The 144,179-nt window shown below is 45.5% G+C and overlaps 1 protein-coding gene across 2 annotated transcripts; it reads right to left on the reverse strand.

The window, feature by feature from the left end:
• Window positions 1-14,207: 14,207 nt before the first annotated feature.
• Window positions 14,208-118,724, reverse strand: FAM167A (family with sequence similarity 167 member A). 2 transcript variants are annotated; one of them, XM_040348336.1, is made up of 3 exons: window positions 118,501-118,724; window positions 45,355-45,862; window positions 14,208-14,766 (listed from the first exon to the last, which is right to left on the reverse strand). In XM_040348336.1, the coding sequence occupies exons 2-3, from the start codon at window positions 45,718-45,720 to the stop codon at window positions 14,503-14,505; spliced, it is 630 nt and encodes a 209-aa protein (XP_040204270.1). In that variant the 5' UTR covers window positions 45,721-45,862; window positions 118,501-118,724; the 3' UTR covers window positions 14,208-14,502. The 2 variants fall into 2 exon arrangements, with proteins under 2 accessions (XP_040204270.1, XP_040204269.1); XM_040348335.1 differs by lacking the exon at window positions 118,501-118,724 and adding an exon at window positions 87,750-87,954.
• Between the last annotated feature and the right edge of the window lie 25,455 nt (window positions 118,725-144,179).

Here is a 144,179-nt window from a genome sequence, read left to right on the forward strand (position 1 = left end):
TATAACAGACAGAGGGGAGACATTTGACAGGTAAGGATACATGCAGGAGGCATCTATATCCTTATAGATCAGCACTATGGCAGTAGTTTAGAAAGGATGAGAGTGGCTTTACATCCACTTTAAGACCTCATTCCTGCTGGACAGGGTTCAGAGAGTAAGGCTGGGACTGCACTCCTCTTCTGATAGTCCCCTGTCCTGTGGAGTCCCTCAAGGATCGGCCTTATCGCCGCTCCTGTTTAACATTTACATGAGGCCTCTGCTGTATATCATCCGCCACCACAACCTATCCTTTCATGTCTATGCTGACGACACCCAGCTCTACCTTCCTCTGCCCAGGGATGGGGGGGCACAGATAACTCTGGCCACCTGCCTGAAGGAAATTCAAGCCTGGATGGGGGCCAATTATCTTATGCTCAATGGCTCCAAAACTAAGTGCATGGTTTTATGCAATCAGTCATGGGCGGGCGGTTTCCCTACTTGGCCAGACTCGTTTTCATCGGTCCCAGTACCAGTCACCCAGGTCAGGGATTTGGGTATCATCTTGGACGAGAGATTAAGGCTACGACCACAGGTAAACCAGGTGGTGAGTTCTTGTCACTTCCACATGAAACTCCTGAGGTCGACTTTTCGCTTCATTGAAGAATCGCACAAGATCTCTATGGTTAATGCCATTATCGGAAGTCGATTAGATTACTGTAAAGCTTTGTACCTGGGTTTACCTAATAACATCATGCACAAACTACAGCTTATTCAGAATGCCGCTGCGAGGCTACTCACGGGTGTTGGTCGTCGTGACCACATCACGCCATCGCTGAGAGCCCTGCATTGGCTACCCGTGAAGGAACGGGTTCTGTTTAAGACTGGATGCATGGTGCACAGGGCTACCCATGGCAAGGGGCCAGTGTACCTGCAGGAAAAATTCACCAAGTATGTGCCCAACCGTACCTTAAGGTCGGCTAATTCGGAAACTTTGGTGATCCCTAAATTTCGAAAGAAAAAATGCGGAGGGAGGACAAGTGCGGTCCAGGGAGCACAGTTTTGGAACTCCCTGCCTCTAAAATTAAGGCTTGAGAATGATCTTTTTAAGTTCAGGAAGCTTCTAAAAACGGAGCTTTTCAGTCAAGCCTATGGAATTACATAGGTTTTTATAGTTCTTTGATCTGCTAACCATTTTTAATTTTGATCTGTTCCGCTGCCTGTGTGTTTTTTTTGGTTGTTGCTGTATTGTTGTTCTCGGCGCATCGAGGCCTACGGGTAACTGACTGCGTTTTGTACCATTTTTGTACTTTTAAGAATAAAAAAAAAACCTAAAAAACTAATAAGATTATTTAACCCCTTAACGCCCGCCGCACAACTATATACGCAAAATGGCAGTTGCAGTTTGGGAGTTAACCACAGGGGGCACTGTAGGAGTTAGTGTTCACTTTGTGTGTGTTTACAACTGTAGGGGGGTGTGGCTGTAGGACTGACGTCATCGATCGAATCTCCCTTATATAAGGGATCACTCGATCGATACGCCGCCATAGTGAAGCACGGGGAAGCCGTGTTTACATACGGCTCTCCCCGTTCTTCAGCTCCGGGGCGGCTATAAACGAATAGCCGCGCCGTCGTCCCGGATCGCTCCCCGAGGCTTACCGACCGCCGCATGTAGCGGGGGGGGGTCCCGATCGGACCCCCCACCCACGTCAAGCAGAGCACGTACAGGTACGTTGATGTGCCTGTCCGTGCCATTCTGCTGACGTATATCTACATGAGGAGGTCGGCAAGTGGTTAATCATAAAGTACAGGACACAGGCAAAGTAATCATAGAGCCTGGGATGTCCCCAAATAATGAGACTAGATTTCTACTGGCACTTCTTTTGCAGATGCAGATTTTGATCGCAGTGGCAAGGATTGGCCGTCCACCTAGTAAAACTTACCTCTCACACATACCTTGGAGGGGAAGGAGGGGGACGAGCGCCCGCCTGGAAATCACCGAGCCGTCATCTCCTCTCCACTCGGCTCTCACTCAGCTGTCACGTCACACACGCACAGTCCCGCCTCCGCCATCGGCATTGGACCATCTCCTGTAATAGACAGAACACTGGTCCAATGCTGGTGGCGGAGGCAGGACTGTGCGTGTGTGACGTGACAGCCGAGTGAGAGCCGAGAGGAGATGACGGCTCGGTGATTTCCGGCGGGCGCTCATCCCCCTCCTTCCCCTCCGAGGTATGCTATCGGCATATAACACGCACCCACGATTTCCCCCTGATTTTATGGGGAAAAAAGTGCGTGTTATACGCCGATAAATACGGTAATTCTTGCAAGTCATAAAACTACAACCATTCACTTTCTTATCAGTACAGTCTCATCAAACTTGAAAATGTTAATTTATATTTAATATGATTTTGTGGACCCAATGGGGCAGATCCACATAGAAATAGATGGGTGTAGCGTATGTGAGATACGCTACGCCGCTGTTACTTACTTTTGTCCGGTTCGAATCCCCAAAGAATTTGCGCCGTAAGTTACGGCGGCGTAGTCTATCTCTGGCGGCGGAAATTCAAATTGGCGATTAGGGGGCGTGTTTCATTTAAATGAAGCGCGTCCCCGCGCCGAATGAACTGCGCATGCTCCGTTTCTAAATTTCCCGCCGTGCATTGCACTAAATGACGTTGCATCGTCATCATTTTTTTTAACTTAGACGTGAATTACGTCCATCCCGATTCACGGACGACTTACGTAAAAAAAAAAATTCAAAATAAACGCGAGAACGACGGCCATACTTAACATGGCAGGTCTAACTATACGCGCCGAAATACCAGCTTTAACTATACGCCGGAAAAAGCCGACTGGAGACACCATAAAAAAATGCGCCGGCCGCTCGTACGTTCGTGGATCGTCGGAAATAGCTAATTTGCATACCCGACGCGGAAAACGACGTGAACGCCACCCAGCGGACGTCGAAGTATTGCATCTTAGATCCGAAGGCGTACGAGGACGTATACCTGTCGGATCTAACCCAGATGCCGTCGTATCTTGGTTTGAGGATTCAAACTAAAGATACGGCGCGGGTAATTTGAAAGTACGCCGGCGTATCAGTAGATACGCCGGCGTACTCTGTCTGTGGATCTGCCCCAATGTGTCTATTCAATGTATCTTTATTTTCCAAATGGCGTTTACCTAGTTTACTGTAGCCGACTGCCAGGCTAAGTTTACCTTTATTTGCAGGTAAAAAAATGTTTATTATTTGGCAAATAATAGGATAAGGTTGGCGCCATTTACACTCTATTATTATATGCATTTATTTCTCTTTTTTTTTAAGGAAACTGTAAAGCAGTGCACCCCGTGATCAGCAGATCCCGGGTACAATCTCAGGCTTCTGCAGACTGTCTGTGTAGCTAATTGCCCGTTCATCCTTACTGAATGACAGGAAGAATCAATAAACTACTAGAGTGCTCACCAGCTACCTGGTAGTTCAATTAGAACTACAAGCCATCAGCCGCAATGGCTGTCGGAACTTAGACCCCTTTCACACTGAGGAGTTTTTCAGTTGTTACAGCACTAAAAATAGCGCTGCTATACCGCCTGAAAAACTCCTGCTCACCCTACTCAATGTGAAAGCCAGAGGGCTTTCACACTGAGGCGATGCGCTGGCGGGAGAGAAAAAAATCTCCTGCAAGCAGCATCTTTGGAGCGGTGAGAGGAGCGGTATGTACAGTTGTATTCAAAATTATTCAACCCCCACTGAAATTGATTGTTTTGCCCAGTTTGACATTGATTTTGATCATTCAGTCATCCTGCTTACAATTAAATCAAAGAGGCACGTGTAGGTCAGACAAATATAACATAACATTTATAATGAAATAACCACAAATGTCTTTTCTGTGCAAACATCATTATCGGTTTAATTCAACCCCCAAGTGACATTCAATCTTAGTACTTAGTACAACATCCTTTTACAGTTATAACAGCTTTTAAACTTGAAGCATAGCTTGACACAAGTGTCTTGCAGCGATCTACGGGTATCTTCGCCCATTCGTCATGGGCAAAAGCCTCCAGCTCAGTCACATTCTTAGGCTTGCGCACTGCAACTGCTTTCTTTAATTCCCACCAGAGGTTCTCAATCGGATTTAAGTCTGGTGACTGCGATGGCCACTCCAAAATGTTCCAGCCTTTAATCTGCAACCATGCTCTAGTGGACTTGGAGGTATGCTTGGGATCATTGTCCTGTTGAAAGGTCCAACGTCTCCCAAGCCTCAGGTTTGTGACGGACTGCATCACATTGTCATCCAATATCTCCTGGTACTGAAGAGAATTCATGGTACCTTGCACACACTGAAGCTTCCCTGTACCTGCAGAAGCAAAACAGCCCCAAAGCATGATTGACCCCCCGCCATGCTTCACAGTAGGCAAGGTGTTCTTTTCATCATAGGCCTTGTTCTTCCTCCTCCAAACATAGCGTTAATCCATGGGCCCAAACACTTCTAATTTTGTTTCATCAGTCCACAGAACACAATCCCAAAACTTCTGTGGTTTGTCCACATGATTTTTGGCATACTGCAGTCGACTCTTCTTATTCTTTGGAGACAGCAAGGGGGTGCGCCTGGGAGTTCTGGCATGGAGGCCTTCATTACGCAGTGTGCGCCGTATTGTCTGAGCAGAAACTTCAGTACCCACATCTGACAAATCTTTTGTCAGTTCCTCAGCAGTCACAAGGGGACTTTTCTCCACTCTACGCTTCAGATAGCGCACAGCAGTCTAAGTCAGCATCTTCTTTCTGCCACGACCAGGTAGCGTTTCAACAGTGCCCTTTGCCTTGAATTTGCGAATGATGCTTCCTATGGTGTCTCTTGGTATGTTTAACATCTTTGCAATCTTTCTATAGCCATTGCCCTTCCTGTGAAGAGTAATCACCTCTTCTCTTGTCTTCCCGGACCATTCTCTTGACTTCACCATGTTTGTAACCACACCAGTAAATGTCTAGAAGGAGCTGTGTATCACAGTCATTTTAAAGCTGCCTGATTGGTGCTTATTAGGCTTTATTGCTGCTCCCTGACATCCACAGGTGTTTTCAATACCCGATTGAAAACACTTCAATGAACCTCTGTTCTTCAGAGTGGTAGTCTTTAAGGGGTTGAATAATTGTGTAAATTAATAATTCACAAAATAAACATTTACTACTGTATTACAAAACCAATTGATGTCATTTTAGTTGCATATGGTTCTTTAAGAAGTCCTTGTAGAAATTCATTCTGAATACAATTACAAATGTACACTAAATTCCCTAAAACCCTTTACAGCATTGGGGGGTTGAATCATTTTGAACAAAACTGTATACCGCTCCTTCACCGCTCCTTCCCATTTAAAACAATGGGAAACCGCGGCAATAACGCAGAGGCGCATTGCGGGCGGTATTAACACTTTATCGGCCGTTAGCGGGGGTTAATATTGCACCGATGGCGACAAATCCACGGCAAATCCGACGGTATAGCACGGCGACTCCCGCCCCAGTGTGAAAGGGGCCTTAAAGTTCATTCATTCACAGCACTCTGTGAATCATTAATGAGGCTGCTTCCCTATTGAGATGAATGGAAAACGCAGTTGCATTTTTGGCGCGTTTTTTTTTTCTTAGTGTCCTTTTTTGACAGGTGCAAAATGCATTGGAAATGAGGCATAAACGCATGTGTTTTTACCACGTTTTTGCAACAGAGCAGTGGAAAAGCAGCCTTAGTAACATGTTGCTATGAGGCACCTCCTCCCCTCACTCCCGACAGTGTGTAGGGGATCCTCTCGCCTCACCCACTGTCACATAAAAATAATAAATGCACATTTTTTCACCTGCTAAAACATGTATTATTAGTATTATTATTATTATTTTTTTTAAGGCAAACTCATCCTTTAAAGGATAACTAAAGGTTTTTTTGTTTTTTTAAAACAAACATGTCATACTTACCACCTCTGTGCAGATGGTTTTGCACAGAGTGGCCCCAAACTTCCTCTTCTCGGGTCCCCCAGCGGCGCTCCTGGCTCCTCTTCTCGAGTGCCCCGTTGGAGAGCTGCTTCCCCTCGGGGCACTCATGCGGGAGCGCTCCCATGTCCTGCTGCTACGTCTATTGATACAAACAGCAGGACTCGGACCCGCCCCACGACTCCTACGTCATTGGATTTGATTGCCAGCAGCGGGAGCCAATGGTTGAGCTGCTATCAATCTATCCAATCAGGACCCGGGACACCGGCTAGAGCTGGTGTGCTTGTCCCCGTTGCTGGAAAGACCAAAAGGGGGGCTCTGGGGGGCTGCTGCAGAAAGTTAGTTGGATTTCTGGGAGGATCCACAAGTATCTTTTCTGCACTTGCAGCATTTTTAAACAGATACGCATAGAGAAATGTGTATGTATTGCTGTTTTATTTGTGAGGGGGGTGGGGGTTTATAGTTAGTCATTTCAAAAGACCCTATTGGTGATATCCCAATATCTTCTAGTAATGGATGCTTTTAATTCACAGGTTCCGTCATAGGTCGGCTCGCTGCAATACTTTATATGGTTGTCACTTCAGATTTACAATACAAAGCAATGAGTCAGGAGAAGTCAAGGTATTTTTAAATGCTTCCATTGTGCCCCCGGCAATAAAGCTCAGTACTTCCCCTAATGTTCCAGCTCTGCAGTAAGTAACAATGGCACAGCTTCTGTTTATTGAGAAAGATTTTTTCTAAAGGAATTCTAAACCTAAAAAAAAAAAAAAAATGATTGCGGTTTACCAATCCTTAAATTTGATGTCTGTATTGTTTTTTTTCTTTTATCAGGCTAAGAAAATTTCCTGCAAGTATGGATAGATATCCTGACAAAGTTCCAGTGTCCTTACAAGGCCCCTTACACACAGCGTGGGCTCCATTGGAGTCCTTCTGCTCAGCGGGGAATCTGTCTGCTGATCTCTATGGCCCCATACACACGAGAGGATTTTTCCGCGAATACGGTCCAGCGGACCGTTTCCGCGGATAAATCCTCTCGAGGATTTCAGCGGATTTCCATGCGATGGAGTGTACTCACCATCGCATTGAAATCCGCGCCGAAATCCTCTGGCGATGACGTGTCGCGCCGTCGCCACGATTATGACACGGCGATGTGCGCGACGCTGTCATATAAGGAATTCCACGCATGCGTCGAATCATTACGACGCATGCGGGGGATCCCTTCGGACGGATGGATCCGGTGAGTCTATACAGACCAGCGGATCCATCCGTTGGGATGGATTCCAGCAGATAGATTTGTTTAGCATGTCAGCGAATATTCGATCTGCTGGAATCCATCCCAGGGGAGATATATCCGCGGAAACAGATCCGCTGGAGTGTACACACCATAGGATCTATCCGCTGAAACCCATTCGCTGGGATTTTTCAGCGGATGGATTCTATCGTGTGTATGGGGCCTAAGAGTGGTCGGATTTAAATGGACCATTTACACCCAACGGCCATCTATTCTGATCCACCAGTTGGATAGGGAACAGATCCCTATCTGTCTGCTTTTAGCAGATAGGATGGGTTTGATGGTTGGCGGGTGTCAACGGACACATGTCCATTGACACCCGCCACTCCATAGAGGAGACTAGAGGGTCTGTTGGGGTCCACCTGAAAAACTGACAGGCGGACCTGGTAGGTCTGCTAGTGTAAAAGGAGCCTAACCAGGGCTTTTTTTCCTCAAACAATAGGTGCTGAAACTTAACCACGGCCCCACAAAACCCCTCCCCCTACATACACCCTCCAAATCACATCAAATAGTGGGTGTGGTCAGTCAAATTGCACAAAAACAGTAGGAGGGTCTTAAAGGGGAATTAAATACCAGAATTGCATTTCATAAAGAGTGCAGAGCTGTCACTTGTAAACACAGAAACCGGACTTATGTGTTTACAAGTGATTGGGGTGAGCAGGCACCAAGGGGTCTGAGCCAGAGGTGGGGGAACTGAGTTCCGCCAAATTCCCCCTGAAAAAAAGCCCTGAGCCTAACTGTCTGTATACTGAACTGAGATCTTAAAGTGATACCAAGTCCTCGTTCACATTGGAACGATTTGTCCAGTGGTGACTGCTCTATTAGGGGCACAGGGGTGCCGACCCCCTAATCCATGCGCCCGGCCTCTAACCTACATGCAGGGCGCCAGTCGCATGGATTTCAATGGGATTTTTTTTTTTTAAGCCTGAAGCTCTAATTGGCTTCAAAAAAGGGTGGGGTCAGGGCACAGGGTACTGCGCCCTGAGCCCACCCAGTTGTGTGACAATAGCAAATAAATAATCACTACTGTCTTCCTGCTTCTCCACCTGGCCAATCAGGAAGCGGGTCTTAAGACCCGATTGGCTGAGAGGAGAAGCGACCATATTGGCTGCCAAGGAGGAGATGCAGGGGAAAGCCGCCGAAGCTGCCCACGACCTAGAAGGGGTAAGTGCAGGGCTGGTGGGCGGACGGACGAGCGGACAGGTCAAATTGCATTACAAGTCACATCCTATTGCCTGCAATGGCACCGTTCCAATCTGTGCGACGCCAACTTTGCGGCGCCGCAATGATTTGCAAAAGTAGTTGCTGCACTACTTTTGCTGATTTCGGGCGCGACTTCAATAGACATTTGTGCATGAAGCCGCACAGAAGTAGTGCCTGTAATCAATGTAATAAACATGATCTATAGTCCAAAAACAGGAGAGTGGCCTAGAGTGGCAATGCTGCTCCTCCATTGATACAGTGAAGTGAGCGTTGTCACCCTAGGACAGCAAGTGTGTTACTGCGGCATCATCACACAAAAATTAAAGGAATAAATGCCTGAAAAAAAGGAAAGCAGGGGGGCAGGCAGGGAAAACCAGATATTTTACACAAATGAGGCAACACAAAGAATACAGGATACTTTTGGAATACAAGTACATAGTACAGCAGACACATATTAGGAATATGAAATGTTGGGGTAACATATTATTTAAGCGTTGTTTCTTAAAAAATGGTTTCTTATCACTGTAATCACTCCCTCCATTCTACATACTATTGCAAGCCCAAGTCTGTGGCAGTCCGCCAGTTGGCATCCCTGCCATTATGGGAGACAGTTGTATTTGACTTTTCATAATTATAAGCTTTACCTATTTCAGCTAGGGGGCTGCCAGTTGTACACCCTTCTGATTTTGGAGCATTGCTGACCAGGGCTGGACTGGGACAAAAATTTGGCCCTGGACTTCACCCAGACTGGCCCACTTTGACAGGTCTCTCCCATGGCGGCCGGACAACTCCCGCACCCCCCGGCCACCCAAGCCCCCTCTCCCCCTTCACTAGCCACTAGCTGTTCTACTTTATTAGAGTAGAACGGCTGGTACTCTTATAGGCAGTACCCGTGGGGAAGCTAGACATTATTTCACCCGGGGCAAAGAATCAGTTTGGTGCCCCCCCTTATGGGACTAGATTAGGCAGAAGTGAGAAACTCCCAGGCCATAGCTGTTGAGTCAGCTGTCTGTCCCCTCCCCCATGCTCCTCTGTCGTCCCCCCTGTTCCTCTGGTCCTCTCCCTGCTTCTTTGTTCCCCCCCAGGTGAGCGATGCGGGGAGGGAGAGGAGGTGAGCGCTGCAGGAAGGGTGACACAGAGGAGCGGAGGAGGGCGGCGGTCCGCTGTCACTGAAGCCGGCCCACTGAGCCATCGGCCCACCGGGAAACTCCCTGTAGTCCCAATGGCCAGTACATCCCTGCTGTTGACCATTGCATTGATATTCCATTGACTGTACATGACTATTTTGAAGTATGGATATACAGCAGCTTATAAATAATATTTATTGTACCGAATTTAAGTTTCACTTAGAGCAGTGGAGACATTTTTTATTATATTACTTGGTTATGGGCTGTTTATATCTTTCTGGTATTAAAGTGTATGTTTAGTCATTTGTTTTCATTTTGGATAAAGAAGGCAAGGATTGGATTGGAACCCCGGCCCAGTTTTTATTGCCTTCTGTGTCCACACTCACTAGGTGGCATCAACCTATCTGACATGCTGCCTATTATCAGATAAACAGATAGTGATAGCAAATCCGAATCCAAAATGTTACTTGCTGTCACCATAACATACAGTAGGGGGTAAATGTTCTAATGGGGACACATACACCTGTCTAAGGGCTCCCAGACACTTAGACCCCTTTTACACAAGGTCATTTTGCAGGTTCTATAATACTAAAAATAGCGCCTGCAAAGCGCCCTGAAACAGCCGCTGCTGTCTCTCCAGTGTGAAAGCCCTCAAGGAGCGGTGCGCTGGCAGGACGGTGTGCTAGCAGCATCTTTGGAGCGGTGAAGGAGCGGTATATACTGCTCCTCCACTTCTCCTGCCCATTGAAATGAATGGAGCACCACGGCTATACCGCCGGCTATACCGCCGGCAAAGCACCTCTGCAGAGGCCCTTTGCGGTGGTTTTAACCCTTTTTTTCGGCCGCTAGCGGGGGTAAAAGCTCCCCGCTAGCGGCCGAATAGTGCAGTGAAGTTGACGGTAAAGCACCGCCCCAGTGTGAAAGGGGCCTTACGGTTGGGGGGCAATTGCATTTTTACAAAGGCAGCGGCTGGGGGTGTACACATGTTGGGGCTGCAATCTTTGGTTCACTGACAAAATTTTACCTTTTTGGACTACCATCTGCCAAACTTCTACTAGTGAATCGGGCTGTGCTGCACCACCAACGTTGTAGTGTGGCATTTAGGGGATTAAAACAGGCAATGAGGAGGTGACATCACTTCCACACCGCCTGTCAAATGCCTCTAAAAAAAACAACTGAGCATAGATCGCTTTTCAGAGGAGTGGCAGTCCTTGCTGATTGTGTAGATGAGCCCTAAGGCCCCGTACACACGTCCGAGGAACTCGACGTGCCAAACACATCGAGTTCCTCGTCGAGTTCAGTGTGGAAGCCGCCGAGGAGCTTGGCGGGCCGACTTTCCTCATTGAACAACGAGGAAATAGAAAACATGTTCTCTTTTCGGCCCGACGAGTTCCTCGCTGAAAACTGTACACACGACCGAGTTCCTCGGCAGAATCCAGCTCCGATCGAGTTTCTGGCTGAATTCTGCCGAGAAACTCGGTCGTGTGTACGGGGCCTAAGAGAGGAATTCCTCTTACTTAGTATAGATTTCCTTTGGCTGCTTGTCACTTTTCAAGAAAAGGAAGTGAAGGGAAATCTTCCCAAAGGGACACAGACACCATAAAATAAACTGACCAAAGTTTAACCTATTCTTGCTCCGAAGTTACATTTGTTTATAAAAAATTACTTATGCATATACTTTAACAATATATGGAACCGTTATTTTCAAAGTTACAGAACCATTATTTTATTTTTATTTTAATTAGAGAACAAATTATGATCACCCAACGGAACCAGACTGCACATTTTTGCAGTCAAATCAATTAAAGGGTTAGTAAAGGTACAATTATTTTCCCAAAAAAGGTTCCTTTACCTTAATGCAGTCCTCCTTCACTTACCTCATCCTTCCATTTTGCTTTTAAATGTCCTTATGTCTTCTGAGAAATCGGTTCGGTTATTTAACTGATAGTGTGTAGGCGCGACGGACCATCAGTCAGCTTCATCGGTTAACTGATGACAACGGTCCATCAGACCGTTCTCATTGAATGGACTGATCGTGTGTACGAGGCTTTACTCTATATCAGGGGTCTCCTAACCATGGCCCGCAGGCCACTTCCGGCTCTCTACAAGTTTTTTTCCGGCCCACAGCTACAATCAGTGGAGCCTCTTCAATGTGGAGTAGACTGAGGATTCAGGTCAGCAGATGTTGCCTATGGTCTCTATTTCAATCCCTGCCCAGACTCTGTAAGGCCCCGTACACACGACCGAGTTTCTCGGCAGAATTCAGCCAGAAACTCGGTCGGAGCTGGATTCTGGCGAGAAACTCGGTCGTGTGTACACTTTTCAGCGAGGAAGCCGACGAGGAACTCGTCGGGCCGAAAAGAGAACATGTTCTCTATTTTCTCGTTAGTCAATGGGAAAAGTCGGCCCGCCGAGTTCCTCGGCGGCTTCCACACTGAACTCGACGAGTAACTCGATGTGTTTGGCACGTCGAGTTCCTCGGTCGTGTGTACGGGGCCTTAAGGGAGGACTCTGATGTAGGGGGCTTTGATGGGGATCCTGATGTAAGACATACATCAGATGTAAGGGGACACTCGGATGGGAACCCTGATGTAAGGGGGGCTTCAATAGAGACCTTGACATAAAGGGGGATGCTAATGGGTACCCTAATGTATGGAGGAACTCTATGTGACCTTAAAGTGGTTGTAAACCCTCACATACACCCAGTGAAGTGAACAGCCTCAGATGATACACAAAGATTAAACAAATCTCCCTACATAAGTTTTACATGCATATCTGCTGTCTTCAACTTGCTATATTCTTTAGAAAGTTAACATCGTGTTAGAGATTTTCTCTTCCTGTTCAGCACTGAGTGTGAAGTCTAAAGCCAAGACAGCTGATTGGAAGAAAGGCACACACCCCCACTCCACATAGGCAGAGACGAGATAGTTTATCTGTCTGCAAATCTATTTATAGCAACCTCCCTGACACAAATTTCAGCCTGATTTTATCTCAGTTGATGGAGAGCTTGTCAGAAGTTATCATGCTGATAACAGAAGAACTGAGCAGGAGAAAGCCACAGGACTTAGTGCTTTGGAGAGAGATAAGAAAACACTGCAGATATATGTGTCCATCTCAAATTTCATGAATCGGGTTTACATCCACATTAATGTAAGAGGGAACTCTAATGGGTACCCTGATGTAAGGGGGAACTCTACTGGAAACATTGATGTAAGGAGGGAATCTAAGGGGGATTGCAATTTGAAGGGGACTCCGATGGGGATTCTGAAGTAAAGGTGGGCTAAAATGGGGTCTGTGTCAATGGGCTTTTGTTTGCATCAAAACCTGTAGCAAGTTAAATGTAGGTAAGAAGGAGCTCAACTGCTGGTAAAATGTACCTGCAATGAATTCTGAAGGATCTCAGAAGTGTTTCAAACTGACGCAAAAGCAAGCCGAATTTGGCCATCAAAGTCCATTGACACGGGCCCTTCAGAAGCATAAAAATACATGTTAGAGAGGGCAGAGCCAGAAAAGTTTCGGGATGATTTAATCCACCAATATCCACCCAAAACAAACATATCACTTCCAGTTGGACTGACCCTTGACAACTGAGCTTATGTGTAATGGAACTAAATTTTAAATTCAAATTGCCTTCATTTCAAATTGATGCTCTTTTACTTTTAGAGATATAGCTGATATGCTCTCCTATCCTCCAATCCTTTTAGCCATTAGGCTTCATTTCCACTGGCGTTTTTACAGCCACTTTTCTGAGCGTTTTTTACAGCTTAAAAACGCCTGTCCATGTTATTCTATGGCATCATGCCCACATAGGCGTTTTTGAGCTGCAAATGGCATAGGCGTTTTAGAGCTGTAAAAAAAAACGCGGGACCAGGGCGTTCTGTGGCTCCAGCAATAGAGGTGTAGAAATGCCAGGCATTAAAAAACGCTCAAAAACGCTACCGCTGCGTTTTTGAGCTCCAGCTCGCAAATTTTTTTTTTTACAAAATAAACATGGACAGGCGTTTTTAAGCTGTAAAAAAGGCTAAAAAAAGTGGCTGTAAAAACACTTTTCTGAGCGTTTTTTACAGCTTAAAAACGCCTGTCCATGTTATTCTATGGCATCATGCCCACATAGGCGTTTTTGAGCTGCAAATGGCATAGGCGTTTTTGAGCTGTAAAAAAAACGCAGGACCAGGGCGTTCTGTGGCTCCAGCAATAGAGGTGTAGAAATGCCAGGCATTAAAAAACGCTCAAAAACGCTACCGCTGCGTTTTTGAGCTCCAGCTCACAAATTTTTTTTTATTTATTTTTTTACGAAATAAACATGGACAGGCGTTTTTAAGCTGTAAAAAAGGCTAAAAAAAGTGGCTGTAAAAACGCCTGTCCATGTTATTCTATGGCATCATGCCCACATAGGCGTTTTTGAGCTGCAAATGGCATAGGCGTTTTAGAGCTGTAAAAAAAAACGCGGGACCAGGGCGTTCTGTGGCTCCAGCAATAGAGCTGTAAAAACGCCAGACTTTAAAAAACGCTCAAAAACGCGTAAAAACGCTCAAAAACGCGTAAAAACGCTCAAAATACAAAATAAACATGGACAGGCGTTTTTAAGCTGTAAAAAAGGCTAAAAAAAGTGGCTGTAAAAACGCCAGTGGAAATGAAGCCTTAAGGTTACATTCCATATCCACCACCGTGCTACGGAACTCCATCCATGTATGTGTCCTATCTTGATATTTATAACAGTAGATATGCACATGAAAGGTCCTCTTGAATAATGATGAACAAACTGATTGTCCAGGTTGGTCCGTTTGGACTAGGGTTCACTGCCAGGCATTGCTACATACCATGTGTCACTGGACACAGTGTCAAGATATGTGATTGGCTGGTGTTTATATAAGGCAGCAAAATCTAATGTCTGTGTTAATGGAGGAGCCACTGGAGAGCTTTCCAAGGTTCTAGCAGAGGGAGAACCTCCGAGAATTGATGTTCATTTTGGTAACTCCAATAAGTTTCAGAGGAGTAGAGAGGCCAAAAGAGGACATCATGGGGAAGTCACAGAGCAGATCCGATAGCTCATCCCTCTCTTCCAGTTCATAGGTGGCATCATTCAACATTCTCCGATGAAGGTGACACGTCTGCTCGATCTTTAGCTTGTTGATGTCGCTTCGCAGCCTCATGAGCTGTCTGGCCAACTGCTGGTCCTGGAGACGCATTTCTGTCTAAAGTACAAAACAACAAAATGAATCTTGATTAAAAGCAAGCAGAAGACTCTAAGGACTGACACAAAAATATGATCAAGGTATTCTAAGTACTTGCAGTGAGAGACAAACGCATGTATTGAGGAGATATACAAAATATATTTTTTCTATACAGATGCTTTAAAGCGGTTGTATACCTCCTGACACTTTTTTTTTTGTACACCTGTACAGTGGCGTAGCGTGGGCAGGGCAGGGCAAGATATTTGCGCCCTTAACCTGCGGACTTTTAGCACTCTCTGAGCCCCTTCTGCTAGTACAGTAGTACTGATCAACCTGATTCCTACACCGACCTACCTGACCACTATATTAACCTACCGGATTCCTATGCTGATCTGCCTGATTCCTACACTCACCACTAAACTGACCTATCTGATTTATATACTAACCACTAAACTGACCTATCTGATTTATATACTAACCACTAAACTGACCTACCTGATTCCTATACTGATCACTGAACTGACCTACCTGATTCCTATACTGATCACTACACTGACCCACCTGATTCCTACACTGTCCACTACACACATTATTATTGCTTACTGATTAGTTGCTAGACGATACTGCACATAATTACTGCCTACCCATTGTTTGCTAGAGGTTACTGCACATCATTCCATCAAACTGATTGGTTGCTAGAGGTTACTGTAACAAATAATTGCTCACTGATTGCTTGCTAGAGATTACAGCAGATCATTACTGTTCACCGATTGGTCGCTGAAGGTTACTGCATATTATTAATGCTGCCTAATTGGTTGATAGACATTGCAGCACATCATTACAGCTCATTGATTGGTTGCTAGAGGTCACAGCACATCATCTCACTGCCTGCACACCACAGACTGCAGAAATGACGGACCCACCAATAGACAGAAAAGAAGAAATAGAACTAATTATTAGCAAAGAGGGTTGAGGGGTGCGCTGTGTATGGAGTGCAAGGCTGAGGGATGCGCTTTGTACGAAATGCAGGGTTCAGAGGTGCACTGTGTGTGGCTTGCAGGGATGAGGGGGTGCACTGTGTGTGGCTTGCAGGGATGAGGGGGTGCACTGTGTGTGGCTTGCAGGGATGAGAGGGTGCACTGTGTACATCTCCCCCCTCAAAATCAAAGCTCTCTTTCCCACAGATTCCAGTTCAGAGCTCTGCCCCAGCCCCCCTCCGGCTGCCATCATCTGTACAGAGCTTTCCTCTGTAGAGGCGTACTCACAATGTTCGTGCAGCTGTCTGTAAGGAGGGGCTTCTGTCTGTGTGGATGATGCCTCATCCTCTTCCTTCTGCACCCGGTTTTCTCTAGTTCTAGGTGGTCAGTGCAGGGTCAGAGTGCCGGGAAGGCATAGCAGCACACTGACAGGCACATGCAGGACTCAGAAGAATCGACGGTGGTCGGAAGTCCGGGCTGTGGGGTGGGCTAAGTGAACGGACAGCATGTCGTACGTGGACCTTGTGTGTGGGGAGTGGTGTGTAATGGAGAGGATGCCTCTTGAGTCGCCTGCCCTCCTCCTTCCCCCCATTCTCCGCACAGTCATAATTCCTGGGACCATCATGGGTGGTCTTCGGTGTTCATTTACTCACTGCTGTGTCGCCTTGAAGCGATTCAGTTCGCAAATGTAGCGCAATACAAGTTTTTCACTCACTCACTCACCGCTGGAGCCTAAGCCAGGACTGCACCGCAACTTATTCCTCATAGCGAAGCAGAGGAGCTCACAGTCTCCTAGACTGCACAGCACAGAAGAAGAGCTGCAGGTAACCTGCTGCTGCGCCCCTCTAAATTTTGCGCCCGGGGCGACCTCCCATTGGCCCCCCCCCACGCTACGCCACTGCACCTGCATGGCAAAAGCATAATGAACTAGGCATACTAGCTCATTATGAAATACTTACCTTAGAACGAGGCGTCGGTATCTCACCCGGTCCACGCCGAGGGAGATTACATTTCGCCTCTGCGTGTCTTCCGGATATCGCGGCTCCGGCACTGTGAGTGGCCGGAGCCGCAATGTCGTCACTCCCACTCATGCGTGCTGGAGACTTCTTTCTGGCAAGGTCCAGTGTCTGCCAGGCTTTCAGCTGAGAACCCCCGATGCGCATGCGCCGTTGAAGTCAGCGGCTCATTGCAAGGGGAATAGCTTCTAAACCGTACAGGTTTAGGAGATATTCTTTTTACCTACAGGTAAGCCTTATTATAGGCTTACCTGTAGGTAAAAGTTCAAAAAATAACTGTACAACCAATTTAAAGGAGATTTTTTTTTTGCCTAAAATTAATGTCTGCAAGGTAGACAGACAGAATAGTGTAATGATTCTGTTAAAAAAACGAGTAAATACCTATTAAATTCCTTCATCTATATCACCTCCGGCATTCTAGTTTCTGTTCTCTCATTCACTTCCTGGTTTGCATCGCTCGTTCATGTAAGAACTACATTTCCCAGTATGCATTGCGGCACGCCCAGTAATTCACACCTCCTTGAAGTCTCTAACACGTAGAGAGCGTCCTGCCACACAGATGTAGTTCCCAGGAGGGGGTGAGCACGTTACTGACCACCGCAGTAAAGCCTCCCTTCACGGTGGTGAGTAACAATCAGACAAGCAGGAAGTGAACAGAACAGAGAAGAAATAGAGCAACTTCTGAGCAAAAACGAACAATGAGGAAGTGAAAAGAGTAATGTCTGCAGGTAAAGGATGCTTTTTATAAAAAAAAATCCTTTACAACCCCTTTAACAGTGAGTTGTCACCGTAGACTGGTGATCAAACTTTACCGCCCAACTGCAGTGAAGAAATAAAGAAAAGAGTGGTCAGGGAGCTGGAAATGTTGATATGTTGGCAGGCACAACCACATATACTGTACACACATTTATACTGTGTGTGTATATATATATATATATATATATATATATATATATATATATATATATATATAGTAGTTTTAGGCAGGTGTGAAAAAATGCTGTAAAGTAAGAATGCTTTTAAAAATATATAGTCTAATGGTTTATTTTTATCAACTAAAATCAAATAAAGTTTTTTATACAATTTGCAAAGTGAGCGAACAGGGAAAATCGAAATCAGCTTAATATTTGGTGTGACTACCCTTTTGCTTTAAAGCGGGGGTTCACCCTAAAAAAAAATTCTAACATTGCATGGAGCCGACCTATGAGACCGACAGTATGCTGTTGTTTTTATTTATTTTTTGCGTACATACCATTTTAGGGCTATTTTCACCCCCCGGCTTTGCCGAAAGAAGCCCAACGTCGGTGCGGCTCTATACGGCGCCCGTGCACCGACGTTCGGCTTCTTTCAGCAACTTGTGACACGCAGTATGCGCCGGTCGGAAGCACGTCAATCACAGCCTGTGATTAGGAACGCCCACTCCCGCGGGAAAGCCGGGGGTGAAAATAGCCCTAAAATGGTACGTACGCAAGAAAAAAAAAAAAACAACAGCATACTGTCGGTCTCATAGGTCGGCTCCATGCAATGTTAGAATTTTTTTTTAGGGTGAACCCCCGCTTTAACTACTTCCCGATCTGCCGCCGGCAGTTCTACAGCGGCAGGTTGGCTCCCCTGCGCGAGAGCCCGTACAATAACGTCGGCTCTCTCTGCGGCCACTAGGGGAGCGTGCGCGCTGCCGGAGACGCGCGTGCGCCCCCCCGCTCGTCCGTGACTCCCGTGCGGTGCCTGGTGGGCGCGATCGCCGCCGGGCACCTGCGATTGCTCGTTACAGAGCTGGAGCCGGGAGCTGTGTGTGTAAAGACACAGTTCCCGGTCATGTCAGGGGGAAAAATGCCTGACCGTCTGTTCATACAATGTATGAACAGCGATCAGTCATTTCCCCTAGTGAGGCCACTCCCCCTACAGTTAGAACACACCCAGGTAACATACTTAACCCCTTCCCCGCCCCCTAGTGTTAACCCCTTCCCTGCCAGTGGCATTTTTATAGTAATCCAATGCATTTTTATAGCACTGATCGCTATAAAAATGCCACTGGTCCCAAAAAAGTGTCCGAAGTGTCCGCCATAATGTCGCAGTACCGAAAAAAAAAAACGCTGATCGCCGCCATTACTAGTAAAAAAAAATATTAATAAAAATGCCATAAAACTACCCCCTATTTTGTAAACGCTATAACGTTTGCGCAAACCAATCAATAAACGTTTATTGCAATTTTTTTTTACGAAAAATATGTAGAAGAATACGTATCGGCCTAAAAAAAATGTTTTTTTATATATTTTTTGGGGGATATTTGTTATGGTAAAAAGTAAAAAAATTGTCGCTCTATTTTTGTTTATAGCGCAAAAAATAAAAATCGCAGAGGTGATCAAATACCACCAAAAAAAAGCTCTATTTGTGGGAAAAAAAGGACGCCAATTTTGTTTGGGAGCCACGTCGCACGACCACGCAATTGTCAGTTAAAGCGATGCAGTGCCGAATCGCAAAAAGTGCTCTGGTCTTTAAACAAGCAATATGGTCCGGGGGTTAAGTGGTTAAACCAGCATCAATTCTTACACTTGCACACTTGTAGGGGTTTTGTAGGATGATGCCTCGTACGTACGATCGGTTTTCCCGGCAGTCAAAAGTCCGCCGGGAAAACCGACAGGAAAACTGCCATGACAGCTTTGGTTGGGAAAACCGGCGGCGTGTATGCTCCACTGCAGTGTTTCCCATAGGAAAACTGCCAAGCAAAAAAATGCTGAGAATTGTGGCGGGAAAAAAAAGAACAAGTTCTCATTTTTTTGATTGCAGTTTTTCTGTCGGGAAAACTGCTATGGAGCATACACACGGCCAGTTTTCCCGACCAAAACCAAACATGACAGTTTTCCCGTCGGGAAAACCGATCGTGTGTACGAGGCATGAGAGTCAGGTGTATGATTAATCAATAACACAAAGCAAGTGCTAACGATCATCAATTTCATATGTAGGATGAAGCACAGTCATTAAATTAATCAGAAAGTGCTGTGTAGGAGGCTTAAAACTGGGTGAGAAACAGCCAAACTCTGTGACTAAGGTGAGGTTGTGGAAGACAGTAGCATGTCACAGGTCATACACCATGGCATGAATGAACACAGCAACAACACACAAGGTAGTTACACTGCATCAGCAAGGTCTCTCCCAGGCAAAGACTTCAAAACAAGCTGGGGTTTCAAGATGTGCTGTTTTGACAAAGAAACAAGCAAATGTTGAGGACTGCAGACACAGTGGCCAAGGAAACTTAATGCAGCAGAAGAAAGACACATCATGCTTTCTTTCCGTCAACATCTGCTGTACAGATGTATAGCAGGGCCATCACCACAGAACTGGGGGAAACCAGTGGGACCCAGGTACACCTATCTACTGTCTGGACAAATCTGGTCAGAAGTGGTCTTCATGGAAGAATTGCAGGCAAAAATCCATACCGCCAACGTGGAATCAAGGCTAAGCAACTCAACTATTCACGAAAACATAGGAACTGGGGTGCAGAAAAATGTCAGCAGGTGGTCTGGACAGATGAGTTAAAATGTGAAATATGTGGCTTTAGCAGGAGACAGTGTGTTAGCGAAGGGCAGGAGAGCGGTACAATAATGAGTGTCTGCAGCCAACAGTGAAGCATGGTGGAGGTTCCATGAAAGTTTGGGGCTGCAAAGGGAGTTGGAGATTTGGTCAGAATCAATGGTGTCAATGTTAAGAAATACAGGCAGATACTTATCAATCATGCCATACCATAAGGGAGGAGTGTCATTGGCTTCAAATTTATTCTGCAGCAGGACATTGACAAAATATGCCCTGGTATCATTAAGAACTATCTTCATTGTATATAAAAACAAGGGGCCGGATTCATAAAAGAGATACGACGGCGTATCTCCTGATACGCCGTCGTATCTCTGAGTGCGGTCCGTCGTATCTATGCGCCTGATTCAGAGAATCAGTTACGCATAGATATCCCTAAGATCCGACAGGTGTAAGTGTCTTACACCGTCGTATCTTAGGCTGCATTTTCTGGCTGGCCGCTAGGTGGCACTTCCGTATTTTTACGCAAGGAATATGCAAATTAGTATTTACGCAGATTCTGAAAGGAACGACCGCCCGGCGCTTTTTTTTTACATCGTTTGCGTTTGTCTTTTTCCGGCGTAAAGTTACCCCTGCTATATGAGTGGTATGTGCGGCGTATCCTATGTTAAGTATGGCCGTCGTTCCCACGCTGAGTTTTGAAATTTTTACGTAGTTTGCGTAATTCGTTCGCGAATAGGGCTGGACGCAATTTACGTTCACGTCGGAAGCATGACGATTTGCCGACGTCATTTGGAGCATGCGCACTGGTATACATCCACGGACGGCGCATGCGCCGTTCGTTAAAAACTGCAAAAACGTGGGGTCACTACTATTTTACATAGTATACGCCCCCAACCAGCCTATTTTGAATTAGGCGGGCTTACGCTGGCCCAGTTAAACTGCGCCGCCGTAAGTTTCAGCGCAAGTTCTATGTGAATACACAACTTGCTGCTCACACTTACGGCGGTGTAGTGTATCTGAGATACGCTATGCCCGCCTAAGGATAGGCAAAGCTCTCTGAATCTGGCCCAAGGAGTCCTGGAAGTGATGGTTTGGCCCCCACAGAGCCCTGATCTCATAATCATAATCATAGAGTCTGTCTGGGATTACATGAAGAGACAGAAGGATTTGAGGCAGCCTACATCTACAGAAGATCTGTGGTTAGTTCTCCAAGATGTTTGGAACAACCTTCCTGACAGGTTCCTTCAAAAACTGTGTGCAAGTGTACCTAGAATAATTGATGCTGTTTTAAAGGCAAAGGATGGTCACACCAAATATTGATTTGATTTGGATTTACCTTCTGTTCATTTATTTTCCTTTTTATTAGATAATTTTTTTATCAACACTTCTATTTCTGAAAGCATTCTTAATTTACAGCATTTTTTCACGCGTGTCTTAAAACTTTTGCACAGTAGTTCATACTGTATACAATAAAACAACTTTGTCTGAAGATTTTCTCGAAACAAACAATTTTCTCATGCCTTAAGTTGAATTGCAATTTTTAGGGTGGTGGAAGATAATCCTCTCCTTGGCCTGTACCCAGACATTCCCCATTTGAACAGAAGATGTGACATTTCCATCCTTTGTGGGAAGGTCTGACTTGTGTTGCAAAGACCTCTCTTGGATAATCTAGACTCTGACATCAGATGCTGTTTCTTCTAAGGCCCCGTACACACGATAGAATCCATCCGCAGATAAATCTCAGCAAATGGGTTTCTGCGGATAGATCCTATGGTGTGTACACGCCAGCGGATCTGTTTCCGCGGAGAAATCTCCTCTGGGATGGATTCCAGCAGATCGGATATTTGCTGTGCTGCACAACAAATCCATCTGCTGGAATCCATTCCAACGGATGGATCCGCTCGTCTGTACAGACTTACCGGATCCATTCCTCCAAAGGGATTCCCCGCACGCGTCGTAATGATTTGACGCATGCGTGGAATTCCTTATATGACAGCGTCGCGCCCGTCGCCGCGTCATAATCGCGGCGACGGCGCGACACGTCATCGGCAGAGGATTTCCGCGCGGATTTCAATGCGATGGTGTGTACACTCCATCCCATCGAAATCAGCGGAAATCTTTGAGAGGATTTATCCGTGGAAACGGTCCGCTGGACCGTATCTGCAGATAAATCCTCTCGTGTGTACGGGGCCTACGAGATAGCAGAGAGCAGATTGCTGGATCCCCATCAATACAACAAACGTCTGGAAAGCCTTGCCAAGAAACCAGACCAAGGGAGGCAGCTGCACATAGGGCGCTCTGTTCACAAACTGACAGTGCAATTCATTAAAGGAGGAAAATACAGCCCCGACTTTGCTAAAAAATAATAATGGGGCACCTGTATCATGAGTGCCTTTGTCTGCTGTAACTCCAGAGCAAAAGTAAAACCATTCACTACACAACTAAAGCAGCTCGAGAATCAAGGACGGTGCCAAAGTTAGGAGGTTTATTTACTTCCAAATTAAAGTGCTGTAGCAAAATTGGATCATACTCTGCTGTAGGGATGAGCTTCGAGTTCGAGTTGAACTCATGTTTGACTCGAACATTGCCTGTTCGCCTGTTCGGCGAACAACAAACAATTTGGGGTGTTCGCAGCAAATTCGAAAAGCCGCGGAACACCCTGTTAAAGTCTATGGAAGAAATCTAAAGTGCTAATTTTAAAGGCTAATATGCAATTTATTGTCCTAAAAAGTGTTTGGGGACCCGGGTCCTGCCCCAGGGGACATGTATCAATGCAAAAAAAAGTTTTAAAAAAGGCAGTTTTTTCGGGAGCAGTGAATTTAATAATGCTAAAAGTGAAACAATAAAAGTGAAATATTCTTTAAATTTCGTACCTAGGGGGGGGGGTGTAAAGTTAGCATGTGAAATAGCGCATGTTTCCAGTACTTAGAACTGTCCCTGCACAAAGTGTCATTTCTGAAAGGGAAAAAAAGTAATTTAAAACCGGACTTGCGGCTATAATGAATTGTCAGCTGCGGCAATTCAGAGAGAATTCATTCATAAAAAAAATAGCGTGGGGGTCCCCCCAAATTCAATTACCAGGCCCTTCAGGTCTGGTATGGATATTAAGGGGAACCCCGCCGTCAATTTAAAAAAAAATGATGTGTTCTAAGTACTGGAAACATGCGCTATTTCACATGCTAACTTTACACCCCCCCCCCCCCTAGGTACGAAATTTAAAGTAATATTTCACTTTTATTGTTTTACTTTTAGCATTATTAAATTCACTGCTCCCGAAAAAACAGCCTTTTTAAAACTTTTTTTTGCATTGATACATGTCCCCTGGGACAGGACCCAGGTCCCCAAACACTTTTTAGGACAATAACTTGCAAATAAGCCTTTAAAATTAGCACTTTCGATTTCAAATGTTCGAGTCCCATAGACTTTAACGGGGCTCTAAAGTTCACACGAACATTTGGTGTGTTCGCAAGTTCTGGTGCGAACCGAACAGGGGGGTGTTCGGCTCATCCCTACTCTGCTAGGGGGTTTTCGCCTTCCTCTAGATCAACTGTAGGTATAGAATTGGGTATATGGGATTGTATGATATTATTTTATTATTATTATTTTTTTTATGGTTGAACTGGATGGACTTGTGTCTTTTTTCAACCTGACTAACTATGGTTTGATGGGTTTTCTTTTTTTCAGACTTTTTTTTATTGCTTTATTTTCATTTGGTAATCCTGACAGTGACATACTTTCTGTGCCAACATGACAAAGTTCACTCACTGCTCTCTACCTAGCGAAAAAGCACCAGTGTCACCCCAGGACAGGATTACACAAACCTTCACATCTGATTTATATAAATGTAGCGCCTGTGTACTTTACAGTACCGGTGCTAGTTAAATTTAGAGGTAGATCAGAGTGTAGTTAAACTCTGATCCAAATTCTTATGTGCTAAACAGGGTCTCTGTCTCAGCTTGGCTGTGCTGTAGGCTTATTCTGTTGTACTGGGGTGTTCTTCCAACCCCGGTGCTGCAGGTGGCAGCAGTGGAGTCAAGGTCTGGGTGCTCTTTCCCAGCAGCCAATAAGGAGGGTTTGGCCTCGCTGTGCATGCTGGGGAGGAGTATTTATGAGGCAGATGCCATTGGTTCTGAGTCATTTTCTTCTTGGAGTGTGGCACCCACCTTTAGGGTGACCACATCACGGCGCCCTGGCGTTATGGCCTACCTGGCCGGGGCGTGCATGCTACGAGCATCTGAACAGCGACGGGGACCCAGTGATCGACTGGGCTCCCACCTTTGAGGATCCCAAGCTGTATTTGCTGTTCGGTGGGGAGTCAGTCTGAGGAGCGCCATTGAGAGGCTGGCGATCCAAAAGGGCCAGGACAAACCACCAGAGATCAAGGTAGCCGGTCACTGAAGGATTGATCACCTGTCAGTCGGTACCTGGGCGACAAGTTGAAGGAGATCCAGGCGTAATTCACCTAAGGAGGATTGCCTCCGTAACTACAAATCAGAGAGGGCCTGTGGCAGAGGTGTCTCCCTGACATTCACCAAGGAGGGTCTGTGGCAGAGACTTTTCCTCAAGTTCAAGTTCATCGGACCGTTTTCATCGGACGAACCGATCGTGTGTGGGCCCCATCGTTTTTTTTCCCATCAGTGAAAAAACTTAGAACCTGTTTTAAAATTATCTGACGGTTAAATAACCGATAGAAAAAAACGATCGTATTAAAAATCGGTTAAAAATCCACGCATGCTCAGAATCAAGTCGACACATGCTCAGAAGCATTGAACTTCATTTTTCTCAGCACGTCGTAGTGTTTTACGTCACCGCGTTCTGACACAAACTGATTTTTAATTGATGGTGTGTAGGCAAGACTGATGAAAGTCAGCTTCATCGGATATCTGATGAAAAAATCCATCAGACCGTTTTCATCGGATGAACCGATCGTGTGTACGTGGCATTACTGTACTTATGACAGTGGCAGGGAAGGGGTTAACATCAAGGGCGATCAAAGGGTTAAGTGTATCCCTAGGGGGTGCTTTCTAACTGTGTGGGGGATGGTTTAACAGAAACACATCTCCATCCTCCTCTCTGACAGAACGGCGGTCTGCCTTGTTTGATCCTGTTAATGATCGGCGGGTCCTCATGGACATTGCATGTGATTGGCTCCCGCTGTGTCCAAACAGCCCTAGACCTGGAAGAAGAGACAACGTACAGGTACATTTTTTCGGGGAACCGGGCTTCCCTGCTGCAGTAAATGTGCAGTGGGCGGTCTGAAAGCAGTTAACATTTCTTAGCTTAAAGCGGAGGTTCACCCGTACAATATACTTTTTCCCCTTAGCTTCATGCTCGTTTTGTCTAGGGGAATCGGCTAGTTGTTTTAAAATATGAGCAGTACTTACCCGTTTACGCGATGCATCTTCTCCGTCGCTTCCGGGTATGGGCTGCGGGACTGGGCGTTCCTATTTTGATTGACAGTCTTCCGAGAGGCTTCCGACGGTCGCATCCATCGCGTCACGATTTTCCGAAAGAAGCCGAACATGGGTGCGCAGGCGCAGTATAGAGCCGCACCGACGTTCGGCTTCTTTCGGCTACTAGTGACGCGATGGATGCGACTGTCGGAAGCCTCTCGGAAGACTGTCAATCAAGAAGGAACGCCCGCTCCCGAAGACCCATACCCGGAAGCTACGGAGAAGATGCATCTCGAAAACGGTAAGTACAGCTCATATTTTAAAACAACTAGCCGATTCCCCTAGACAAAACGAGCATCCATCTAAGGGGAAAAATTGTTTTATGGGTGAACTCCCGCTTTAACGCATTCTCTGTATTAAGGTCAAAAAAATTTCCAACAGCAGTATCGCCCCCTCACCTTCCCCCTATGGTACAGAAGGCCCGAATATCAGCTGGTATCAGCCTGTTCAATATAAACACCAGCCTGTATGTACACCAGCCTGCCTGACAGAAGCTGGCCAAACAGGCAGCTTCTATAGAATGGGCATGCTGGAAAACCAGCATTGAACTGGCATTTGAACAGTGCTGGCATCCAATGGCTGCGAGCACCAACCGGTGTGTTCTGGTGGTGGTCTATGGATGCAGGAAGCGCAGCTCAGCCTCGGGCACCCCCAAAGATCTTTTAATGAAATGACCAGGGCCAGGACAACAGGTGGGCAGGAGGAACGGCTGCCCTGGGCGCAATTGTATGTGGGCAGGGATGGGGGTGCCCTGTGCCAGTTGCTTCTGTTACAAGGGTGACAGGAGTAGTAATGTGATAGATTTCTGTAATAATGCCTATTTGATAAGCTGAGCTAATTTTTTATTAGAACTATTAATAATGTTTAGTATTATTTTTCATGTATTCTTTTTGCTACTTTTTTATATATAAATATATATGCATGAATGAAATCATATTAGTACCTATTTTCCTTGATGATATATATAAGATATGTTTAATGCAATGAATTGTGTTCAAATAGTGTTTTCCACTCCATTTTCTTCTTGTCTGCTACCTCACATCAAAGGAATCCTGGTTCTGGACTGTTTATGCCCTTAAAAGGCAATAACCTTGTTTCCTGTGTATGAATATCTAAAAGGACTGTTTTCTGGACTATTTCGAACAAAGGACTGCCTTTTCCCTGCCCCTGTTCTTGGACAAGCCCCTCTTTCCAGCCCACCTCATTATATTCCTTGTAGGTTTCAGTAGGAGACCCCTATGATCTAGGGTTGAACAAAAAGAACTTTGCCATGTGCTTACAAGAGGGGAGGGTAAATGGGTGGGGTCCAGGGTGATTGGGAGGGATCGATGGGTGTGTACTTATTGTGAACCAATGAAAATGTATGTATCTGTGATGTCATGAGCATTATAAAGGCAATGGGAGGGAGCTACTCGGCCTTCTGTTCTGCTCTGCTCTCCTCCTTCACTCTCCACAAGAAGCTGTGTCTGTGTGTGTGTTTGTTTGTCTCTGCTTATCTCAACAGATTATACCAGTGGGTCACTGCAAGTCTCTCCTGTATTGAGACAGGAAACTAGTCTTTATCAGTAACAGCGACATCACTGCTAACCCTAAGGGAAGGTGGGGGGGGGGGCGCATTTTGGCATCTCTGCCCTGGGTGCTGCATGACCTTGTCCCGGGACTGGTAGTGCCAAACCCCCCTATAGGGGCATTCAGAGGCAGAATCCATGCAAATGGGAATTTTGCTTCTAGGTTTTTCTGTCTGTATCTACTGATCCATGGGATGTTTTCCCTGAAGGAAAGCCCTGATTGTGTATTTGGGTCTCTTGTGCTTTGTATGAGTTGCCTACATTTGTGACAGGTTCACTTTAGCGTTCCTAGTTCAGAGAAGACAACTCGGCCTCTGTCGGGTGGTTTTTATAGGTTTGGCTCAATACATTTCACAAGAAGTGGCATTTATTGTGTTGTGTCTGCAGTTTATACGAGCCGTTCCTAAGTAACAACTGGAATTATGTCCAGCTAGACATCTTCCAACTTACGCTCAGCAAGAATTTCTAAACTAGAAACAACTAGACAGTAAAAATAACCTCAATGTTATTTTTTTAGGTTTAAAACTGAACTCCAGACAAACAGCTAAATACACTCATGAAATACATATAATAGAGCTGTTTTTACCCACCTAAAGATTTGTATTTGTCCATGAAGTCCTGGGATGTAAAGCATGCTTGTTATACTCACTGTGGAACCTAAGGGGTTAATCCTCTGCATTGGAGGGAGGAGTCTGAAGATGGCGCGGTCAGTGTGAAGGAGTAGCTAGACGGAGGTGCTCTCTCTCCAGCCCGCTCTGAGGACCGGGGATGTCCAGGATGTCTAGGAGCCAGATTCTCTGTTCCTCCCGCTAGCTCGTCCCCCTCCACCCCCCCCCCGGGCTGAAGTCTCGGACCCCTGGAGCGGATTGGATCGGATCCTCACCCCCCTCGATCGGGTTAGCCTGACGTGCTGCGTGTGAACACGCAGGCAGTGCGGCTTCCCCGGCTTCCTGGATCGCGCCGGCTGATTGGGTGGCGGCGGTGGTTTGCAGCGGCGTGCAGAGACGAGAGGAAGGAGCGCCGGGTCAGTGCGTGAAGTAAGGGGGGGGATTCCCAGAGGTGAGCGGGGGCCGGAGCCCCCCCTGAGGCAACAGGCTGATAAGTCTCCCTCCAACGGAGTGTACGGGTGGCTGAGCTATTGAGGTGAGCCGCACCTCCCCACCGCACCCCCCCTCCAGGCAGTAATATAGAAGAGGAGGCTGAGGGAAGGGGAGACACGGCGCCAGGCAACCCGGCAGTAAAAATCCCATGGGAAAGGATCCAGCCCACCGCCAATGTCAGCAAAAGTAGGTCCAGGGACACAGGGAAACATATTACAGCAGTCTCTATCCTTTCCTCTCCCTGCGTGAAAACTACCAGATTGGTGAGTACATGTTTGAGCTCATTGCAAGTGGCAGAGTGGTGAGTACAAACGTCCTCTTTATGAGTTAAAGAACGAGTTAAAGAACTAAGGAAAAAAAAATAAGTATACATATACATAAATCTCAATGGGACATTTTTACAGAAGAACTGGTAACTGGAAGGGACTGATATGAAGACAGGCAATGAGGAGATACAAGGGACATGAGTGCTTTTCTGTCATTTCCTGTGCTTGTCGAGATGTGATTATAAGGATGCTGGTAATTCTAAAGCTTTGGTGACGGCCCCCCCCGCGACATCCCCCCTTTGCCCATTGGGAGTGATGAGAGAGACGGGGAGAATTTCCTTTTTTTTTTTTCCCTCTCTCCGTGTTCCCTAATTTTTTTTTTTCTCTCTCCCTTCTATTAGATAACATAGATGTAACACATCTTGGACCCTTTTTATATTATACTGCAATATTTATAATATATAAGTACACGCAGGCCTGGCAGAGAACGTAATTATAAACTGACGGATATAATGGTTAAAGCACAGCAAACAGTATAATTAACCATACTAAAAAGCCCTGAAAACCTGTAAAAGGAGGTCATTGAGTGCGACGCGCACTGGTGACCGACAGAAGAAGGGGGTTAATATACGTGCTGGGTGCTCCGAAGGTCTTCAATTTAAAACCAAAGCCAAAAAGTAGAAATACCAAATCAACTTTAAAACGTGATACCAAAGGGCATTGTTCCGTGCAGCATACACCTCCCATAAGTGCAAAGGGGTCTTACTATAGAATTTGCTGTAAAGCGGTGTAGTTTAATCACAAGCGCAGCAAGAAGCACGGGTAAGCAATCAGGACTACAGCAGGACTGAAAGGGAGTGAAGGATGACCACAAGGGGAAAAGGAGTAAAAGGCGGGGCAATCCCAAAGGTCCCCCGCTTAAGTCAAAGTCCAGGCCCAATGTGCAAATTTGTGACCCATGGGACAAATGGAGATAATCAGCAGATAGAAAAACCATCAATAACCCGAGGAGGCCAGGTAGAAAAGGAAAAGAAGAAAGAGAAGAAAAAAGGGACTGTTAATATCTTGACAGACTCAGAAACTCTCTCAGAGTCACTATTAGAGAAAAAAACAGATCAAGATAGAGAAACAGATAAAGAGATGGACCTGGGACAGGGAGACAGAGAAGAAACGCAGGACATTACACTTTTGCCAACAAAAAAGGAAATGGAAGGAATGTTTGCCGCTCTAGAAAGATCACTTAAAACGCAAATGGAAAAAATGGAGAGAAATATGGGGCACATATTGGAAAGAGTGGAAGAAGTTGAGAAAAAAGTCGATCACAACATAACCTCAGTTAAAAAATTAGAAGATGAAATAAAAGCATTAAAAATAAATCAACGTGAACAGGCGTATAAATTAGAAGATCAAGAAAATAGGGAAAGAAGGAAGAATATAAGAATACGCGGAGTTCCAGAAACGACAGAGGCTGAGGATCTCTCAGAAACAATAAGAAAAATTTGCAATCCAATATTGGAGAGAGAAATAACTTCCCCACTAAAAATAGAACGTGCGCATAGGATAAGACGAGCTAGAGAGAGAGCACAGGAATACCCTAGAGATATTATAGTGCGATTTGAAAGTTGGGAAGAGAAGAACCAACTATGGAGAAAACTGAGAGGGAAGTCGCCATTAGAATTCGATCAGCATAATATTCAAATATACCAAGATCTATCACAAGAGACGTTAAAAAGAAGAAGAAACTTAAAACCATTGTTAAGAGTCTTGCAGGAACATGATATACAATATAATTGGGGTTTCCCAGCCTGCCTGATAGGCAGGAAAAACGGTATCTCGGCAAGACTGAGGTTTTTAGAGGAAGTGCCAGAATTTTGTCAGAGATTAGATATCCCAACACCAAAAAAGGACTGAAAACGTTAGATGGCGGAGTGGGGGGGGGGAAAGGGGGGGGGGAGGAGGGATGGGGAGGTTCTAAACAGTAAGCTACAGGAGCGGGACTGGAGAGGGGGCGGATCCGGAGGGCACTCCTTCCCCAATTCCCCAGTATAGGGGGGTAGGAGACCGGGCTAAAATAGAACTCCACCTTAGCCCAAGGAGCAAAAGAGCGCCTGGAGCGCCAAATAGAAAAAGCTCTAAAAGACCATAGGGTCAGGGATCGATTGGGGGGAATGGAGGGAGGGGGGAGGCGATGAGAAAGCCCCACATGAAGAACAGGGGGGCAAGATATGACGGGAGGGGAGGGTGGGGGGGGGAGACAGGAGAAGGGGAGGGGGGGGAGGGGGGAGGGGGAAAATAGAAGGGCCTGGTGGGGGGTCTTAGATCTGTGTGTCTTGCAACGGAAAAAAATATACTTATCAGAGAAAGGTAAAAAAAAAAAAAAAAAGAGAAAGAAATGACAAATATAAATTTTATAACATATAATGTAAGAGGTCTCAGTTGCCCGGAAAAAAGGCATATGGTATTAAGAGAGGTCGAAAGGTACTCCGCTGAAATAGTTTTTTTGCAAGAGACACACATAACTTTGGACTCAAATGTTAGACTGTATTCTCGGGCAGTCCCCACTTGGTACTACGGGGACTCTCCAAAGAAAAGATCTAAGGGGGTTGCTATAGGAATAGGGAAGAACATCACTTTTACAATAGAAGATAGGAAAGTTGACCCAGAAGGACGTTATTTGTTTCTGAGAGGGGTACTCCAAGGGAAAAAATATACGCTCGCAAACATATACTGTCCAAATAGACAACCTCATAAATATCTGAGGGGGCTCTTGAACGTTTTAATGGACTTCAAGCAAGGTCAAGTAATTTTAGCAGGAGACCTCAATCTTTCAATGGACTATCATCTAGATAATATGTCTGGAGCACAGAGACGAAATATTAAACAGCTAAGAATATTGGGAAAAAAAATGCATAGTCACTGTTTAATAGATCCTTGGAGGATTACATATCCAAACAAAAAGGACTATACATATTACTCTTCTGTGCACGGAACATATTCAAGATTGGATTATATAATGGTAGACCATGAGTCGTTGGAAGACGTAGTTAAAACATCAATAGGGGTAACCACAATCTCAGATCATGCTCCGGTAATAGTGAAAATAAGATTCAAAGAGATAGAGCAAAGAAAAGGAACGTGGAACTTAAACGAAGAACTCATAGAGGATACAGAGGTAAACAATATAGTAAAAATCGACTTGGAACAATATTTCACTCTTAATAATACACCAGAAGTAAAGATGGCAACTGTTTGGGAGGCCCATAAGGCATACATTAGAGGGAAATTAATTGCAATTGGAGCAGGGAAAAAAAAGATAAGAAAATTAAACATGGAAAAATTAACATCTGAATTATTTGAACTGGAACAAACGCATAAAGAGCGAGGAGAAAATGAGGTATATCAAGAAATTGTGATAAAGAGGGCCCAGCTCAGAGACTTGATGAAGGTAGAAACAAGGAAAATATTCAAAAATGTCAGAAAAGAGAGGTATAAATGGGGGAACAAACCAGGGAAATATCTAGCCAGAATATCAAGGGAAAAAAAAATAAAAAATTACATAGAAAAAATAAAAAACCAAGACGGTCTTATGAAATATAAGACATCGGAAATTGCGGAAGCTTTTCAGACTTATTATAGTACATTATATTCAATAAGAATTAACGAAACTCAAGAGCAGCAAAATATTAGAATAAGGAAAATCAAGGAATACCTAAAAGAAGTGAACTTACCTAAAATAACTCAAAACGACAGGGAATCCCTGGAAGCCTCTATAACTCAAGAGGAGATTTATAGGGCCCTCCAGGAAACACCGAGTGGTAAGAGTCCAGGCCCCGACGGTTTGCCGATTAAATATTATAAAAAATTTAGAGAACTTTTGGTCCCTGAGATGTGTAATTATTTCAATAAAATAGGAGAGGAAGAGGAAATAAGAAAAGAATCGCTGCTAGCAAGTATTTCTATAATCCCTAAAACAGGAAAAGATGGAACGTTGTGTTCAAACTATCGACCAATAGCATTGTTAAATGCAGACCTAAAGGTTTATGCGAAAATACTAGCAACTAGGATAAAAAGTTTAATGCCGGAATTAATAAATATAGATCAGGCAGGCTTTGTAGCGGGCAGAGAGGGGAGAGATAATAGCATAAGGACCCTGCTGCTACTACAACAGGATCCAAAAAAGAAACCCCCAGTCGTACTCATGTCTTTAGATGCTGAAAAAGCATTCGACAGAGTCGACTGGGGGTTTATGATGGAAACTCTACAAAATATAGGTCTGGGACCAAGATTTTTGAAATGGGTAAAAAACCTATATAGCCACCCGACGGCAAGGGTAAAGGTCAATGGGAGTATGTCGTCTGCGTTCGAAATGAAAAATGGTACCAGACAGGGGTGCCCGCTCTCACCCCTCCTATATGTAATAGCACTGGAACCACTGTTAGCAAAAATCCGGGAAAACCCGGACATAGGAGGGGTGAGAGTGGGAGATGACGAACACAAGGTGGCGGCATACGCAGACGACATACTCCTATACCTGACTAAACCTAGAGTTTCCCTCCCTAACGTTATAAAGGAAATAAAAAGATACGGTGAACTTTCCAACTTCAAAATAAACCCGATAAAAACAGTAATTCTAAATGTGGGGATAGAAAAAAAAGAAGCAGAAGAGCTGCAGAAGGATTTCCCATTTACATGGGAAAAGGAAGCTATTACATATTTAGGAATAAAGATCACACCAACAGTTGAAAAACTCTACATAGCCAACTTCGTCCCCTTAATTAATGACATTAACCAAGACTTGAAAAATCTCGCAAGAAAACACATCTCCTGGATAGGAAAGATAAATGCGTTTAAAATGATGATACTACCGAAGATAACATATAAACTCCAAATGCTCCCAATAAAGATACCGCAAAGCTTCTTTAAGGTAATTAAAACAATAATCTCGAAATATATATGGGCAGGTAAAAAGGCCAGAATAAGCTACACACAACTGAGCCTGAAAAAAAAAGGAGGCGGGTTGGGACTCCCCGACATAAAAAGATATTATTTTGCCGTTAATTTAGCTAGGTTAGTAGAATGGACAAATATACATACCAAAAAAAAATGGGCACGTATGGAAGAGAAAATAAGTAATGCACAATTAAACAGAAACATTTGGATACCACCTAAGACGAGGAAATTGGGCACAAACACACATAGTATAACAAAAAATGTTTTTAAAATATGGGACACTTTATTTAGACGGGAAAAATGGGAGTACAACTCTCCATTAATCCCATTAGCAGGCACAAAGCTCTTCCCACCAGGTAATGGAACACGTTTCGGCAAGCAATTGGGTGAGAAAAAATTAAAAGATATTGTCACACGGGGAAAAATAAAAGCAAGACAGGATATAATAGTGGGAGAAGGGGAGCAACGGATGAGTGAATGGGAGTATTTACAGTTAAAACACATTGTGAGCACACTACCACAACCGATTCGTGAAGAAAAAACATTAAACCCAATAGAAAAAATATGCAGTATAGATGGGCCACTGACACATGGTATATCAAAAGCATATGGAATATTAACGGAGCTCGAGACCCAGGAAACACTGCCCTGCCTAGAAAAATGGGAAAGCGATTTGGGTAAAAAGATTGACAAATCACAAATGATAGGTGCAGTTTATAATTATGCCTCAGATATAACTTCCATAGAAGCAAATTATAAGTGTATGGTTCGATGGCACTTGACCCCATCAAGAATGAATAAAATCCATCCAAAAAACTCAGAGCTTTGTTGGAGGAATTGTAAGCAAAAAGGGACAACTATGCACATATGGTGGGACTGCCCGGGAATACAGGAATATTGGAAAGAAGCCCTGGAATATATCGAAAAAATAACAGGGGAGAGGATCCCGTGTAGCCCACTGCCCTGTCTATTTCATGGAACCGAAAAAACAAAAAAACAATACGCAATAACCCTGGTTCCAGTGCTGCTAAATGCAGCAAAGGCCCTGATTCCAAAAAACTGGCTACACCCAAAAAGGCCATCAATTAAAGAATTGATGGAAAGGGTGGAATACATAGAAGAGATGGAGTACCTGGCCTGTGGAGAGACAGGAGGAGTGGATAGATATAATGAGGTGTGGGAAAAATGGAAAGTTTTTAAATTATCGGAAAAGTTTGTTCAAGGAATGACAGAAGTGGATAAGTGAGAAAACAAAAAAAAAAAAAAAGAAGAAGATTGCAAGGCACACAGACAGGGGGGGGGGGGGGGGGGGGGGGGGGGAAAGAAAAGAAAAAAGTAGGAAAAGAGGGGAGGGAAAAGGGAAAAAAAAAAAAAAAAGGACAAATCTGCAACTGTTAAAAAAAAAAAAAAAAAAAAAAAAAAAAAAAAGGACAAATTTGCAATGGTTAAAAAAAAAAAAAAAAAAAGGACAAATTTGCAACTGTTAAAAAAAAAAAAAAAAAAAAAAAACCCACGCATGATGCGAAGCCACTAGAGAGACGTTAAGGGCGGTCTAACCGTGAGCAAGTCTCGTTGTCAAGTATGAGCGGAGTCTGAAGTGGGGAAAAAAAAAAAAAAAAAAAAAGTCGGGCCTGGTTAGTACCTGGATGGGAGACCGCCTGGGAATACCAGGTGCAAAAAAAAAAAAAAAAAAAAAAAAAAAAATCCTCTGCATTGTGTAAAAAGGCTGTTTGATCCTGTCTTCTCTAATTCTCCCCTTCTTCCACAGTCCCCAATTAGTGTGACCACATTTTCAAACTACCATTCAGGGACACCCCCCCCCTTCCCAAAAATCAGCTTGTGGTGTAACGAATCACAGGACAGTGATTGGACACAAGAGGCGGGATTTAGGATTGTCCGGCCAGGACAAGTACTGTCAGTGAGTAAAGCGGTGATGTGGCAGCCTTTTTTGGGGGCATCAGATTGGCCCGGGGGGGGGGAGGGGTGGATGTGTCAGTTTCATACACTGTATTGCCCTGGAATTAATGTGCCCGGGACAGACCTGCAAAATGCGGGACTGTCCCCGGCAATCCGGGACACATGGTCACCCTATCCCTAATACATCTCCTTATAGAACAGAGCATTGGGGGACAAGCTGCACATGCTCAGTTTGGGGTGTATTGCTAAAGAGTCTTTTTTCTTGGGAGGGGGTATGTGATCAGCACAGGGCCAAAAAGAACTATCCAGACAGAGTGTCAGGGGTCCTGCAGCCTCATAGGACAGTCAGAGGAGAATGAAAACCCCTCCTACAAGCTTTAAGCAGACACTGATATAAGTCACAAGACTGACATATACTGCTGATGAGAAAGGGTATTTATTTAGCTGTTTATTTTTACTAAAATAATTTCATTTTCATGTTCTGTGTACAGTGGGAGACCAGATATAATGAATGCAGGGTGCTGGGTTTAGTAACACTTTAAATATAAATTCCAGGTATGGCAACCTTTACAAAGTTATAGTCCAGCTAGCACCCTTGTATAAATATGTATATTCATATATATGTGTCTATATATATATATATATATTTATGCCACCATACCTGTGGGATCCCCATGGAAGCTGGGAATCACTATAGTAGGCACCACTACTCCAGTGATCTCCATTTGCTTCTTGGCCCTGTTCTGAACAGCTGCATTGTAAACACAGGAGGTCACTCGCTTGGCATGGGCGCCATTTAGGGAACACTTTGCATTTTCTGCATTGCATTTTGATTAAGTCGGGGGTGGGGGTGGGGGGGCTCTCTACATGGACCAATTGATAAACACTTTGCATTCACTGAAAAAATACAAAGTATTCTCTGAATGGTGCGCATTGGGGACTAAATATAGACAATTAAACTTTTTACGTTGCCATGGCGGTAGAAGGACATCTGAAAATTTGAAGTTACTGAATTAGTATAAGAGCCAGCCTGTGTCCCAGTTGGAGAAATTTGCCTTGACTTCCTGTCCAGACAGGAAGTGATGGGAAGTCTCTCTAATTTCCGACGGATGTTGGCTCAAACTTGTCTTCCATACACACGGTCGCACAAATGTTGTCAGCAAATGTCCGATGGGGCCTACACACGGTCAGAATTTCCGACCAAAAGCTCCTATCGAACATTTGTTGTCGGAAATTCCGAGCGTGTGTACGCGGCATAACAGGGACACAACAAATATACATTTTTAGTAAAGTGAGGGAGGGTTTGAACATCCAACAATGTTTTTATTGTAGTCTGTGCCTTCCTGTCCCAGCGACAATTACTCCTCTCCATTTCTTCTGCGGATGTCACAAGGACAGGGAGTATAGGAATATCCCTCCTCCATACAGAAATACAAACCTCGCCATTCAAACCGAATAAAATGTGCCTGGAGTCATCCTTTAACCACTTAAGACCCGGACCATTATGCAGGTTAAGGACCTGGCCCCTTTTTGCGATTCGGCACTGCGCCGTTTTAACTGACAATTGCGTGGTCGTGGGATGTGGCTCCCAAACAAAATTGGCGTCCTTTTTTTCCCGTAAATAGAGCTTTCTTTTGGTGGTATTTTTTTGCACTATAAACAAAAATAGAGCGACAATTTTGAATTTTTTTTATATTTTTTACTTTTTGCTATAATAAATATCCCTAAAAAATATATAAAAAAATATATTTTTTCCTCAGTTTAGGCCGATATGTATTCTTCTACCTATTTTTGGAAAAAAAAAACTGCAATAAGCGTTTATCGATTGGTTTGCGCAAAATTTATAGGGCTAGATTCAGGTAGGGCGGCGCATTGTTACGGAGGCGTAGCGTATCGTATTTACGCTACGCCGCCGTAAATCAGAGAGGCAAGTGCTGTATTCACAAAGCACTTGCCTCCTAAGTTACGGCGGCGTAGCGTAAATGGGGCCGGCGTAAGCGCGTCTAATTCAAATGAGTACGAGGGGGCGTGTTTTATGTAAATGGGTGGTGACCCGACGTGATTGACGTTTTTTAAAAACGGCGCATGCGCCGTCCGTGTACATATCCCAGTGTGCATTGCTCCAAAGTACGCCGCAAGGATGTATTGGTTTCGACGTGAACGTAAATTACGTCCAGCCCTATTCGCGAACGACTTACGCAAACGACGTAGAAAATATTAAAATTTGACGCGGGAACGACGTCCATGCTTAACATTACGTGTGCCTCATAGAAGCAGCAGCAACGTTACGCCGGGAAAGCCTTACGCAAATGACGTAAAAAAATTCCGCCGGGCGCACGTACGTTTGTGAATCGGCATATCTAGGTCATTTGCATATTCTACGCCGAATACGACGGAAGCGCCACCTAGCGGCCAGCGTAAGTATGCACCCTAAGATACGACGGTGTAAGAGACTTACGCCAGTCGGATCTTAGCCTAATTCCGGCGTATCTTGCTTTCTGAATAAAGAAAGAAGATACGCCGGCGCAGCTTTGAATTTACACGCCGTATCTATAGATACGCCGGCGTAATTCAATGCTGAATGTAGCCCATAGCGTTTACAAAATAGGGGATAGTTTTATGGCATTTTTTATTAATATTTTTTTTCTACTAGTAATCAGCGATTTTTTTTCGTGACTGCGACATTATGGCGGACACATTGGACACTTTTGACACATTTTTGGGACCATTGTCATTTTCACAGCAAAAAGTGCTACAAAAATGCACTTTTTACTGTGAAAATTACAATGGCAGTGAAGGGGTTAACCACTAGGGGGCGCTAAGGGGTTAAATGTGCCCTAAGGGAGTGATTCTTACTTAAAGGCAATGTACCGATACGTGCCTGTGCCCAGCCGTGCCCTTCTGCCAACGTATATCGGCATGAAGGGGTCCTTAAGTGGTTAACATGGGCCCATCGAATTAGTCGTTTTTTTTATGTTAATCACCTTTTCAGCCTGTTAAGCGATCTTTCTCTTTTCTACATTATTAATAGAACCTCATAACCATTAACAGCAGGAATAGAACAGTAGGGAATATTGGCTTGATTTAGTCTAATTGAAAATATATAATTCATAAACGGAAATGATGTATAGTGGTATAATGATGACCTGGTATGGCTCGGTATTTACTGGACTGGCTGGTAAAAATAAAACTTATAACCAATGTGTTAACCACTTCAGCCCCGGAGGATTTGGCTGCCCAATGACCGGGCCATTTTATGCGATTGGGCACTGTGTCACTTTAACTGGGAATTGCGCAGTCATGCGACGTGGCTTCCAAACAAAATTGACGTCCTTTTTTCCCCACAAATAGAGCTTTCTTTTGGTGGTATTTGATCACCTCTGTGGTTTTTATTTTTTGCGCTATAAACAAAAAAAGAGCGACAATTTTGAAAAAAAAGCTATATTTTTAACGTTTTGCTATAATAAATAATAAAAAAAAATGTCCTCAGTTTAGGCTGATACGTCATCTTCTACATATTTTTGGTAATAAAAAAATCGCAATAAGCGTTTATTGATTGGTTTGTGCAAAAGTTATAGCGTCTACAAAATAGGGGTTATTTTTATGGCATTTTTATTAACAACTTGACAATCGGGCCTATTTTGGCACTTCTCTCCTTAATGTAAAAATCTAAAATTTTTTGCTAGAAAATTAATCAGAACCCCCAAACATTATATATATATATTTTTTAGCAGACACCCTAGGGAATAAAATGGCAGTCATTGCAACTTTTTTTCTCGCACAGTATTTGCGCAATAATTTTTCAAACGCCTTTTTTAGGGGAAAAAAAACGGGTTCATGAATTAAAAAATAACAAAACAGTAAAGTTAGCCCATTTTTTTTGTATAATGTGAAAGAGGATGTTACACCGAGTAAATAGATACCTAACATGTCACGCTTTAAAATTGCGCACACTCATGGAATGGCGCCTAACTTAGGTACTTAAAAATCTCCATAGGCGACGCTTTAACATTTTTTACAGGTTACTATTTTCGAGTTACAGAGGAGGTCTAGTGCTAAAATTGTTGCACACGCTCTAACGCACGCAGGGCCGGCGCAACCACCAGGCGGACCAAGCGGCCGCTTGGGGCGGGCAGGTCCGCAGCCTGGGATGGGGCGTTAAGATGACCTTTTTTTTTATTTACTGTCCGGAGTTGCCGCCGCCCTCCGGCGCCCGGTGTCCCGCTCCAGGGCTCGAGTTGCGGGAACGGCGTCTGTAGAGGAGAAGGGAGGGAGAAAAAGTTTCACTGGCACCGCACTGCCCCGCCCCCTCCCCCGGTGAGCTGTTGCAGAAGAACAATAACATCATTAGCATGTGACAAACCGAGTCTCTGCTGCCTGACTAGTAACTCCCCCAGCAGGAGATCGTGGCCAGCACTAGCTAAACTTCTCTTCTCTTCTCTCCTGGTGAAGGGAGCATGCTGGCTGCTTGTAATTTTTTTTTGTGATGGACGCTGATGAGCTGACCAGCCAATCTGCATGCACCTAGCCCTATCAAGTGCCTGCAGATTGGCTGGTCAGCTCATCAGCGTCCATCACAAAAAAAAATTACAAGCAGCCAGCATGCTCCCTTCAGCAGGAGAGAAGAGAAGAGAAGTTTAGCTAGTGCTGGCCACGGTCGGGTTTGTCACATGCTAATGATGTTATTGATGTTAGGAAGCAGCATGGATGGAGGGTAAGTCACAGAAATTGTGTGTGTTACTGGGCCCCCCCCCCCCCCTGCAGACTTTAATTAAACTCCTGTTTAAAGGGAAACCTGGCTGAGGTTGACAGGCTGGCATTGTGAAGATGGATGAGGATGACTCTGGGTGGATATGAGAGTTACATTGTGGAGATCCTCTTCACAATGTAACTCTCATCCCCACAGAGTCATCCTCATCCATCTTCACAATGCAACACAATCATCTTCATCCCCACCCAGCACCATCCATCCCTCTCTAACGCATTCCCCTGCACCATCTATCCCTTTCCACAACACATCCCCACCCAGCACCATCCATCCCTCTCTAACGCATCCCCTGCACCATCCATCCCTTTCCACAACGCATCCCCACCCAGCACCATCCATCCCTCTCCACAACGCATCACCACAACGCATCACCACCCACGCCAAGCACCATCCATCCCACTCCACAATGCATCCCCACCCACCCCTCTCCACAACGCATCCCCACCCACCCCTCTCCACAACGCATCCCCACCCACGCCTAGCACCATCCACCCTCTCCACAACACATGGCTGTGGAGGAGGCGGGTACAGAGAGAGGTGGCTGTGGAGGAGTCGGGTACCACCCACCCCTCTCCACAACGCATCACCACAACGCATCACCACCCACGCCAAGCACCATCCATCCCACTCCACAATGCATCCCCACCCACCCCTCTCCACAACGCATCCCCACCCACCCCTCTCCACAACGCATCCCCACCCACGCCTAGCACCATCCACCCTCTCCACAACACATGGCTGTGGAGGAGGCGGGTACAGAGAGAGGTGGCTGTGGAGGAGTCGGGTACCACCCACCCCTCTCCACAACGCATCACCACAACGCATCACCACCCACGCCAAGCACCATCCATCCCACTCCACAATGCATCCCCACCCACCCCTCTCCACAACGCATCCCCACCCACCCCTCTCCACAACGCATCCCCACCCACGCCTAGCACCATCCACCCTCTCCACAACACATGGCTGTGGAGGAGGCGGGTACAGAGAGAGGTGGCTGTGGAGGAGGGGGGTACAGAGAGGTGGCTGTGGAGGAGGGGGGTACAGAGAGGTGGCTGTGGAGGAGGGGGGGTACAGAGAGGTGGCTGTGGAGGAGGGGGGGTACAGAGAGGTGGCTGTGGAGGAGGGGGGGTACAGAGAGGTGGCTGTAGAGGAGGGGGGTACAGAGAGGTGGCTGTAGAGGAGGGGGGAGCAGAGAGGTGGCTGTAGAGGAGGGGGGTACAGAGAGGTGGCTGTAGAGGAGGGGGTACAGAGAGGTGGCGGTAGAGGAGGGGGCACAGAGAAGTAGCTTTATAGCCCTCTCTGTACCCCCCCTCCTCCACAACCACCTCTCTGTACCCCCCTCCTCCACAACCACCTCTCTGTACCCCCCTCCTTAAAATGACTAAGATTGTATTTTTTTTCTTTTTTAATAATTATGAGGTGGCACTGGTGGGCAGTAATGAGGTGGCACTGATGGACACTAACGGGCTGAACTGGTAGGCAGTGATGAGGTTGCACTGACAGGCTGAACTGGTGGACACTAATGAGGTGGCACTGTTGGACACTGATAGGCTGCACTTTACCTCTCCACCCTAAACAATAACCTCCTCCCCAACCTAGATTTTCTGAGATAATGAAAAAAAAAAAAAAAAATATCGGCCATCGGCCGCCCCAATTTTGAAATATCGGCATCGGTATCGGCCAGAGAAAAACCCATATCGGTCTACCTCTAGTCTGCACTGTAGGGGTGTCTGCATTGTAGGGGTGTCTGTACTGTGGGGGTCTGCACTGTAGGGGTGTCTGTACTGTGGGAGTCTGCACTATAGGGGGGTCTGTACTGTAGGGGTGTCTGTACTGTGGGGGTCTGCACTATAGGGGTGGGGGTCTGCACTGTAGGGGTGTCTGTACTGTCGGGTTGGGGTCTGCACTGTAAGGGTTTCTGTACTGTGGGGGGCTGCACTATAGGGGTGTCTGTACTGTGGGGTATGGGGGTCTGCACTGTAGGGGTGTCTGTACTGTGGGGGTCTGCACTGTAGGGGTGTCTGTATGTCGGGTGGGGGTCTGCACTGTAAGGGTGTCTGTACTGTGGGGGTCTGCACTATAGGGGTGTCAGTACTGTGGGGGTCTGCACTGTTGGGGGGTCTGCACTGTTGGGGGTGTCTGTGTAATGGGGTCCAGAGGTGCAGGGTGCTATGTAATGTAAAGTGGTCCAGTGGTGTATGGTGCTGTGTAATGTAAAGGGGTCCAGTATGTTTTACATTTAGTAGTATGGTATATATTATACTAAGAATTTCTGGTGTGGCGTGGTTACAAAAGCACAAATTAGTGTGTTTTTTTTATATAAAAAAATTATTGAAAGAAACATTTTTGCAAGAGAGGTGGGTGGCCGTTGGGGGGGGGGCGCCAAAATGGAGCTTCGCTTGTGTAGGCAGAAATCCTTGCACCGGCCCTGAACGCACGCGACGATACCTCAAATGTGGGGTTTGAACGGCGTTTACATATGTGGGCGGGACTTGCATGCGTGTTCGCTTCTGCGAAGATAACGGGGACAGGGGCGTTTTAAAAAATATATATATATATTTTTATTTTTATTTTACTTAATTTTTTTTATTTTTACACTTTTTTTTTTTTGATCACTTTTATTCCTATTACAAGGAATGTAAACATCCCGTGTAATAGGAATCAGTGTGACAGGTCCTCTTTATGGAGAGATGTGGGGTCAATAAGACCCCACATCTCTCCTCCAGGCTTACACACACAGTCCCCTCATCACATCAGTGTCCTGCCTTTAGCTAACGGCAGGAGAAGAAGATCTGGAGGAGGTGGTCGTCCATCCTCTCCTGAATGCTGGGGATGGCCCTGCATGCTACCTGCCCTGGTTAAGTGTAATGAGCTGCTATTGGGCAGGTGGGTCGGCCACAATACTATAGCAATGAATGACTGTGCATCATGGCCCTGGAGCATCATTAGTTGTTAAGGTGCTGGTGGCCTGCCCACCCATGCCATGGCAACTTACAATGCAGATCCAGGGCAAACTACTCAAGTCTCTGTGTCCCTGTGTAATGCAGTCAGATGGCATCCAGTGTAACCCCACCCTGCCTCCTCCTCGTCCTCATCCGTGATAGGCAGAACACTAAAGACTGACTCACTGCTGGGAAACTGAGTGTTCCCTCTATCAGAGACGAGGACAAGGAGGAGGCGGGCGGGGTTACACTGGACGGATGTCGACTGCATGACACAGAGATCAGGTATGCAGTTCAGCACAGTGAAGTTTGCAGTGGGCACAGTGAGACTTGCAGTGGGCACAGTGAGGCTTGCAGTGGGCACAGTGAGGCTTGCAGTGGGCACAGTGAGGCATGCAGATCGGCACAGTGAAGCTTGAAATGGGCACAGTGAGGCTTGCAGTGGGCACAGTGAGGCTTGCAATGGGCACAATGAGGCTTGCAGTGGGCACAGTAAGGCATGCAAGGGGCACAGTGAGGCATGCAAGTGGCACAGTGAGGCATGCAATGGGCACAGCGAGGCATGCAATGGGCACAGTAAGGCTTGCAGTGGGCACAGTGAGGCTTGCAATGGGCACAGTGAGGCATGCAGATCGGCACAGTGAAGCTTGCAATTGGCACAGTGAGGCTTGCAGTGGGCACAGTGAGGCTTGCAGTGGGCACAGTGAGGCTTGCAATGGGCACAATGAGGCATGCAGATCGGCACAGTAAGGCATGCAATGGGCACAGTGAGGCATGCAAGGGGCACAGTGAGGTATGCAATGGGCACAGTGAGGCATGCAATGGGCACAGTGAGGCATGCAGTGGGCACAGTGAGGCTGCAAATGGGCACAGTGAGGCATGTAATGGGCACAGTGAGGCATGCAATGGGCACAGTGAGGCTTGCAGTGGGCACAGTGAGTCTTGCAATGGGCACAGTGAGGCATGCAGATCGGCACAGTGAAGCTTGCAATGGGCACAGTGAGGCTTGCAGTGGGCACATTGAGGCTTGCAATGGGCACAGTGAGGCTTGCAGTGGGCACAGTAAGGCATGCAATGGGCACAGTGAGGCATGCAATGGGCACAGTGAGGCATGCAATGGGCACAGTGAGGCTTGCAGTGGGCACAGTGAGGCTTGCAATGGGCACAGTGAGGCTTGCAGTGGGCACAGCAAGGCATGCAAGGGGCACAGTGAGGCATGCAATGGGCACAGTGAGGCATGCAATGGGCACAGTGAGGCATGCAAATGGGCACAGTGAGGCATGCAAATGGGCACAGTGAGGCATGCAAGGGGCACAGTGAGGCATGCAAGGGGCACAGTGAGGCTGCAAATGGGCACAGTGAGGCATGCAATGGGCACAGTGAGGCTGCAAATGGGTACAGTGAAGCTACAAATGGGAATTGTTGACCCTCTTTCCCACTTACAGTAGCTTCTGCATTTCCTACCCTAGGCTTATACTCGAGTTAATATGTTTTCCCAGTTTTTCATGGTAAAATTAGGTGCATCGGCAATTATGGCCGGCTTATACTCGAGTATATACGGTATATTGGATGATCGTATTGTTATTTGCATGGCCAGCATAACAAGAGCAAAGCCTTCTCGTATTACTTTGGAAGATTGCAGACAATCACACATATACAACCCACTGGAATGGCGCAATACGTAGCACAAACACCTTCAGCGCACACAGACATGTCATTAATAAAAAGATAAATGCTGGCTTATGCAAGGCTTAATAAGCTTTGTGCTAACAAACTGGTTTTATTTGTAATACAGTATCATAAATGTTTATGTCGGCTGCTGAGTTGCTGGCTTATTTTCAAAAGACGTGGGAAAAAAAATTGACAAGCCATTTTTAGTAACCGCTATTTACACAACTTAGAATCGTAATTTGAGAATAATTTTTTGATGCAAAATGTAAACAGGGGTGTAAGATTCCTTGTTCTGATCAATATTATGGATTATTCCTATGAAATCCAACCAAAGTATGTGACACAATGCCCTTCATATCGAATGTTAGCTTCTCATTTCCAGCAACAGACAATTGATTTCTTCATTCCATTTCCTATTGTGGTTTCATTAATAAGAAAAACACTTACCAGCTCCTTCCTTAGCCAGTTAAGGGCTTCATCAATACTGTCAAAGCCGTGTATTTTCTTTGACTCCGTAGAGTTCTGCTTTGGGGGGCCCAAGCTTTTCTGAATCTGTTTAATCTCTAGTGGTTGGAATGTCCCATCATCACCTTGGCTGGTTTCTTGGACTTCTTGTTCCACGGGAGCTTCTGGGTTCTTCCATGGCTGATCCTCAAGCTTTGCCCTCCATTCGAGGTAAGATGGCCTGCGGGTTTCTAACCTCAGCTTCTCTGTCAGGGCCTTCAAGTTCCTCAGATGGTCGTCACCTGGTGGGATGGAGCTGCTACCTGCTTCCTCGTCAGCTTCCTCCACCTGGATCTTTGGTAATGACATGATAATAATTCTCACGTAGCTCAATGGTGATAATAATTCGTTATACGGTCCTCATGGTGCGTCTGGCTGGTCTCATCAACCGTCTGTTTCTCCCATTTTGGAATAAATATCTACTGATGACTCATGAATTTGACTGTAACACCTAAAATAACAAAACATCAAGTGATTTAATTAAAGCATAACTCATTCAGAAAAGAAAATGACACACATGACAGAACAATAATCATACAGTGATTAGAGAAAGACAATTAATGCTACACTATTTCTCATTTTAAGATAAACAGAATTATATGAAATAAATACAAGCCAGTCAGCGTGCAATGACTTGTTTGATATGTTACAGACACAACCTGGAAAGAGATAGAGTTGCTGGAGTATTCTGATGAGCAATGGGTCCTTTTTTTATTTTTTATATGTTTCCACAGTAATTAATATATATAGCTAGATTCAGAGACGTTTACGCCGGCGTATCAGTAGATACGCCGTCGTAACTCTGAATCTAAGCCGTCATACATTTAAGTGTATTCTCAAATTGAGATACACTTAAATGTAGCTAAGATACGACGGCCTGCGCCGTCGTATCTTAGCTGTCTAGTTCCGCCGGCCGCTAGGGGCGTGAACACTGATTTACGCCTAGAATGCGTAAATCAGCGAGATACGCCTATTCACGAACGTACGCTTGCCCGTCGCAGTAAAGATACGCCGTTTACGTAAGGCGTTTTCCGGCGTAAAGTTAGTCGAACAAAAAGCTGGCCTAGCCAATGTTAGGTATGGACGTCGTTCCCGCGTCAAATTTTGAAATTTTTACGTTGTGAATGGGGCTGGACGTAATTTACGTTCACGTCGAAACCAATACGTCCTTGCGGCGTACTTTGGGCTGTGTGGGAGGACCCCCTCACACACCCGCCATTGCCACCTGGGGCATGGAGAAAGGTGGCAGATTGCCTCTGGGGGAGGCCTGCCTACTCCCAACTCCTGCAGTCCGGCTCCTCTCTCGAGTACACGCACAAAATACACTTAAAAAAAATATATATATATAAAAAAAAAAAAAAAAATGTCAATCACGTCGGGTCACGAGTCATTACCATAAAACACGTCCCCCTGTTCCTCATTTGAATTAGGCGCGCTTACGCCGGCCCATTTACGCTACACCGCCTTAAATTAGGAGGCAAGTGCTTTGTGAATACAGCACTTGCCTCTCTGACTTACGGCGGCGTGGCGTATATGCGATACGCTACGCCGCCTCAAAGTTAAGCCAGTCTTTCTGAATCTGGCTAAAAGTATACTGTTGAGGTTCCACTCTCTGGTGGGGCAAAATGTTAATGTTAATAAATCTGAAATAAATTGTAGGCGAAGGTATGAGTATCAAGTTTCTAAAAAGACATACAAAGCGCTAATAGTCCTCATGATACCAAAAGTATTGGGACACCTGCCTTTACATGCACATGAACTTTAATGGCCTCCCAGTCTTCGTAGGGTTCAATTTTGAGTCGGCCCACCCTTTGCATCTATAACAGCTTCAACTCTTCTGGTAAGGTACAAGCAAGGTCCATAAAGACATGGATAAGTGAGTTTGGGGTGAAGGAACTTGACTGGCCTGAATAAAGTCTTGACCTCAACCCGATATAACACCAGGCCTTCATGTCCACATCAGTGCCTGACCTCACAAATGCGCTTCTGGGAAAAATGGTAAAACATTCTCATAGACACACTCCTAAACCTTGTGGAAAGGGTGGGCCAACTCAATATTGAACCCTACAGACTAAGACTGGGATGCCATTAAAGTTCATGTGCCTGTAAAGGCACGTATCCCAATACCTTTGGTAATATAGTGTATATATATTTAGTATGAAAATTGTGAAATTGTGTGTTGGCAGGCACCAAAGATGCTTGCACAAACCTTTTATTAATTTAAAATACAAGTCATAAAACTGGATACAGTGCCAACATGAATGAAAATGCACTCTAAGGTGTCTGAACCTATCTTTCAACAGCTTGCTGAGTTTCTCAGAAGACCTGAAAACCCTTGATGCTCTAATAAGTAAATGTCAACTTTGAGTGCTGGCATGCCCCCCCAGCTTCCGCCACCACTCCCTCTGCTGCATCCGCCAGGAAAAATACCTTCTGGGTGTAGATGAGCGTGTAGCGCTTGAGTGTTGTAACAAGGCCCTGAGCACTGTCACATGTCTGAGGGAGTGATGTCACTGCTCCTCCTCATGGCCAGCATTACCCAACACTGGAGATGTTAGTGCCCGTGCCATGGAGGATTGTCCCCGAGTGTAGTTGCGGCTGGGGGCCGTGGTATGGAACTGGTGCTTGATGCAGCCGATTCGGTAGACCATACTTGCCTCCAAAATACCTAGACTTAAGAGAGTCAGTCATTGTACATTAGCGGGGTAAAATATTTATTTTCATAGAATGTGATAAAAGATGTATTGGTTTAAAACAGGGGTGCCCAACCTTTTGAAGGTTGAGGGCCACTTAAGCGACTTAGTAGCCAGTTGTGGGCCACAATGAGCAGAGTGGGCAGATGACAGGTCTGTGTCCAGTCTGTATATGCAAAACAGACACAGCCCTATCTACTATATGGGCCCTCTGATCCAATCAGTTGGAAGGGGGGGTTCCACTTCTTTTTTTTTAACAGATCGGATTGGAGGTAGGCGGGTATAAACGGATAAAAGTCTGTTTACATCTGCCGCTTCATATAGGTAAATGGGAGGGTCCTATAGGGTTGGACCGATTGTTTGAAAGGGGCCTAAGACTGCTTTTATACTGATGGTCTGCAGTCTACCCACACTGTGGGTGCGACGCAGTCTACCTGAGGTTTTCCTGGCGGTTAGCTGCACTTTGCCATAGACGTCTATTATATCCTGCAGGTGTGGTGCAATTTCTGCAAAGGCTGCTTGCAACACTGATGCTCTGGGATGGAAGGTCGGCAACCTGCAATCTGGGCTTGCCAACCAGTCATCCCAGAGTCATGGGCCACATCAGAGGGCTCTGCGGGCCACATGTGGCCCCCGGGCCACTGGTTGGGCACCCCTGGTTTAAAATGTGTTTGTTAATAAAAGGCTGCTATGGCCATATAAATCCATTCTAAAGTGGTTGTGTCTTATTTATAAGGTTGGAGTCAGGTACGGTTATGGCAGACGGTAAGTCAGCAATACATCAGTCAAGTCATTGCTTGCTATCTGGGTCAGTATAGTTACAAATACACTACATTACGTCCGAATCTTCATTCTGTCATACGAGAATTTTCAGTAAACTCATTTTCGACATGAGATTAGCGTTCAAAAAAAAAAACATGATCATTCACCTGATAATCTCAATGGCCCGGATTCACATACATTGGCGCATATTTATGCCGGCGTAGCGTATCTAATATACGCTACGCCGACGTAGCGCAGAGAGGCAAGCACCGAATTCACAAAGCACTTGCCTCCCAAACTGCGCTGGTTCCCTCGGCGTAAGCCGTCGTAGGTGGAAGTGGGCATGAGCCATGCTAATGAGGCATGCAAATGATGGGCCGAGTGCCATCCAAGTACTTAAAACGAACGGCGCATACGACGGATCACTGCCTATGACGTGAACGTAACCTACGCCCAGCCCTATTCACGTACTACATAAACTACGACGGCTGGTCCATACCTTTGCATGGGATGCGCCTCATATATGGGGAATAACTTTACGCTGGATGTACGACTTACGCAAACCGCGTATATTATGCGCCAGGCGCAAGTACGTTCGTGAATCGGCGTATCTCCCTCATTTGCATATGTGCATAAAAAATCAATGGGAGTGGCAAATGCGCCCAGCGTAAATATGCGCCCACGATACGACGGCGTAGGCAAGTTACGTCGGTCGTAGGAAGCCTATTTTTAGGCGTGTCTCAGTTTGTGGGCACGGCGCATGGATACGATGGCGCATATTTACACTTACGCGGCGTATCTCGAGATACGTCGGCGTAAGTGCTTTGTGAATCCGGGCCATTATGTATACCAGGCATTAGCGTGTATGCATTTAACATAGATAAATATGCCAGCTTTGAAGAGTGACAACAAATGGACGCACTATCAGTACTGTACTTGAGATAAACTGGTTCACACAAGGAGGATTTAGTAATCATGAGGTGTTTTAGAAAACACGAAGAATGTGGAGAACACCAATTCTATACGGTGTGCTTTCATCCTGGAACACACCTACATACAGTTTATTTTCCATATGACATTGGGTAAACATGACAATGTGTGAAGAAAGACTTGACTAAGTTAATCATTATAGCACAGTACATTTGCTTACATATATTATTTTCCATCAGTGCCGCTTCATACCAAACACACCAAAACACATAAATAACAGTCAAAGTTCAATAAAAGAATTTAGAAGGCATTTTGTAATCATAACCAAGGAGGAGATAACTGAGATTCAGCCTGGCTCAAAAGGAAAAAAAGAGAGCTGGTTCTCTTTTTTTTGCCAGCGGGTTTGGCAGTTTTCCCGTCTGAAAAACTGCGAGGGAGCATACACATGGCCGGGATTCCCGGCCAAAATCTTTCCTCGCAGTTTTCCCATCAGAAAACCCGGTCGTGTGTACAGGCCATTAAAGCGGTTCTCCACCCTAAAGTGGAGTCCCGCTGATCGGAACCCTCCCCCCCTCCGGTGTCACATTTGACACCTTTCAGGGGGGAGGGGGGTGCAGATACCTGTCTAAAGACAGGTATTTGCACCCACTTCCGGCCCGGCATTCACGGGCAAAAGACGGGCATTCCGTCACATCCCGTCGCCCCCCCCGTTGTGTGCTGGGAACACTCGGCTCCCAGCACACAGCGGGAGCCAATCGGTGGGCGTGGCGCGACTCGCGCATGCGCCGTAGGGAACCGGGCAGTGAAGCCGCAGCGCTTCACTTCCTGGTTCGCTCAGCGTGGATGGCGGGGGGAGCAGCAGGGTGACGAGCGATCGCTCGTGCTCTGCTGCGATCGGCGCTGGACTCCAGGACAGGTAAGTGTCCTAATATTAAAAGTCAGCAGCTGCAGTATTTGTAGCTGCTGGCTTTTAATATTATTTTCCCGTGGCACATCCGCTTTAAAGATGAATTCCAGGTATGGCCATTATATATATGAGTGTCATCATTTCTCAGAAGGCAATGGGGTCTTAGGACAGGAAGTTGAACCACCTAGGCAGAAGGGCACGGCTGGGCACAGGCACCTACAGGTATGTCGCCTTTAAGAGCCCAGCCGTGGGTCGCACGCGTGCTGCCGGCAGCACGCTCACGACCTAATCTTGAGCTCCGTGACCACGCCCGCGTTCCCTGTCATAGGGAACGATGATCAGTGACGTCACACGTCCAGCCAAGCCCCCCCCCCCCTACAGTAAGAAACACACAATAGGACACACTTAACCCCTTTAGCGCCCCCTTCACTGCCATTGTCATTTTCACAGTAATCAGTGCATTTTTATAGCACTTTTCGCTGTGAAAATGACAATGGTCCCAAAAATGTGTCAAAAGTGTCCGTCATAATGTCGCAGTCACGAAAAAAAACGCTGTTCGCCGCCATTACTAGTAACAAAAAAATGATTAATGGAAATGCCATAAAACTATCCCCTATTTTGTAAACGCTATAACTTTTGCGCAAACCAATCAATAAACGCTTATTGCGATTTTTTTAACCAAAAATATGTAGAAGAATACGTATCGGCCTAAACTGAGTGAAAATATTTTTTTTATATATTTTTTGAGGATATTTATTATAGCAAAAAGTAAAAAATATTGCATTTTTTTTTAATTGTCGCTCTATTTTTGTTTATATGGCAAAAAATAAAAACCGCAGAGGTGATAAAATACCACCAAAATAAAACTCTGTTTGTAGGAAAAAAAGGACGCCAATTTTGTTTGGGAGCCACTTCGCACGACCGCGCAATTGTCAGTTAAAGCGACGCAGTGCCGAATCGCAAAAAGGGGCCAAGTCCCCTTAGCTGCATAATGGTCTGGGGCTTACGTGGTTAAAGGCAAGCTGTTAATAGAAAGTTAATTTTTAGGGTGGAACTCCGCTTTAACATGCAACATAATGCGTAATATTGCACCTGCATCAACGCACCGCACAAATGTAAATGGGCCCTCAGGGGCCTCATTGCTCCCTCGGGGATGATTTATCTCGGTTCTTGTTCATTTTGGTGGAACAGTCTAGAAAATCTGCTTTGCCTGACTGCGATGGGTTAACATGATAAAAATCGATTGTAAAAAGAGCCCCTTCTCTAAGTCCCATTTGTCCTTTACTAAAAGCTCTGCGCTGTGCGATCAGCTTTCAGCGGTACAATAACAATGTGTGCTGAGAAGACCCCGCGTTCTCCCTTTTTTCCCTGTACAGAATGAAGCGCTCAATCTTTTATCTGCTCCACAGTGAGGAGAGGACAGTCTGTCTCGTCTCCGCTCACCACCGCTGTGGGAATTATCTCCGCACAATGGCGGCAAAATGTTGGGGAGGTTCACAGATCCTTTGAATTAGAACAGATAAAAATAGACGGGACAGGTAAAGGCACTTCATACACTAGTCACTTTGTAGTCATTCTCCTATAGAATGAAGGACCTTGTCACGTCTGGGCGGCACACCCAAACCTATTGTTCTCATCTGGAATTCAAACTCGCCATAGAACTTTTATAACCACTTCAATACAGGGCTTTTATACCCACCTCAATACAGGGCTTTTATACCCACCTCAATACATGGCTTTTATACCCACCTCAATACAGGGCTTTTATACCCACCTCAATACAGGGCTTTTATACCCACCTCAATACGGGGCTTTTATACCCACCTCAATACGGGGCTTTTATACCCACCTCAATACAGGGCTTTTATACCCACCTCAATACGGGGCTTTTATACCCACCTCAATACAGGGCTTTTATACCCACCTCAATACCGGGCTTTTATACCCACCTCAATATGTGGCTTTTATACCCACCTCAATACAGGGCTTTTATACCCACCTCAATACAGGGCTTTTATACCCACCTCAATACGGGGCTTTTATACCCACCTCAATACAGGGCTTTTATACCCACCTCAATACGTGGCTTTTATACCCACCTCAATACGGGGCTTTTATACCCACCTCAATACGGGGCTTTTATACCCACCTCAATAGGGGGCTTTTATACCCACCTCAATACGGGGCTTTTATACCCACCTCAATACGGGGCTTTTATACCCACCTCAATACATGGCTTTTATACCCACCTCAATACAGGGCTTTTATACCCACCTCAATACAGGGCTTTTATACCCACCTCAATACGGGGCTTTTATACCCACCTCAATACAGGGCTTTTATACCCACCTCAATACCGGGCTTTTATACCCACCTCAATATGTGGCTTTTATACCCACCTCAATACAGGGCTTTTATACCCACCTCAATACAGGGCTTTTATACCCACCTCAATACGGGGCTTTTATACCCACCTCAATACAGGGCTTTTATACCCACCTCAATACGTGGCTTTTATACCCACCTCAATACGGGGCTTTTATACCCACCTCAATACGGGGCTTTTATACCCACCTCAATAGGGGGCTTTTATACCCACCTCAATACGGGGCTTTTATACCCACCTCAATATGTGGCTTTTATACCCACCTCAATACGGGGCTTTTATACCCACCTCAATACGTGGCTTTTATACCCACCTCAATACGGGGCTTTTATACCCACCTCAATACGGGGCTTTTATACCCACCTCAATACGGGGCTTTTATACCCACCTCAATACGGGGCTTTTTACTTTCAAAGATTTTTTATTTTCAAAAGATAAAAGGGAGTAACGATACATATAGCAACCAATCCTGCAGACATCAAAAACAAATGAGAGAACAGGATAGATACGGACACATGGTTGACTACTGGGTCAGTCTCAAGTAATAAACAAGGACATACTGAATACAAAAATTAAAGGGTTGCATAAACAATACGAACAGTAAAATTACAAAAGCCCCCAAGATCAACCCCTAAGATTCAAAGAAGAGGGGGACATCCGGCCACCCCCTATGACCAAGACTGCCTCATAAGAGACCCTAACCCCATCACAATAAGCCCGGGATAGCAGGACGACCAGAGGATCCCCAACCACCAGCACCCCAAAGGGAACTCAAATACGGGGCTTTTATACCCACCTCAATACGGGGCTTTTATACCCACCTCAATACCGGGCTTTTATACCCACCTCCATAGCGGGCCTATTCTGGCACTTCTCTCCTACATGTACAAATCATCATTCTTTTGCTAGAAAATTACGCAGAACCCCCAAACATTATATATGTTTTTTTTAGCAGACACCCTAGGGAATAAAACGACGGTCATTGCAACGTTTTATCTTGCACGGTATTTGCGCAATTATTTTTCAAACGTCTTTTTTTGGGGGAAAAAAATAGTTTCACGAATTAAAAAAATAACAAAACAGTAAAGTTAGCCCAATTTTTTTGTAAAATATGAAAGATTATGTTACACCGAGTAAATAGATACCTAACATGTCACGGTTTAAAATTTCGCACACTCATGGAATGGCGCCAAACTTCCATACTTAAAAATCTCCATAGGCAACGCTTTGAAATTTTTTACAGGTTACCAGTTTAGATTTACAGGAGATCTAGTGCTAGAATTGTTGCTGGCACTCTAACGCACGCGGCGATACCTCACATATGTGGTTTAAACGGCGTTTACATATGGCGGCGGGACTTGTGCGATCGTTTCTGCGCGCGAGCTACCGGGGACAGGGGCGTTTTAATTTTTAATTTTTATCTTTACTTATTTATTTTACACGTTTTTAAAAAAAATATTTTTTATCACTTTTATTCCTATTACAAGGAATGTAAACATCCCTTGTAATAGTAATGTGTGTGACAGGTCCTCTTTATGGAGAGATGCGGGGTCAATAAGACCCCGCATCTCTCCTCCGGGCTGGAAAGCATGAGATCGGTGAAAAAAAATTCACCGATCTCATGATCAGTGTTGCTCACTAGCCGCTATCGCGGCTTTGTTTACTTACAGGTACCTGGGCGTGACGTCATCACATCGCGCCCGGGTCCTCCGACGGTCATAGAGATGACTGGTGACCATCTGGTCACCAGTCATCTCTATGCTTCCTGCCTGCGCCGGACGATTCCTTCTCCGGGCCCCCGATGGCACGGGAGAGCCTGGAGAAGCACCGGATGGCGGCGGGAGGGGGAGGTGTCCCCTCCCGCCACCTATAAGAACGATCAAGCGATGGAACCGCCGCTATGATCGTTCTTATGGTGCGCAGGATCGCCAGGCTGAAGACATGGATATCTGAATGATGCCTCTAGCTGCAGGCATCATTCAGATATTCCCCCGCAAACACAGGACGTCATATGACGTCCACCCAGGATGGAACATCCCATCTGTGGACGTCATATGACGATAGGCCGGTATTGAAGCGGTTGAAGTGGTACGTATGATGATTGCAAATATGTATCAATGTGTGACGCTTTGTAAATCTTTATATTTGTTAGACATACATTTGAAAAAATCAACTTAACCACTTGCTGACCGGCCTATAGTAGTCTAATACTCTAGCTAATCACTAGCAACAGCATTGCGTGGGTGCGCCCCCTACCCGGAAGTGCAGAATCACTTATATAAACTATATTGTCAAAAGTATTGGGACGCCGGCCTTTACATGCCCATGAACTTTAATGGCATCCCAGTCTAATGCCCCGTACACACAGACGGATTCTCCGACAGCAAATGTTCGATGTGAGCTTTTGGTTGGAAATTCTGACCGTGTGTATGCTCCATCGGACTTTTGATGTCGGAATTTCCGCCAACAAAAATTTGAGAGCTGGTTCTCAAATTTTCTGACGGAAAAAATTCTGATCGGATATTCCGATCGTCTGTAGCAATTCCGATGCGCAAAATTTCCGACGCATGCACGGAAGCAATTCAGCACATGCTCGGAAGCATTGAACTTAAAGGGGTTGGAAAGGATTTTTTTCCCCTAAATAGCTTCCTTTACCTTAGTGCAGTCCTCCTTCACTTACCTCATCCTACACAGGTTGAAATGGATGGACTATTGTCTTTATTCAACCTTACCTATGTAACTCAATATTGAACCCTATGGACTAATGCTGCGTACACACGATCGGATTTTCCGTCAGGAAAAACCTTGGCTTGCATACACACGGTCACACCAACGTTCTCTGAACTTTAGACCGTCAAGAACGTGTAACATACAACACTAAGACGAGCTGAGAAAATTAAAGGGGTTGTAAAGGAAAATTTTTTTTTCCCTAAATAGCTTCCTTTACCTTAGTGCAGTCCTCCTTCACTTACCTCATCCTTCCATTTTGCTTTTAAATGTCCTTATTTCTTCTGAGAAAACCTCACTTCCTGTTCTTCTGTCTGTAACTCCACACAGTAATGCAAGGCTTTCTTCCTGGTGTGGAGAAAGCCTCTTGAGGGGGAAGGGGGCGAGCAGGCAAGTCAGGACACTTTCTACTTTGCATATAGAGAAAGGAGCTGTGTGTTAGTGGGCGTCCTGACACTCCTGCTCGCCCCCTCCCCACTCAAGAGGCTTTCTCCAGTAAGAATTATCATGCTGGCTGTGCGGAGATCTGTTGTTGCTGGCGGGGACATTTTGTTGTGGGTGGTCCATTGTTGTTAGGGGGATCTATTGTTGCTGGCTGCAGGGGATCTATTTAACTGCTTTTCTTGATATCATTACCAAATTCCATACAAATTACTTAGCACCACAAAATGATACTTGGTTCTATATTGTCTAAAAGGGACGGTACTGGGAGGTGGGTGGGGGTGGAGAAAAGGGGTGACTCGGAAAGGGGGAGTTCCTGCACCTATTATCTGAGAAAAAAAGCCCTGCATTTTTGACAATTTCATGCTCCCAGCTTTGTGGGAACAGTTTGGGGATGTCCCCTTCATGTTCCAACATGACTGCTCACCACTCACCAGTGCACAAAGCAAGGTCCATAAAGACATGGGGGCAGAGGCGTCCCTAGGGGGGGGGGGCAGAGGGGGCCCTGACCCCCCCAACATCATGCTGTGCCCCACCATGTGCCCCCCAAAAAAAAAAAAAAAAAAATATTTTTTTGCAATTTTTGTATTTTGCTCCCCGAGAGGGAGAGCGTCCCCAATCAGCTCTGCGGGGGATTCCTCCCCCTCCCTCTGCTCGCCGACACTGCATAATGCGAGCGCTCACACAGCCAGATATTCTAGCCTGGACCGTGTTTAAGTGTGTGCACTGCAGACTGCAGTACACTGTAATCACTGAACTACATTATCTCCATCCCTTCTCTCCCCCCCATCTGTCTCCCACCCCCTCTCCTGTTCTTTCAAAACATTCACAATTTACTTTCACTTTCAGTTAGGCAGATAATATACGGTGCAAATTTCTTTCCTGCATCCACAGATTGCAGGAAAGAAACTTGCATGATTCCCCCATCAACACAGACACTGCTGACGGGAATATCCCTCCTGCCCAGCAATTATATTCTCCCGACAAACAGTGATTACCACCAGTGACTATACAGCAACCACTAGTGATAATTATAAGAGAATCTGCTCATTAATGGTTCAAATCTCAGCCAGTTTCTGCTGAACCAGCTGAGATTTAAACTGTCTATGGCTGGTCTTAGCTCTTAGGCAGCCCATACATTGATTAGCACTGTGGAGTGTCGGCTTCATGGCGGGATCGGGCATGTGGGATTTCAAACACACCCGAGCCCATCTCTATTGGTTGTAGACAGTTGAGCTCCCTGCAGGTTGCTTAGCAGCAGTGGACCCTTCTCTGACAAGCTGATCCGGATGCAATCCAGGTGATGCTCTTAGTCAAATCCTAGTCATAAATATCAGAGATTTTATTGATCAAAGCCCACACTTTACAGGCATAGAGCCCACACTTTACAGGCATAGAGCCCACACTTTACAGGCACAGAGCCCACACTTTACAGGCATAGAGCCCACACTTTACAGGCATAGAGCCCACACTTTACAGGCATAGAGCCCACATGGCTGCTGATCATACGGTTGATTATATTTATGTGGTTGTACTCTTGATGCTAATAAATACTGTGTTTATTAGATCTGACTGGGAGCATCACCTGGATCACATGCCGATCAGCATGTCAACAGAGAAGGTTATACAGCATTACTGCTGCTAGGTGACCAGCTGGGGGCTCGGCTCTCTATAACCAATAGTGCCAGCCTTCCCCTGCATGCACCCATAATCTCACCAGCACTAGGTCCTAATAGACTGCCGCCGCTGCCAAGGAGACAGATGCCAGACCAGCGCTGTAAATAGCAGGGACAGGACAGCTGGGGATCCCCACTGTGGCAGAACACCAGGGCCCGGTGGCAAGACAACCTTTGCAACCCTGATAGTTCTCCCACTGCTTTGGACCCTTATATTTTCTTGGTGTGCTGGTGACATATCTCTTGTTTTCTGCCACCCTGGGGGGCCCCAGTATAGTAGGAAGGGAGCTCACTGCAGAACATGTGAAAGGGCCCATAGTGGGATTGTAGTAAAGGGCCCCAGGATATATATATATATATATATATATATTTAATTGCATTTTATAGTTGGCCCCCCTACTTTTGGCCCTGTCCCCCCATGTGCCCCCCCTAAATATGAAAGCTGGAGACGCCACTGCATGGGGGTAGATCCACAAAGAAATTACGCCGGCGTATCTACTGATACGCCGGTGTAATTTCAAAATTCCCACGTCGTATCTTTGTTTTGAATCCTCAAAACAAGATACGACGGCATCTCGGCTCTTGGATGCAATTTTTCGGCGTCCGCTAGGTGGCGTTCCCGTCGTAATCCGCGCGGAGTATGCACATTTTTTTACGCCGTTTCCGTTCGGCTTTTCCCGGCGTATAGTTAAAGCTGCTATATGGTGGCGTACTCAATGTTAAGTATGGCCGTCGTTCCCGCGTATAATTTTGAAAATTTTACGTCGTTTGCGTAAGTCGTCCGTGAATGGGGCTGGACGCCATTTACGTTCACGTTGAAAACAATGACGTCCTTGCGACGTCATTTGGAGCAATGCACCCTGGGAGTTTTTACGGATGGCGCATGCGCAGTTCGTTCGGCGCGGGGACGCGCTTCATTTAAATGAAACACGCCCCCTACCCGCCGAACTTGAATTCCGCGCCCTTACGCCGCGAGAGATACGCTACGCCGCCGTAACTTATGGTGCGGATTCGTTGAGGATTTAAACCAACTAAAAGTAAGTTACAGCGGCGTAGCGTATCTTAGATACGCTGCGTCCAGCGCAGATGTATGTGGATCTGCCCCATGGATGAGAGAGTTTGGGGTGGAGGAACTTGACTGACCTGCAGTCCTGACCTCAATTCCATAGAACACCGTTGGGATGAATTAGAGTGGAGACTGAGGGCCAGGCCTTCTCTTCCAACTGACAGGAGAGAGTTCTGTATTGTTTACGTAGGCAGAGCTCCGTCATGTCCTTTTACTTGCCGGTCAGTGGGTGTGGGTGGTCATCCATTGGCTAACCACAGCACAGCCCGTCCTCAGGCGCCGCGCACACCCCCTACGTAGAAGTGCCATATCAAGTACCAGGTATGTGATCCAGCACAGGAGAGACACTTTGCTGAATTATTACTGTCTCCTATTATTGTGTGTGCTTAATCCGCCTAACAGTCAAAAGTTAATAAATCCCAATAGTCATCTATATTACAAACATTCCTTAATTACATGATCCACATTGTCCTGGTAAGTGGCCATTGGCAATGCAGATCATATAACTGAGCTAAGGAATGTTTGTGATATGCAGTATATATGACTGTTGGGATTTATTAACTTTTGCATGCTATATGGTGAGTAAACACGCACAATAATAGGGGACAGTAAATATTTAACACATCTATTTACAACTATTTGTTAAGGCAAGGTATTTAATTAGTATTACATCCTCAGTGTTTTTTAGTTTAACACATTGAGCACCCTAAAATAAAAAAATCCAGTAAATTTGTTAATATTCTCACCCCAGCACTTGCAGTTTAGAACTTTCAATGCCACTGACTCCTGCTCTCTCAGAGCTGCTTCCCTGAACTTCCAGTCTTCGCAGGAAAGAGTTAAAATTAGAGAGTGCAGTCTTTAGTCAGTCTGTTAGATTGGAGAAGGTAGGGGGGAGGAGGAGGGAGAGGCAGGGGAGTACCTTGCCATGCTAGGCTGTGGGGTTGTGTGTTTCTATTGATGCACACAGTGTTAGGAGACACCTTTCTGGTCCCTGCATGCAAGGGTGATTCCATAGGATGCTACAAGAGAAAGAAGGCACCTTGATACAGGAAACCTTGAGCCAGTGTTAATTGCATCAGCTTAAACTGGAACATATATATAACCCCTCTCCCTTTTTACTTGGCTGCATTGGAGGCCAGAGAAGAGACGTGAGGTTTAATGGACCCCAGAATTTTCCATAACGAGGACCTGTCATGGCCCATGCTATTACACAGGATGTTGTTCATCCCTTGTAATAGCAATAAAGTTGATCCAAAAAAGGTTAAAGGAACAGTGTTAAAAAAAAAAATAATGATAATTTTTCTATTCAAGTGACACCACTGAGGGATATGTCTCCCCTTCTAGTGACACCATCGACACCCCCCCCCCCCCCCCGGTTCTCAGCTCCAGGGGGGCCTGCCTAAAGCTGTGCAAGGGGGGCCCCAAAATCTGTGATGGCTGCCCTGGGCAAATGTTTTCCTTCCAGTGACGACACTACTGCAGGGACATTTTTCCTTCCAGTGACACCACCATCGTAGGGACATTTTTCCTTTCACTGACTCCACAGACACAGAGACATTTTTTCCTTCTAGTGACATCACCACCATAGGGACATTTTTCCTTTTCACCGACTCCACAGACACAGGGACATTTTTTCCTTACAGTGACACCACTGATGCAGTGATTTTCTTTTCTTCCACTGACACCACCATTGCAGGGACATCTTTCCTTCCAGTGACATCATTGTTGCAGGTACATTTTTTCCTTCCAGAGATACCACCATCGCAGTGGCATTTTTTCCCCCATTAAAACTGGTGTACTGGCATTTTTCCTGTTAACAACACCACTGTCACCATGACTTATTCAGAGGCATTTCTTCTTTCCGGTGTCAGGACCGTTGCAGGGATATTTTTCTCATCCAGTGACACCACTCTTTTATGCGTTTGTTTTTTTTTCCGATGGAATTCCACTCAAGCTTGGCTTGCATACACGCGGTCACACAAAAGTTCTCTGAACGTTCGACCGCCAAGAACACAGTGACGCGGCTGACAAAATTAAGTTCAATGCTTCCGAGCATGCGGCTAATTGTTTCCGAGCTTGCGTCGGAATTTTGCGCGTCAGAATTGCTACAGACGATTGGAATTTCTGATCTGAATTTTTCCCGTCTGAAAAATTGAGAACCAGCTCTCAATCTTTTGCTGGCGGAAATTCGGACAGCAAGAGTCCAATGGAGCATACACACGGTCAGAATTTCCGACCAAAAGCTCACATCGGACTTTTGCTGTTGGAAAATCCGACCGTGTGTACGGGGCATTAGGGGCACTTTTTTACCTCCAGAGACGCCACTGGCCCAGGGAAATGTTTTTCCTTGCAGTGACACCGCCCATGCAGGGAATTTTTTTGCCTTCACCACGGTTAGCCCCATATCTGTGCAATGATATTCACAAAGGTGGGGTTGAGCAGTTGGCCATCTTCACCCTTGGCAGTGGAAGTAGGGTGACCACATTTCCATGTATCAATGCATTTTTTTTTTTTTTTACAGTTTTTCAGGAACAGTGATTCTATTAAGTGCAACAATAAAAATGAACATATCCTCTAAATATAGTGGCTGGGGGGTCCCCTTAGTCTGCCTATAAAGTGGTACCACGTATAGAACCTGCTGCAGCAAAAATTTAATTTCTAAAGAGTCAAATCACATTTAAATTGACTCACGGTTGCTATTGAAAAAAAAAGCACAAAAAAACATAGTGCCCCCTCCCCCTAGTCCCCTCGGGCTCTGCCCCCACCCAAAAGCACCTTGTCCCTATCCTACCCTGGCTGGTGGTTGTGGTGGCATGCAGGCAGGGGGATTATCAGAATCTGGAATCCCCCAAAGGACCCAAAGGGTCTGGAATGGACTAGGGGAGGGGGACCCTACGCTGTTTGTTTTTTATTTGCAGCTTTTTTTTATTCAGCTGTCAGCGGGGAAGCCCATTGACAGCTGATGACTCATCAGTTGTTAAGGATTCCGGCTTCCCAGCCCCGCTCCTTAACAATCCGCTTTTACTGCACCCTGGTTGGGCGCAGTGCATTGCAGGGCATTTGGCGGGTTGAACACCCTGGGCTGGGAAACAGACAGTTTCCATTGTCGGCTCATCGGGTGGCTGTGTCAGCTTCATTCCGGGACACTGTATTGTCCCAGGACAGAACTGCAAAATGCGGGACTGTCCTGGGCCATCCGGGACATGTGGTCGCCCTAAGTGGAAGACCTTGTCCCGGAACTGTTCACACTGTATGGGCATGAGGCCCAATTAAGAGCATTATCACCATGACCATCATGCTATCATAGTACCAGTAGACCGTCAAACTTTTTCTGGAAACTTTATATCTGAAGTGAAGGATCCGTGTGATATGGTCAGTGTAGCTATGAGCCGTGCCTAGAGGAGTCTGCAGTGATGCATGACATGCATTCATAGAAACAAACATTGCACAAAGCAATGTGCACAAAGGGTCCCGGGTTTGCATTGTTCTGGCTGTCATGCACAGTAAAGCAGGGCATACACATTCAGTTTTTTTTTTTTTTTTTTCGTTCAACCATCGGATTGAACATTGCAGACAGTTTTCTAATAATGAGCAGGGCAGAAAATCATTAAGTCGGCTTCACTGAAAGATTTAAGAATGTTCACACAATAAATTGTACGCATATTAACTTTAATTATCCAATTATGTGGAAAAAATGTCCTGCTTACCTATTTCCTCTGCACATGATTGAGGGGGAAATTCACACAATTTATTGCGTGAACATTCTTTAATTCTTTGATAAATCAGCCCTATTGTGTCTTAGAGGGAAATGAGGAGGAGTAGGAGGTATGGGAGTCTAGTAATGCTACCTGCAGCTGAGATCATCTGTCAAAAAACACCTTTAAGATTTACAGCAGAGCGACATGTCTGCACCTGTACAGCCCAGACACCGGCTGCACCGACTAGGTGTGTTCATGGAAGCAGATGTCTTCAAGGGAAAGTATCATTTTTGACTATATACATGTGTATATATACTGTATATTCATTCCTTAACCACTTGCTTACTGGGCACATATACCCCCCTCCTGCCCAGGTGAAATTTCAGCTTCGGCACTGCGTCGCTTTAACTGACAATTGCGCGGTCATGCGACGTGGCTCCCAAACAAAATTGACGCCCTTTTTTTCCCCACAAATAGAGCTTTCTTTTGGTGGTATTTGATCACCTCTGCGTTTTTTTTTTTTTTTTTTGCGCTATAAACAAAAAAAAGCAACAATTTTGAAAAAAAATTCAATATTTTTTACTTGTTGCTATAATAAATAGCCCAATTTTTTTTTCTCAGTCTAGGTCGATATGTATTCTTCTACATATTTTTGGTAAAAAAAAAAAAAAAAATATGACAGAATTATTATTGTTATTATTTTTTTTTTTACATTTTTTTACTAGTAATGGCGGCGATCTGCGATTTTTTTATTGGGACTGCGACATTATGGCGGACACATCAGACACTTTTGACACATTTTTGGCGCCATTCACATTTATACAGCGATCAGTGCTATAAATATGCACTAATTACTGTATAAATGTGACTGGCATTGAAGGGGTTAACACTAGGGGGTGAGGAAGGGGTTAAATGTGTACCTGTATTGTGTTCTAACTGTGGGGGGAGGGGGGTGACTGGGGGAGGTGACCGATGCTGTGTCCCTATGTACAAGGGACACAGATCGATCTCCTCTCTCCCCTGACAGGACGTGCTCTGTCATTACCGATCGCACGTACCTGGCGGACATCGCGACCGCCAGGCACGCGCATCGGCATCTCGGGGGCGCGCGCCCCCCGGTGGCCGGAGGAATCCAGGACGTCATATGACGTCCTGTTAGATTTTCAGAGCCACCGCGAAGCCGTCATTTTACAATGACCCGGGGCTCAAGTGGTTAAAGAGATATGACACCTTAAAGTTTTTTTCTTTATAACAAATATGTCATACTTACCTCCACTGTGCAGTTTATTTTGCACAGAGTGGCCACGGTCCTCCTCTATTGGGGTCCCCTGGCGGCACTGGTAGCTCCTCCCCGCATCGAGTGCCCACATTGGAGAAGCGCTCCTAAGGTGGACACCCATGCGGGCGCATTCTCGAGTCCTGCTTCTGTGTCCATTCACAGAGAATGCAGGACTCAGCCCCGCCCCCCGGCACCCGCATCATTGGATTTAATTGAAAAAGAAAGTCCAAGGGCTGATGCTGCGCTAAATATTGATAAAAAAAAAAATACGTGATAAAACGTGTAAAAGAGCAGCTAGCACTAAAGTTCAGTACAAAAAAACTTTAAAGCAAATAAAAAGTAAAAAAAGAGTGCAGTGCTGATTAATTGATAACAAACTTAGTGACACAATTCAAGTGATCAGAACAATCCTTAAACCTTTAAATTCAAAAAGAAATAATTATCCATAAAAAAGAAAAAATGTAAAAAAAAAGGGGAAAACTAAAGCCTCGTTGTGTATAGCGTGATGATGTCACCGGCATCCTACGCGTTTCGTCACCAATGGACTTCAACTGAGCTGAAGTCCATTAGTCACCAAACGCGTAGGGCACCGGTGATGTCATCACACTATACACAACGAGACGGTGGTGTTAAGAACTTTACAGGAACTAAGGAGAGGCAACAATTGAAACGCCACGGCTCTCATTTGAATTTACCGCTGAACATATATCTTCAATCTTGTAAGTGTATTTTATTCATCTATTAAATCATTTGAATATACATATTACACTATGGAAGCTTCCATTTTTTATCTTTGAGCAACATCGGATTACCAGCCATCGCTCCGGATATCTATAGGTTTTGGGGAGACCTCATTCCCTGGGCTAGGTGAGGCTGTCTATTACAGTCACGGCTTTCTGGTAAGCAGGATATCATACACCTGGGTGTTTCTTCTAAAAATCACGTTGTATACGGGAAGATTTGTGTCACTTACTATTTTCCAGCAATCACTTTGGGAATCAACTTCTCACCGACTCTTTTCTAATCAGAACCCGAATCACCACCATCTTGTTGTGTACAGCGTGATGACGTCACCTGCATTATACGCGTTTCTTTACTAATGGACTTCAACTGGGGAGTCCATTAGAGACGAAACGCGTAGGGTGCCGGTGACGTCATCATGCTATACAAAACAAGGCTTTCGTTTTCCCCTTTTTTTTTTTTTCATGTAAAATTATTTGTTTAGAATTTAAAGGTTTAAGGATTGTTCTGATCTCTTGAATTGTGTCACTGAGTTTGTTATCAATTAATCAGCGCTGCACTCTTTTATTTTTATTGGATTTAATTGACAGCAACGGGAACCAATGGGTGCGCTTCTATCAATCTATCCAATCAAAAGCCGAGACAATGGGCAGAGAGGTAGAACAAGAGGTGGGAACAAACGGGCTCAGGTGAGTAATACGGGGGGGCTGGTCAGACAGTGTCAGAAGTTTTTTCATCCTAATGCATAGGATGCATTAAGGTGAAAAAACACGAGAGTTTACAACCCCTTTAAAATGTATCTATACTCAAAACTTTATTTTTATGGTGGTTGGATAGAGTGGGGAAGGATTAGAAGGATAGGATTAGATTGTCATATTTTCAGCGGATGCTCCATTGGAGAAATTCCTTTACCTTCTTTCTGGTATAAAAGGTTGTCTCCAGGACAAGTAGTAAGGCTCCATTCACACGTGTGCAATAAAAGATATTTATGTTTTTGGTTGTAACATGACATGTCAAAATACACCATGTTGTACACCATACACAATGTTTCCAACCAACAAAATGGCCACTACATCCTGCTACTAAATTACGTCACATGCCGTGACTCCACCCTGCACATTTCGTCATCAATGACGTCATCATCAATGAGTAGTAGTAGAAGCAGCGGTACTTACAATAATAGCAGCAGTAGTAGTAGTAGTAGAAGTATAATTAGTAGTAACAGTAGTAGAAGTATTATTTGAAGAAATAGCAGTAGTGTTAATTGCAGAAGAATTATTAGTGGTAATGGCAGTAGTACAAGAAGCAGTAGTAGTAGAAGTACTATTAAAAGCAATAGTAGTATTAGTAGAAGTGGCAGTACTTATAATAATAGCAGTGGTAGTATCAGTATGAAAAGATTCATGGAATAGGCTGCGCTCTTTCCTATGTATATATTTAGCAAATGGGCCGCCGATTGTATGTCCTGGTGATGTCACACTGCCCATTGTATTCTTCTCTGGATACTCCTGTGCCAGGTTGTGTACGATATGGTTGTCATTTAAAATTCACCATCTCTGACACAACTCTTCAGGAGAGATGTTCTTCCCTTGATCTCTCCGGTAATTTAATTATTTGAGTAATTAGAGAACCGACTCAGTTTAAGGCTTGTGAAATTGTGCTGAGTGACAGTTTGCTAAACACATAAAGATTAGATTATGACTATTCATAGTACAATGGCGGCTTAATTATGTTCAGCATGTACTTACAGGTAACCACACCCAGGCAGATCCCCCTGCTTATCAGGGTATAGAGGGTATAGAGGCAGAATGTCACTGCAATGTCGGGGGGATCCCATTAAAATATTTCACAACAGGATAAAAGAAAAAACATACTTTCTTTATCGTACATCACGGGACACAGAGCGGCATTCATTACTATATGGGTTATATGGAGTACCTTCAGGTGTAGACACTGGCAATCTCAAACAGGAAATGCCCCTCCCTATATAACCCCCTCCCATAGGAGGAGTACCTCAGTTTTTACGCCAGTGTCTTAGGTGTTAGTCATGGTTTAGCTTGCCTCCGCATCCTTGGGATTAGGTGAGCTACCGGTTCTGTCCAAAAAAGCCTCAGCGCTAAAGTGGTCAGTAACCGGACCCCAAACCCTTGGGGTATAGCCCATAATGCTTTTCTTTTTAGAGAGCTGGACCCTGGGCCCAGAACTTAGAAACCTTTGGGTACCTAAAGTTTTCTGTTGCCAGGGTGCTATATGGGCCCAGGACAGTGGATCCTTCATAGGAACCCAGGGCCTGAAGGTCTAGACATCCCCACGGAGATGGGGGAAGATTGGGCCTCTTGCTTGGCAAAGTCCTGCGGCATGGAGCAGGTAAGTGAGGGGAAAACTTGCGGAACTTGGTTCTTAGCAGGTTTTTTTCTGGGGGGTCACAGGGGACATGCCTAAAGTTATGCACTGCATCTGGCAAACTAGTCACATATCATAAAGATAGGATGGCTCTCTATGTATTATTCCCCATAAGATGTGACCTCCCTTGTAGTGTTGGAAAAGCATTGAGTGGGGCCTGTGTTATATAAAAATATATGTGTGTGTCAGAGAGCTTTGCTTACCTGCAGGCCTCCAGGCGATGCTCCATTCAGTCTTCCTCCTCAGAGCCTGCAAGCAGGCAAAACGCTGACCTCCTCATGGTTCCAGGCTGCAGGCTGCAGTTTGCTGGAACAGAGAGGTCCCTTCCTCCCAAAATCCCCCCCCCTCCCCCTGTCGGGAGGGGCATTTCCTGTTTGAGGTTGCTGGGGGGGAAGGGCGGGTCAGTGGCTTAAAGGAAGGGGCGGCCCTTCCTTGTTTGTTCCATCAATACTTTGGAACTGAGGAGAAAGACCAGAGCGGCAGCACGGGGCGCCGAGGACACACAGTGGCCAGAAAGGATATTGCAGTCTTCAGAGGACTGTTTTGTCAAGCCTAGAAATAGGCTGTTTCTTTTCCATCTCATAGTTTTTCTTTGCAATACTACTCAGGGGGACAGAATGTTTTTTCTTTCCTGGATTTGAAACAAAAACGAAAAAAAAAAAAAAAAAAAAAAAAAAAAGTCATCTAGGGGAGAGGAAGCATTTTTTTATCCCCCAAACAGGTGTTTGGACAATTAACTTTTATAGTTCCAAATACCAATAGGTAGCAGGTGTACCTCGGTATTGTACCATGGTATGCCGCTGTTTTCCCTACAGGGAGCCTTGGGGCCATCGGGATCTGGGGCTGGAGCTGACGCGGGTCAGTCCAACCCTAAGATGGTCACGGAGGAGGTATTACTCACCTCTTTAAAAGAGATGCAGAAAAGCATGGGAAAAATGATATCCGCAGCTATGCGGGGCAGTAAGCGGAATAGATCTCCGTCGCCCGAGCGCGGACCCTCAGAAGAGGAGGTCCTTTCCTCAGGGGAATTGGACGACCTCTTGGACACGGACCAAGTAGGTTCAGGGATCGAAGACCCGGATACAGAGGAGTCTGGGGCAGTCTCCCTGAGGGAGAGCTGGTGGATTCAAGGATTGTCGGACTTGGTCCATAGGACATTCAACTTGCCAGTACCAGATCTCCAGGTATCGACGGTTTCAGCTTTGGGCTCACTGAGGGCGCCTCAAAGCAATGCTGTGTTTCCGATCCATCCTCTATTAGAGGGAATTTTGTTCCAAGATTGGAACAAGCCAGATAAGATCTTCTTACCACCTAAAAGGTTCTCTGTCCTATATCCTATGGAAGAAAAATTTTCCAAAAGATGGGCTACTCCTGCAGTGGACGCAGCCATCTCATGTGTTAACAGATCGTTAACATGCCCTGTAGAAAACATACAGGTGTTCAAGGATCCAGTTGATAAGCGCTTGGAAGCACTACTTAAGAACTCCTTCACTACTGCAGGGGCAGTAGTACAGCCAGCTGTGGCTGCGATTGGGGTCGCTCAAGCATTATCGGATCAATTTAAGCAGATGCTTAAACTTATTCCGGCCCAGCAGGCAGAAAAATTTTCGGATGTCCCTAAGGCCATATGTTTTACGGTAGACGCAATCAAGGATTCTATCCAGCAAGCGTCACGTTTATCGTTATCCCTTATCCATATGAGAAGACTCTTATGGTTAAAAAGCTGGGAGGCTGAGCCCCCATGCAAGAAGCTCCTGGTAGGGCCCTTCCATGGAGGACGACTCTTCGGAGAAGACCTAGATAAATACATTCAGACCATTTCAAACGGCAAGAGTACTCTCTTGCCAACTAAGAAGAAGGTTCAGGGACCTGCGTTTAAACGACAGTATTCCCCTGGGCAGGGGCCCTCTAATGCCAAGCAGTATCGACGGCCTCCTGCAAAAGCAAACTTCGGCCTCAACAGCAGATCACAAGGACAGGCTGTTAGAGGCAAAAGGCAGTGGTTTCGCAAACCAGCAAAACCAGCCCCCAAGCCAACCTTATGAAGGGGCGCCCCCACCCACGAAGGTGGGGGGAAGGCTGCGACTCTTTTCAGAGATTTGGGAAGCCAGCATTCCCGACGAGTGGGTACGGTCTTCCGTGGCCACAGGCTACAAATTAGATTTCCTAAGGTTTCCTCCTCCTCATTTCCAGAAGTCGAGGATTCCAAACGATCCGGAAAAGGGAGCCGCATTAAGATCAGCATTAGATCATCTACTTTCCCAGGAAGTAATAGTAGAGGTACCAGTCCTGGAACAGGGGCTGGGTTTCTACTCCAACCTATTCATCATCCCAAAATCCAATGGAGATGTCAGGCCAATTTTGGACCTAAAGATGGTAAATGCATATCTAAAGATCCGCTCATTTCGGATGGAATCCGTGCGGTCAGCAGCTGCCACACTCCAGAAGGACGACTTCATGGCGTCCATAGACATAAAGGATGCCTACCTTCATGTTCCAATTTATCAGCCACATCAAAGATATCTACGCTTCATGGTGGCTTCGCGTCACTTCCAATTCGTGGCGCTTCCCTTCGGGTTGGCTACGGCCCCCCGGGTGTTCACGAAGGTCCTAGCTCCAATCCTAGCCAAACTAAGGATCCAAGGGGTCACGATCCTAGCATACCTGGACGACCTCCTAGTCATAGATCACTCGTCTCCCGGCTTGGAGCGAGCAGTGGCCCTCACGGTCCAATACCTCGAGAGGTTCGGCTGGGTCCTAAATCGAGAAAAGTCAGCTTTCCAGCCCACAAAGCAGTTGGAATATCTCGGCATGAGATTAGACACAGAACAACAAGGAGTGTTCCTACCTCTGAGGAAGGTAAAAGCCATCAAGGAATTAATCCTACTGGTTCTAAGCAAGAAAGAACCGACTATTCGCCTATGTATGAGGTTACTAGGCAAGATGGTGGCCACATTCGAGGCGGTACCATACGCCCAGAGCCACACTCGCATCCTACAGGCAGCCATCCTGTCAGCATGGAGCAGAAGGCCACAGGCCTTGGATATCCCGTTGCCGCTCTCATCAAGAGTCCGACAAAGTCTGTGTTGGTGGTTAGACCCTCAGAATCTACTGAAGGGGAGGTCTTTCAGCCCAGTGGCTTGGAAGATAGTGACCACAGACGCCAGCCTGACGGGCTGGGGAGCAATTTTGGATGGTTGCACTCGCCAAGGTACTTGGGCAAAGCCAGAGAAGCAGTTGCCCATCAACATCTTGGAGCTCAGAGCTGCTCGACTAGCCCTCAGGGCTTGGACGTCAAAATTGCAGGGGTTCCCGGTGAAAATTCAATCAGACAATGCCACGGCCGTGGCATACATAAATCACCAAGGGGGAACCAGGAGTCAAGCCGCTCAGAGAGAGGTGAGCTTGATTCTTCTATGGGCAGAGGCTCATGTGCCCTGCATATCGGCAATATTCATTCCAGGAGTGGACAACTTTCAGGCGGACTTCTTAAGCCGCCAGACTCTATGGCCGGGGGAATGGTCTCTGCATCCACTAGTCTTTCAAGCACTCTGCCAAAGATGGGGAGTGCCGGACGTGGATATCATGGCATCGAGACTCAACAAGAAACTAGACAGGTTCATGTCCCGCTCAAGGGATCCGATGGCCTGCGGAACCGATGCGTTGGTTTGCCCTTGGCATCAGTTCAAACTTCTTTATGCGTTTCCCCCGCTCCAGTTACTACCCCGCCTGCTGCGCAGGATCCGGGTGGAGCACATACCAGTCATCCTGGTAGCTCCAGCATGGCCCAGAAGGGCATGGTACTCACTAATCTTAAAGATGGTAGTGGGAGACTCTTCCTCTACGGCCAGACCTGCTATCGCAAGGTCCGATCCTCCACCCTGCCTTACGGCATCTAAATTTGACGGCCTGGAAGCTGAATCCCTGATTCTCAGGGGTAGAGGTCTGTCTCAGAAAGTAATCTCTACCCTAATCAGAGCCAGGAAACCGGTCTCTAGGGTGATTTATTACAGGGTCTGGAAGGCCTATGTAGGCTGGTGTGAGTCCAAGCGATGGCTTTCTCGCAAATTTACCATCGATAGAGTATTAAGTTTTCTCCAGCTAGGAGTGGATAAAGGATTGGCATTAAGCACAATCAAAGGACAGATTTCTGCTCTGTCAGTGTGGTTTCAGCGGCCGCTGGCCACCCACTCGCTGGTTAAGACCTTCCTTCAAGGGGTCTTACGTATTAGACCTCCAGTTAAATCCCCGCTTTGTCCGTGGGATTTAAATCTTGTTCTGTCAAGTTTACAGAAACAACCGTTTGAGCCGTTGGCTGATATTCCTTTGGTTCTACTGACAAGGAAGTTAGTATTTTTGGTTGCCATAGTTTCCGCAAGAAGAGTTTCGGAGCTGGCAGCCTTATCCTGTAAGGAACCATATCTTGTTTTTCATAAGGACAGGGTCGTTCTCCGCCCTCATCCTTCCTTCCTTCCGAAGGTCATATCCAGTTTTCATTTGAACCAGGATTTGGTATTACCATCCTTCTTCCCTAAACCTACTTCCAGAAAGGAAGGGTTGCTGCATACCTTGGATATTGTCAGGGCCATGAAGGCCTATCTTAAAGCTACAAAGAAGATCCGGAAGACAGATGTGCTGTTCATTCTACCGGATGGGCCCAAGAAGGGGCAGGCAGCTGCAAAGTCCACCATTTCTAGGTGGATTAAGCAATTAATCACTCAGGCCTACGGCTTGAAAGGGTTGCCTCCTCCAGTATCATTAAAGGCTCATTCTACTAGAGCCATGGGCGCCTCCTGGGCAGCACACCACCAGATCTCTATGGCTCAAGTTTGCAAGGCGGCAACCTGGTCTTCTGTCCACACGTTTACAAAATTCTACAAGTTGGACGTAAGAAGGAATACTGATACTGCCTTCGGGCAGGCAGTGCTGCAGGCTGCAGTTTGAGACCCTCGGATTCCGGGGGCTCCTCTTGTTCGAGTTAAATTTAAAAATTTTATTTTTCTCAACTAAGTTGGATTTATTATGATTTGAGTATATCTCTAAATTAAATCCTTTTGTCTTGGAGATGTTCTCCCTCCCCTCATTGTAAGCATTGCTTTGGGACATCCCATATAGTAATGAATGCCGCTCTGTGTCCCGTGATGTACGATAAAGAAAAAGAGATTTTTAATACAGCTTACCTGTAAAATCTTTTTCTTGGAGTACATCACGGGACACAGAGCTCCCACCCCTCTTTTTTGAGGACCATTTTGGGAGGCATACTGCTTGCTACAAAACTGAGGTACTCCTCCTATGGGAGGGGGTTATATAGGGAGGGGCATTTCCTGTTTGAGATTGCCAGTGTCTACACCTGAAGGTACTCCATATAACCCATATAGTAATGAATGCCGCTCTGTGTCCCGTGATGTACTCCAAGAAAAAGATTTTACAGGTAAGCTGTATTAAAAATCTCTTTATTACTGTATATTAAGGATTATATGACACCTCCAATAAGAAGAACTTTCACTCCACTGTTTAAATGACCCTTTCGGTGGTAGAGAGTACCAAGAGGACCTCATGTGATGGTCTACATTGAAAAAGCAGTGACAAGACTGGTGGCAGTAAGATAGATGACTTTCAGATTCTGAATAATGGTGTCGCTGTAGTGGCATGGGTATGTTTATCATCACTTTGGCAAAGCAGAATATGACATACTTTAGCATCTAAATGCCACCTCTGGACGCATCAACACTCAATTAGCTGCAGTCAGTTTATGTGCGGCCAGAATTCCACAAGAACACAAACCCTGGACGCACATTGTCCAAGGTCATTTAGAGGCTCTATTATTATGTAACTTGTGTTTTATTTATATATATATATATATATATATATATATATCTACTTGGTAACCGCCCTATAGCCGAAATACGGCTACAAGGCGGTTCCCTAACTCTAGGAGGGCGTCAATATACGTCCTCCCAGAGAGTCACAATTGCGCGCCCGAGCGGGCGCGCACACGCGATCACCGGCGCTCGGCGGGTCCACGGGACCCGCAGCAACACGGATCGCGGTAAGGAGCCAATGGAAGCGGCTCCTTACCACGTGATCGCGCCGTCCAATGACGGCGCGATCACTTGTAAACAAATGACGCCGGTTCCTCCCTCTCCTCTCTGTACCGTTCGGTACAGTGTGAGAGGAGAGGGAGGGGGGGGGGGGGGGATCGGGCGGCAGCAGCAGCTGCCGCACTGTGGGCTGGATCTGTGACAATTGCAGTCACAGATCCAGCCATCCCTGCGCAATACTCTGCAAAATAAAAATAATGATGAGTGCAATACTCTGCAATACCCCACCCCATACTCTGCAATACCCCACCCCATACTCTGCAATACCCCACCCCCCCATACTCTGCACTACCCACCCCCCCATACTCTGCAATACCCACCCCCCCATACTCTGCAATACCCACCCCCCCATACTCTGCAATACCCCCCCCCATACTCTGCAATACCCCCCCCCATACTCTGCAATACCCCCCCCATACTCTGCAATACCCCCCCATACTCTGCAATACCCCCCCCCATACTCTGCAATACCCCCCCCATACTCTGCAATACCCCCCCCCATACTCTGCAATACCCCCCCCCCATACTCTGCAATACCCCCCCCATACTCTGCAATACCCCCCCCCATACTCTGCAATACCCCCCCCCATACTCTGCAATACCCCCCCCCATACTCTGCAATACCCCCCCCATACTCTGCAATACCCCCCCAATACTCCGCAATACCCTCAATACTCCAATACCTTGCAATACGTCGCCTATGGGGATTTTTAAGTAGCAACGTTTGGCGCAATTTCACGAGCGTGTGCAATTTTGAAGGGTGACATGTTGGGTATCTATTTACTCGGCGTAACTTCATCTTTCATATTATGCAAAAACATTGGGCTAACTTTACTGTTTTGTTTTTTTTTTAAGCACAAAACTGTTTTTTTTTTAAAAACACGCGTTCAAAAAATTGCTGCGAAAATACCGTGCAAGATAAAAAGTTGCAACAACCGCCATTGTATTCTCTAGGGTCTTTGAAAAAAAAGCATATATAATGTTTTGGGTTTCTATGTAATTTTTTTAGCAAATAAATGATGATTTTTACATGTAGGAGAGAAATTTCAAAATTGGCCTGGGTGCTTCAGAACGCCTGATGGTGCTCCCTGCATGTTGGGCCTCTCTATGAGTCGCACACATGTGGTATCGCTATACTCGGGAGGAATAGCAGAATGTGTTTTGGGGTGTAATTTGTAGTATGCATATGCTGTGTGTGAGAAATAACCTGCTAATATGACAGAAACTAGATTTTTTTTTTTTTTTTTACAGAATTTTCAGTCTTTTTTCTTTTATAGCGCAAAAAATAAAAACCGCAGAGGTGATCAAATACCACCAAAAGAAAGCTCTATTTGTGGGAAAAAAAGGACAAAAATTTCAGATGGGTACAATGTTGTATGACTGAGTAATTGTCATTCAAATTGTGAGAGCACCGAAAGCTGAAAATTGGTCTGGTGATTAAGGGGGTTTTCGTGCCCAGTGGTCAAGTGGTTAAATATATATATATATATATATATATATACATACCGTGTATGTATATATATGTGTATATATATATATATATATATATATATATATATATATATATATTTTTATATATATTTTTTTTTTATTATTATTATTATTATTATTATTATTAATAATAATATTATTTCATTTTATTTTATTTTGTATTTTTTAATGTTTAACCACTTGCTTACTGGGCACATAAACCCCCTTCGTGCCCAGGCGAAATTTCAGCTTCCGGGACACTGCTTCGCTTTAACTGATATTTGCGCGGTCGTGCGACATGGCTCCCAAACAAAATTGACGTCCTTTTTTCCCCACAAATAGAGCTTTATTTTGGTGGTATTTGATCACCTCTGCGTTTTTTATTTTTTGCGCTATAAACAAAAAAAGAGCGACAATTTAAAAAAAATATATATATTTTTTACTTGTTGCTATAATAAATATCCCACTTTTTTTTAAAAAAAACTATTTTTTTTCTCAGTTAAGGCCGATACGTATTCTTCGACGTATTTTTGTAATAAAAAAAAAATCGCAATAAGCGACTGGTTTGCGCAAAAGTTATAGCGCCTACAAAATGGGGAACAGAATTATGATTTTTTTTTCTTTACTAGTAATGGCGGCGATCTGCGATTTTTATTGGGACTGCGATATTGCGGCGAACGTATCGGACACTTGGCACAAATTTGGGACCATTCACATTTATATAGCAATCAGTGCTATAAAAATGCACTAATTACTGTATAAATGTGACTGGCAGGGAAGGGGTTAACACTAGGGGGTAAGGAAGGGGTTAAATGTGTATCCTGGGTGTGTTCTAACTGTGTGGGGGAAGGGGGGTGACTGGGGGAGGTGACCGATGCTGTGTCCCTATGTACAAGAGACACAGATCGGTCTCCTCTCCTCTGACAGCACGTGGAGCTCTGTGTTTACACACAGAGCTCCACGTCCCTGCTGTGTTACCGACGATCGCTTGTACCCGGCGGACATCGCGGCCGCCAGGTACACGCACCCGCTTTTCAGCGGGTAATGCACTTTAAAAGACGTCCACTTGGCACTTGAGAGCCGCGCTGTTGACGTCTTTTGTCAATAGCGCGGGTCTCAAGTGGTTAATATTATTTTATTTGCATTTTAAAATTGATATTGTATTGTATTGGTTGATTTGTACAGAGCCATTGATTTGTTCTGATGTGTACACTTGCTTGGGTGGAACTTTAATTTGTTACACTTTTTAATCTTTTCACTAAACTTTATATATTTTTTTTCATCACAAAGTCATTTTTTGGGTGACAAATTGTCTTTAACGAAACATCAGGCATCTAAAAAAAAAACGGATATCTCACCTGTCCTCCAGTGAAGTGACTGGATGGTAAGGCTCTGAGCAAATGGAATAAAATGGGGGATAGAGAAAGGCCGGCATGACAGGGTGATAAGGGTTGGCGACCATCGGGTTAGGGAAGTGTAAGTGGAAAAGGTGGAGAACTGGTATTGACCAGGAGCAACAGGATGGGAAGCATAGGCGTGCGCACAGGGTGTGCCAGGTGTGGTGCACATTGTACCAAAAAATACTACATTAAACTGGCACTAACACACAGAAAAATACAGCATTAAACGGCACATAACACACCAAATTATACTACTTTAAACGTGCACTAATGCACAGAAATATGCTGCATTAACTGTGCAGTAACACACTGGAATATAGTGCGTTAAACATGCAGTAATGCACACAAATATACCCCCAATATTTCACCAAAGCTCCCTAATGGGGCTCCTAAAAAAAAAAAAAAAAAACACTACGGACACTGTCCTCTGCCCTACTGACACCGTCGACCGCTCTGCTGACACCATCAGTATACTGTATATACACATGCAAATATGTTTGAGATTTGGGGTGCACACCCTAATGCAATAGGCTGCGCACACCTATGATGGGATTTATTTAAGGGGGAAGTGGGGTCTAGCAGGCATCAGTGTAGGAACAGGTGACAAGGCAGGCAGTTTGTGTGTTGTTTGTCTGTTTTCTTTCATTGTAGGTGCAGGATGTGCGGGGGAAGTCATGGCAGCTTATCGGTTGATCGAGTGGCGATGGTTGGTCTTTTGACGGTGTAAGAAAATACTTTAGGGATGGAAGTGTGGGGGACTCAACGGTGGTATGTGCCCCTCTGGTGTATTCCAGTTAAATAGGTTAACTGGACTATGGTAATGGTTGCACTGCGGGTAGTGGCAGTTGTCTCCAAGCTGGTGTTGGCGGCTGGAGGCCTATTATGGTAAAAGGGCCCGCATTGCAGAAGTGGAATAGTACTGGATTTCTTGGCTTGAGTGCAATCAAAAGACCAATTAGGCTGAAAATTGTTATGTTGTTTCAGATGTGTATGTGAAAATAATGTTAATTTTAATAAGTGTTTTGTCAATAAAGAAGGCTGCTATGGCCATGGTGTGGTCTCATTAATTGGAGGTAATATTAAGGGGTAGGCTGAGTACGATGGTCGGGCAGACATTGAAGGTTGGCAACATCTGATCTACACTGGTCATGCATTCATTAGCTTCTTCCACAGCCAGTATGGCAGCAAGACCCGGAAGTGATGTTTTACACATTGTTTCTGGCTCATTAGCAGTAAATGGATGTTCACTGATCTCTCTCCCCTCTACTAGGGATGAGCTCGATGTTCGAGTCGAACATAGGTTCGACTCGAACATCGGGTGTTCGCCTGTTCCGAATAGTGAACAATTTGGGGTGTTCGCGGCAAATTCGAAAGCCGCGGAACACCCTTTAAAAGTCTATGGGAGAAATCAAAAGTGCTAATTTTAAAGGCTTATATGCATGGTATTGTCATAAAAAGTGTTTGAGGACCCGGGTCCTGCCACAGGGAACATGTATCAATGCAAAAAAAAAAAAATTTAAACTGATGTTTTTTCAGGAGCAGTGACTTTAAAAATGTTTAGGCCTCGTACACACGACCGAGTTTCTCGGCAAAAACCAGCAAGAAACTTGCTGGGAGATATTTTTTTGCAGTGTCGTGTGTACATTTTCGTCGAGGAAACTGTCAAGAAAATCAACGAGCCAAAAAGAGAGCAAGTTCTCTATTTCCTCGACGGGAATGGAGAAACGTGCCTTGTCGAGTTCCTCGACAGCCTGACAAGGAACTCGACGAGGAAAACGATGTGTTTTGCCCGTCGAGTTCCTCGGTCATGTGTACGAGGCTTCAAAGTGAAACAATAAAAGTGAAAAATTCCTTAAAATTTCGTATCTGTCTATAGTATGCCTGTAAAGTGGCGCATTTTTCCCGTGTTTAGAACAGTCCCTGCACAAAATGAAATTTCTAAAGGTTAAAAAAGCCATTAAAAACTACTCGCAGCTATAATGAATTGACGGGTCCTGGCAATACAGATAACAGTCATTGATAAAAACGGTATGCCCCCCCCCCCCCCCAGTCCATTACTTTGGGTCTGGTATGAATATTAAGGGGAACCCAGATCCAAAATTTAAAAAAAATGGGTCCCCCCAAATTCCATACCAGGCCCTTCCATACCAGGCCCTTCAGGGATGAGCTGAACACACCGGGGGGTGTTCGGCTCATCCCTACCCTACCTGCCAGCTGATGGGCAGGCAGAGGGCAGGAAATATGGCGGGAACGCATGCAGGGACAAGACCTGAAAGTGTAACTTAACTGCAGCAGGGAAAAATCTTCTGTCCTTCCAGAGAGGGCTGTGTAAATCTCACGACTGGATTGACCTTTGTCAGGTAAAACAGATGCCTAATATGTATTTCGTCTTTGTATCCAGCCGTTGACATGGAGTCAAGTTTTCGCCTAGATTTTCCTCAATAGGCAATCAAGTAGACACATACAACATCACACAGAGGATGCAATTGTCAAAAAAGTCTCCCTGCACAGCTGGGACTTCCTCACTCCCTCCACCATCGCTCTGGGAGAAACATATTTATACTCTAGTGGGGTCTTCTAGGGCTATAGATACAAAAGGCGTCCTGGGCCATCCGGAATGCTGTATGTATTCATAGCACCATTAAATGTTTCAGCCCGGTGGAAGATGAATCTGATTATGATTGGTCTTATTATTGTCCGTACCCCCAGGGCTAAACACTAAGCCCTCTTCTACAATTCAGTCCTATAGAGAACGCACCATGCCCATTAACATTTCAATACCCTTCCAAGAACACAGGGGCCTGTTGTAAAATTGACTATTATCCCAGGCTTGGTGAGAAATCGGCTCATAAATGGAGAGCCCGTCCCACCTCCAGGGTGGAAAAAAAAATCCTGAATTCCTTTGGGGGATGTTTAAAGACAAGCCTCAAATTTGGATCGTTACAATTTAACAGAGTCATTGAGGTTCATTTCAATATGTTACATTGGAAACAAAAATGCCCGCAAACAGCGATTAGTTGACTAGTAAAAAAAATATATATTCCCATTGTATTTAAAGTTAAACTCCAAGATTCTCAGTTTTAACCTGGAAGTTCGAGAAAAAAATAATTTCCATATCTTGTAACCTGTGCAAGGAAATTGTTTTTAGATGTAGCTGTTACATCATCGTTTCTCCCCCTTATACTGCCTCTAGCCCGGATTCACAGACATCGGCGCATTTTTAGGCGGGCGTATCGCATCTCATATGCGCTACGCCGACGTAAAGCAGAGAGCCAAGCACCGAATTCACAATGCAAATGCTCCCAACGTTGCGCCGGCGTAACGTAAATTTATTTGGCGTAAGCCCGTCTAATTCAAAGTAGGTGGAAGGTGGGCGTGATCCATTTAAATGAAGCGTGACCCCATGCAAATGATGGGCCGGAGGAACGCAGTGCGCATGCTCAGAATCACGTCGGAAATACTCCTTAAGATACGAATCACTGCCTTCGACGTGAACTTAACCTACGCCCATCCCTATTCACGTACTACTACGCAAACAACGTAAAATACAACGGCTGTTCCCTGGTCCATACCTTAACATGACTTACCCCTGCTTTATGAGGCTTAACTTTACGCCGGACGTACGACTAACTTAAACCGCGTATATGAATGCGCCGGCCGCAAGTACGTTCGTGAATCGGCGTATCTCCCTCATTTGCATATTTGATTCGTAAATCAATGGAAGTGCACCTTGCGGCCAGCGTAAATATGCGCCCACGTTGCGACGGCGTAGGAAACTTACGTCGGTCATAGGAAACCTATTTTCAGGCGTATCTAGTTCTGTGGGCACGGCGCACAGATACGACGGCGCACATTTACACTTACGCGGCGTATCTCTGGTAACCTCTGGTTGCCAGAGGTTACAGCATATCATTACCACTTACTGACTGGTTGCTAGAGGTTACAGCACACATTGTGGCTCACTGATTAGTTGCTAGAAGTTACAGCACATGATTTCCTCTTGTTGATTGGTTGCTAGAGATTACTGTACAGTAATACTGCTCACTGATTGGTTCTAGAGGTTACAGCACTTCATCTCTTCACTGCAGAGGGGCATGATATACATATGAATGCCGCCTTTATTTACATATGAATGCTGCCGGCCTCAGCTATTTACATATGAATGCTGCCACTATTTACATATAAATGCTCCTAATATTTACATATGGATGACAGTTATTTACATGTAAACACAGGGGCCCGGATTCAGAGAGATCTGCCTATTTTTAGGCGGGCGTTGCGTATCTCAGATACACTACGCCACCTTCACTTACAGCGGCAGATCCCGTATTCAGAAAGAACTTGCGTTGTAAGTTACGGCGGCGTAGTGTAACTGTGCCGGCGTAAGCCCGCCTAATTCAAATCTGGAAGAGGTGGGTGTGTTTTATGCTAATTACTCGTGACCCCACGTAAATGACGCTTTTTACGAACGGCGCATGCGCCGTCCGTGAACGTATCCCAGTGCGCATGCTCCAAATTACGCCGCAAATAGTCAATGCTATCGACGTGAACGTAACTTACGCCCAGCCCTATTCGCAAACGACTTACGCAAACGTAAAAGATAAAAAATTTGACGCTGGCCCGACGTCCATACTTAACATTGGCTACGCCTCATAGAGCAGGGGTAACTTAACGCCGAAAAAAGCCTTACATAAACGACGTAAAAAAAATGCGCCGGGCGGACGTATGTTTCTGAATCGGCGTATCTACCTAATTTGCATATTCGACGCAGAAGTCTAAGGAAGCGCCCCTGGCGGTCAGTGTAAATATTGCACTCTAAGATACGAAGGCGTGGGAGACTTACGCCGCTCATATCTAGGCAACATTGAGGCGTATCTGATTCTATGAATCAGACGCCGAGATGCCACGGCACGCATTCGGAGTTACGACGGCGTATCTGGAGATACGCCGTCGTAAGTCTTTGTGAATCTGGGCCCCGGTCTGCAGGTGAGTCATTTGTACACAACAATAGGGCAGAGCTGGGCAGCATTAGTAGCAGCACTTCACACTGAGATATCAGGACACAGCACAGGACTAAAACAAGGGAATTTAAACTGGGATAGTTGGTAAGTGTGAGGCAGCTGCTTTGGGCCCCACAACAATAACAGGGCCTAGGGCAGCTTCCCCTTTTGCCCTGCCTTAAAGACGGCCTTTGTTGCGTGAACAGAAAACATGCATTTGAAACACACACTAAAAAGCACAGAGCTGGAGTGTAAGGGCAAGAAGAAGGCAATCAGTTCATGTTGATTGGAGGAGAGAGCAGAGTGACAGAAATGTGAGTTTATCCTGAGCTGTTTCTCCTTTTACTATCCAATCACCAGTTGAGGGTGGGCTCAGGATGACCTGACCAGAAGAAATTGAATAGTGCTGGCCATCAGACTGAAGACTTCTAGCCTGTGAAACCAGGGTTGTCGGGAAGAGGCCCTTGTCCTCATTAACATGGGGGCAAGGTGCTTTGAGGTTGGGGCGCGCAAAGCCCCCCTGCCCCAAAGCACCCACCCCCTCATGTTGAGGGCATGGGGCCTAGTATGGTTCGGGGGGCGCACGCTCTTCCCCTCCCTTTCCTGACCCACCGGGTGGCATGCTCGGATAAGGGTCTGGTATGGATTTTGGGGGAACCCCACCCCATTTATTTTGCTGTGGGTTGTCCCCTCTAAATCAATACTAGACCCGAAGGGTCGGGTATGGATCTGGGGGGGGACCCCACGCCATTTTTTTGTGAATTTTTTTGCTTGCAAGTTTCTATTTTTTTTACATTTAGCTTTCAGTGGGGAAGCCCGCTGACAGCTGTTGACTCATTAGTTGTTAAGGACGCGGTGGGCGGCTTTCGGACCCTTGCTTAGCAACCAACTAGATACAGTGTTGAAATAAAAATTGCAAAACACATCAAAAATCTTTAAAGAAGCAGTGAGGTGTCACATGGCTTCGGTGAGTAGCCCCTGGAGCGTGATCTGAGTGCAGATCGGGCTGCAGGGAAATAGGAAATTCAGAGGCATATGTAAGTCTACCCTTATAGAAAATGATTGACCATCATAGTAGTATTGTAGAGCTATAAAGTCTTTCAGATCAATAAACTCTGGAGATCATTTACCTAGATAAGTAGTATCATTATATCTGTGTGGGGTTGGTTCACACCCTCTGATCATATACCAATAAACAGCTACATATAAACTTTACCCTGAGGAGTCACTTTACAGTCTCAATGTTTTCTTTTTTTAAAGGACAGAAAACCTAAATCACCAGGTCTTCATATAAACAACGTATAACACAGAGATAGTCCCCCCTTACATCGAGGTCCCCATCAGAGTCCTCCCCTTACATCGAGGTCCCCATCAATACCCCACCTTTCATCAGGGTCCCCTTTAGAGTCCCCCTTACATCAGGGTCCCCTTTAGAGTCCCCCTTACATCAGGGTCCCTATCAGAGTCCCCCCTTACCTCAAGGTCCCCATCAAAGTCCCCCCTTACATCAGGGTCCCCATCAGTACCCCACCTTTCATCAGGGTCCCCTTTAGAGTCCCCCTTACATCAGGGTCCCCTTTAGAGTGCCCCTTACATTAGGGTCCCTATCAGAGTCCCCCCTTACATCAGGGTGCCCATCAGAGTCCCCCCTTACATCAGGGTCCCCATCAGAGTCCCCCCTTACATCAGGGTCCTCATCAGAGTCCCCCCCTTACCTCAAGGTTCCCATCAAAGTCCCCCCTTACACCAGGATCCCCATCGGAGTACCCCCTTACATCAGGGTCCCAATCAGAGTCCCCCCTTACATCAGGGTCCCCATCAGAGTCCCCCCTTACATCAGGGTCCCCATCAGAGTCCCCCCTTACATCAGGGTCCTCATCAGAGTCCCCCCTTACCTCAAGGTTCCCATCAAAGTCCCCCCCTTACATCAGGATCCCCATCAGAGTACCCCCTTACATCAGGGTCCCAATCAGAGTCCCCCCTTACATCAGGGTCCCCATCAGAGTCCCCCCTTACAGCAGGGTCCCCATCAGAGTCCCCCCTTACATCAGGGTCCCCATCAGAGTCCCCCCCTTACCTAAGGTTCCCATCAAAGCCCCCCCTTACATCAGGATCCCCATCAGAGTCCCCCTTACATCAGGGTCCCAATCAGAGTCCCCCCTTACATCAGGGTCCCCATCAGAGTCCCCCTTACATCAGGGTCTCCATCAAAGTCCCCCCCTTACATCAGGGTCCCCATCAGAGTCCCCCTTACATCAGGGTCCCCATCGGAGTACCCCCTTACATCAGGGTCCCCATCAAAGTCCCCCCCCTTACATAAGGGTCCCCATCAGAGTACCCCCTTACATCAGGGTCCCCATCAGAGTCCCCCCTTACATCAGGGTCCCCATCAGAGTCTCCCCTTACATCAGGGTCCCCATCAGAGTCCCCCCTTACCTCAAGGTTCCCATCAAAGTTCCCCCTCTTACATCAGGATCCTCATCAGAGTCCCCCTTACATCAGGGTCCCCATCGGAGTCCCCCCTTACATCAGGGTCCCAATCAGAGTCCCCCTTACATCAGGGTCCCCATCAAAGTCCCCCCCCTTACATAAGGGTCCCCATCAGAGTCCCCCCTCACATCAGGGTCTCCATCAGAGTCCCCCCTTATCTCAAGGTCCCCATCAAAGTCCCCCTTACATCAGGATCCCCACCAGAGTCCCTCTTACATCAGGGTCCCCATCGGAGTACCCCCTTACATCAGGGTCCCAATCAGAGCCCCCCCTTACATCAAGGTCCCCATCAGAGTCCCCCCTTACATCAGGGTCCCCATCAGAGTCCCCCCTTACATCAGGGTCCCCATCAGAGTCCCCCTTACATTAGGGCTGTAATCTGGAGACCCCGGACCTAGACCAATAGTACACTGCACATAGCTACACTGCAAATACAGACAAAATGCCAAATACTGTATCTCAGCGTTTAGTAAGCTTTACATACTATACAAGAAACGTATGATTCATAGAGGAAATACAAGTGACATAAGATGCCGGTGTCTATAGAGGTTACACCGTGTGTTTTGGTTTTCCTCCCTCTTTCACCTCTTATGAACGGTGCTAATGCTAGTGACATAATGCATCATATCTGTTATTTAGCCCATAATTCCACTATGAGGGACCCCCGCACAATGTAAGTATGGGACTTCCTACTGACGAGCTCTGGGCTGTCACCCTGCCAGTGATCGGAAACAAGCATGCTGGCAGTGAAGTCACAACTCCCGAGTCCCTACTTGCATGCTTGCTACAAATCAGTAAATAACCAAGTAATGTGTTAAAGATGAAAATGGCAGAAAAAGGGGCACCTTCAACTCTTCTGTTTTCAAATATTTGTTTAAAAATTGTACCTAGAGCTCAAGAAATCTCAGCCAATCAGGGTGTCCCATTTTTATTCTTCAATGAAGATTTAAGATCAGGTTAGCACTGTTCATGGGAAAACACACGAGTCCTGAATACAGAGCAACTACTAGGAAATAATGACTTTAGAGGGGAGATTTACTAAGACTGGAGAGTGCAAAACCTGGACAGCTTCTAACTTCTGCATGTTCAATTAAGCCTTGACAATAAATCCTGGAAGCTGATTGGTTACTACGCAGAGCTGCACCAGATTTTGAACACTCCGGTTTTAGTAAATACAAGTATCTATCTATCTATCTATCCTTTTCCCTATATTTTTTTCTCTCTCTTCTCTCTCTCTCTTCTCTCTCTCTCTCTCTCCCCCCCTTCTCTCTCTCTCTCTCTCTCTTCTCTCTCTCTCTCTCTCTCTTCTCTCTCTCTCTCTCTCTCTCTCTATTTCGCTTCTCTCTCTCTCTCTTCTCTCTCTCTCTTCTCTCTTCTTTCTCTCTTTCTCTTCTCTCTCTCTATTCTCTCTTCTCTCTCCCCCCCCCTCTCTCTCTCTCTCTCTCTCTTTCTCTTCTCTCTCTTCTCTCTCTTCTCTCTCTCTCTCTCTCTCTCTCTCTCCCTCTCTCTCTCTCCCTCTCTCTTCTCTCTCTTCTCTCTCTATTATCTCTTCTCTCTCTCTCTCTCTCCCCCCCCCCCCCCCTCTCTCTCTCTCTCTCTCTCTCTCTCTCCTCTCTCTATTCTCTCTTCTCTCTCTCTCTCTCTCCCCCCCCCCCTCTCTCTCTCTCTCTCTCTATCTCTCTCTCTCTTTATAAACCTATCTATCTATCTCTTTTACTCTCTCTATTAATATATCTATTTGTCTATTTATCTATCCATTTATCTCTATCTTTATTTCTCTCTTTTCCCCCCTCTCTCTATAAATCTCTCTCTCTCTTCTCATCCATCCATCCATCCATCTATCTATCCTTTTCCCTATATTTTTTCTCTCTCTTCTCTCTCTCTTTCTCTCTCTCTTCTCTCTCTCTCTCTTCCGCTTCTCTCTCTCTTCTCTCTCTCTCTCTTTCTCTCTCTCTCTCTTCTCTCTCTATTCTCTCTCTCTCTCTCTCTCTCTCTCTCTCTTTATAAATCTATCTATCTATCTCTTTTACTCTCTCTATTAATATATCTATTTGTCTATCCATCTATCTCTATCTTTATTTCTCTCTTTTCCCCCTCTCTCTCTCTCTCTCTCTCTCTCTCTCTCTCTCTTCTCATCCATCCATCTATCTATCCTTTTCCCTATATTTTTTTCTCTCTCTTCTCTCTCTCTTCTCTCACTCTCTTCTCTCTCTCTTCTCTCTCTTCTCTCTCTCTCTATTCTCTCTATCTTCTCTATCTTCTCTCTCTCTTCTCTTTCTCTTCTCTCTCTCTCTTTTTCTCTTCTCTCTCTCTCTCTCTTTCTCTCTTCTCTCTCTCTCTATTCTCTCTCTTCTCTCCCCCTCTCTCTCTCTTCTCTCTCTTCTCTCTCTCTCTTCTCTCTCTCCCTCTCTCCCTCTCTCTCCCTCTCTCTCTCTCTCTTTATAAATCTATCTATCGCTTTTACTCTCTCTATTAATCTATCTATTTGTCTATCTATCTATCTATCCATCTATCTCTATCTTTATTTCTCTCCCCCCCCCTCTCTCTCTCCTCATCTATCTATCTATCTATCTATCTATCTATCTATCTATCTATCTATCTATCTATCTATCTATCTATCTATCTCTAGCCATCCCTGTCTCCCTTTCTCTCTCCCCATCTCTCTCACTTTGCGCTAATTTTTAAAATATCTTTAGAAATAAAATAAAATATGATTTAAAAATATTTAAATGCATTCATTTACAATAGTTTTTTTTTTTACAAAACAAAACCCTTTGTTTAGTAAATATGATGTATACAAGGTTCAGCATAGGCAAATCCTTGCCGTACATACCGTTTTATATATATATATATGTTCACCACGGCTTCCGGGTATAATCTGCGGGACTGGGCGTTCCTAATTGATTGACATGCTTCAGCGCGTCACGAGTTGCCGAAAGAAGCCGGACTGCGAGTCGGCTCTATACGGCACCTGCGCACCGACGTTCGGCATCTTTCGGCAACTCGTGACGCGCTGTATGCGCCGGTCGGAAGCATGTCAATCAATTAGGAACGCCCAGTCCCACAGATTATACCCGGAAGCCGCGGTGAACATATATATATATAAAACGGTATGTACGGCAAGGATTTAAAAAAAAAACAGCCGATTGTCATTCTAACAACTCGCCTGAATGTAATGTTAAAACATTTTTTTTTGGGTGAACCCCCGCTTTAATGACTCCCAATTATAAGTGGGTTACATTACAGTAAAGTAGAACAATGTTTGACTGTAATAAAGTTTCCTTGTACACAAATGCGATGTGTTCATGTCCGGTAGATGTTTGTCGGGGGGTCACCTAATGATTTTGCTCATCTCTCATGTTTTCCATTAGTGAGGTCCCTACACCATTAAAGTAGATCTCACCCCAATAGCCAACACTTTAACATACTGTATGTATATCTCATCTTTATGGATCGTCAGGTTTCATTAAAATAAAACCTGGTGATCCTGCCATAAAGAAGCTTGTCTCAGGCACTTTCTGGTAATGGGGTGACAAGTGTCTTTTAGTTGTGCTCTGGGGTTGTCACCCTGTCATATACACCCCTGATGACGACTACAGTGCTGACACACATCGGACAGACACGGTGTGTCATTGTCACCATCAATGATGTGCAGCCAACACTTGAGTTAATCAATGCAGACAGGCAGTGGCTGAACAGTCTGCAGGAGATCAGCAGCACTGAGATAAAAAAAAAAAAGGAATAAATGATAAAAAAAAAAATTGATTTTTTTTTTTTTTTTTTTAACTAAAGTAAGAAAATGACAATTATTTATCATATATAGTGGTTAGCTAACTAAATGTTATACAGGTTTGGCTCTACTGCTCTGGCCTCTGCATGTGAATATTTTACAGAAGGCAACATAAAGTTATACAGAGATACATAAATCTCTATATTGAAAATTCACAAATATATATATATATATATATATATATATATATATATATATATATAAATATATATTTTATTTATTTATTTATTAAAATGCTTGTAAAACAACAGCACAGTCTTACACATGTGCCTCGATGCGCTGGCGGGATAAAAACATATAAAAAAGATACATAGATACAATGACAGCATGCATGCTACAGGTTGCTCATGCTTCCAGAGACTTGATAAATAGAAGTACCTGGTAGGTGATTCCAGTCTCCAGCATCTGCACAGATAATAATTGTGTTGGGTGGACAGATCCTTGAAGGGGAACTGCCGTTCAGTCAATCAGAGAACACAATAGGTAATAGTTGCGGAGTTACGTCCATAGAATACAGAATTGCATTAAAGGAAGCGAGCCTGCTACCTCTCTGTGTCTCGCTGGCTTTCATCGCCACAGTACGAGCAGCCAGTCCTTTAAGTGTCAGATAGCCCCTCCCACTCTGACTGTCAGGACACGCCCACTCTTAAGTAAATAAGAGCAGCTAATCGCCTCTGTGCCATTCTGAATAGAGACGTTGCTGCACTCAACATCTCCGGCAGAAATGATTATGTAGAGACATAGTAGCCGGAGAAGCCTGATTTACCATCAATGAAGAGGAAAAAATACATTTTACATAATTAGGTTGAAAAAAGACACAAGTCCATCTAGTTCAACCATAAAAAAAATAAAAATAAGAGGAGCTGTCGCCTAACCAGTTAAAGGGCAACTCTGCCAAAACAAAAGAATTTTACCAAATTTTTCTCCTTGTCATCTCTACGGCCGTGGCCAAAAGTTTTGAGAATGACACAACGTCTGCTGCTTCTGCGTTTTTAGATCTTTTTGTCGGATGTTACTATGGTATACTGAAGTATAATTACAAGCATTTAACCACTTAAGGACCGGACCAATATGCTGCTAAATGACCCAAGGGGTTTTCACAATTCGGCACTGCGTCGCTTTAACAGACAATTGCGCGTTCGTGCGACGTGGCTCCCAAACAAAATTGGCGTCCTTTTTTCCCCACAAATAGAGCTTTATTTTGGTGGTATTTGATCACCTCTGCGGTTTTTATTTTTTGCGCTATAAACAAAAATAGAGCGACAATTTAGAAAAAAACGCAATATTTTTTACTTTTTGCTATAATAAATATCCCCCAAAAACATATATAAAACATTTTTTTTCCTCAGTTTAGGCCGATACGTATTCTTCTACCTATTTTTGGTAAAAAAAAATCGCAAAAAGCGTTTATCGATTGGTTTGCGCAAAATTTATAGCGTTTACAAAATAGGGGATAGTTTTATTATTATTTTTTTTTTACTACTAATGGCGGCGATCAGCGTTTTTTTTCATGACTGCGACATTATGGCGGACACTTCGGACAATTTTGACACATTTTTGGGACCATTGTCATTTTCACAGCAAAAAATGCATTTAAATTGCATTGTTTATTGTGAAAATGACAGTTGCAGTTTGGGAGTTAACCACAGGGGGCGCTGTAGGAGTTAGGGTTCACCTAGTGTGTGTTTACAACTGTAGGGGGGTGTGGCTGTAGGAGTGACGTCATCGATGGTGTCTCCCTATAAAAGGGATCACTCAATCGATGCAGCCGCCACAGTGAAGCACGGGGAAGCCGTGTTTACATACGGCTCTCCCCGTTCTTCAGCTCCGGGGAGCGATCGCGATGGAGCGGCTATAAACGAATAGCCGCGCCGTCGTCCTGGATCGCTCCCCGCGGGTATCCGACCGCCGCATGTAGCAGGGGGGGTCCCGATCGGACCCCCGACCCACGTCTAGGCAGGGACGTACAGGTACGCCAATGTGCCTGTACGTTCCATTCTGCCGACGTATATTTACATGCGGCGGTCGGGAAGTGGTTAATAAGTGTCAAAGACTTTTATTGACAATTCCATTAAGTTTATGCAAAGAGTCAAGCCCCGTACACATGACCAGTTTCCTCGGCAGAATTCAGCTTCCGACCGAGTTTCTGGCTGAATTCTGCCGAGAAACCCGGCCGTGTGTACAATTTCGCCGAGGAAGCCGACGAGGAGCTCGACGAGGAAATAGAGAACATGTTCTCTATTTCCTCGTTGTTCTATGGGAGCTCTCGGCCCGCCGAGCTCCTCGGCGGCTTCAGGGCTGAACTGGCCGAGGAACTCGATGTGTTTGGCACGTCGAGTTCCTCGGCCGTGTGTACGGGGCCTCAGTCTTTGCAGTGTTGACCTTTCTTTTTCAAGACCTCTCCAATTCTCCCTGGCATGCTATCAATCAACTTCTGGGCCACATCCTGACTGATGGAAGCCCATTCTTGTATAATCAATGCTTGGAGTTAGTCAGAATTTGTGGGAGGTTTTTGGTCACCTCTTGAGTTCTCAATGGGATTAAGGTCTGGGGAGTTTCCTGGCCATGGACCCAAAATTTCCATGTTTTGTTCCTCAAGATACTTAATTATCACTTTTGCCTTATGGCACTCCATCATGCTAAGAAAGGCATTGTTCATCACCAAACTGTTCTTGGATGGTTGGGAGAAGTTGCTCTCAGAGGATGTTTTTGTACCATTCTTTCTTCATGGCGGTGTTCTTAGGCAAAATTGGGAATGAGCCCACTCCCTTGGCTGAGAAGACACCCCACACAAGAATAGTCTCAGGCAGGGGCGTCTGGAGGGGGTGGCTAGGGGGGGCTGAAGCCCCGAATGTGACCCTAAAAAGCCCAGAGTCTATGGAATTTTGCATTCCATTGTTAGTCCCAAGCGTCGGCCGCTGGGACCAATCTGGTTGCGAATGCGGCTAAAAGTTTCCGAGTGCAGCCTAAAGTGGCCGAGTGCCATAGCGGCCAAAAGTGGGTGAAAGTGGCAGAGTGCGGTCGAAAGTGGCCGAGTGCCATAGCGGTCGAAAGTGGGTGAGTGCACCCCAAAATTGGCCAAATGTGACCGAGTGCCGCAGCCCCCGCCTTCTGGAGCCTGCAGAGTCAATGCGAGGACCGCGGGACGTGTGACGTGACGACTGTGACGTCCATCTTAGCCTGCAGGCTCCAGAAGGTGGGAACGCTACATTCCCGCTTGGCTCCTCTCCGCTGACTGACTGACTGCCTGCTGTGCCTGCACACCATGGCTGAGGTAGGTGAGACACACAGTGTGTGTAATATGTATCCCATTGTCAGTAGGTCACAGTGTGTGTAGGTCAGACAGGTCACTGGTCAGTGTGTGTAGGTCTGTCAGGTCACTGGTCAGTGTGTGTAGGTCAGGCAGGTCACTGGTCAGTGTGTGTAGGTCAGGCAGGACACTGGTCAGTGTGTGTGTAGGTCTGTCAGGTCACTGGTCAGTGTGTGTAGGTCAGGCAGGTCACTGGTCAGTGTGTGTAGGTCAGGCAGGTCACTGGTCAGTGTGTGTAGGTCAGACAGGTCACTGGTCAGTGTGTGTAGGTCTGTCAGGTCACTGGTCAGTGTGTGTTGGTCTGTCAGGTCACTGGTCAGTGTGTGTAGGTCAGGCAGGACACTGGTCAGTGTGTGTGTAGGTCTGTCAGGTCACTGGTCAGTGTGTGTAGATCAGGCAGGACACTGGTCAGTGTGTGTAGGTCAGGCAGGACACTGGTCAGTGTGTGTGTAGGTCTGTCAGGTCACTGGTCAGTGTGTGTAGGTCAGGCAGGACACTGGTCAGTGTGTGTAGGTCAGGCAGGTCACTGGTCAGTGTGTGTATTTCAGGCAGGTCACTGGTCAGTGTGTGTAGGTCTGTCAGGTCACTGGTCAGTGTGTGTAGGTCAGGCAGGTCACTGGTCAGTGTGTGTGTAGGTCTGTCAGGTCACTGGTCAGTGTGTGTAGGTCAGGCAGGTCACTGGTCAGTGTGTGTAGGTCTGTCAGGTCACTGGTCAGTGTGTGTAGGTCAGGCAGGTCACTGGTCAGTGTGTGTGTAGGTCTGTCAGGTCACTGGTCAGTGTGTGTAGGTCAGGCAGGTCACTGGTCAGTGTGTGTAGGTCTGTCAGGTCACTGGTCAGTTTGTGTAGGTCAGGCAGGTCACTGGTCAGTGTGTGTGTAGGTCTGTCAGGTCACTGGTCAGTGTGTGTAGGTCAGGCAGGTCACTGGTCAGTGTGTGTAGGTCAGGCAGGTCACTGGTCAGTGTGTGTAGGTCAGGCAGGTCACTGGTCAGTGTGTGTAGGTCTGGCAGGTCAGTGGTCAGTGTATGTAAGTCAGGCAGGACACTGGTCAGTGTGTGTAGGTCAGGCAGGTCAGTGGTCAGTGTATGTAAGTCAGGCAATTCACTGGTCAGTGTGTGTAGGTCAGGCAGGTCACTGGTCAGTGTGTGTAGGTCTCTCAGGTCACTGGTCAGTGTGTGTAGGTCAGGCAGGTCACTGGTCAGTGTGTGTAGGTCAGGCAGGTCACTGGTCAGTGTGTGTAGGTCTGGCAGGTCAGTGGTCAGTGTATGTAAGTCAGGCAATTCACTGGTCAGTGTGTGTAGGTCAGGCAGGTCACTGGTCAGTGTGTGTAGGTCAGGCAGGTCACTGGTCAGTGTGTGTAGGTCAGGCAGGTCAGTGGTCAGTGTATGTAAGTCAGGCAATTCACTGGTCAGTGTGTGTAGGTCAGGCAGGTCACTGGTCAGTGTGTGTAGGTCAGGCAGGTCACTGGTCAGTGTGTGTAGATCATTGAGGTCACTGGTCATTGTGTGTAGATCATTGAGGTCACTGGTCAGTGTGTGTAGGTCAGGCAGGTCACTGGTCAGTGTGTGTAGATCATTGAGGTCACTGGTCAGTGTGTGTAGGTCAGGCAGGTCAGTGTAATGGTCAGTGTCAGGCAGGTGTGTTTACTGGTTAGCATTGATGGGCACTGGTAAGTCACACAACCCCACTGCCCAGCCCAAAAAAAAGCTGCTTCACCCCCAATCCCCCCCCCCCCCCCGGTTCGTGGACTTTGGGCTGAAGTAACAACATCCCTGGTCTCAGGATACTTTATTGTTGGCATGACACAGGACTGATGGTAGTGATCACCTTTTCTTCTCCGGACAAGGTTTTTTCAGGATGCCCCAAAGAATTGGAAAAGGGGATTCATCAGAGAAAATGACTTTACCCCGGTCCTCATCGGTCCAATTTCTGTACCTTTTGCAGAATATCAGTCTGTCCCTAAATATCAGTCTGTCCCTGATGTTTTTCGTGGAGAGAAGTGGCTTCTTTGCTGCCCTTCTTGACACCAGGCCATCTTCCAAAATTCTTCTCCTCACTGTGTGTGCAAATATACTCACACCTGCCTTCTGCCATTCCTGAGCAAGCTCTGCACTGGTGGTGCCCTGAACTCACAGCTCAATCAACTGTAGGAGACAGTCCTGGCACTTGCTGGACTTGGGTGCCCTGAAGCCTTCTTCACAAATGCAGTTTTTTATGGGATTAAGTTAATTTTCATGTAAAAAGAGCATTGCTTTACTGTTGGCATGACACAGGACTGATGGTAGTGATCACCTTTTCTTCCCTGGACAAGGTTTTTTCCGGATGCCACAAGAAATCGGAAAGGGGATTTATCAGAGAAAATTACTTTACCCCAGTCATTAGTAGTGTTGCTCACGAATATTCGCATTGCGAATATTCGGCTCGAATATAGCATATTCGAGAAATCGCGCTATATTTCGAATTTCGCGGTGAATATTCGCAATTCCGAATATTCGCATTTTTTCAATTTGATTTTTAAAACAGATCACATCCTATCGACGTCTAAAAGCATTGCTGGTATGATTAGAGACCCTGGGCAGAGTAGCTAAGCTGAGGCGATCCTTTTATGTTGCCAAATTGAAAAAAAAAATATTGCGATTTTTCGCTATTGCGAATGCGAAAATAATTGCGAATTTTCGATAACTGTGGTAGGAGAACTCTGATTGTCTCTGATGCAAAAGGGGGGGGCTTTGTGTATGTGTATGTTATGAATATTTGTATGTTTGATATTATTATTTTTTGTAAGAAGGAAAAAATTGCGCATACCTTAAAAAAGGGGAGAATACAGCAGCAACTCAAAAATGTTATACAACATAAATTAATACAAGACAGAAAATGGAGTCGCTCTACAAGAATAAAAAATATGTCTAGTGACAAGACATGTGGGCAAATTATAAAATAAGCAAGCGCAAATAACTTGTGAAATACACAGTGAAACAAATATATAAAGAAATATAGTCCCAATAATAGAAAAATAATCTTTCATAAAAATGTCTTTGATATGTGAAGTGAAAAAAAGTCCAAAGCATGCAGCATGAACGTGTTCAATCTTTAAGGTGTTTGATTGACAAACGGCTGTGACAGATGGATAGAGTAAAGAATCACCACCAATGCAAAACACTTTTTATTTTCTATTGTAAAATATCAAGAATATTCTGAGCCAATCAGAGTGCTCCTTCTGCATTTGCCGAATATTCGCAATTATTTTGTATTGTAAAATATCAAGAATATTCTGAGCCAATCAGAGTGCTCCTTCTGCATTTGCCGAATATTCGCAATTATTTTGTATTGTAAAATATCAAGAATATTCTGAGCCAATCAGAGTGCTCCTTCTGCATTTGCCGAATATTCGCAATTATTTTGTATTGTAAAATATCACGAATATTCTGAGCCAATCAGAGTGCTCCTACAGCATTTGTCGAAATTGCGCAATAAATATCGCATTCGCATGTTGCGATATTTCGATAAAATATCACGAATATTCTGAGCCAATCAGAGCGCTCCTCCAGCATTTCTCGAAATTGCGCAATAAATATCGCATTCGCATGTTGCGATATTTCGATAAAATATCACGAATATTCTGAGCCAATCAGAGTGCTCCTACCGCAGTTATCAAAAAATCGCAATTATTTTCGCATTCGCAATAGCGAAAAATCGCAATAATTTCATTTCGATAAAATATCACGAATATTCGAATTTAGCGAATATATCTCGAATATTCGAATATATATTCGAGATATATCGCGAAATCGAATATGGCATATTCTGCTCAACACTAGTCATTAGTGGTCCAATCACTGAACCTTCTCCTCACTGTGTGCCGATGTACTCACACCTGTCTGCTGCCATTCCTGAGCAAGCTCTGCACTGGTTGTGCCCCGATCCCGCAGATGAATCAACTGTAGGAGACGATCCTGATGCTTGCCAGACTTTTTTGGGGTGCCCTGCAGTTTTCTTTACAAATGCTGAGGAAATTATTTTTTTTATGGGATTAAGAGAGGCAAGAGTGACTTCCCTCTGCTGCCGGAAACAAAAGAGTGTTGGCGCTCCCGTCCCTCCACCACGTAGGAACCACCTTCTATATTTGTCAATGAGCACTAGGTGGGCTCTAATGACATCGCAGCCTCCACCTCATCCAATCAGACCCAAGTAGTTATTGCCAAAAATACAAGGTGGTTCCTACATGGCAGCAAGATGGGGGTGCCAACGCTCTTTTGTTTCAAGCAGCAGAGGAAAGTCACTCTCACTCCTCCAGAAGATGACAATACCAGTGGACCATACAGTTATTGCATGTGGAACATCGGAACTGAACCAGAATAGTCCATGCTGGATCACTGATGTGTATATATTTCTGGGGTTCGACCTTTACCCCGTCTCACCCAGCCCCTTTAATAGGGTCTGTACACTCAGAAAGGGGGGAAGATCGGCGATCATGTGACCTCTGTGATTGGGAGATAATCCTGCCATTGGAGTTGTCTTTGACAGCTTGGTCTCTGTGTTGGGAGTGCACAGTGAGCACGCCCTCAGCATAGAAACATTGGCTGCCCAGTGCTGCATATGTGTGAAGCCTCGTACACACGACCGAGTTTCTCGGCAAAAACCAGCAAGAAACTTGCTGCGAGAAATTTTTTTGCAGAGGAAACCGGTCGTGTGTACATTTTCGTCGAGGAAACTGTCGAGAAACTCGACGAGCCAAAAAGAGAGCATGTTCTCTATTTCCTTGACTGGAATGGAGAAAATTGGCTTGTCGAGTTCCTCGACAGCCTAACAAGGAACTCGACGAGCAAAACGATGTATTTCGCCCGTCGAGTTCCTCAGTCGTGTGTACGAGGCCTGACGTGCAGACGTCAAACATATGGGTTAGGCAGGCGCCCACAGAAAACTTCTGGCCGCCCACTGTATATATAGGTCATTACTTTGATGTTATATACCGTGGCTATGGCAGCAGCTAGCAGCCATAACACCAGTATATTTTTAAACATCAGCAATCTTCTTTCACATAAAATTGGTCTCGGCGTCGGATTCGCCACAGGATCACTTTTATGGTTGTTTCCTCACTTACTGGAGCAGTCAGTAGCGGCAAAAATTACTTGATCCTGTGGAGCGATGGGCAGGAACTCGAGTGAGATCAAGATGGCCCCTTACTCGACTATATGCCCCTGCAGGACCAGAGCAACGGCCTTAACCACTTAAGCCCCGGACCATATTGCTGCCTAAAGACCCAAGGTGTTTTTACAGTTCGGGACTGCGTCGCTTTAACAGACAATTGCGCGGTCGTGCGACGTGGCTCCCAAACAAAATTGGCGTCCTTTTTTCCCCACAAATAGAGCTTTCTTTTGGTGGTATTTGATCACCTCGGCGGTTTTTATTTTTTGCGCTATAAACAAAAATAGAGCGACAATTTTGAAAAAATGCAATATTTTTTACTTTTTGCTATAATAAATATCCCCCAAAAACATATATATAAAAAAAAAATTTCCTCAGTTTAGGGCGATACGTATTCTTGTACCTATTTTTGGTAAAAAAAATCGCAATAAGCGTTTATCGATTGGTTTGCGCAAAATTTATAGTGTTTACAAAATAGGGGATCGTTTTATTGCATTTTTATTAATTTTTATTTTTTTTACTACTAATGGCGGCGATCAGCGATTTTTTTCGTGACTGCGACATTATGGCGGACACTTCGGACAATTTTGACACATTTTTGGGACCATTGTCATTTTCACAGCAAAAAATGCATTTAAATTGCATTCTTTATTGTGAAAATGACAGTTGCAGTTTGGGAGTTAACCACAGGTGGCGCTGTAGGATTTGGTGTACACTGTGTGTGTGTTTACAACTGTAGGGGGGTGTGGCTGTAGGAATGACGTCATCGATCGAGTCTCCCTATAAAGGGGATCACTCGATCGATGCAGCGCCATAGTGAAGCACGGGGAAGCCGTGTTTACACACGGCTCTCCCTGTTCTTCAGCTCCGGGGAGCGATCGCGACGGAGCGGCTATAAACAAATAGCCGTGCCGTCGTCCCGGATCGCTCCCCGAGGGGACCCGACCGCCGCAAGTCGCGGGGGGGGGTCCCGATCGGACCCACGTCTAGGCAGGGACATACAGGTACGCCAATGTGCCTGTACGTGCCATTCTGCCGACGTATATGTACATGCGGCGGTCGGGAAGGGGTTAAAGGGACAATTTTTTTTATTAGAAAATGTAAAATATTTATTTTTTATTTTTTTGCTTTTAAGTGTAAATGTGAAAACGGAGGTATTCTTGGCCCCAGATCTCGCAAAGAGGACCTTAAAAGAAATGCGGTACTGCACACCCCAGCAGCTTGAATCCTGCTTGTCTTGTAAGACAATGCTGGTAATACGAGTCAGGGTTTTTTTTTTTTTAAATACCTCCCATTGCGAAATGCTTTTAAAATGCGCTGCTCGCAATCCGAGGGTCCACTGTACATAGATCACCCAGAGGGGAATATTTTTTTCTCAACAAAAGTGGAGTTTCTCTTTAAGGGCTTTTTACATATATGAGTATCTAGCAATGCATGTTTATGATATTATGGTTCCGTGTTAGTAATTTGAAGCATTTTATTCTTCTTTTACAACTTTTTTTAATGACATGTAGCGGCCTGCTACTTTTATAGCTGATGCTGCCTTAAATTTAGAGGGTGGTCAGAGACTTAATTACCTCTGACTGTATTGTTTTACCAAATTTGGGCCTCTGTTCCAGCCATGGCTGTACTGTGAGTGACCACTATTGCTGTCTGGGGTGTTGGTACCACCCCAGGCCAAGGGTGGCAGCAGTCAAGTCAGGGTGTATTGGGTGTTTTTCCTCGGCAGCCAATCAGTGGGGGTTGCATGCTGGGGGAGAGTACTTAAGGGACAGACGTCATTAGTTTGCGGTCGTCGATCACTGGTCTATCGTCCCACCACCCCCGTGTGTCACCCTCATGGCTGGGGGTGTGTGTTCAAGTGTTCCTGGCTCCGGGACCATGTTGGCCCGGGGTTGTGATCTACCAAGTAGGCCTGGTAGTCAGACTGGGTCTACAATCGCAGAGTGGTCCTGTGCTGTCCATCCTGAGGGAGGAAGCCACCCGATGAAGAACCTGTCTTGGAGAGCACCGAGCACGAGGCTGGTATCTCAGGAGAGGCCTAGAACTTCATCAAAGGACGCACCATTACTGAAAGGCTGGATGATGGTTGCCTGTCAGTTCTGAGTTGACCAAAAGTTTTTTTCAAGAGAGATCCGGTGCTTAATCCTGTGTTGAGAAGGATTCTGGACCGAATACATCTCCACCTTTGGGAAGGTCTGTGGCAGAGACTTTGCTAAAGTTCCATGTGACATCCTGGCTGCTAGGCTGGTGAGAGAGGCCTATCCAGGTGCACAAAACCCACTCTGGCTAGTGTGGCGACGAAAGTTACATTGCTGGAAGCAGGAGTGTTTTCGAACAAAGTTATACACCTGAACCTACTACCTATTACCCTTTCACCTCTTCAACTACTTTTATTCTTGTACCCCGTTGGGTAATAAAGCACAGAAAAAGACACCTAAAGTGTGGACATTGCAGTTCTTCTCAGCTCTCATCGTGTACCCTAGACGGCGAAGGAATAGAGGTAACATGCCACCCAAAACTAACCAGCCGCTCCTTCGGGGGTAGTGCTACAGACACGAAAAGAAAACCTTCTGCTCCCCCATGTGAATTGGTAAAGGGGTCATCTGAACAAATTGTGATCCTGTGGGGTTCCTCCATTCCCCATCTGGCTATTCTCATACACACACTTCCTATATATAAAACTGCATAGATAGAAAATAAAATAAAGGATCACATTTGTATTTTCTGCCAGCTATACTAACTGTGAATGATGGCTCTTCAGAGTTCTGATAGCTCTTCAGATGTACTCTGTTTTCTGTTTAGCTCAGTCCTTCACCTTGGGACCCGTTCACACTTATGTGCTGAGATAACATGCAATGTGTTACTGCAGTGAATGGTAAAGCACAACACTCCTTTATTAAGAATGGCATTCCAAGGCTCGGTACAGAAGGTGCTGAAGGACCTAGAGAGCACCACAATGCATATTTTGTGTGTTGCTGCGTTAAAAAAAGGGTGCAGGTCTCAGTGGCGGTTCGTCCATAGAGGGCACTGGAGCGCTGCCCCCTCTGGCTCTCACCGCCACTGAGTCAAATAACATAGATTCATGCATTGCATGAATCTATGTTATTTTCGCTGCTGCCGCTGTTATTCAGATGGTCGGCGCTCAATGTCCGGCCATCTGAATAACGCCAGCTGGTTGGCTGTACGGAAATGTCTATCAAAGCCAACAGCTCTGATAGGCTTTCCCAATACAGCCCCCGGGTCCCGGAAGCTTATTCTCGGAGCGCACAGACTGTACGCCCCTTGAATAAGATGACAGGCGTCTCAGCCAATTAGGTTGGCCGGTTCTGGCTACCGGTAACCTGATTGGCTGAGACGCCTGTCAGTCATCGAGGGCGGGAGAAGACATCGTGGGACGTGGATGCCTAAAACCAGTAAAGGTAAGTACCGGGCGGGGGGGGGGAAGAAAGCAATTTACAGGGCACAGTGGGGACAATTGGCACAGCGGCGACCATTAAAGGGCACAGTGGTTGCGTTTAATGGCATGGCACAGTGGTGACAATGGATGGCACAGTGGTGACAATGGATGGCACAGTGGCTGCGTTTAATGGCATGGCACAGTGGTGACAATGGATGGCACAGTGGTGACAATGGATGGCACAGTGCCTGCGTTTAATGGCATGGCACAGTGGTGACAATGGATGGCACAGTGGTGACAATGGATGGCACAGTGGCTGCGTTTAATGGCATGGCACAGTGGTGACAATGTATGGCACAGTGGTGACAATGGATGGCACAGTGGCTGCATTAAATGGCATGGCACAGTGGTGCAAATTGATGGCACAGTGACTGCATTTGATGGCATGGCACAGTGACTGCGTTTAATGGCATGGCACAGTGGTGCGAATTGATGGCACAGTGACTGCATTTGATGGCATGGCACAGTGACTGCGTTTAATGGCATGGCACAGTGGTGCGAATTGATGGCACAGTGGCTGCATTTGATGGCATGGCACAGTGGTGCAAATTGATGGCACAGTGGCTGCGTTTGATGGCATGTAACAGTGGCTGTGTTTGATGGCATGTAACAGTGGCTGCGTTTGGGCACAGTGAGACTGCAATTTTTTTTTCCTTTGCGCCCCCCCAAAAATTTTGAGCACCAGCCGCCACTGGCAGGTCTGTTCTATCACCACACATTGGCAGCCCATTCAAAATGCCTGGACTGCTGTAACACAACACACGTTATGATGAAAAACATCACATAATATTACAAGTTGAATTCCCTAATAGAATGAGACTGATGACTTCTTTTTACTTGAAGACCCTAAATGTGGTTAGTACCCCACGATATTCTGGTATGGGGGGGAGGGGGTGCAGGCCAACACAACCCCCACACAAGCTGGGGTCTTCATGTTACTCCCAACTCCCCTTCCAAGACCCCAACTTTACTCTTAAAGGGGTTGTAAAGGTTTGTTTTCTGTTTTCTAAATAGGTTCCTTTAACCACTTGACACCCGCCCGCCGGCGGGCGGAATGCTCTATTGTTCTGACAGGATGTCATATGACGTCCTGTCATTTAAAGCCTCTAGGGCGCGCGCGCTCACCTGTCACGTCACTGGGAACACAGTGCGCGTGCCCGGCGGCCGCGATGGCCGCCGGGCACCCGAGATTGCCCAGTAACTGAGCAGGGACGTGGAGCTCTGTGTGTAAACACAGAGCTCCACGTCCTGTCAGTGGGAGAGGAGACCGATCTGTGTCTCTGTACATAGGGACACAGATCGGTCACCTCCCCCAGTCACCCCCCTCCACACACAGTTAGAACACACCCAGGATACACATTTAACCCCTTCCCCACCCCCAAGTGGTTAACCCCTTCCCTGCCAGTCACATTTATACAGTAATCAATGCATATTTATAGCACTGTTCACTGTGTAAATGTGAATGGTCCCAAAAATGTGTCAAAAGTGTCCGATGTGTCCGCTATAATGTCGCAGTCCCGAAAAAAACGTGTCAAAAGTGTCCGATGTGTCCGCTATAATGTCGCAGTCCCGAAAAAAACGCAGATCGCCGACATTCCTAGTAAAAAAAAATAAAAAAAAAAATCATTATGTCCCCTATTTTGTAGGCAATATAACTTTTGCGCAAACCAGGTTATTGCAATTTTTTTTTTGTTTACCAAAAATATGTAGAATAATACGTATCGGCCTAAACTGAGAAAAAAAATGGGATATTTATTATAGCAAAAAGTAAAAAATATTGTGTTTTTTTCAAAATTGTCGCTCTTTTTTTGTTTATAGCCCAAAAAATAAAAACTGCACAGGCGATCAAATACCACCAAAAGAAAGCTCTATTTGTGGGGAAAAAAGGACGCCAATTTTGTTTGGGAGCCACGTCGCACGACCGCGCAATTGTCAGTTAAATCGACGCAGTGCCGGAAGCTAAAATCTCGTCTGGGCAGGAAGGGGGTGTATGTGCACAGTAGGCAAGTGGTTAAGCTAGTGCATTGTTGGTTCACTTACCTTTTCCTTCGATTTCCCTTCTAAATGTTTTTTTTTCTGAATTTCTCACTTCCTGTTCCTCCTTAGTAAACTTGCCACCATCATCCATGGGGGTTAGTCAGCCAGAACAGCTTACTGAGGAGGAACAGGAAGTGAGAAATTCAGACAAAGAAAAAAAAACATTTAGAAGGGAAATCGAAGGAAAAAGTAAGTGAACCAACAATGCACTAGCTTAAAGGAACCTAGTTAGAAAAAAAAAAATGAACCTTTACAACCCCTTTAAACCTCTCCACTCTCCTTACCGCTCTCTACCCTTGCTCACTCCCCCCCCTGGCCCAATGTTGCTTTTCTTCCTTTCTACCTTCTACAGTGGCAGACCTCCATGGGTACAGAGAGACATGGCAAGACCACTTTATGGTGGATACCTACATAGGAACTATGGGCCAGATTCACAGAAGAAATACGCCGGAGTATCTACTGATACTCCGGCGTATTTTCAAATTTGCCGTGTCGTATCTTAATTTGTGATTCACAAACAAGATACGACGGCTTTTGGCTAAGATCCGACAGGCTTACGGCTTGGTACGCTTTTGGATCTTAGGCTGCAATACTTCGGCCGCCGCTGGGTGGAGTTCGCGTCGTTTTCCTGCGTCGGGTATGCTAATGAGCTTTTACGGCGATCCACAAAGGTTTTCACGTTCGTTACGTCGTCGCTAGTAATTTTTTCCCATCGCAAAGTTACACCTACTTTTACATGGCTTAACTTTAGTCGAGCCATGTTAAAGTATGGCCGTCGTTCCTGCTTCGAATTTCAATTTTTTTTTTTTTTGCGTAAGACGTCCGGGAATACGGAATTCAAAAAAATGACGTCACATCGCGCAAAGCACGGCGGGAATTTCAAAACTGAGCATGCGCAGGACGTCCGGCGCGGGAGCGCGCCTTATTTAAATGGTACACTCCCCATTTGAATTGGGTGGGCTTGCGCCGGACGTCTTTACGTTACACCGCCGCAAGTTTACAGGTAAGTGCTTTGACAATCAGGCACTTACGCTGAAAACTTGCGGCGGTGTAACGTAAATGACATACGTTACGCCGCCGCACTTCTATGTGAATCTGGCCCTATATTTTAGAGGGAAATACACTATATTGTCAAAAGTATTGGAACACCAGCCTTTACACGCACATGAACTTTAATGGAATCCCAGTCTTGAATATTGAATTGGCCCACCCTATCATCTTCAACTAGACAGGCCCTGTCCAGTAGCCAGCAAAGGTACAGCTTGCAATCAAAATCGGCATACAAGATCAGCATTCTCTCATATACATCCATCATTACAAACTATCACTATAAACTGTTTCCCATCCAATGCACACCAACTGTAGTTTGAAATCAGGCTAATGTTGGGATTGACAGCAATGGCTGATACAAACAGAAAGAAGCCAGAGCTCAGAGAACTGTAGTGAGTGGCCTTTTATTTTAGAATAAGGTTAACCCAAACACATACCAAACCTTGGCAGTCCCATCCCATGTATCACATACCTGTTATGTATCTGAGATAGGAAAGAGACATGTCTCAGCTAAAGGCACACCCTTGTCACAGTCCCATCATATGATTCCTAAAAAAGGTTGTGGAGCTATGGCGTCAGAAACTCGATGAATTCTTTAATAGGAAAATATACTGTATTATCAGTAAACACACATTGTGAGTTATTATCCACTTGAGTGCCCAGCTTTTTTTCCCTATAACACATTTCAGTCCTGCTGTTTTTTTTCTGGCGATGTCTCAGTTTCACGCTTTAGTTTTGTAGTCTACCCTAACATATCAAACATCATTTTTCTTGGGACAGGTAGAGCTTTAATTTTATGGTAGATTTTGCTACATATATTTTTATTTTCTAGGTTTTAATTAGAAAAAAATAGGGAAAAATGTGTAAAATCTTTATTTTCCTTTAATTTTATTTTTTACATTTTTTACAGGCAGCCCCAGATATACATATACCCTGTTTCACCACTTGCAGACTATCCCATGCACATATACAACGAAGGGACAGCATAGACAACATCATCAAGAGATTCAGTTTCTGTTGGACCTAACATTAGAATGTAGGAATATTGTTGTTGACAATGTGCTACCTAGATATGTGTACCTTATAAATTATCCATTGAGTGCATAACTGAAAAATATAAACTTTCTATAGCTTGCTCATAGGCTTGCAGGTGCCAGAAGGTACTAGTTAATAGTACTGGGACCTTAAATTTGTCATCCAGTGGTATGGTAATGGCATCAATATGGATAGTCTGAATATTGGGCTGTCAGTTTTACACACCAAAGGATTTCCCCAACCACCGTAGGTTGTGATAGGGATGAGTGAATCTAGAAATGAAGCATTACTGTACATTGAAATATTTAAGTACAGCTTTCATTTATACAAAAAAATTCTTATACAAAGCTACAATGCCTTGAAAAAGTATTCATACTCCTTGAAATTTTACACATTTGTAATATTACAGCCAAAAATGTAAATATATTTTATTTAATTTTATGTAATAGACCAACACAAAGTGGCACATGATTGTAAAGTGAAATGAAAATGATAAATGGTTTTCAATAGACATGTGCACACTGAAATATCTTGTTTCGGAATTTAGTTTTCGTCCGAAAAATTGATTTATTTAGTTACTCCCGAAATTAGTTTTTATTTATTTTGTTTAATTAAAAAATGCATTTGTCCCAAAATCCGAATTTAAGGGGTTGTAAAAGTTCATTTTTTATTTTATAAATAGGCTACTTTAAGCTAGTGCATTGTTGGTTCACTTACCTTTTCCTTCAATTTCCCTTCTAAATGTTTTTTTTCTTTGTCTGAATTTCTCACTTCCTGTTCCTCCTCAGTAAGGTGCTCAGTAAGCTGTTCTAAATTACTTTCCACCACTCAGATGATGATGGAAAGCTTACTGAGGAGAAACAGGAAGTGAAAAATTCAAACAAAGAAAAACAACATTTAGAAGGGAAATCAAAGGAAAAGGTAAGTGAACCAACAATGCACTAGCTTAAAGGAACCAATTTACAAAAATAAAAGACGAACCTTTACAACCCCTTTAATTAAGATCGAATCTGTCATTGAAGGCTTATGGTGTCTGTCGAATGTTCCAAGAAGATTCGACGGACCAGCTAAACTGTACGACGCTGCGCTCGTACATTTCTGGTCGAATTTTCCGCCTACAAGCTATAGAAGAATTCTAATGTTGTATGACACTAGTAATAATTTTATTTATAAATTATTATTACTAGTCAATCAACATCCAAATTCTTTTATAGCTTATGGGCGAAGCATTTGACCAGAAATGTACGATTGCGGCGTCGTACAGTTTAGCTGCTACGTCGAATCTTCTTAGAACTTTCGACAGACACCATAATCCTTCAATGACATGTAGCGCCCCCTTACTTTTAGTACGGGCGCTACGCTAAAGGTAGTGGGAATGGGAGGATTAACTTACTCCCATTCACAGTTTATGGAAATTTAGGCTGTTGCCATTTTCAGAATTTTCCTGTGGGTCAGTCTGCGCTCCGGGGGGATGCGTTATCACCCCCGGGCGGCAGCTGGCGCTAGAGGGGTTCTGACAAACCCACCTTCTCCCAGCAGCCAATCAGAGGAGTTCTCGCCTCGTTGGTGCGCGCATCCATGGGCCCCCGCCACCGTGGCCTGCTCTACTGAGGTCACGCACCATGCGGAGCCTCATCCCAACTTAGAGAGGGGCCCCCAGCGACTGGCTGGGTCCCAACCTTCTGCTGAGAGGATCCTAAGCCGGGAGCTGTGCGGTGGGGGGTTGGCTCGGGAGAACCTAAAATCAGAGGGTTGTCCAGGAGGCCTAGACGAACCATCGGGGATCCAGTCACCACACTGCATGACAGGTATGTTCAAGCTGTCAGTGGGTGACACTATCTTAATTGACTGGGAGGATTTACTCAATCTAGTCTCACAAATCTCAAATTGTCAAGCCTGTGGCAGAGGCCTGTTTCCTCCCAGTGATCCTTAAGTGGTGCTCCGGCTGCCAGGCCTGTGATAGACGCCTGTCCGGGGGCACTTTACCCACTCTGATTGTGGTGGCGACGAATTGGGTTACATTATTGCTGAGAGCAGGCTTGCTCTCTCTTTCATATGCAGGGCCTGATACTAAAGTTTCTCTACGCTCATCAACCTTTCTCTACTGTGTGTCACGTTGATGTTGGCCATGTTGGGCCTTGGAAAAAAGCATTAAAAACTCAATTGACGCCTGGACACTTGCTCTTTACTCACACTCACAGCTATCACCCTAGACCAAGTCAAAAAACTAACTTAATAGGCCGATCCCAAACAAAAACCAGCGGCTCCTTCGGGGGTGAGCGCTACAGACAGATTCAACATTTGTACGTTTTTCGCTGCTTCGTCGAATCTTCGTCGTTCATGTCGAATGGTCTACCCCAACACTGTCTCTATAATGTTGAATCTTTTTTCTCTGTCGAATCTTTCCTCTCTATGTAGAATAATTCTGGATTAATAGAGTTAAGGTTAGGCACATTCGACCACAGGTTCGATAGACACAGATCGCTATTGTCAACGTCATGTCAAATCTATCTATATCGAACTGTTGTAGCAACGAAAACTAAAATAAAGCATTTTTTTATGTCGGATCTTTCAGATTCTGCGTATTCGTTTTTGTTAAAACGATAACGAAAATACCCGAAATTCGGACCAAAATGCATTCGGACGAAAACGAATGCACATGTCTAGTTTTCAAAATGTTTTACAAATAAATATCTGAAAAGTGTGGCATGCATTTGTATTCAGCCCCCTTTACTTTGATACCCCCAACTAAAATCTAGTTGAGCCAATTGCCTTCAGAAGTCACCTAATTCGTAAAAAAAAAGTCCATATGTGTGTAATTTAGTTTCAGTACAAATACAGCTGTTTTGTGAAGCCTTCGCGGACAAAAAGCATCATGAAGACCAAGGAATACACCAGACATGTCAGGGATAAAGTTTTAAAGTTTATAGCAGGGTTAGGTTATAAAAAAATATCCCAAGCTTTGAACATCTCACAGAGCACCGTTCAATTCATCATCCGAAAATGGAAAGAGTATGGCACAACTGAAAACCTACCATGACATGGCCTTCCACCTAAACTGACAGGCGGGGCAAGGAGAGCATTAATCAGAGAAGCAGCCAAGAGGTCCATGGTAACTCTGGAGGAGCTGCAGAGATCCACAGCTCAGGTGGTGGAATCTGTCCACAGGACAACTATTATGCCGTGTACACACGATCGTTTTCATCAGACGAACCGATCGTGCGTGGGCCCCATCGTTTTTTTATCCATCGGTGAAAAAACTAGGAACTTGTTTTAAAATTATCTGATGGTTAAAAAACCGATAGAAAAAAACGATCGTCTGTGGGCACGTCCATCGGTTAAAAATCCATGCATGCTCAGAATCAAGTCGACGCATGCTCGGAAGCATTGAACTTCATTTTTCTCAGCACGTCGTTGTGTTTTACGTCACCGCGTTCTGACACAATCGTTTTTTTAACTGATGGTGTGTAGGCAAGACTGATGAAGTCAGCTTCATCGGATATCTGATGGAAAAATCCATCAGACCGTTTTCATCGGATGAACCGATCGTGTGTACAGGGCATTAGTCGTGAACTCCACAAATCTGGCCTTTATGGAAGAGTGTCGAGAAGAAAGCCATTGTTAAAAGAAAGCCAGAAGAAGTCCTGTTTGCAGTTTGCAAGAAGCCATGTGGAGGACACAGCAAACATGTGGAAGAAGGTGTAGCAGAAAACTAACAGTGCACATCACCCTGAACACACCATCCCCACCGTGAAACATGGTGGTGGCAGCATCATGTTGTGGGGATGCTTTTCTTAAGCAGGGACAGGGAAGCTGATCAGAGTTGATGAGAAGATGGACGGAGCCAAATTCAGGGCAATCTTAGAAGAAAACCTGTTAGGCCTCGTACGCAAGAAACTTGCTGGGATTTTTTTTTTGCCGAGGAAACCGGTCGTGTGTACATTTTTCGACGAGGAAACTGTTGAGGATCCCGTCGAGCCAAAAAGGGAGCATGTCTTCTTTTTCCTCGATGGGAATGGAGAAACTTGCCTTGTCGAGTTCCTCGACAGCCTAACAAGGAACTCAACGAGGAAAACGATGTGTTTCGCCGGTCGTGTGTACGAGGCTTCAGAGTCTGCAAAAGACTTGGGACTGTGGCAGAGGGATGTCCAGCAGGACAACAACCCTAAACAAACAGCCAGAGATACAATGAAGTGGTTTAGATCAAAGCATAATTATGTGTTTGAATGCTCCAGTCGAAGTCCAAACCTAAATCCAATAGAAAATCTGTGGCAAAACTTGAAAATTGCTGTTCACAGACGCTCTCCATCCAATCTGACAGAGCTTGAGCTATTTTGCAAAGAAGAACTGGCAAAAATGTCACTCTCTAGATGTGCAAAGCTGGTAGAGACATTCCCAAAAAGACTTGCAGCTAAAATAGCAGTGAAAGGTTCTACAAAGTATTTACTCAGGGGGGCTGAATACAAATGCACGCCACACTTTTCACATATTTATTTGTAAAAACTTTTGAAAACAATTTATCATTTTCCTTCCATTTCACAATTATGTGCCACTTTGTGTTGGTCTATCACATAAAATCCCAATAAAATGTCAAGGGGTATGAATACTTTTTCAAGGCACTGTATATTCAGTATGAACCATTATTCATACGGGTTACTAATATTCAAATAATTTGGGGATTGCAATTTTAATGATTCATATTTTTTAACATTAATTATATAGATTATAATACCATTTTGTATTATATTATATCAAATATTGTATCATTATTATTTTGTTATTTATATTATTCAGGGCTTTTTTTCTTAGAGAATAGGTGCAGGAACTCCCCCTTTCTGAGTCACCTCTTTTTTCCGCCCCTACCCACCTACAAGCACCATTCCTTGGTTTCACCCCTTACCCACCTCCCAGTACTGTAATTTGTATGAAATTTGGAAATAACAAGAAAAGCACTAAAATAGATCCCCTGCAGCCAGTAACAATACCCCCCAGCAACAATAGATCCCCCCGCAACAATGGATCACCCACAACAAAATTCCCCCCAAGCAACAATAGACTCCTGGCATCAACAACACATCTCTCACAGCCAACATCAATGGACCCCCTCCCTCAACAGTAGATCTCTCCCAACAACTGACCCCAGCAGTATAAGACCCATCCCCAGCAACAATAGATCTCCCACCAGAAACAATAGATCTCCTCAACTACAATAGACCCCTTGTGCTGGAGGTGCCGGAACTGTGTTCCCCCGCATTCCCGCTGAAAAAAAGTCCTGTAGCCGGATTCAGAAAGACTTACAACGGCGTATCAGTAAATACGCTGTCGTAAGTCCGAATGCGCGCCGTCGTATATTTAAGCGTATTCTGGAAACCAGATACGCTTAAATTTGGCCAAGATACGACCGACGTAAGTCTCCTACGCCGTCGTATCTTATGTGAATATTTACGCTGGCCGCTAGGGGCGTGTACGTGGATTTACGCGTCGAATATGTAAATGAGCAAGATACGCCGATTCATGAACATACGTAAGCCCGTCGCAGTAAGATACGCCGTTTACGTAAGATATACGCCGGCGTAAAGATAAACCACCAAAAAGATGGCGCAGCCCATGCAAGGTATGGACGACGGAACAGCCGTCATATTTTACGTCGTTTGCGTAAGCGTACGTGAATGGGACTGGGCGTAGGTTACGTTCACGTCGAAAGCATTGAGCCGACGTCGTTACGTAGGGAGTATTTGCGACGTGATTCTGAGCATGCGCCATACGAACGGCCCTCATTAACATGGGGTCATGGTTCATTTAAATGTAGCCCGCCCACTACATGCCTACTTTGAATTAGGCGGGGTTACACCGGCCCATTTGCGCTACGCCAACGTAACTTACGGAGCAAGTGCTTTGTGAATACTGTACTTGCCTCTCTATGTTACGTCGGCGTAGCGCATATGAGATGCGCTACGCCGGCTTAAACATACGCCGCTCTACCTGAATCCGGCTACTGATATTTTTATATATATATATATATATATATGCGGTTCTGTGCAGGCACATAACACAATACACTTTTGATGTCTGTCTGTGAGTAATGTCTGGGCGCTGACTCAGCACCAGGAACGCTCTCTATTACACCTCTGTATACAGAGCACACAATGGAGGATTTACTGTATTTGCCTTCTAAGTCAGCCGGGCTCTTTCATGTCAGCGGAGACCTAACCGTGTTTTATTGATCCAAGCCGGAAGCACACAGGAAGCCAAACTCAATGAGTGCCACAATATTACTGTGTTAGGTTATTATTAGCCTTATAATGGGCTTTCAAAGCAAAACAGGTGCAGCATACCTTCATAGATGGCTTTTCTTAAAGGATCTTCAGATACACACAGCTGGCAAAACCACCAGGTCACAGCGGACAGAACTAGTGACATACTGTAAATCATCAAAAATGAACGTACTAAAGCTAAAGTGGTTCAAGTAGTCAGAAAGTGCGATAGAGGTCATAACCTTCGAGGAGCACCATCCCAAGGAGAGTTCATCCAATCTGTACTCCTTCATACCCAGGGTCGGTGCTACCACTAGGCAGCTGCCTAGGTTGCACTTCTGCCTAGGGGGCGCCCGGCCACTGGTGTTTCTACTCTCTTATCTCTGCAGCAAGCAACAAAGTCTCAGCATCAGCAGGCAGCCGCCGCTCTGTTTGCACATAGTAGAGGACTGTGTCTGTGTCCCGACTCCCGAATGAATAGAAGCAAGCAAACATTCATTGATGGGCACTGGTAGGCTGCATTGATGGGCGCTGGTAGGCTGCATTTGATGGGCGTTGGTGAGGCTGCATTAATGGGTGCTGGTGAGGCGGCATTTGATGGGAGCTGATGAGGCTGCATTTGATGGGTGCTGGTGGGCTTCATTTTATGGGTGCTTTATTAAAAAGATGGGGTATACATTGCCAGGGAAAAGGGGTGGGGTCAGGGGTGGAGCCGAGGGGGCGGCAAAAATTTGGTTTTGCCTAGGGCAGGGATATGCAATTAGCAGACCTCCAGCTGTTGCAGAACTACAAGTCCCATGAGGCATAGCAAGACTCTGACAGCCACAAGCATGACACCCATCAGCAGAGGCATGATGGGACTTGTAGTTTTGCAACAGCTGGAGGTCCGCTAATTGCATATCCCTGGCCTAAGGTGTCAAAAATCCTTGCATCAGCCCTGTTCATACCAACCAAATGAAAGGATTGGGTTGTAGACATCGATGCTCATTGGTGCTCTCATAGAGAACCGTTATCAGATAGAATGGATGCTAAAATATTTTTTCTCTGCACTGCATGCAATATTTAATGGAGAACTCCAGGAAAAACAGTACTCATTCAATTATACATAAGTGTAGCGCCCTCATGGTAGGTAGGTAATAGACATAATAGTTTGTAGGATAGGTCAATTTAGGCTTTTAGGCTTTAGGTTTGTTTTAATCTGATCTGGGCTGGGAGTGGCTCAGGGTAGCAGCTGGTGACTCACAGGCAGCATCACTAAGACCTCCCTCTTTTTTCTACAGTTTGCTGGAAAAATCTGGGAAGAGAAAAGGAGAGGAGAGGTGGAGCCTTGGGGGTTAAGGGAGCCCTGACCAATCCCCAACCTGGATTGGCAGGGGCAGGCCTCCTTAAAGTTATTGTAAAGGCTTGTTTGGGTTTTTTTTAAATAGCAAACATGTTATACTTACCTCCTCTGTGCAGTTGGTTTTGCACAGGGCAGCCTGGATCCTCCTTTTTCGGGTCCCTCTTTGCTGTTCCTAGCCCCTCCCTCCTTTGAGTGCTCCTCAGCCAGAAGCTTGCTACAGGGGGCACTAAAGCCGAGTCAGAGCTCTGTGTATCCATTCAGACATGGAGCCCCAACCTGGTCCCACCCCTTCTCTCCCCTGATTGGCTGACTGACTTTGATTGACAGCCGCGGGGGCCAATGGCGACGCTGCTCTGTCTCAGCCAATCAGGAGGAGTATCCTGGGTGGCTGAGGGGAACATGGACATTGCTGGAGAGAGAAGGGGCTCAGGTAGGTAATTTGAGGGGTGTTGGGGAGGCTGCTACACACAAAGTTTTTTTTTATCTAAATGCATTAAGATAAAAAACCTTCTGCCTTTAAAACTCCTAGAAAATCCCCAGGGTCAGCCCAGCCGGAGAGGCGGTATTGGGGTGGAAGAGCTGGAGATGAAGTGCTAGGCTGTCAGGGCCTTTGAGGAAGCTCCCAAGTCTGTAGGGGTGATCTTGGGCCTCGGCTCGGGTGCAGACGAGACCCTCTACAAACCACAGGGGTGTCCAGGGCAGGAGGCACAGAACTAGGAGCAGGAGAGGACAGCGGAAGAGAGCACTTCCGGGAAAGTTTTCATGGAGAGGAACAACTGGTCGCATCCAGGAGGGCTGGTGAGTGACATGCACAGGTCTGAGAGGACTAGGAGGATGCAGTCTGGGATGGTGCAATACCAGATTGTATTGCTTAACCACTTGCCGACTGCCTCAAGTAGATATACATCGGCAGAATGGCATGGGCAGGCAAAGCAACTTACAGGTACGTTGCTTTGAATCTGCCGCCTAGCGAGCGCACAATGTCCGCCAGTGTCCCGCGATTGTGTCACAGAGAGTCAGAACGGGGGGATGCCTGTGTAAACAAGGCATCTCTCTGTTCTAGTGACAGGACACTGATCATCTGTTCCTTGTAATCGGGAGCAGAGATCAGTGTCGTGTCACTTGTAGCCCAGCCCCCACAATGTTAGAATCACTCCCTAGGACACACTTAACCCCTTCCCCGCCCCCTACTGGTTAACCCCTTCACTGCCAGTGTCATTTACACAGTAATCAGTGCATTTTTATAGCACTGATCGCTGCATAAATGACAATGGTCCCAAATAGCGTCAAAAGTGCCTGATGTGCTCGCCATAATGTCGCAGTCACGATAAAAAATCGCAGATCGCTGCCATAACTAGTAAAAAAAAAATAGTAATAAAAATGTCATAAAACTATCCCCTATTTTGCAGACGTTATAACTTTTGCGCAAACCAATCAATATACGCTTATTGCATTTTTTTTTACCAAAAATATGTAGAAGAATACGTATCGGCCTAAACTGAGGAAAACATTTGTTTTTTGTTTTATATATTTTTGGGGATACTTATTATAGCAAAAAGTAAAAAATATATATTTTTTTTCAAAATTGTCGCTCTATTTTTGATTATAGTGCAAAAAATTAAAACCACAGAGGTGATCAAATAACACCAAAAGAAAGCTCTATTTGTGGGAAAAAAAAGGACGTCAATTTTGTTTGGGTGCCACGTCACATGTCCGTGCAATTGTCAGTTAAAGGGGTTGTAAAGGTAAAAGTTTTTTCACCTTAAAAAAAACATCCGATGGTACCAGCCCCCCCCCCCCCCCCCCCCGAGCCCCCGTTTTACTTACCTGACCGTTTGAAATTCCCGGGCGCGTTCACGTGATGTTCTTGGTTTCCCAGCCTGGCCGTTGATTGGCTAGGCTGGGCGGATTGATAGCAGCGCAGCCATTGGCTGGCGCTGCTGTCAATCACAGCGGATGACTCGGTGCGCCGCTGCAAAACTAACTGCACAGCGGAGGTAAGTATAACATGTTTGTTATTTAAAAAAAAAAAACATTTCTGCCTTTAGTGTCCCTTTAAAGCGATGCAGTGCCGAATCGCAGTGTCTGATTGTAAGATAAATGGTTCACATATATTTATTACAGCTGTACAGAATTACTTAACCACTTAAAGCGGGGGTTCACCCTATTAATAAAAAAAAAAAAAAAAAAAAATTCTTCTAGCATAAAATTCGGCATAGTAGCGCGAGCTACAGTATGCCTGTCTTTATTTTTTTATCCCCTTACTCACTGTGCACTTGTAGATAGAAGATTACGACTCCCCGCGGGGAATGGGCGTTCCTATGGAGAGGGAGCATGATTGACGGCCGGCTATGGCACGTCACGCTTCTCCGGAAATACCCGAAATAGGACTTGGCGCTTCACGGCACCTGCGTATAGTCTGTGCGCAGGCGCCGTATAGCGCCGTGAAGAGCCGAGACCTGTTCCGGCTGTCTTCGGGGAGGGTGACGTGCCAGAGCTGGCCGTCAATCATGCTCCCTCAAAAAAACAACTAGCATGCATATTTGAATTCATAGTGCTATTGATATGTTGGAATCACTATAACAAATAGGTTGCCCTATTTACGACACATTCTAATGAGTCCAAGTGAAAAGGGGTGAGCAAATCAATGTCCTATATTCAAAGGAAAGGGCGCATCAGATGGTGGTTTGATAGCTGGAAATACACTGCTCTTCTACAAGTAAAATGGTGACATCAAACCAAAAGGAACCACAGAACAGTGATGAGATAGAAAGGAAATCCTCCACCTTCCTAACAAACTGCCTCTTACCGAAAGGGAAGATCCCATCCAGAGATCTTCTGTTGGCGTGTGGCTTTCTAACCCAGCCTAGGGGTCTATAGCGGGATAGCTCCTCCCATATCCTTCCTCACCTTGGCTGTAATTATAACTGATCATCTGTGAGCGGTTGGAGATTCATTTGATACCGGAGAAAGGATATCCCGCTATAGACCCCTAGGCTGGGTTAGAAAGCCACACGCCAACAGAAGATCTCTGGTTGGGATCTTCCCTTTCGGTAAAAGGCAGTTTGTTATTGAGGATTTCCTTTCTATACCATCACTGTTCTGTGGTTCCTTTTGGTTTGATGTCACCATTTTTCTTGTAGAAGAGCAGTGTGTTTCCAGCTATCAAACCACCATCTGATGCGTCCTTTCCTTTGAATATAGGACATTGATTTGCACTATGAATTCAAATATGCATGCTAGTTGGTTTTTTGTTTGAATTATCACGTTATTTGCGCAGCTTGTTTTTTCTATATTGGTCCATTTTGTGTGTGTCTCACATTTAAAGTTGCAGCATTTTTTTTTTTTTTTGTTATTCTACTTGACAGCGCAGTATTACCACAATTCTTACAGTGAGAGGGATCTATCCGGGTGAGCAATACCCACTCTGGCTAGGGTGGCGACAAGAACTGTTTGCTGGAAGCAGGAGTGTTTCCTTACTTTGATTAACCACTTAAGGACCGCCTCCTGCACATATACGTCGGCAGAATGGCACGGCTGGGCACATGTACGTATATATACGTCCTGTACTTGTACCCAGCCGTGGGTCGCGGGCGCGCGCCCGTGGCGCGCTCCCGCCACCCGGTCCGAAGCTCCGGGACCGGGACCGCGGGTCCCGCGGACCCGATCGCCGCTCGAGTGCGGCGATCGGTCCCCGGAGCTGAAGAGCGGGGAGAGCCGTGTGTAAACACGGCTTCCCCGTGCTTCACTGTGGCGGCGTATCGATCGCGTCATTCCCTTTATAGGGAAGACACGATCGATGACGTCACACCTACAGCCACACCCCCCTACAGTTGTAAACACTAACACAGTGAACCCTAACTCCTACAGCGCCCCCTGTGGTTAACTCCCAAACTGCAACTGTCATTTTCACAATAAAGAATGCAATTTAAATGCATTTTTTGCTGTGAAAAGGACAATGGTCCCAAAAATGTGTCAAAATTGTCCGAAGTGTCCGCCATAATGTCGCAGTCACGAAAAAAATCGCTGATCGCCGCCATTAGTAGTAAAAAAAAAAAAATGCAATAAAACTATCCCCTATTTTGTAAACGCTATAAATTTTGCGCAAACCAACCGATAAACGATTATTGCGATTTTTTTTACCAAAAATAGGTAGAAGAATACGTATCGGCCTAAACTGAGGAAAAAAAAAATATTATATATGTTTTTGGGGGATGTTTATTATAGCAAAAAGTAAAAAATATTGCATTTTTTTCAAAATTGTCGCTCTATTTTTGTTTATAGCGCAAAAAATAAAAACCGCCGAGGTGATCAAATACCACCAAAAGAAAGCTCTATTTGTGGGGAAAAAAGGACGCCAATTTTGTTTGGAAGCCACGTCGCACGACCGCGCAATTGTCTGTTAAAGCGACGCAGTCCCGAACTGTAAAAACACCTTTGGTCTTTAGCCAGCATATTGGTCCGGGGCTTAAGTGGTTAAACACCTGAACCTACCTATTTACCCTTCCACCCCTCCAACAACTTCTTATTTTCTTACCAAGTTCTGCAAATAAATCTTAGAAAAAAAGGGTGAAGTGTGGACATTGAACTGTTTCAACTCTCTACTACTACCCTGGACAGCGAGAAAATAGAGGTAACATGCCGCCCAAAATACTCAGCAGTTCCTTCAGTGGTAAGTGCTACACTATTAAATTGATAGCAATGTTATTGAGAATAGTTCATTCCCTAATGAAGTGATGGTGATGCCACTAACACATATTAGAATGATATTAATCATCCCAACCCCTAAAGGAATTTAATTGATGTCCCCATTCATGTGTAAACTGATACTGATGTCACTAAACACAAGGGAATTGATATTTTTCATATTGATGCCACCAATTAGTGAACTGACAGCAATGTCACCAACAACTAGATAACTGACACTAATGTCACCAGTCCCTGGAGAACTGAAAGCAGTGTCTCAATCCATAATGAACGGACAGTGAAATTGCCAACTAATGGAATGATAGCGATGTCACCAATCTCTAACGGACTGATACTGATGTCACTAATCCATAGTGAATTGATAGTGTTGTTACTGACAATGGTTACATCACCAATCCCTAATGAAGTCATGGTGATGCCTAGTGAACTGACAGCTATGTCACCAACCACTAGTTAACTGACACTGATGTCACCAGTCCCTAGAGAACTGACAGTGATATCACCAACCACTAGTCAACCACTGATGTCACCACCCACTAGTTAACTGACACTGATGTCACCACCCACTAGTTAACTGACACTGATGGCACCACCCACTAGTTAACTGACACTGATGTCACCACCCACTAGTTAACTGACACTGATGGCACCACCCACTAGTTAACTGACACTGATGTCACCAGTCCCTAGAGAACTGACAGTGATGTCACCAACCACTAGTCAACCACTGATGTCACCAACCACTAGTTAACTGACACTGATGTCACCACCCACTAGTTAACTGACACTGATGGCACCACCCACTAGTTAACTGACACTGATGTCACCAGTCCCTAGAGAACTGACAGTGATGTCACCAACCACTAGTCAACCACTGATGTCACCAACCACTAGTTAACTGACACTGATGTCACCACCCACTAGTTAACTGACACTGATGGCACCACCCACTAGTTAACTGACACTGATGGCACCACCCACTTGTTAACTGACACTGATGTCACCACCCACTAGTTAACTGACACTGATGTCACCACCCACTAGTTAACTGACACTGATGTCACCACCCACTAGTGAACTGATACCAAAGTCTCAATTCATAATGAACCAACAGTGATGTAACCAACTACTAATGAACTGATACTGATGTTACCAACCTCTAGTGAACTGATATTGATATCACCAATCCATAGTGAATTGACAGTGATGTTACCAAGTAGTGAACCAAGAGTGATGTCGCCAGCCACGAGTAAACTGGTATTGATGTCACCAATCCCTTGTGAACTCATAGTGGTGTCTCCAATATCTAGTCAACTGACAAACAACATTCCCCAAACCTTTGGACCTGTAGCAGGAAATAAAGTCCTTTCTCAAGCGATGTTGTCACCAATCCCTATCAAAGACATAAATATTTCACCTTCTTCAGTGAACTGATTTCATCAATCCCTGCCCAACAATTAGTAAGGTTACCAATGATATCGCCATGCCTGCGGCTATGAGGATTAGACTGGTGAGTACTAATTTCTTTGTACCACCAGCGTTTCAAAATGCTATTTAAAAAAACCTGTTTTGCCGCGGAACTCCCGCTTTAATGAAATAATAATTATATCACCAGCCTCTTTATATATCTCTATAGCTTCCTTTACCTTAGTGCAGTCCTCCTTCACTTACCTCATCCTTCCATTTTGCTTTTAAATGTCCTTATTTCTTCTGAGAAATCCTCACTTCCTGTTCTTCTGTCTGTGACTCCACACAGTAATGAGAGGCTTTCTCCCTGGTGTGGAGTGTCGTGCTCGCCCCCTCCCTTTGACTACCGGAGAGTCAGGACGCTCTCTACGTTGCAGATAGAAAAAGGAGCTGTGTGTTAGTGGGCGTCTTGACTCTCCTGTAGTCCAAGGGAGGGGGCGAGCACAACACTCCACACCAGGGAGAAAGCCTCACATTACTGTGTGGAGTTACAGACAGAAGAACAGGAAGTGAGGATTTCTCAGAAGAAATAAGGACATTTAAAAGCAAAATTGAAGGATGAGGTAGGTGAAGGAGGACTGCACTAAGGTAAAGGACAGGGCCGATCCTAGGGTCACAGGCGCCTGGGTGCAGAAATATTTCTGGTGCCCCCACATGGGCGTCGTCATTTTACTAACTCCTCCCCTTTACAAATGTTTCTTTGGCAATGAGTCAACCACAGAGATGCTCCCCCCACAAAGTCTTCATTACCCTGGGATCCTTACATGATCTCTTAACAATAAACAAAATACAGGAAGAGAAGCAGAGTACGTTATTGGGACCTGGAGGGGGGCCTCTGTGATGGACACAGAGAGGGCTTCTGTTAGAGAATCTGTTGGATGTTTGGCGCCCCCACCTCTGCAGGCGCCTGGGTGCAATGCACCCTGTGCACCCTGCCTAGGATCGGCCCTGGTAAAGGAAGCTATTTAGGGGGGAAAAAATTGTACCTTTACAACCCCTTTAGGAATGGCCAACCTAGAGGACCACATTCTTTACATTAATAATAATAATATTATCAACTTACAGTAGCACAACACAAGTTATTTTATCAAGCAAGAGCGCCATCCAAAGCCTGGTAACCTATAGCAACCATCCAGTACGGTATCTGTCACAGAGCTGACCACAATGAGGTGCTGGGTGATTGGTGGCTCTGCGCACTTTGAACATTACCGCTGCTCTGTTGGTGAATACTATGCATGGATCTCACTATAACAATGCATGACCTGGCCCCTATGGCTGTCGTCATACACAGGTGCATGGAGTAAACAGGCCAGACAACACATACCAATAAGAGTCAGACAGGGAGGCTCACCGAAGCAGTCCTGGCTTCTGTTTCTTGTGGTCTTCTTGCTGCACAGATGTTACTGTCTGCATCTCCTCCCAACCTGCAGGTCATTGTGCATGCTGGCTGCTGTGTCTTGTCTGCATTCACTCTGGGCTGTGCCTCCCCATTTTCTATGTCCCTCTCTCTTTTTTTTTTTTTTTCTCCAAATGACTTTTTTGTTGCGTCAGGACAGTTGCCAGGAGACGACAGAGCTATTCCAGCGCAGCTTCTCTCTCCTTTATATCCAGAGGGCTGAGGACACATCTAGGCTACCTTCCTGCAGGGCCAGGGGGATGCAAGGGTCCTATCGCCCGCCATGTTTGCTCGTCAAGTCTACGCGAACGCTCTCCTCTAAATCCGTATATCAAGGAGTTTTGATATCTAAATATTAACCAGTTCGGCTCTTGAGCATTTTAATTTTTTTTTAGATTTTTGCACTCGTGTAAAAATCTGCATTTTTGGCTATAAAAAGTACTTAAATCCTCTGCAGAACATTATTAGCCAGGTTCAGGTAGCCGGGCGCATCTTTCCGGCGGCGTATCGTATCCTATTTACGCTACGCCGCCGTAAGTAAGTGAGGCAAGTACTGTATTCACAAAGCACTTGCCTCCTAACTTACGGGGGCGTAGCGTAAATGGGGCCGGCGTAAGCGCGCCTAATTCAAATGAGGATGGGGGGGCGTGTTTTATGTAAATGTTTGGTGACCCGAAGTGATTGACGTTTTTTACGAACAGCACATGCGCCGTCCGTGTACATATCCCAGTGTGCATTGCTCCAAAGTACGCCGCAAGGACGTATTGGTTTCGACGTGAACGTAAATGACGTCCAGCCCCATTCACGAACGACTTACGCAAACGACGTAAATTTTGACGTGGGAACGACGGCCATACTTAACATTGACTAGGCCAGCTAGGGGCAGCTTTATCTTTACGCAGCGTAACTCTTACGGAAACGGCGTATCTTTACTGCGCCGGGCGCACGTACGCTCGTGAATCGGCGTATCTAGTCATTTACATATTCTACACCGAACTCAATGGAAGCGCCACCTAGCGGCCAGCGGGAAAATTGCACCCTAAGATACGACGGCGTAGGAGACTTACGCCACTCGTATCTTAGCCTAATTTAAGCGTATCTGGTTTCCAGAATACGCTTAAATTTAGGACAGCGTCGATTTAGAGTTACGTCGGTGTATCTACTGATACACCGGCGTAACTCTCTATGAATCTGGCTATATAAGTTTTCTGAAAGCAGAGGCCACAAAGAATAAAAAGACAGTAGTTCTCATTTTTTATTCGGCACAATATTTGTTCAACTGTTTTTAACCACTTCAGCCCCGGAGGATTTGGCTGCCAAATGATCAGGCCACTTTTTGAGATTCGGCACTGCGTCGCTTTAACTGTTTAACAATTGCGCGGTCGTGCGATGTGGCTCCCAAACAAAATTAAAGTCCTTTTTGTCTCACAAATAGAGCTTTCTTTTGGTGGTATTTGATCACCTCTGTGGTTTTTATTTTTTGCGTTATAAACAAAAATAGAGCAACAATTTTGAAAAAAAAAAAGCAATATTTTGTACTTTTTGCTATAATAAATATCCCCAATTTTGAAAAAAAAAAGCAATTTTTTTTCTCAGTTTCGGCTGATACGTATTCCTCTACATATCTTTGTTAAAAAAAATATTGCAATAAGTGTTTATTGTACGCAAAAGTTATAGCATCTACAAAATAGGGGATTTATGGAATTTTTATTAATATTTTTATTTTTTACTAGCAATGGCGGTGATCAGCGATTTTTATCATGACTGCGACATTATAGCAGACACATCGGACTCTTTTGACGCTATTTTGGGACCATTCACATTTATACAGAGATCAGTGCTATAAAAATGCACTGATTACTGTGTAAATGACACTGGCAGGGAAGGGGTTAATCACTAGGGGGCTAGGAAGGGTTTAAGTGTGTCCTAGGGAGTGATTCTAACTGTAGGGGGCGGGGCTTACTGTGACACGACATTGATCACTGCTCCCGATGAGATTCGGGTCCCGCGGGCACGGTCACGGAGCTCGCGGCAGGGAAACTCAAAGTAACGGAAATATACGTTACTTTGCGCAGCCGTGCCATTCCGCCGACGTAAATGTACACGGTGCGGTTGGTAAGTGGTTAAAATGCTTATTATCAGGAAGAAAATAAATGTATTTATTGCAAGCACACACAATATAATACCCCTTCCATACAGGGCATTTTCACCCCCTTCCTGCCCAGACCAATTTTTAGTTTTCAGCGCTGTTATACTTTGAATGACAATTGCGTGGTCATGCAACACTGTACCCAAACTAAATCTTTATGTTTTTTCCCCCCCACAAATAGAGCTTTCGTTTGGTGGTATTTGATCATCTCTGTGGTTTTTATTTTTTGCGCTATAAACAAAAGAAGAGCGACAATTTAAAAAAAAAAAAACAATATTTTTTACTTTTTTATTTAATAAATATTACAATTAAAAAAAAAAAAACATTTTCTTTCCTCAGTTTAGGCCGATACGTATTCTTCTACATATTTTTGGTAAAAAAAATCGCAATAATCATATATTGATTGGTTTGCGCCAAAGTTATAGCGTCTACAAAATAGGTGATAGATTTATGGCATTTTATTTTTTTATTTTTTTTACTAGTAATGGCGGCGATCTGCGATTTTTTATTGTGACCGTGACATTGCGGCGAACACATCAGACACTTTTGACACGTTTTTGGGACCATTCACATTTATACAGCGATTAGTGCTATAAATATGCACTGATTACTGTGTAAATGTGACTGGCAGGGAAGGGGTTAACGCTAGGGGGCGCTGAAGGGGTTAAAATGTTCCCTAAAGTGTGTTCTAACTGTAGGGGGGAGGCGACTCACAAGGGGAGGAGACCGATGTGTGTTCCTCTGTACTGGGAACACAGCATTGGTCTCCTCACCTCTGACAGGAGGTGGATCTGTGTGTTTACACACACAGATCCACACTCCTGCCGTGATCACCGGCAATCGCAGGTTACGAGCGGTGCCGCGGGCGCGTGTGCGCGCCACCGGCCCTAGATCGCCGGGAACAAAGGACGTCATATGACGTCCACCTGGATCGAGGGAGGGTTCCTGCCGGCGTCATTTTACAATGGCCCGGTAAGGAAGGGTTTAATAAGGTCACCAGGCCTATCCCGAGACATAAGCCTTCCGCTTGGTCTCCTCCAGAGGAGGTCCTCCCCTGGTTCCCTTCATTAAGTATAGCTTTCTTCACTCAGATGACCAGCTTGAGATCCCTCTTGATTTGTAGGCCCCAGTCAGCACAACTGGGCCTAGTGATAGAGATGCAGCCTCGGGCCACGAGGCGAAGGACCCCAAAATATGGCGTCTGCCCCTTAAGTATCCCTTCCTGGCATGCACAGCGGGGGCACCACTGCCACTGGGCTGTTCCCGAGGAAAAATACTCAATGATCTACCGTGTTTCCCCGAAAATACACCCTACCCCGAAAATAAGCCCTAGCTGGATTATTGGGGTGGGCTGCAATATAAGCCCTACCCCGAAAATAAGACCTAGCCAATCTCTGTGAAAAAACGTTTTAAATGCTTGCTATTGTTTCCCTTTTGCTGCTATATATAAGAAAAACTTGTTTGCACCCACCACTTCCCTGCCGGAGGTCCTCTTCTCTCCTCCCGGCTGATGTCTGCTGCTGCTTCCTCTGGTGCGCACGTCAGCCAGGGATCTCGGCTTTTCTGTTTGCTCCCCTCCTCCCACCAGATGTCTTCAGCACACTGGCTCTTCTTTTTCCTCCTCTCCTCCCGCGGACATCTGCGCCCCCTCCCTCTTTAGTGCACGGAGCGGGCTGACAAGCGCGCTGACGTCATAACAGCCGAACTTCTTCTTCTATGGTAATCATCAGAGAATAGAAGAATACCGGTACTGGTAAAAGCTGTTAAACAGGTACTTTTACCGTTATACCGTACCAGTATAAAACTGCACTTAACCACAGTACCAGAATTGATTATCTAAAAAACGGACAATGTAAAGGGAAAAAACAGACTCCTGACATGATAAGGGGGGGGGTGCTGGTGGGAGGAGACCTGAGGGGAAGACAGGACACAGAATTTTTAAATAAGCCCTACCCTGAAAATAAGCCCTAGTGTGTTTTTTGTGACTAAAATTAATATAAGACCCGGTCTTATTTTCGGGGAAACACGGTATGGCTTGCCTGTGTTCCAACACTGGCCTGTGGGGGTATCGCCACCTACAGGCAACAGTGGGAAAATGCTATCAGGCACAGCCACTGCCAGGACAGAGGCTAATTTTGTATAAATAATACAGTCTGAGCCACATTATCGCTTAGACACCCACTAAATTTAACATAGTGCCCAGTCATTTGGGAGCAGGGCGCTACATTATATTTAACAGATCAAAAGAGAGCAAATCATTTATCATTAGGGTTAACTTTTTCCAGCGTCTAAAATGTGAAGATCTAATCTGTCTGATTTCCTAAATTAGAATACGGGGACTTTCCAGAATACTGGAATTTATATCTCCCTAAAGTCCGGATTTCGTCTCTGACCTTTCTCCCAGCGTCCCTGTAGTCAGCCAAATACATCCCGCCACTCCACACTTACTGGGAGTTGTAGGAGGAAGGAGAAGCAATGTGGTCCTTTCACCCCCTTTTGTTGAGCAATTCATTGTACAGAGAAGACTCATGAAAAGAGACAATTCTTTACATTGCAAGGATTGCATAGAGCCAGAGCAAATGGAGCAAGCATTGAGAAAGACATGCAGCTCATGGAAGTTCTGGCAGTAGGCTGATAGACCTAAGGGGCCAGATTCAGAAAGAAGTTACGCTGGCGTATCTATTGATACGCCGCGTAACTTCTAGGATGCGCCGGCGTATCTTTTTTCTGTATTCAGAAAACAAGATACGCCGGAATTTTGCTAAGATCCGACTGGCGTAAGCCTCTTACGCCGTCGTATCTTAGTTGCATATTTACACTGGCCGCTAGGTGGCGCTTCCGTAGATTTACGCGAGGAATATGCAAATTAGGTAGATACGCCGATTTACAAACGTATGTACGCCCGGCGCATTTTTTTACGTCGTTTACGTAAGGCTTTTTCCGGCGTAAAGTTACCCCTCATAAAGCAGGTGTAAGTCATGTTAGGTATGGACGTCAGAAACGTACGAACAGCGTCGTATTTTACGTCGTTTGCGTAAATCGTTCACGAATAGGGCTGTACGTAAGTTACGTTCACGTCTAAAGCATTGACAGTTTGCGGCGTAATTTGGAGCATGCGCACTTGGAAACGTTCACGGACGGCGCATGCGCCGTTCGTAAGAAACGTCAATTACGTGGGGTCACAAGTAATTTAAATAAAACACGCCCACATCATCCACATTTGAATTAGGCGGGCTTACGCCCGCCCATATACGCTACGCCGCCGTAACTTCGGGCGTAAGATCTTTCAGAATACACTACTCGCCTGACTGAGTTACGGCGGCGTAGCGCATATGAGATGCGCTATGCCCGCAGAAAGATACGCTAATCTTTCTGAATCTTGCCCAAGGAGATCTATAAAAGCAGGGGGGGGGGAGTGCATTTTTAGAATCTGTGTTTTGCTTATGCTGGCCAAACTGATTAGGTATGCAATTCCCTCCCCCTCCCATCCCTATTAGCATATATTAACTGTTTTCCTTTTCCCCCCAGTGCTCCATTCAGCTGCAGGTAGTGTGTGAAAGTTTAAGTTGAATTTCCAGCCTGAGGTTACACACAGAGCCAATCACCAAGCCCTAGCATTGTCACATGACGTGTGTCTGTTATTCATATCCTAAAGCAGGGGTGGGCAACCTGTAGATTCTTATGAATGTACAGTAAGGTGACCAGATTTTTAAAATGAAATCCGGGGACATATTTTTTCTTTACTAGTAATGGCAACAATCAGCAACTCTCTGCCCGTCGCCGCCCACCTCACAGCCTCTCAAGTCTTATGCTGCGTACACACGACTGTTTTCGGGTTCTAAAAAATTAAGTTTTTAAGGGTCTAGAAAAAACGTTTTTTTCAACCCGATCATAAAAACGGCCTAGCCTACACACGATCGTGAAAAAAAAAATGGTCTAGCAAAGCGCGGTGACGTACAACACGTACGACGGCACTATAAAGGAGAAGTTCCATGGGGATGGCGCCACCCTTGGGGCTGCTTTTAGCTGATTTTGTGTTAGTAAAAGACGATTCGCGCTTTTCTGTCTGTTACAGCGTGATGAATGTGCTTACTCCATTACGAACGCTAGTTTTACCAGAACGAGCGCTCCCGTCTCATAACTTGCTTCTGAGCATGCGCGGATTTTTCACGTCGTTAAAGCCCACACCCGACCATTTTTTACAACCTTAAAAAAAAAAAATTGCCCATTTTTTTTTAACTCGAAAAATGCTCTGAAGCCCACACATGATCGTTTTTAATGACATAAAAAAAAACGTAATTTTTTAGAACCCGAAAAACGGTCGTGTGTACGCGACATTACTCTTCGGGCCCCGGCTACTACTGGATGGGGAGCAGAGGAAGATCACTCCGCCAGGGCTAGTAGGCACGGCGGAGCGGGGGTGTGTATTTAATTTTTTTTATTTGAATTCTGCACTGACTGTCTTTGAAACTGCCCCTGCCCCCTATTAAATCCAATCTGGGGACAAAACCGGGGACAGACTTAGTCCGGGGACAGTGTCCTCAATCAGGGGACTGTCCCCTGAAACTGGGGATGTCTGGTCACCCTAATGTACAGGGTGGGCCATTTATATGGATACACCAAAAACAAAAGTTGAATTCAAAATGGCCGACTTCAAAATGGCTGCCATGGTCACCACCCATCTTGAAAAGTTTCCCCCCTTACATACATACTAATGTGCCACAAACAGGAAGTTAATATCACCAACCATTCCCATTTTATTAAGGTGTATCCATATAAATGGCCCACCCTGTATAATACAATTTTCCCACCTGCGCTTTCCAGTGCCTATACGCTGAAAGTGCCCAGGCACCCGCATGTGTATACGCATGTAAATGTATGTGTGGCACGCATGCGTGCGTAGGGACATAGATAAGATCAACGCGCTCTCTTGCCTTCCTAATTTGTACAGTATGCTAAACCTTTAAAATTGTCCCATTTTCTCATAAAGTTCTTTATGTATATTTTATTAAGCTCTTTGTCCTCCAAATACTGTTACATTATTTATCCTTGAGAGCTATCAGTTGTGTATCATATTTCCAGTGTCTGCAGTCAACAGTGCTGGTCGTGGACATAGTGCATCCTCTGCATGTGGCCGTGGGGCACGCCTGTCTTATTTTTCTGCTGCTGGACATGTTATTGAGCCAGAACATGCAGAAGAGTTGGTGGAGTGGATAACAAAGCTCTCCTCATCCTCTGTCACCCAGGCTCAGAGTAGTTTGCCTTCCAATGCAGCTGTCAAAGCGACCTATTCCACTGGCTCCTTGTCCACAGTCACTCCTTCCATAGCCCACTGTCCGGCGATGAGGAGGTCGGGGATGCTGCGCTCCGGATGGATCTTCACATCGCTGGATCGGAGATCACCCAGCCATCGCAGGATCTTCTCATCGCGGGAGATCAGCCGTCGCAGGATCAGGACAACGCAGGAAGCCGGGAACAAGTGTTTTTTTTTTTTTTAATAAAGGACTTTATTCTATGGTGTCAGTGTGTTTTTGTACAATACTTTACACTTCCTTCGTGAAATGGTAGGGGTACAGTGTACCCCATTACCATTTCACACAGGGGGGGGGGTCAGGATCTGGGGGTCCTCTTTGTTAAAGGGGTCTTCCAGATTCTGATAAACCTCCCGCCCGCAGACCCCCACAACCACCGGGCAAGAGTTGTGGGGATGAGACCCTTGTCCCCATCAACATGGGGACATCCTCCCCATGTTGAGGGCATGTGGCCTGGTGCGGTTCAGGAGAGGGGGGGGCCGCACTCTGTCCCCCCCTCTTTTCTACGGCCGGCCAGGTCAACGTGCTCGGATAACGGGTCTGGTTATGGATATTTAGGGGGAACCGCACGTCATTTTTGTTTTAAATTGACGTCGAATATTTTTTGACCATTAGACAGAAACCAACAAAGATTCGACGTTCCGGTGAATATTCTATTGACCATTCGACAGAAACCAAGTATTATTGGATTTTTGGACGAAAGCTATTCCCCAACGAAAAACGAAATAAATCAAAACGATTTTCGGGAGTAACTAAATACATTTATTTTCCAAACGAAAACTAAAAAACAAAACAAAATATTCCAGTCTGCACATGTCTAAGCCCAACCTTCATGCACGGAGGAGTCCCCAGAACTATTAGACCACAGTGTTGGGTACATGCTGCTGGAGGATGAGCAGCAATTTCAAGGCTCCTATGATTGTACCCAGGTTGAGGAAGGGAGTAATGTGAGCCTAGAGAGAGGGGGTGCCCAATAAGGACAAGAAACTGGCAGTCATGTTCCCCCAACTGCAGCATACTGCCAGGTTTGTTTCAGTGACGAGAAGGGAGGGGATGATGAGGTCACTGACTCTATGTGGGTACCTGATAGGAGAGAGGAGGAGGAGGCACATCTTCAACGGAGACGGTCAGAGACTGCAGACATGGCACAGGGGATGGTCAGAGACTGCAGACATGGCACAAGAGATGGTCAGAGACTGCGGACATGGCACAAGGGATGGTCAGAGACTGTGAACATGGCACAAGAGACGTCAGAGACTGCCGACATGGCACAAGGGATGGTCAGAGACTGCGAACATGGCACAAGAGACATCAGAGACTGCAGACATGGCACAAGCGACGGTCAGAGACTGCAGACGTGGCACAAGAGCTCACCATACACTATGAATTTTGGCTGATTCCTGCTGAACCAGTTGAAACTCAATCGGTGGGTGGCCCTGTCATCACCCTCTTGCCTGAGCATCGTTACATCGGGGAAGAAATTGGCCTCATCCAATCAGATGTAGCTGCTTTTCTGGTATTTTGACAGTCAGAAGGACAAACTGTCAAATAACAACAGCCGCAGGGGAAGATTTGTCCATCTGCATTAAATGATGTGAATGGAGGAAGCTTTTACATTTTTATATTAAGCCCCAAGGATGATAAAAAAAATCTATATGTGTATGGCCAAATTTAGCTTCTCATTAAATTCAGCATCATAGCGTTATGCCCTGTACAGATGGTCGGAATTTCCGATGGAAAAAGTCAGATGGGAGCTTTTCATCGGATATTCCGACCGCGTGTGTACCCCATTGGACTTTTCCCGTCGGAAATTCTAACGGAGTTAGAGAACAGGTGTTCTCTATTTTTCAGACGGAAAAAATTCCTATCGGAAAATCTGTTTGTCTGTATGGAATTCCGATGGGAAAAAAAACATGCATGCTCGGAAAAAATTTGACGCATGCTTGGAATAATTTAACTTATTTTTCTCGGCTCGCCATAGTGTTGTACGTCACCGCATTCTTGACGGTCGGAATTTGGTATGTAAGCCAAGCTTGAGCGGAATTCCGTCGGAAAAAACATCCAATTATTTTGCAACGGAAAATCTGTTTGTGTGTACGTGGCATTACAGACCGTGACAATCTGACATATCGTAACACAAGGCAAATGTAGGGGGACCTTGCTATATTAAAGCCCCTTAAATCTTGGAACACCAGCCAACAACCATAAATCAGAAGAGATTGGACTCTGCTACACTCAGCATTGTCTGAACTTATAAAATGCTGGTTCAGAAAATGCACAGTGGAACCTTGGATTACGAGCATAATCCGTTCCAGGAGAATGCTCGTAATCCAAAGCACTCGCATATCAAAGCGAGTTTCCCCATAGCAGTCAATGGAACCGAAATAATTTGTTCTGCATTGACTTCAATGACATGCAATACTGTATGTGGCCAGAGGTGGGGGGGGTGCCGGAGAGCCTCAGAAATGATCGTAAAGGCCCGGGGACAGCTCGGCTGAACTAGAGAAACCTTGGAAAGGCTCGGGAACTGAGTATTTCCGAGATTTCCAAGTATTTCTGAATGGCTCAGAACGGCTCCGATCGGCTCTGCTCAGTTATGCTCGGCTCCGGCGCCCCCCCCCCACCTCAGGCCAAACGCGGTACTGAACACCGCCGTGGCTTGAATCCTGCTTGTTTTGCAAGACAACATAGACAGTCCTCAGTTAGCGCTGCTTCTTCATACAGTACAGTGAGTAAGCGTTGTCACCCAAGGCAGGATATGTGTTATTGGCAGGATCCCCAGGTGAAAATAAAGGAAAACAAGTCCGAAAAGAGAAACTCATGCGGCCAACACATATAATGCCGCGTACGCACGACCAGTGGTGTAGCGTGGGTTGTCAGCGCCTGGGGCGAAGCAAGAAATTTGCGCCCCCCCCTGACCCATGGACTTATCTATTTTCAGCTAGCTCCAGTCTGGTCACATTATCCACTGTTTGAGACAGCAGTGGCTGTAGGGAAGAAGAGAGTGTGCTTAATAATGACTGGTAAAGTCTGGAGTGGTGACATCATGCATATGTTCCTATGTCCCATCTGTCCCTCCTCTCCACACTCGTGACAGCGCCTCTCTAAATTTTGCGCCTGGGGCATTGTCCCCCTCGCACCCCTCACGCTACGCCACTGCGCACGACCCTTTATCATGACGAGAAAAATGCAATTTTTTTAATTGGTTGTGAAAAACGGTCGCATGTAGGCTCCAGAGCATTTTTCTCGACGAGAAAAATGGGCATTAAAAATTTAGAACCTGCTCTATTTTTTCTCGTCGTTTTTTACGTCATCGTTTTTCTTGTCGTGAAAAACGGTCGTGTGTACACTTTAACGACGGGGGAAAAAACATGCATGCTTAGAAGCAAGTAATGAGAAGGGAAATTTGCATAATCAGCCCAAAGGGTGGCGCCATCCGAATGGAACTTCCCCTTTATAGTGCCGTCGTACGTGTTGTACGTCACTGCGCTTTGCGCAAGCATTTTTTTATCACGATCGTGTGTGTAAGGCAGGCTTGGGAGGAATCACGTCGAGAAAAACGTTGTTTTTGAATAACGGTCGTGTGTCAGGGGTGTATTTAGGTTTTGTGCTGCCCTTGGCCTGACTAACTCGTACACCCCCTAATTTAAATATGACCCACCCCTTCCTGTCAAGGCCACACCCCTTGCGGTTTAAGACCCACCCTGAAATTTTCAAGTGGGGACACTAGTTCTGATGGCCTGGGTGGAGGGGGGCAATGGATTCCCTTAATTTGCATAGATTTCCTCTCACTTCCTGTTTGGCTATGGGACAGGAAGTGAAGGGAAATCTCTGCAATGGGACATGGATGGTAAAAAAATTGAAACAATGCCTCCCCCCCACAGTTGCAGAATGCCAACCGCCCACATACTGGAAGCAGTGCGGATGATTTATGGGGGCGCTAAACGAATTTGTCTAACAGTGTAGCACAAGCCGGCGGGGACACTGTCCGTGCTGCACCCCTGCAAAGTGCTGCCCTAGGCCTGGGCCTTGTTGGCCTAGGCCAGGATACAGAATTGTACGCGGCATCTAGTCTCTGTAAGCGGCAATATGTCAAATTTTTGTTGGGTTCAGACATGTTTGAAGGTAAACCGGGATTATGTTACTTTGATGCCCCTGGAATCATCAGAAATGCCATAATACAATGTATAATACCAGTGTATGGTGTTGCTAGAACTTGCCTATCCAGTGGATACAAAGTCACACATGAGTACATCACACCATTACACAACATATCCTTTGTTCATTCATCTTCATCTCTAATCCCTGTCACTTGTACTCAGGACAATCTGGATTGGTCTTTCTTGCTTTCTGCTGGTTCTAGTCGGCTGTCTGTGGATTTGCCTTATTACTTCTATGAATATTAAACCGTATATTTCATAATACTCAGAACACTTAAGAAGTTAATAAGTGATCAGAAATAAATAAGAGCTGAATCTTGTTGGAAAGATCCGGTCTGCATTAAAGGTCCGCTATTGCGAAATATATTGTAATCCCATAACTGTATGTGATTAATGAGTGTAATTGTAGAATTCCATAGAGTACAGTATATGTTACCCCAACACTTCATATTTCTGATGTGATCCTGCTATATCATGTATTTGTATGAAAATAAAGTATCCTGTTTTATTTGTGTTGCTTCTTTTGTGTGAAATCCCTGGTGTTCCTGCCAGTTCCTATTAACCACTTAAGACCCGGACCTTTAGGCAGGTAAAGGACCCGGCCAGTTTTTGCGATTCGGCACTGCGTCGCTTTAACTGACAATTGCGCGGTGGCTCCCAAACAAAATTGGCGTCCTTTTTTCCCCACAAATAGAGCTTTCTTTTGGTGGTATTTGATCACCTCTGCGGTTTTTATTTTTTGCGCTATAAACAAAAATAGAGCGACAATTTTGAAAAAAATTCAATATTTTTTACTTTTTGCTATAATAAATATTCCCCAAAAACATATATAAATTATTTTTTTCCTCAGTTTAGGCCGATACTAGGCCAAAATATTTTTTACTACTAATCGGCGATCACCGATTTTTTTCGTGACTGCGACATTATGGTGGACACTTCGGACAATTTTGACACATTTTTGGGACCATTGTCATTTTCACAGCAAAAAATGCATTTAAAATGCATTGTTTATTGTGAAAATGATAGTTGCCGTTTGGGAGTTAACCACAAGGAGGCGCTGAAGGGGTTATGTGTTCCCTGAAGTGTGTTTACAACTGTAGGGGGGGTGTGGCTGTAGGTCTGACGTCATTGATTGTGCGTCCCTATATTAGGGAACACACAATCGATGACAGCGCCACAGTGAAGAACGGGGAAGCCGTGTTTACATACGGCTCTCCCCGTTCTTCAGCTCCGGGGACCGATCGCCGGACACTAGCGGCGATCGGGTCCACGAATCCCGCGGTCCCGGTCACGGAGCTTCGGACCGGGTCGCGGGAGCGCGCCCGCGACCCACCGCTGGGCTTTATACAACCACGTACAGGTACGTGATTGTGCCCAGCGGTGCCATTCTGCCGACGTATATCGTCGTTAGGCGGTCCTTAAGTGGTTAACCAGACGCTGATAGAAGTCACAGGACTGCTCTAACTGCTGACGAGAAAAGGTATTTAGCAGTTTATATTTACTAAAATAATTGCATTTCCATGTTCTGTGTACTGTGGGAGACCAGATATAGTAAATGCAGGGTCCTGGGTTTAATAACATTTTAGAGGACATTGTTGAAAATATACAATTCCTTTAACCACTTGCTTACTGGGCACTTAAACCCCCTTCGTTCCCGGACCAATTTTCAGCTTTCAGCGCTCTCACACTTTGAATGTTAAATACTCAGTCATACAACATTGTATCCAAATGAATTATTTGTCCTTTTTTTCATACAAACAGAGCTTTCTTTTGGTGGTATTTGATCACCTCTGGACTTTTTATTTTTTGCGCTATAAATGAAAAAAGACGGAAAATTTTGAAAAAAAATGAATTTTTCTTAGTTTATGCGATAAAATTTAGCAAAATATTAATTTTTCTTCATACATTTTGGCCACAATTTATACTGCTACATGTCTTTGGTAAAAATAACCCAAATTAGTGGATATTATTTGCTCTTTGTGAAAGTTAGAGAGTCTACAAGCTATGGTGCAAATCATAAAAAAATTATCACACCTGTTGTACCGGTGCCTATCTAATTTCTTGGGGCCCTGAACACGCCAGGAAAGTACAAATACCCCCCAAATGACCCCTTTTTAGAAAGTAGACATTCCAAGCTATTTAGTAAGATGCATGATGAGGTTTTTGATGTTGTAATTTTTTTTCCCACAATTCTTTGCAAAATGAATATTTTTTTTTATTTTATTTTTCCCCCTCACAAAATTGTCATTGTAATAGGTTATTTCTCTCACATGGCATATGTATACCACAAATGACACCCGAAAATACATTCTGCTACTCCTCCTGAGTATGGCGATACCACATATGTAGGACTTTTTCACAGCCTGGCCACATACAGAGCCCCAATATGCAGGGAGCACCATCAGGTGTTCTAGGAGCATAAATTACACATCTAACTTGTTGACTACCTATTACACTTTTGAAGGCCCTGGAGCACCTGGACAATGGAAATGCCCACAAAGTGACCCCATTTTGGAAAGCTAACACCCCAACGTATAATCTATGAGGCATAATGAGTCTTTTGAACGATTCATTTTTTTCCAAACGTTTTTGGAAAATGTGGAAAAAAAATGAAAACGCAATTTCTTTATGCAAAGTTGTCCATTTATAAGATATTGCCAACACATGGCATGTACATAGCAACAATTACACCCCAAAATACATTCTGCTACTCCTCCTGAGTATGGCGATACCACATGTGTGGGACTTTTTCACAGCCTGACCACATACAGAGGCCCAACATGCAAGGAACACCAACAGGTGTTCTAGGGACACATAGCATGCACATGACAAGAATTACACCCCAAAATACATTATGCTAAGCAAAGGGTAAACAAAAAAATGTACCTGTGGTTTTAGTAGCGCAGTTGTCCACGGGACGATAGCACTGGTCCAGGCAGCAGGCAGGGACTTGGTCAGCAAAAGAAAATGCAATTGTCCAGGCAACAGGCAGGGATATTGTCCATAGTCAGTACAGGCATGATGGCATAGGTCCTACAGGCAGCAGGCAGAAGTAGGGCCTCGTTCAGGACAGAATGGGGACAGGGGTAGAGGCTTCTCTCACCCAAATCTCTTTGAAGCCTCCGGCAACCAGACCCTAATCTAGAATGAGAAAACAAACAATAGTTTTCTTCATCCAGAAAAACAATTATGGAGCCCCTCACATATGTGAGACCCCTGTGCTATGAATCCCACTAGTCCACTGGCAGGGTAAAAGATCAGTTCAAGAGGCAGGCAAAAAGAATGGTCAAACAGTCCAAGGTCAGTTCCAGATCAGGCAGAGGTATAAACAGAATCGGTAGGCATAAGCGTGGTCAAATAACAGTCCAGGGTCAGTTCCATATCAGGCAGAGGTATAAACAGAATCGGTAGGCATAAGCATGGTCAAATAACAGTCCAGGGTCAGTTCCAGATCAGGCAGAGGTATAAACAAAATCGGTAGGCAGAATCGTGGTCAAATAACAAGCCAGGGTCATAAGCAGAGGTATAAGCGGTGTGAAGGTAAATGGCAGGAAGGGACTAATAATTTAGTGAGGAATGGTAAAGGCGGAAACAGTCAACTACGCAGAGGCCTGGTTGGGAAGGGCATTGGGCACAATAATAAGTGGTGTCTCTTCTCACTCCTCCTTTGGAGCACACCCGGCATTTCTTTTGGCGTTTTTGGCCTGTTGGTCTGGGAGGGACTCTATCTGGAAAGTGGCGCTCGTAAAGTCGGCTAACCACATCGGATTGAATGTTTGCTGGTGGGTTGCTGGGGTATAAAAGGGCAGTGGTGATTTCCTCATGGTAGTAAAGGTAGGATTTGGGTCTTGGAGTGGATTTCCGATAGATTATATAAGTGTTGTACATGGCCAAATTGAACAAATAAATGGAAACTTTCTTGTACCACTGGTATGATCTTCTTGTGGAAAGGTAGGGTTCCAGCATCTGGTCGTTCAAGTCGACACCCCCCATGAACTTATTGTAATCTTGAATACATTTTGGTTTCCGGATTTGCCCATTCCTCCTCCTGATCGTAATGAATGTGTTTTTGTGGATGGTAGAAAGCACGTACACATCCCTTTTGTCCCTCTATTTCACGGCCAGAACTTCCTCATTGCGTAAACTCGCCGTCACCCCTTTTTTTTATTTTTTGATGACAAGGCTTTGAGGAAAGACCTTCCGGTTCGACCGTACGGTGCCGCATGTTGGTGTCTTCTTTCTATAAAGGTTTCGGAACAGGGGCAAACTTGTATAGAAATTGTCCACATACGAGTGGTATCCTTTCTCCATGAGTGGGTTTAGGAGTTGCCAAACAATTTTCCCGCTGGTTCCTACGCAGTCTGGGCAATTAGGGGGGTGTAGCTGGCTGTCCTTTCCTTCGTATACATTGAAGGCATATGTATACCCTGTGGCTTGGTCGCACAATTTATATAGCTTCACCCCATAGCGGGCCCTTTTGGAGGGAATAAATTGTTTTATGCCGAGCCTGCCAGAAAATTTTATAAGGGACTCATCCACGCATATGTTTTGGTCCGGGGTAAACAACTGGGGGAAAATTTCAGAAAAAAAATCAAGTAGTGGCCGAATTTTATAAAGTTTGTCAAAATTTGGGTCATCTCGGGGAGGGCACTGGGTATTGTCATTGTAGTATAGGAATCTCATGATCATTTGATATCTGGACCTGGGCATTTTTGAGGAAAAGATGGGCATGTGATAGATGGGGCGTTTTGACCAATATGAACGTATTTGGTTTTTATGGTTTAGTCCCATACAGAATACGAGGCCCAATTTTTTTTTGAATTCCTCCACTGTTACGGGTCTCCACTCGAAGGGACGGGCATAATAGGACGTGGGGTTACTTGATATGAATTGTTCGGCATAAAGATTGGACTTGGAAACAATTGAGGCAAGCATGTCGTCAGTAAAAATTAGATTGAAAAAATCAATCGGGGCAAAATTTTCTGTGTCCACCTGGACTCCTGGCTGGGCAGTGAAAGGGGGAATGTTGGTTTCTCCTGAATTAGGAGGAAGCCACAAGGGGTTCTGAAAGGAATAGGGAAGGCTGGCATGGGACCTACTGGTACGTGACCTTGCTTGCCGAGGTATTGCGGTTCTGGTGGATGGCACAGCGGTTCTGGTGGATGAAACACGGGTGCTGGTGGATGGCACCACGGTGCTGGTGGATGGCACTGCCTCCTCAGCAATACGCCTTCGTCTGACGGGCGGACCCTCCTCCTCCTCTTCCTCTTCCTCCTCTTCCTCCTCTTCCTCCTCTTCCTCCTCCTCCTCCTCCTCCTCCCCCTCCTCCTCGGATGTCTCTGTTCCACTGCTAACTACCGGCTCGTAGTTAACGTCAGATTTGGCGTCTGAATTTGCGGAGGAATCCGAATCGGGGAGCTCCCCGTTGCTCCCATCGGCCGCAAGAATTTCGTACGCCTCCTCGACTGAAAATGATCGTTTAGCCATTGTTGTTGACACGTGGCACTGATGACACTGACAGGTGTCACTGACGGCAAATGGCACGGGCAGGTGGCACGGGCAGGTGGCACGGGCAGAGGGCACGGGCAGATGGCACGGGCAGATGGCACAGGCAGATGGCACGGGCAGATGGCACTGATGGCATATTGCACTGGCAGGTGGCACTGATGGCAGATTGCACTGGCAGGTAGCACTGATGGCAGATTGCACTGATGGCAGATGGCACGAGCAGGTGGCAGGGGCAGGTGGCACTGATGGCAGGGGCAGGTGGCACTGATGGCAGGGGCAGGTGGCACTGGCGAGAATGCACTGGCAGGTAGCACTGGCTGATTGCACTGGCAGGTGGCACTGGCTGATTGCACTGGCAGGTGGCACTGGCAGGGACTGTGGGCACTGATTTAACGTTTTTTTTTTCTTTCACTCACTTTTTTTTTTACAAAGATCTCTCTCTCTCTCCTCACACACTGTCTGTGTGTGAGGAGAGAAAGCCGGCGATGAGAGATGATCTCATATGTTTACATTTGAGATCATCTCTCATTGGACGGCTAGATCGAGTGCTGAATGGCAGCTGTGATTGGCCATTCAGCACGATCTGTGATTGGCTGTGTCCAAGGGACACGGCCAACACAGTTTTTCCACCGATGCGCGCTCGCAGGGACGCGCGGGAGCCAGGTAAACACAGGACGTCCAGGGACGTCCACCCGGCACTTCAGGTCCGCGCTGCGGACGTCTTTTGTCTATAGCGCGGACAGTGTCATCTTAAGAGCATTATAGGCCCCCGGGCAATACAGTGCACTGGGGCCCTGTCTACACAATTACGCACGAGAATTACTGACAAAAATCATAACATTTACTGGCAGAACCACATTTTTTACTGCCACTGCAAAAAAAGGTACCTAAAATTACAGTTTTCAGTGCCCAACAATGCAAATGTCAGTATTTAAACTATAAACATATAGCTAGTGCTATTAGAAATGTGTTTAAGTTAAACAAAAGTAAAAAAAAAAAAATGTCTTCATTGACATGAAGGTCAGGTTACTATAACCCAGCCAGCACAGAGTTTCCTCTTACATCAGAGTCTGCAGGATTCCCCCTTACAGTGAAAGGGAACTCTTATGTAAAAGGGAACGCTGCAGATCATGATCTAAGGGGGGAACTCCGATGTGGAGGGGGGCTATGGTGACCAGAGACAACCTTATATCAGAGTCCACTGCTTTCTCTTTCCCACTTACATCAGGGTCCGCAGACTGAGTTCCCCCTTGCATTGTAAGGGGGAATCCTGCAGACTCTGATGTGGGGGGTACTCTGGTGACCAGAGACCACCTTCCTTAGATTAAATACACTAAGGTAAGGGGGGTCACTAATATAGGAGGGGGAACCTTTATATCATTGCCCCCTTACATTTTTGCATTCACTCCCCCCTTACATCAGCAACCCCCCGCACTCGTGGAGGACCGGATCTTCTCTGTGATTTCCGCGAACTGGGCATGGGCAGTTCTAACCTGTCACTCTCCATAATTTTTTACTGGGGTTGCTGGGCAGCCGGTGGGGCCCCCCAGGCAAGCGGGGCCCCCGGGCAACTGCCCAGCGTGCCCAATGGAAAAGATGGCCCTGAGCGCGGATCTGAAGTGGTTAAAGAACATGCTTGGGGGACCTGGACATGAAGTGGCACATTAAATTGTAGAAAAAAAAAGGGGGGACCCAATGCAAAAAAAAATAGCTAAGGGTCCCCCAAAATCAATACCAAACCATTATCTATTCTAAACATGCATCCTGGTTGACCTCCTGAACCATTTCAGGCCATATGCCCTCAATTTGGCAGGAGGGGGATCCCCTGGCAAAGCTCCCATGTTGATGGGTAAGCCTTTTTGTGTATTAAACTAGTCCCAGCCTGCAGATGAAAAAGAGAGCGCACTGCATAGTGTAAGATCCTCAAGGAAATTGTTTATTTATTTATTGTACAAGCGGTGGTATAAAGACACACTTCTTCCATAATTTCTATAAAGAGCTTCTCATCCATCCATTAGTACTTCATTTGAAGACCAACGTGTAATATCCTGGCTAATACATTTCAAGGCAGTACTTCATCAGAGACACCTCCAAGTCTCAGCCTTCCTTCTCATGGACTTACCGTATATACTCGAGTATAAGCCGAGTATATACTAATTCTACCACAAAAAACTGGGAAAACGTATTGACTCGAGTATAAGCCTAGGGTGCCCATCTGCATGCCTCACTGTGCCTCACTTTGTCTCTCTGTGTCCATGTGCATGCCTCACTGTGCCCATTACTGTGCCCATGCCTCACTGTGCCCATCACTTACTGTGCCCATGCCTCACTGTGCCCATGCCTCACTGTGCCCATGCCTCACTGTGTCCATGACTAGACTGACGTTTAACATGGGAGTCTATGGAAGGGGTGCCTGGCTTTGAAAAATCAGTGCTCCCCAGCCATAGGTCCCCTAGACAACAAACGTTGCACACTTGTAGAGGAGAAATGGGGCTACATGTGTGCCAAGTTCCGGGTCCAGGTGACCTACGTACCGGGTTCCCAAATTCACCGGAGAAATTACCATTTAACATGGGAGTCTATGGAAGGGGTGCCCGGTTTGAAAAATCGGTCGGTCCATCCGATGAGAACGGTCCGAAGGACCGATGAAGCAGACTGATGGTCTGATGTGCGTACACACCATCAGTTAAAAAAACAATCAAGTCCAACGCGGTGACGTAAAACACAACGACGTGCAGAGAAAAATGAACAATGAAAAATGAAGTTCAATGCTTCCAAGCATGCGTCGACTTGATTCTGAGCATGCGCAGGTTTTGAACCGATGCTTTTGCGTACTAACCATCGGTTTTGACCTATCGGTTAGGCTTCCATCGGTTGAATTTTAAAGCAAGTTCTAAATTTTTGGACCGAAGGATAACTGACCGATGGGGCCCACACACGGTCGGTTTGGACCGATGAAACTGAACTTCAGTCCGTTTTCATCGGTTTTGTCCGATTGTGTGTACAGGGCCTGAGAGGAAAAGTGGGGCTACATGTGTGCCAAGGTTGGGGTCCAGGGGACCTACGGCTGGCCGGTACTGGGTCCCCAAATTACGGAAGATCAGGTGCAAAAAGGTATAAGCCGAGGGGGGCATTTTCAGCAAATGTGCTGAAAAACTTGGCTTATAATCGAGTATATATACGGTATGCCCCATAGACACGACCGTTTTTCATGACGAGAAAAATGCAATTTTTTAAATTGGTCATTAAAAACGATTGTGTGTAGGCCCCATAGCATTTTTCTCGACGAGAAAAATGGGCATTAAAAATTTAGAACATGCTCTATTTTTTCTCGTCGTTTTTCACGTTGTCGTTTTTCTCATCGTGAAAAACGGTCGTGTGAAGGCTTTAACAAACGGGGAAAAAAAACGTGCATGCTCAGAAACAAGTAATGAGAAGGGAAATTTGCATAATCAGCCCAAGGGGTGGCGCCATTCGAATGGAACTTCCCCTTTATAGTGCCGTCGTACGTGTTGCTTGAGCATTTTTTATCACGACCGTGTGTATGCAAGGCAGGCTTGAGAGGAATCATGTTGAGAAAAATCTTGTTTTTTTACATGACATGAAAAACGGTCGTGTGTACGGGGCATCACAGTAGTTCTAGGCCACATTTTGGCTACTGTTTCTGTGCACATGTGACAGGTCCTCTTTAACAAACTTTTCAATCTTATCAATGCCACTTAGATGGGCGTGTTGATGGGAGAAAGGCAAGAAGGGAATTGTCTGGTTACAGAAGTGAAGAACTCAGACTACTTCCAAAACTAATCTCTTTCAGTCTTCACTTCAATCAGAAATAATTATTTACTTAAGACTAAGCGGAAAAGGTTATCTGGATTTAGAAGATCACTTATCTTTAAATACCTCTTGATCCTACAAGGAGTTTTGATGTATGTTCATAAAGAAGCCCGGTCCTGGGGACAACTGTACGGATCTTTGTTAGAACAGAGAAGGATTTGCTTCTAAAAGATGTCAAATGCTTAAAGTGATTGTAAAGGTTAATTTTTGGTAACAAATATGTTATACTTACCTATTCTGTGCAAGGGTTTTGCACAGAGAGGCCCAGTCCTCCTTTTCTGGGGTCCCTCCTGGCTCCTCCTCTTCAGCGAGCGCCCCCACGGAGAGCCGATTTCCACGGGGGCCACTCGTGCAAGCTCGCTCCCGAGTCCTGCTGTCTATGTCAATGGACGCGGCAGCCAATGGCTCCTGCTGCTATCAATCTATCCAATGAGGACCCGAGACAGTGGCTGGAGCTGCTAGGCTCCTCCTCGACGCTGGAACGAATGGGTACAGGTACAGAGCACCTTCCTCCATACAATTTTGGAGTCTCCCACGTGACTTTTCGCAAACTCAAAACGTGCCATTTTGTTTTTTGCTGAAAGTAATGACTTTCTTCTGGCCACTCTGCCATAAAGCCCAACTCTATGGAGCATACGGCTTATTGTCGTCCTAAGTACAGATACTCCAGTCTCTGCTGTGGAACTCTGCAGCTCCTCCAGGGTTACCTTAGGTCTCTGTGCTGCCTCTCTGGTTAATGCCCTCCTTGCCTGGTCCATGAGTTTTGGTGTGCGGCCGTCTCTTGGCAGGTTTGCTGTTGTGCCATGTTCTTTCCATTTTGTTATGATAGATTTGATGGTGCTCCTAGGGATCATCAAAGATTTGGATATTTTTTATAACCTAACCCTGACTTGTACTTCTCAACATAATTGTCCCTTACTTGTTTGGAGAGTTCCTTGGTCTTCATGGCAGCGTTTGGTTAGTGGTGCTTCTTGCTTAGGTGTTGCAGCCTCTGGGGCCTTTCAAAAAAGTGTGTGTGTGTAATGACAGATCATGTGACACTTAGATTGCACACAGGTGGACATCATTTCACTAATTATGTGACTTCTCAAGGTAATTGGTAATTGGTTGCTTTTTATGGGCTTCATAAAAAAAGGGGGTGAATACATACGCACATGCCAATTACCTTTTTTTTTAATTCTGAAAAATAGTTGTATGTACCGTATTTATCGGCATATACCGCGTGCCAGCGTATAGCGCGCACCCCCAGCTGAGAAGGGAAGTTTAGGGAAAAAACGTACATTTTGGATGTCTTGCCCGGCGCGTCCTTCGGCGGCCTTGTCCGGCATCCGTCTGTGGCGTTGCGCGGGACTGTCGAGCCTTGTCGGTGTCCGTCTGCTGTCTTGCCCGGCGTCCATCGGCGGCCTTGTCCGGCGTCCGTATGCGGCGTTGTGCTGGGTCCGTCGAGCCTCGTGGGTGTCCGTCTGCGGCTTTGGAGGTGTCCAGCCGCACCTTGCCCGGGGTTGCGTTCCGTTGTGTGTTTGAATTTGGCGCGCTGTGCAGAGCCGGATTTCCTGCTCTTCTCGGCTCCGAGAGCCGAGCGTGGCCGAGCCTAGCCGAGTGCGCAGTACACTCGGCTCGGACAATGTCTGAGACAGCGGGGATTGGCAGGGATCGGCGTATATCACGCACCCACGAAAAAAGTGCGCGGTATACGCCGATAAATACGGTATATATTTTTCTAATTTTACTTCACCAATTCTGTGTTCTGATCCATCCATCCTGTGTTCTGATCTGTGTTCTGATCCATCACATATAATTCAGATTAAAAAACATTGAACTAAAGGCTGTAATGTAACAAAATAAATAAAAAGCCAAGGGGGGTGAATACTTTTGCAAGGCACTGTATGATTGTATGTTGTGCTGAGCAAGGAAGACATCTAGAAGCTTTTTGAATTTCTCAAAACTCCTAGGTCATACCACCACTTGGGAAATGAGTCCCACATTTTTGCAATTTCAGTTTAAACCTCTTTTCCTCCAGTCTTCAATGACCATGTGTCCTCATCAGGGACCTAAGATTATACAAGTTGTTATTGGCTTTACAGTCAGCATTAGTTAAATTGTAATAGATAGTGATTATGTCTCGTCTCGTCTTAAGAGCTTGCTCTCTAAGTTCAATAAGTTTAATTCACTTAAGCAGGCATAGCAAGGACGTCATTTGCTTCAAAGTGAACGTGAATGGCGTCCAGCGCCATTCACGAATCACTTACGCAAACAACGTGAAATTAAAATTTCACGACACGGGAACGGGGGGTATACTTTAGCATTGGCTGCCCCTACTATTAGAAGGGGCAGCCTTACGCTAAAGACACCATACGGAAACTCCGTAACTTGCGTACGCAGGGCCCGCGCAAAATTGTGAATCGGTGTTAGTATGCAATTTGCATACTATACACTGAGCACAATGAGAGCGCCCCCAAGCGGTCATCGCAAGAATGCAGCCTAAAATCTGCGTGGCATAAGAGCCTTATGCCACGCAGATTTTAGGCTGCAGTTGGCGTTACGATGTTCCTGAATCAGGAGCATTCGTAACGCCGGAGCAAGTCAGCAATTGCGCTGCGTAACTATGGTTACGCAGACGCAATTGCTCTCTGAATCCGGGCCAATGTATTCTGACAGCAGAGAATCTCCACTGTCAAAATATAATGTCTCAGTGTAGAGGATTCCTCTATCCACCTCAATGGTGTGGATGAAAGAATCTGTTTGCTTTTTTTTTTTGTTCAGCCTGCTAACCGAAAACCCTGGTATAGAGCATCCTTTCTCAACCTTTGTAGCATTGAGGAAGCCTTAAAATAACTTTCTGATCTTATGTAAACCTGCTTATAATTGCTATACCTACAGCTTGGCAGGGCTCGACAAACCCCAGGCGCCAGGTCGCCATTGCGTCTAGAAAATGCTGCCTGGCGCCTGGGCTGTTGTCAGCCCCAGTGGCTAGCATGGTGGGTAGTCGGGCGCACCATTGCTGGGCAGCCAGCAGGAACATGTGTTTTCTGATGCCGAGGGTGGGGCAACGCTGTGAAGCCATGTTGAAGGAAAAGAGGGGCAGGACTGTGAAGGTCGGGTTAGAGCAAATGCGGGACTGTAAGATAGTAGAAAGGGCAGTTTGGAGTAGGAGCTGAGCTGTTAGGGGCAGGGGAGCCCCTGGCAGAAAGTGTCCACTGTGCGGCTATCTCCTCCCTCCCGCTGGGTGTACGTCTCGATCGAGCTGTCCAGGGAGACTCCCTGGAGCAGGAACCAATGGCTCTAAATGGGCTCAGAAATGGCCTCAAGCCAGACACCACCGTGAACAGCCGGTGTGGCCACCCATTACTGCTCATTAGTGCAACCTCCTCAGTGCAGCCTCATCAGTTCAGCCTTATCAGTGCCCCATCAGTGCCCCTTACCAGTGCCCCTATCAATGCCACCTCATCTGTGTTATGTCAGTGCAGTCTCATCAGTGTCCTATCAGTGCCGCTTCATTAGTGTCCTATCAGTGCAGCCTCATCGATGTCCTATCAGTGCAGCCTCATCGATGTCCTATCAGTGCAGCCTCATCAGTGTCCCAATTAGTGCAGTCTCATCAGGGCCCCTATCAGTGAAGTCTCATCAGGTCCCCTATCAGTGCAGCCTTATCAGTGCCCCTATAAGTCCTACCTCATCAGTGCCCCTATCAGTGTCCTATCAGTGCATTCTCATCAGGGCTCCTTTCAGTGCAGTCTCATCAGGGCCCCTATCAGTGCAGCCTCATCAGTGCCCCTATTAGTGCAGCCTCATTAGTGCACCTATCAATGCAGCCTCATTAGTATCTCATAAGTGCAGCCTCATCAGTGTCTATCAGTGCCCATCAATGCTGCCTTATCAGTGCAGTCTATCAGTGCTCATCAGTGCATCCTCATTTCAGCACATAAGTGAAGAAAAATTACTTATTTGCAAATTTTTATATCAGAAATTAAGAAATGTTTTGTGATTATTACTGAAAATAATGTGTAATGCCCTGTACACACGATCGGTTAATCCAATGAAAACGGTCTGATGGATTTTTCCATCAGTTATCCGATGAAGCTGACTGATGGTCAGTCGCGCCTACACAACATCGGTTAAAAACCGATCGTGTCAGAACGCGGTCACGTAAACCACATACGACGGCACTATAAAGGGGAAGTTAAAATCCAATGGCGCCACCCTTGGGGCTTCTTTAGCTGATTTCGTTTTAGTAAAAGATGATTCGCGCTTTTCTGTCTGTTACAGCGTGATGAATGTGCTATCTCCATAACGAACGCTAGTTTTACCAGAACGAGCGCCCCCGTCCCCTAATTTAGTCTGAGCATGCATGGATTTTTATCCGATGGACGTGCCTACAGACGATCGGTTTTTATCTATCGGTTAGGTATCCATCAGATAATTTTAAAGCAAGTTCCATTTTTTTTAACCGATGGATAAATAACCGATGGGGCCCACACACGATCGGTTTGGTCTGATGAAAACGGTCCATCAAACCGATCGTGTGTACGCGGCATTAGAGAAGGGGGGTGTTACATTTTTCTTATCCATGTTAGGTTTCAAATATTCCACGTATGCCACATTCTTTATTATTTGTTTTATTTTTATTAAATCTACTTTACTGAT

Source organism: Rana temporaria, chromosome 4, assembly GCF_905171775.1.
Source record: "Rana temporaria chromosome 4, aRanTem1.1, whole genome shotgun sequence".
NCBI classification, from domain to species: domain Eukaryota; kingdom Metazoa; phylum Chordata; class Amphibia; order Anura; family Ranidae; genus Rana; species Rana temporaria.

What these genes read in the sequence shown, in the direction of transcription:
- FAM167A (XM_040348336.1), bottom strand. Translation starts at nt 45,720, where the DNA reads ATGTCATTACCAAAGATCCAGGTGGAGGAAGCTGACGAGGAAGCAGGT. An exon ending in ACTGGCTAAGGAAGGAGCTG is followed by an intron (nt 14,767 to 45,354) that starts GTAAGTGTTTTT and finishes TTTGTACTTTAG; the next exon opens with ACAGAAATGCGTCTCCAGGA.